The following is a 144,179-nucleotide window of genomic DNA, read 5'->3' on the forward strand; positions in this document are numbered from 1 at the left end:
AAAACGAATGAACCAACTCTACATGCAACAGTGGGGGTGAATCTCACACACATGATTTTGCATGAAAATTACACAAACACAAAAGAATAAAATGCATTTACGAAAAGTCCCCGGACAGGTAAGACTAATCAGTGGTGTTGGAAGTCTGGCTGGTGGTCACCTCTGAGGAGAAGGGTTGGAGCAGTAACCTGGGGTGTCTGAGAGGGGCCTCTGGGGAGCTGACAACGTTCATTTTTGGTGTGACTTGGGTGGTTACACAGGTGTGATCACTTTGTAAGAATTCATCCATTTCTATACTTACAGCTTGTGAAATTTTCTACACATGACTGACATGGATAAAAAAGTTTAAAATAATACCTATATGCTCATAGGGAAAAAATACAACAAAGGAAGTAGACACTTTGGAAAAGCTCCCCATGAACTGCTCAGAAGTTTGCCAAGGGAAAAGCAAAGGAAAGTTGGGTGGAGTCAGAGTTGAGTGGGAGTGATAGAATTAATTCTTTTTCTGGACTCCTTGGAGCTTAGATACAAGTGTGTAATTGGAATTTGGGCTTTATAATCAAAACTGAAGTCCTTTGAAGGATTTCCAAATAACTCAGTGTATTGCTAAACATAATAATAATTTTAAAAAGTGCAGGGAATTCCCTGGCAGTCCAGTGGTTAGGACTCTGTGCTTCCACTGCAGGGGGCATGGGTTCAATCCCCAGTCAGGGAACTAAGATCCAGTGTACCTCAGGGTGTACAGAAATCGTAAAGCCCAAAATATGTACACATTTCCAAAACGATTTAGGTAAACTAGGAAAATCAGAGCCAAGTCTAACCCTCCAAGAATGTGAGCAGTACTCTGGTAGTTGGGCCTTGGGTCAGAGGAGGCATCCAGGACTGGGTTTGCCATTGTTCTGGCACCAAATGCCATTTAAAAAATTCCGGTGCAAAACAGTGGTATCTATTTAGACCTGAGCCACCAAGAAAATATTTCAGAGAGGGTCTTCTCCTCCTTGAAGTGCAAAATCAACGGGTCCTGCAGGACGGAGGATGGAAGGGATGTTTTCTGGCCTTTCTTGCCCTGCAGGGTCTCTGTTGCCAGTCCTTTCTGGAGGCCAGACCGATAGGAGATGGACTTCTCAGCCTTTTTCCCAGCATCCATCTCCACCTGGCCCTCCATCCTGACCTGCATTGCCTTGTCTCCTTCCTCAGGACCTTGTCTGAGGGCATCACCTCCTCAATATTCATGGAGTTGACCCCTGGGTGCATTTTCAGCTCCTTCCTCTGCCTCCCCTATCCAATGAGTCACCAAGCTCTGTGGCTTGCCTCTTGCCTCAGCTCTGGACGAGGGGTTCTCATCCTTAGTGAACACTGCAATCACCTGGAGAGCTTTAAAGTACGGATACCTGGTTCTCACCCCTGAGGTTCTGGTTCAGTTGGCCTGCAGGTGTAACGTGGGCATCTGTACTTTGGAAGTCCTCCTGACTCTGATATGCAGCCCAGATTGAGAACCTCAGCTCCAGATCTGGCTTCTTCCTCTCCACTGCTGTCCTGTTTTCCCTTGTTCCCGCTGACACTATCTTTCTTTGCCCTATTGAGACAGCCTCCTAACTGGGTTGCCTATGTCTGGCCTCACTATTCTGATCCATATGTGTTGTCCTCTTGATAGCCTAACCTAAAATCCTACCTCTGACATTCAAAGTCTGCCCTAAGTAACTCCTATCTACTTTTTAACCGTATCTTACCCCACCCACTGGTGCCCTGCACTTCCAAGTACACGTTCCATCCATCTACGTGCCTGCATTTTCCTGGTACCTGTTGAGGGTGTGTCACTCATACCCGCCCCTGAGACCTAAAGGATCCGGGTCTTGATTTATCTCTGTGCTTATATCAAAGCATCCGGTATTTGTCGAAGATGTTTTACAGCTGTGCTTCAAGAGATATGCAGTGGTTTATGCCCTGAACTGGCTCTGACTTGACCACATATGCACAGGTGACACCTGGAGGTGTCCAAAATCTCCCTTTGCTTCATCACCACGCTAAGATCTCCGCAGGGGGTGGAGGAGGTGGGGTGGGGTGGGTTAGAGAGACTTGCCACCTGCTAGGCACAATGTGTGCCGAGTGCAAAGAACCCTGGAGAACTGCGCATGCCCTGGCTGCCCCTAGCTGTCCCCAGAAATCTCCGCCCCTTTCCTAGAGCCTGCCTCCTTCCCCTTCAAATCCTTCACTCCTTTCCCCTTGGAGAGAAGGTACTTTTAGAGCATGAACCCTCCTTTCTCCATTCCTTGATCAATGAATCAAGTTTCTGCTCTGTTCTACCTGACATTTGATTGGCATTTGCAGCTCTGGGCAAAGGACCCATTAAGGGGTCACCCACCCATTGGGGATCAGTAACACTTGTCTTTTCTCAGCACCCAGCTGGATCTCCATACCTCTGGAAACCTTCCTTCCGTCAGTTAACACATCTGTTTCTTCTCCATTTCCCCCCCGCACACTGTTTATACCCAGGAGACACAGAGTCTGCCCTGTGTCCTGTATAGGTAAGGATTTTCTATTCCGATGAGACTGAGAGATCCCAGGAGATGGGGTCCCTCCACTGCAGGTAATAAGTGACCTGGTCTCCTCTGCATCTAGGATGGTGTGAGTACTATTCCATCCAAGGGAGAAGTGAGAAATAGTCACTCAAATCATTCTCTCTGCTCTGTGGTTCCGAACCCAGCTGAGAAAGACATTCTTCAAAGTGGATGCTCTGTAAATGCAAAATTCATGAGATAATACATTCTGAATCTGAATTCCAGAGGCAGTGGGATTTGAATCTGTGTTGGAACAATCACTCCACACCCTTTTCCCCTTGTCTTGCTCTGTTCTGTACTCTAGAGGCTATCGAATGAAAATATTTAATTTTGCAGGCTCCTTTGTAGCTAGGGTGGCTCTTTACAGAACTCTGGCTCAGGCAGAAGTCCCTGGGGGGGCCTCTCTTGTGCTTCCCCTCTTCTGTCAATCTGGAATGCAGGCGTAATAGCTGGAGGAGCAGCAGCCGTGTTTTCACACTTAGAGTCACATGGTAATTATGATGAAGCCAGAAGACACAAGGATGACATTGTTTTGGATTGGTCTCAGCCTATTAATAATGATGCTATTCACTAGAAATGCCTGGGGGTGTTCACCTGGGACTTTTTGGTGAGTCCTCAGAGACATTTCCCTGACCAGAGCCAATGTTGGACTGGCTCTTACAGATCTTATTATAATTGCAAGATGTACCTCAGCAACAACTATTAGGGAACTTTGCAAAAATCAGATTTATTACTCTGGGTTGTGGAGGGTACATGCCAGGTTTAAGACCATACTGTGAGGTTGCAGGGAGAGAGAGAGAGAGAGACTGAGCATGTACCTGGGGTTTTTGCCTTTATTGGGGTTGAGGGTGGGGTGTCTAGGGTTGCAGGTTCATTTTTTTTTACTGATAAATTTACAACATAAGAGTGGAAATTAAAGTACAGGAAAGGACACACAGGGTCAGTCCGGTGGTCAGTTATAATCCAAGACCTTCTAAAAGGAGAACTTTATGGGTGGGGGGCAACCTGGCTCTTGACCTAGTTATGTAGCTGGCAATGTGTTTATTTGTGATGGATTTCTTGGCGATCAAAAGCTTAACGTCAGCACTTATGCTCAGAAAAGCTAGTTGTCAGGCACTCTCACTGCAGACATCCTTGAGTATTGGCCTCGGCCTTAGACTGTTTACTACTAAGCTTCACATTGTATGAGAAAAATAAAACTCTTTACTTCTTTAAACTAGTCTTTGTAAAGGTTTTCACCCCCCCCCCCACACACACAGAAACAAACACGCACACATGCCTGGTATCTCTAATGTAGGGGTGGAAAAATTCCTTTCTTCCCTTCTAGGTTCTTTGGATGGTTTAATAATGAAATTGACACAACACAAAGTAACAAGAGAAAATTTAATTACATACATATATACGAGAGTCCCATAAAAATATGAGACTCATAGAAGTGACCAAAACAAGAAGCTTTTATATCTTTTAGACAAAGAAAATAAATTTGTGAAGAATTGATAAGACAAAGGGGTTTGTCTTGGCATAGCCTTGGCATAGCAAATTGGTGAAAAAATAACCAGGTTTGTTTACACAGCCTTTTTCGCCCTGAATTCCCAGGCTCCGGTGATAAGGCTGTCTTCTACTCTCCTGGTACGGGGAGGGCACCTTTCACCCTGGAGATTGATCTCCTGTGGGTCAGAGTGTTCCTGTAACAGCTGTTTCTCAAATACCTTTAATTCAAAATAATCAATCATATTTGGGGGTGGCGTATTCTGCTCTCCTTTATCTCCATAAAATCCTCCTCTCCCATGCTTCTGGTTAATTAAAGGAGAGGGTTCTTCAACTCTCCTGCTTTAATCTAATGCTTTAAGGGCAGGGTGTGCACATTCAACAGCAATAAGGTAATTAATAAGTAATTTATTTTCTGCAGTTCATTTTTCCTTTAACCTCTTATAAGCCTCCTACACTTACTAAGTGATTTCTGAGAACTTACTATCAGCCGTGCTCTGGCTCTGGAGTGGTCAACCAGCCATGTAGCATCGCTGGTTGTGATGTGCTGGTAAATGCTTAGGGGTGGGGGGACCCCACGCCATTTGTGCATTTCCATTTGTGCATTTCCCATTTCTATGGTGTAAGTACTACCATCAAGGTGATTTCAAGCTTCCAATAGAGATGCACACAACTGGTCCCTGGGATCCCTGAACGCCATCTGCAACACACCCCTGGAACTTGGTGCTCCCAAAGATAGCATCAGGGTTCTTGCAAAATTCATCTTCTTAAGAGTGAGCCTTAAACACATTTCTCCAGATAAAAGGCTTTTGATGACTAGATCCAATCCGAGGGGAATGGCTGGGAGGCTGAGCGGATTTGGTCCTAGACTAGTGGCTTTCTTTTACCCTGAACTCCCCAAAAGTCTTGTCAAGAGCTCCACCACCTTCCCATTTTCTTTCTTTTGTGTCATGCTGATTATGAAACCCACCATCTTCACTCTAATTTCTTTTGGGAGGGAATTTAATAGACCCATTTTTTCTGAGTTATGTTTAATCATCCATTCCAGGCTGATCTGATGTGTTCAAAATTGCTATGAATTATTTCTACCTTTGGTTATTTCACATCCTATTTCCTTATGCTGAAGTTCACATAAGGGATTCTGCCACCAGCAAGTATCTGACCTAAAAGGGGCTGGCCACGCAGCACTGACAAAGGCCGACTTGGCTGTCAATGATGCTGGGGAGGGAGCCTCCCCTACGTGGGTCCTCACCCGCCCCAACAACACCCACTCACTCAGACTATAGGGACTTGCCCTTCCTCTTGGGCTGAGCTGCTGAGATCCCAATTATGTCACCTGAAGTTACAATTTCATTAATTGGGTCTCATTAACCAGGGCTTGGTTATACCTCTGTTTAGTTCAGGTTTCCTGTTATACTTGGAAGGAAGTGTTTGCTAAGCAAATTAACAGTGTAATCAAGATCCCAGGGAGAATGTTTAAGTGATTAAACGTCAAAGGTAAATTATAATAGAGTATAATTAGTATTTAAATAAATACCCCAGAGTCTTTCCCTAGAAAAATCTTGGGAGGCAAATAATTTAGTTATTTTATACACCTAGAAATCATAAAAGCAAAAATTTTTAAAAACGTTATTCTATAATTGAGAATATTCAGATTGATGTGACTGCACCCAAATTGTGCAAATGAGAACTTTGAGTATATTTCAAAGGATAGTTAAAGAAGCACTAATTATATCCTGTATGGGTTATATTATTTTTTAACCGTAAACAAGATGTACAGTCTTTTTTAATATATATATATATATATATATATATATATAAATTTATTTATTTATTTTTGGCTGTTTTGAGTCTTCTTTGCTGCGCATGGGCTTTCTCTAGTTGCGGTGAGCTAGGGCTACTCTTCGTTGCGGTGTGCAGGCTTCGCACTGCGGTGGCTTCTCTTTGTTGTGGAGCACAGGCTCTAGGCACGTAGGCTTCAGTAGTTGTGGCACGCGGGCTCAGTAGTTGTGGTTCGTGGGCTTAGTTGCTCCGCTGCATGTGGGATCTTCCAAGACCAGGGCTTGAACCCGTGTCCCCTGTATTGGCAGGCAGATTCTTAACCACTGCACCACCAGGGAAGTCCAAGATGTACAGTCCTTCCATGTGATTCCAACTTAAGTGTGGATCACTTGCTAGTTAATTCACTTCTGTTGTTCAGTTTCCCAAATTTAAAAATAGCATTTATCTGCCCATACAAAGACTTGGACATGAATATTCATGGAAGTTTTTAATTTAGAGTAGCCCAAACTAGAAGTAACCCAAATGTCCACCAACAGGAAAATGGATAAATAAATGTTGATATATTCACACAACATAACAGTACTCAACAGTAAAAAAGGAACAGACTACAGATACATGCACCATGGATAAATCTCAAAAATATGATGCTGAGAAAAGGGAGCCAGACACAAAAGCATTAATACTGTGTGATTCCATTGATATGAATTTTAGAAAAGACTAAAGTCACCTACAATGACCAAGAGTAGAATAATGGTTGTCTTGGAGGGGCCAGGGGTTGAGAGTATGGACATCTTTGGGGGACTATTCACTATTCAGTCTACCACAGTCTGCCTCAGGCTCCCAAAGATTCGTACCCATCCTACGTGCAAAATACAGTCAGCAGGTCCCAGAATCCCCCAGATTCTCAAATCATTACAGCATCAACTCAACTCCAAAATCTTATCATCTGTCTTTTCAGATCAAAAGTCCCAAATCTCATTACCTAAATCTCTGAAAGCAGGTATCAGTGAGACTCTGGGTATGATCACCCTGGAGCAAAATTCCTCTCCATCAGTGGATACGTGAATGAGAGTCCAGAATTTCAATGATAGGAAGCATCATCCCCCAAGTGAGTCACTGGAAGTGATGGTAAGTAGGGCCAATGTTACTTCCACACTTGATTTCCACACTTATATGTAATACCTACTGGGGACACAGAATCATGTTTTGTTGTTGATTTACTACATCCTGGAGGGTAGTGCCCACCCTTGATGGGTATCACCTCCAAGCTGATGCTTTACCTGTGTCTTCAAAGAATTATTCCATTGTGCTATCAGGTCAGAAGCTTTGGTGTGGTACAGTATGTGATAGGACCAGTGACTTTGTGGTCATTGGCCCACTGTCAAATTTTTTGCTGTAAAGTGAGTCCCTGAGCCCATGAGATGTTATGTGGGATCCATATTTGTGGATCAAATATTCTGTAAACCTTCAGCTAGTGATGCTGCCTGAAGCCCTGTAGACAGGAAAGGCAAACACACATTGGCATATGAATTAATGCCTATCAAGGTGAGTCATTCCCTTCCAGGATAGCTGGTTGGTCTCTGGATGATGGTACCATTTTGAGAGTTCAGGGTGGCCCTCTATTGTTTGAGGGTTGGACATTCAACCATAGCAGTAGCTAGATGAGCCTTGATGAGTTGGAGCCCATGCTGCTGGGCTCTTGTATAGCCTCCTTCCTGTCACCATGGCTATTCTATTCATGCATCCATTGTGTAAGCACTGGTGTGCTCAATGAACGAGAGGACTGACCTCAGTTGGCTGAGTCATTTTATCTACTTGGCTGCATGTTGAGTACTCTCTGGTGGACACTAACATAGAACACAATGATCTTTACACTTAATGCTCATTCCCACAAGACCATCTACAGACCTCCTTGTCCCTAATCTTCAAAACTTCCTTCCTCCAAGCCACTGAACAGTGAGCCAAGCAGTTCACCATTGCCCACAAGTCCATCTATGTTCTAACCTCAGGCCACTTCTTCTGCTCCAGATGGATGACAGAGGTTTGAAGCTCTTCCCATTGGGAGGAGTTCCATCACCATGACTTTCAGGGCCCCCTCCCTGAGCGTTCAGTGACTGTAGTGAATCAATAGTCTGTTTTCAGGGTGTACCATGTAGCAAGCTGACTCATCAATGAACTAAAACTTAGCCTATTATCTCCTCTTTAGCAGGTAATAATGTACAGTCCTCATCCTTGTGGCCACAGGTGTGAACAGCAGCCGGCATTCAGCAGAGGTGGGAGCTGGATCAGCCTTGGTGAGGGGGCCATGCAGAACCTCCCTCCACCCCTGCCATCTTGGCTACTCCACCCATGTACCATTGCAGGTGCAATGGGTGACTGAGGACAGAGGCCATTGGACACCACCAGACCAGTCATCCTGTCCGACTGGTTGTAGAGGCACAGAGGCCCTCAGTGGACATTGCCATGGACACGGGCATCTGCATGCCCCCTGCCCACTCCCAAAAACCCATCCACATCCCTTTTCCCTGGGCCTCCAGTGTCTTTGTCTGCTGGGGCTGATAAAACACAATACCACAGACTGGGGGAGGGAGGGACTTTAAGCAACAGGCATTTATTTCTCACAGTTCTGAAGGCTGGAAGTTCAAGATCAGGGTGCAGGCATGGTTGGGTTCTGAGCTCTCTTTCTTGCTTGTACATGGTCACCTTCTGCTGTGTCCTCACATAACAAAGAAAGAGAGAGAGCTCCCTGGTCTCTTCCTGTGAGGACACTAATCCCATCCCCCCATGAGGATCCAACTGTCATGACCTCATCTAACCTCAGTTACCTCCCAAAGGCCCATCTCCTAATACCATCACATTGCAGGTTAGGGCTTCAACATATAAATTTTGTAAGGGGGAGGGGGTGGAGACACAATTCAGTCCATAGCATCCAGTCTCTGATCTACAACCCTGCTTCTTCTAGGTCTCCACCAGAGGTCTCCTCCACTGGTGTAACAGTGGTAAATGACATGGACCTCTAGGCCACCTGCAGGCGCAACTTACCTGTGCCTTCTGGCCCTGCTGGTGCCTCATCTGTAGGCTCCACTTCCATTGTAAGAATTATTTGCTGATTGCCTGCCTGACCTTGTGAGTGTGTAGGTCATGATGGGCAGTGATGGCTACATGGTCACTTGATGTTCATGGTCAGGTAATCAGTCTCAGTCAGGACCCAGCAGCAGGACAAATACTTTTCTTTTCAAATACTGTATATTTCTCTGCTGCAGTTGGCATGGGTTTGCTCTAGAATCTTAGGGGTCTACATTGTGATTCTCCTGCTGGGGTTTGTCTTAAGTGGCACAATGTATTTTCCCACCACAGACACACAGGGTCTACCAGGCTGCATGGCCAAGCAGCAGGCACATTTACACCACAGCCTGGACCTACTGCAGTGCCCTTTCCTTTTCTCAGTGTCCCTGAGAGCTGGCACCTTCCATGCCACACAGTAAATGTAAATGTGTTCGGTAATATTCTGAAGTTTGAAATATGTTACTTCTAGAAAGTGGAGAACCAAGCTGTGCTTCCTTCTTAGAGGTGGGAGGTAAAAATGCAATAATTCATCCTTTACTTTAGAGGGGATGTCCCAGCAAGCCCTAGCCCATTGGGCCCTTAAAAATTTACTGAATATCTTGAATTTTTACAGCATTTTCTCCCACCTCCTGGAGCACTTCTATCTTTCAGAAACCTCCAGAATACTTGCCACTTTTGTTCATTCAGTCTACTTACCACGTCATCTATAGAGTGGACCAACGTGATGTTCTGGGAAAAGTCCAGATGGCCCAGACCTTTTCGGATTAAATTATGATGGGGGCAGGAGAATTAATGCAACCCTGGGGCAGAGCTATAAATAAATGCTGTTCTCCATCTCATGTGTAAACTGCCTCTAATCCTCTTCCCTGATAAAGATGAAAAATAATGCATTCATCAAATCAAGGGCTTCATATCACATCCACGCTAATTGATTCTAGAAAAGAGACCACATCTGGCACAACAGCTGTTGTCAAGGCTGCTGTGTGGTTGAGTTTGAAGTAGTTCACGTTTATCTTCCAAAACCTCCACGACTTGGAAGGGGCCCAGTTAGTAAACAAAACAGAGGCGGTGATAGAATCCACCCCCCACTGCACTGGTCTTTAAAGATCTTTCATTTCTCTGGGCAATATTGTTTATTATTTAGTCTCTTGGCCTGAAGTCAATTACATGAGTTTCTGCTTGGCTTTCCCACTGTGATAGCTCTTACCACTTAGGCCAAGGAATCCATACGTGATAGAGCAGAGTCCTAGGGCTACCACAACAAAATACCACCAGTGGGTTACTTTAAACAACAGATATTTATTTTCTCACAGCTCTGGAGGCCAGAAGTCCATCATGAAGATGTGGGCAGGGTTGGTTCCTTCCGAGGATGTGAGGGAGAATCTATCCCCTCCCTCTCTCTTAGCTTCTGGTGGCTTTGTGGAAATCTTTGGCTTTCCTTGGCTTGTAGAAGCATCACTCCAATCTCTGCTTCCATATTCCCATGGTGTTCTCCCTAAGTGTGTCTCTGTGTCCAAATTTCTCTTTTTTATAAGGACACCAGTCATATTAGATTAGGGCCTGTCCTAATGGCCTTAACAGATTACATGTGCAACCATCCTTTCCTAGCCAGGGGACATTCTGAGGTACTGGGGATTAGGACTTCAACATGTGAGTTTTGGGGGACACAATTCAACCATAATGTGTGGGCTCTTCCAACTACCAATCTGTCCTTCCAGTTATATGGATACATAGAGGATGCGGAGACGGCCAGTTATATTGATACATGGAGGATGGGGAGATGGCCACTGAGTGAGTCTGTGCACCTGCCAGACCTGGGCCAAGTCTGGCTTTATTATCAGCCCCAATGTGCCCCCACTCCAACAGGGGCACGCTGGTGATGCTTCAAATCCCTGAGTGTCAACCACCGTGTATAGCAGCCCTCAAACTGTGTGTGTCTCCTTTCCGTTAGTGGCTGTGGGTCCCTTTGGGGAATGACAGGAATCATTACCAGTTGCATTTGCTGTGGTGCTGAGGGCCCTTCCTCCTGAGAATCCAGTGTCTGCTTTAGTCAATGGGCTTCGGCCCTGAGAAGTGGCTCAGGTACAGAAAGTGGGCAGGGGTTGGGACTTGTCATTACCCTCAGCATCCCCATCAGCCATCCTTGATTTGGGTTGAATGTAGAGATGGGGCCTTACCCCACTGGCTGCCTCTCTGTCTCCATGTCCAGGGCTCTCTGGGGGGTTGGGCTCTTCTAGCTGCTCTTCCAGTCATGCTTCCCATCCCAGTAATCGCATCCTGGTGGCTGCTGGTGGGGAAATGCTGCCCCCAGGCCTCTGTACTTTGTGGATTCCCTCCTCCCACTGCTGCCATTCCCTCCTCCCAGGCTCAGGGAGCCTGGTCCTGCCCCAGCATCCTGTGGTCAGCCAGCCCCTAGCTTCCCAACAGTGCTGGTGGCTTCTCACCTGCGGATTCCTCACCATTGTATTCAGATGGTTCCCAAGAACACAGGTGGCACGGTCACTCCTCTGGACAAGCCCTCCGACATGTTCCCCCAGTTCCGGCTGGCGCATGTCCGCTGGGTCCTGCAGCTCCAGTGGGGCAGAGCCTCTCTCTCCCCAGCCGACCCAACCCTCCCCTGGCTGGGTTATGTTGCAAGTAAACCCAGGGTGCGGGCGGGATGGTGAGTTTGGAGTAGATCCCGGGGAAAGGGTGGGGGACGCATGTTTTCTTACAAGGCAGGGGCCTCTGCATTGTCTTCAAGCAAGGTTGGGGCGGAGATGCATTAATCAGAGAAGACGTGGCTACTTATATAGACCCAGAGGGTTTAGGATTTGCATATTGACTCAGCTGTCACCATCCGGAGTGTCTGAGTCTCTGTCCTTTCCCAACAGGGCCCTTTCTTTGTTATAACAGGTTTGCGGGGGTGGAGTCAACCTTCCCTGCAGGTGTGTTATCCTTACACTTAATTCCTGGGCCGGAGCCTCAACTGGTTCAACCCTCCATGAGTCTCTCTACACACGGCCAAGGAGGTCCTATGGCTTTCACCTTTGTCTTTTTTTTTTTTTTTTTTTTTTTCTGGTACGTGGGCCTCTCACTGTTCTGGCCTCTCCCATTGTGGAGCACAGGCTCCGGACGCGCAGGCTCAGCGGCCATGGCTCACGGGCCCAGCCGCTCTGCGGCATGTGGGATCTTCCCGGACCGGGGCACGAACCCGTGTCCCCTGCATCGGCAGGCGGACACTGGACCACTGCACCACGAGGGAAGCCCTCACCTTTGTCTTTTATTTCCTCTTTTTAAAAAAATTCAAGTGTCGTTGATTTACAGTGTTGTGTTAGTTTCTGGTGTACAGCAAAATGATTCAGCTATACATATATATATTCTTTTCCATTATGGTTTATTACAGGATACTGAATATAGTTCTCTGTGCTCTACAGTAGGCCCTTGTCATTGACCCAGTCTCTATGTAATAGCTTGCATCTGCTAGTCCCAAACTCCCAATCCACCTTTGCCTTAAGTTGATGACTGACCAACGTCAGGCTCTCGCTGTGTTTCGCCAGTGTTCTGACAGTGCCCGGCCGCAGCCTCTGAGCCCACAGCCCTCATGTCGCTCTGTCCCGAACCTCTTGGTGCTCCCTTCCATGGGGATCTTATCCCATCCATTGTCTGTGAGGGCGTCACGATTGCACTTGGGCTGAACCATCCGAGTACATTGAACTGTTCCAGGAACTGTCCATCGTTGCCCATCATCAGTGTGAAGTCCACATGGCCATCCAGATGGTGGATGATCCAAATACCTACTCCCATTTTAGAGTCTGCTTCTTTGGTCCAGTATTGCCCAGACTGTCCTCAGCAGGACACAGAGATGGAGGCGTGTATGCGGAGCTTCACTGGGGTGGGGAGGTGCTGTCAGCACCTGCACTTGGCAGGGAGTGAGGGATGCAGGACTGGGTCAGGAAGGAAATGGAGCAGCAGGAATGTGATGGTAACAGTGACCTCGGCCAGGCCCGTGGTTCTGTGAAGATGGGACGGCCCTTCACAGGTGTCCCGAATTGAAGCCAGGGGCTGGGCTGTTGTCTTCCTACATTGTGGGTCTTTGGATACAGGTTGCCCTTGGGAGGGGAGTGAAACCTTGGGCAAGGAAGCTCGCTTTGGCTGAGGACCATTCCTGGAGACACAGTAAAGTGTGAGCCATGCAGGTGACACTCCTGGAAGCCGGGGGGGACATCTGAGGGTCTTCCTCAGCATCTCCTACAGGCCTGCCTTGGGGAAGGCTCAGGTGTGCCAGGCAACACGTCCCCAGCCCGTCTCAGAAAGGAGCCTGTCCATCGGTGTCCTGAAAGTCACAAAGCCTAGAACCTACTCCCCAGAAAAGAGTTCAGGGGTCCCCAGGCCTGGCTGAGCCCAGACCAGGCCAGCTTCCCACAGGGAGGACAGGGGTAGGTGGAGCACGCGGGTGCCTGGATCAGGCCACCTGCAAGTGTGTCCTGATGGGGCAGGGCCGGGAGGGCTCTATCTGTCCCCACTCCTCTCTCCCTAAATCCCTCCTCTTCTTGCAGGAACAAGGTGTGAGGCGCAGACAGAATAGTGGACCTGACCATAGAGTGGACCCTTCCAAGAAGCTGGGAGTGTCTGCTCCAGGGTCAGGCAGGCCTCTGGGGAGATAGAGGAAGTGCTTCCTTCAATTCAGCACAATGGGCATCTGTGGACATTTTGGCTACACAGCATCCATTCCTACTTGTTAAAAACATCGAATCTCCTCTTGGAAAAGTCCTTCTCCCTGATGTGTGTTGCCCTGGGGGTGTCCATCAGTCAAGGTGTTGGGCCAGCTCCAGCCAAAGGGTAGGCACATGACCCAAACTCATCCATGCAGACTTTCTCTGGGACTGGAATTTTGAGGGGAACCATCTCCAGATGGAGAAAGGTGGTGGGAGCACGTTCATCCCCCTGATGGGCCCTGAGCCAGAGGGTTGAGAGGTCCTGCGGTGTGGACACCCAGGGTCTGGTCCTGCTTCCAAACACTGTTCTCCGCTCCATCTATCCCTTGAGCTGCCCAACTTTCCCCTGAATTTTGCTTTTGACCCACATATAGATGCTGTTTACAGCCAAAACCCTTGCATATGATAAGATGCAGTCCAGTCTGGTCCCCAGACGCGTGTTCATAACCACTAGCTATGGACGTGTTGGCTAAGAAACTCATCTTGGTTCCTCTGGGATTTGCCACGTTGGCTTTCAATGGGATTCATTTTCATTTGGACCCCAGATCGTTTTGTTGAAATGTTATTGCTGAGAGCTGGGAGGATGGGGTGAGGCAAGGTTTCTTATAAAGGACAGATTCAGGTGGGGGAAGGTGTCATTAGCCCTAAATAATCCTTTCTCATGAAGAACTTTCTGTCTTGATGATAACCCTAGATATTCATTTTCTTGTAAAAGCTGTGCTTCAGTCATCATCAGGACCGGACAGCATCAATGTTGACACTGCCGTTGAAAGTGTGTCTTCCATGCTCACTTCAGCAGCACACATACTAAAACTGTAACGATACAGAGAAGATTATCGGGAACCCTGTGCAAGGATGACATGCAAATTTGGGAAGCGTTCCATGTTTTAAAATGTCCATTGACAGATAAATGGATAAAGATGTGGTACACACACACACACACACACACACACACACATATACACACACAATGGACTATTACTCAGCCATTAAAAAGGATGAAATAATGCCATTTGCAGCAACATGGATGGACCTAGGGACTATCATACTAAGTGAAGTAAGCCAGAAAGAGAAAGACAAACACCATATGACATCACTTATGTGTGGAATCTAAGATACGACACAAATGAACCTATCCACAGAACAGAAACAGACTCACAGACATAGAGAACAGACTTGTGATTGCCAAGAGGTGGGGGAGGGATGGATTGGGATTTGGGGATTAGCAGATGCAAACTAGTATATATGGAAGGGATAAACCACAGGTCCTACTGTAGAGCACAGGGAACTATATTCAATATCCTGTGACAAACCATAATGGAAAAGAATATGAAAAAGAATACATATATGAGTCACTTTGCTGTACAGCAGAGATTAATACAACATCGTAAATCAACTATACTTCAATAAAAAAAAATGTATGTCTTCTGTCTGCTTTGTCTCTCAGCTGCCGCTGGGAGGTTATTGTGGATATTCCGGTGATGTGGGAGTGTTTTATTATGATCATGAATTTATTTTGTACTAACAATATACATATTTGGTTATCAGGTGAAATTTTCTTTTTGTTAAATTTCAAAAGGCCAATAGGACTCAGTGTTTGAAATGCTTCTTTTCTGTTTTGCTGACAGACATTTTTTGAGGTGCTTTTGGGGGTGTAAATCTTATTTATTAATAGAACTGAAAAAAAATTATTTAATGTTTTTCTTGGTGCACTGGCCTGGAAAAATATTTTTATCTTTGACCAGTTCCTTGCTTGGTGTATGCTGGCACCTGAATGCTGGGTCTTCAAATGTCTCTTGAATGTGACTTTCTTTCCTTTCCAATAAAGGGAAAAGAAAACCCTTTATTTTCATATTGAGGGTAGAATAAGAAAAAATCGAGCTGAGGAAAATTTTAGCTTTTTATTCTAGTTGACCTCTTGTTTTCCAAGAAGAGCATTTGATTCTCCTTTAAGACATAGAGTTGATAATCCCTGGTGCCATAAACCTCTCTCTAGGGCCTCCCTGGTGGCGCAGTGGTTGAGAGTCCGCCTGCCGATGCAGGGGATACGGGTTCGTGCCCCGGTCTGGGAGGATCCCATATGCCGCGGAGCGGCTGGGCCCGTGAGCCATGGCCGCTGGGCCTGCGCATCCGGAGCCTGTGCTCCGCAACGGGAGAGGCCACAATAGTGAGAGGCCCGCATACCGCAAAAAAAAAAAAAAAAAAAAAAAAAAAAACCTCTCTCTAAATGTAAATGAATATGTGCTTCTGTTTTCAACTGGGTCACATCACTCCAGCTTCCAGAAAATTTCAGTCCAGATTATGGGGGCCCATATATTTATCTTCTTAACAATCAGCCCTGGCATTCATTCATTCATTCATTCATTCTCCATTGAGCACTTTTCATGCTTGGTACTGTTCTAGATACTAACAATGCATTGTAAGCAAATAAGAAAATAGATGTTCTTGTAGAATACCAAGAAAGTTCTGGCTAATTTTAGCCTGAATTATGAAAGTAGAAATACTACTTTATTCTATTCAAGAAGAAAATATGGCTGGAGGATAGTCATTCATGAGTTTTATGACTAGTGTTATTTACAGTTTTTTTTGTGTGTGTTCCAGCTTTAGGGTGAGCATTCATAGAATCACTGAGTCACCCAATATCACCGAATAAAATGAAGTGTGTGTGTGTGTGTGTGCATGTGCTGGGTGGGCAGGGAACCGACCCAGGGATGTTATTAAGGTAAAATTTTATGTACATCTTTCTCATTCGGCTTATCACTCTGCAGTGCCATCTGGTGGTTGAAATGAAGGAAAACATTCCAACAAACACTGAGATAATGTGGTATAAATATTTGGCCCCTGTACTTGTGATGAACATATAATTTATACAAACTGGGATAGTTTTGAATGTAAAAAGGAAAACTATTAATAATTTCCCAGGGGCAACAGGCATAAACTAAGACCGTCAAAGGCAAACCTATACTAGATACAAGAGTAATAATTTTAATATATTGGGCATTTATGATACACCAATACTTTACATGCATTATTTAATAAAATCCACATAGTAACCTCATGAAGGGTAAGTTCAATTACTCTCATTTTGCTGTTGAAGGCATGGGGCTTGCAGATTTTCCAGATGACATATAAGATGTCCATTTAATTACAGACAATCAACGACTCATTTTTTAGTATAAATCCAGATATTCAGGTAAGCAACAAATAATTTTTAGTATACGTATATCCCATGCAATATTGGAGGCATATTTATACTAAAATATTATTTGTTGTTTATTTGAGTTTTCAAATTTAGCTGGACGGTCTGTTGCTGTGTTATTGTTGTTTTTCCCCTAAATCTGGCAACCCTAGCTTGGAGAGGTGAAGTAACTTACTTAAGATAGTGTAGACAGCAAGGATGAACTGGTATTTGAAACCACCTCTTGCTCAGAATGAAGCTCAGGCTCTTAACTGCATGGCTTACTTTTGGTGACCACGAGCCACTCCTGGCCAAGCAGGATATATTTGGGTGGGGAGGCAGAATCCCGAGTTATTTAATTGTCTTTCCTCTTCAGTTATATAGGTAGGTCCGGACTGGGTAGTATATGAAGGTATGGACTGTAATGATTAACCCCACAGTTTGTTTTAATTTAGTGACCTTCATAGAGTTTGGGGGCAGAAAGTGCTGTTGGGCCATAGCAAGAACTAGACCCAAGCCCCGGAAGGTGCCAGAAGATTGGAGAAGATTTCCACGTGGACACATGGAGATGCCAGCTTGGAACTTTGGGTGCCGAGCAGCAGATGCGAGGGTGGGAGTGTCACATACAGAGTCCAGCGTTGTGAACACAGAATTCTTAAAGGAAATCCCCCTGCTCACTCCCCAGCAGAGTACCAAGAGGAGGGGCACACGAAGGCCTCCAGCAGGGGCCGGCTTCTCCGATCCAGGTCGGCGGGCAGCCCAGCCGTGGCTGGAGGGCTAAGCCTGGGTCACCAACTTCTAGAATGTGTGTTGGGAGGAACTTCTCATCCATGAACCCTTCTTAGGAAACCTACCCTCCAACCCACAGACGAGGTCCTGGCAGCTACTTTTGTTCTTGGTGGCCCAGCCCTGTGTGCCCACGACGGCAGGTGGCAGTGGGGACACCTGAGCAAGGTGGACGGTCAGAGTCCATCCCCCAGGAACCTAGAGAATGGACTCAAGACACTAGTCTCTGGTGGTCCCCTGAGGAGGAGATGAAACCTGGAGCTGGGAGGGTCCTGAGAGGAGGGAGGGAGGGGGAAGGGAAGAGGAGGGAGGGAGGGAGATCCTGAGGTCTCCACAGTGCCGGGAGCCCAGGCCTGGCTTTCTGGTGGCCTCCCAGCTCCCAGTTCTGGAGCCTTGCTGCCCAGAGCATCGTATTCCAGTTCTGGAAGCTCCATGTGCTCCCCGGCAGCCCCTCAGCCTCCCCGTCTGTGTGATACTGTCAACACCGTCATTCCGAATGACATCCAGCACGTGGTCCAAGAATCACAGACCCGTGGGGTCCCCCTCATATTAGATACAGAGAAACACTGCGTTATCTCCATTCACCCAGAGGCAGGTTTCTTTGGATCCGATTTCCCTGAGACTTCTCCCCCGTAAGTGAATCGTGGCCTCAGGACCATACTGAGTCCACTACGAGGTGCGTCAGTGTACCCTAAAGGAGGCCGCCCTCTAGCCTGAGCTGAGGGCTCCTGCTCTGGCCTCCGGGGCTGTTCCCTGCCTGAGCCCTTCCCTGCAGACACGGAGTCTGTTACCTTCCCTCCTGGGCGGCAGGCCCTCTCTTCCAGGCTTCCTGGCTGTTCCCTCTGTGGGACTCGGGGGTCTGGTGTCCTAGAGGATGGGGTGACCGGGGGACTGTGCGGCACGCGGAGGTCTGTCGCCACCTAGTGGCAAGTGGCGAAATCGTGCCCAGAGCAGATGACATCCTCTTGGGCCGGGGGAAGCAGCAGCATCCGTGGGCCCCCTGGAGAGAGTTGGCGGACCACTGAGATGAGCAGAAATAGAAGCCACGTAAGTCAGAGAACAGGAGACTTACATCTGTGGGCTGACAAGCCTGCCGCGGATAGGAGGCTGGCGGTAGTGGACACAGCGTTGGCTTGGTCCCCCACGGTCCCACTGCCCTGCCATGGACCATGTGAAGTGCCATTTCTTCTTGTGACCTTACTCCTCTGGCCACTGTGGACTGGCCTGGAGCTGGACACCAACTAAGACGGATCAGTGGGCATTCCACCCTGGAGTTATGGACGTGAGACCTGCAGGATACAGTCTTTTTCCAGGGCTGGAGGGCAATGCCGATGGACCGTGGCTTTTGATGAAAAGGCAGCAGCAGGAGGAGCTGAGCTTCACCCACGCCCGGGGAAGGGGACGAGAGGGGAAGGGAAGCGGGAAGGGATACAGGTGTCGGGCTCCGCTGGGCCTGGAGCCCAGACCCGGTTCTGCCCGTGCTGTCTGTGAGCCACTCGGGGTCCTTACAATAAATCGCTCAGTTTTGTTCAGATGACGCACCTTGGATTTCTGACACTGACAGCCGAACCAAAGTTGGATGAAGGCACGTTCAAAGCCAATCGGCAGCCCCCCAGTGTGTGCCGTCGGATCAGCCAGTGCTGTGTCCGCAGGGAGCCAAGGCATCTACAGCTCCCTGAGGCCCTGGACAAGCTCATGGGGACCCTGCCCAGCCGTGGGGTGGGTAGACGAGCCTAGGCCTGCGGGGGTGACCTGAGGGGTATTGGAAGGCCACCTGCCCCTCCAGCCTACACATCTTCCCTTAGTACCTGTCACAGAGCCTGGGATTCTCCCAGTGGGGAAGCATCATTCAGGTCCGGACATCCTCCTCCCTGACCTTCCCTGATACAAACACCTCAGGGGAGGGTCAAACTGTAACTCTCCACCCCTCACCGCTGTTAGACCACGGGCTTATACTGGTGAGATCTATTTTTATTGCGTGCCTTTCTCCTCCACCTGACTGTAAGCTCCGTGAGGGAGGAAACCATGTTTGCTTTATGTCCTTGTTGCACGAAAAACAGGCCCTGACAGGCCATAGGAGCTCTACATGTGTTGAGTAAATGGATGGGTATCGGGACCACCTGTACTGTAAATGACAAAATTCTTGAGGTCACTTCACCTTTTCGCGGCTTCACCTGGGCCAGTGTAGGCACAGAAGGAGACCCCAGGCTCTCCCTGCCTGCAGTTTGGCTTGGCTGAGGGCCAGCCTGACCTAATTCTCTTCCAGGTCATGATCAGGCTGATAACTGATGAGCTTAACTGATACAGGGAGATAGAAGAAACAGACAGGAAATATACATACATCTCCTGTGTATAATACCCACAGACTCAATGCCTACTGCGCTACTCAATAAATGTCATTAGTCCCTAAAATATTTTCCTACAAATATAGAATATAGAATATACTGAACAACCCATCTGGTTTGGTATTAATGTGTTTCTTTCTGCCACGCAGTAAGTCCTCGTGTGCTCCGGCCTTGAGAGCTGGTGAGGCCAACGGAAGCATTGTTCCCACCAGCACACCAACACCCAGAGCTGAGCATTATACTAATAATCACAGTGCAATCTTTGGCCACTTGACATTGTGAAGGTGGTATCTTGATGATATAGTTTTCAATTGACCATTTTTTGTCTTAGGCTTTTTTAAATGAACTTTAAATTTTAGAATTGTTTTAGATTTACAGAAAAATTGAATATAGTCCAGAGGGTTTCTATATACTCTATACTCAGTTGCCCCTGTAATTAACACCCTACATCTGTATGGTACATGAGGAACATCAAACAAATCGCATCTGAAGGGCATTCTGCAGAGTATCTGCCCGGTAGGTCTCACAACTGTCAAGGTCATCAAAAACAAGGAAAGTCTGAGAAGCTGTCACAGCCAAGAGGGGCCCAAAGCGACATGATGATGGAGTGTCATGGTGGATCCTGGGTGGGGCTTAGGAAAGGAAAAAAGATTCAGGGAAAACAGGAGATCTGAATGAAGTATGGACTTTAGTTAATTAGAATAAATCAATTTTGAGTTGTTAATTGCGACAAGGGTACCTACTCATGTAGGGTGTTAATAAGCAGGGAAGCTGGAGGAGGGGGTACCTGGGAACTCCCTGTACTATCCTGGGGATTTTTCTGTAAATCTAAAACTACTCTAAAATAAAAAGTTTATTTAACAAAAACAACAAAAAATCCACGTGGAATCCAAAAAACAAAACAAAAACCCCCCTTGAGCTATAGATACAGAGAAGAGGTTGGTGGTTGTCTGAGGTGGGGCTGGAAGAAGGGTGCAATGGGGAAAGGGGGTCAAAATGTACAAAATTTCAGTTATAAGCTAAATAAGTCCTGGGGACTATAGCATGGGGACTATAGTTAATAGTACTATATTGCATATTTGAAAGTTGCTAAATGGGTATATCTTAAAAGTTCTCATCACAAGAAAAACAATTTTTGTTAACTCTGTGAGGTGATGGATGTTAACTAGACTTATTGAAGTAATAGTTTTATAATATATACGTATATTGAGTCATTATGTTATATACCTGAAACGAATATATGTCAATGATATCTGTTAAAAAAAGATACTTCAAAACAAAACAAACAAGCAATAGTTGCCCTAACAGAGAGAAATCTTAGTATAAAGTGGCTGATGGATTGAACTGCAAGAGGCGGTAATGTATGCTGTAGAGACAGACATCTGAAATCACATCTTTCATGATAAGGGCAGTTTTCTGAATGGGGGGTTAGATGAGCAAAGCCCCTTATAAACTTTCTCATAAATATCCTAATAAAAAGACAGCACAGTAGAGCAAGAAAAGAACGGGCAGACTTTGGTGTCAGAGACAGAAGCAGAGCTCCTGGCTTACCGATGGCATGGCTCTTGGCAACGCAATGTCTAGAGCCTCCATTTTAATCTCTAAAATGGGTATGATACCACCTTTCAGAACTGTAGGACTGGTTAAATGAGACTGTAGAAACTGCTCCCGACACAGCGCTGGGCCCAGGGGAGGCAATCCCTCCACCCACCACACCTCCACAACAGGTGTGAATCACAGGGAAGGCACTCTGAAAGTGGAAATTCTGTTTGTAGAGTGTGCTTAATTCAGTGAGTTAGTTTTCTTTCTAGTACATATACTATCTAAAGCTGGAACACCAATTCAATATTTTATTGCCTGTTAGAGGTAATTGGGATCTGCCTGCCAATAACTGATTAAAGTCTTTTAAAAATTATACCCTCTGTGGGTATCTTACTTGCATCCTGAATTTGGTTCAGAACCGTTTAAATTAATTTCAAGTGTGGTATTACCATACATTCCAAATGAAAGAAATCTAAATCCGTGAGATTTTAATTTATGATTAAAATAACCAGGTGCTTAAACGATGAGGTGTCCATCCCCCATGGCCGACACTCTTCTCCTGATAGCATCAGGACTGGATCTGACGAGGCAGCATTAGATACAAATAGTATGCTTCTCTCCCACTGGTAAACTAGAGGACATACTAGTGGGGGGCAGAGAAACTCATGTTCAGAACACCCTGGGAAGCATTCTAAGGATCAAAAGGGAATCAGAGTGATGTGGTAAAATAAGCAGATAGCTAGGTAGCCAGAGTGGTTTAAAAGGGCGTTCATTCTTTCATTTGGCAGAGGGTAATGCTTTATATGTTCAAATGTGTGTTGAGACTCTCTCCAGGGGGTTGAGTAGATCTTCCTGTGAGAAGGAAGGGCAGAGAACCAGAAGGAATTACAAAATAATTACAGAATAATCATCTCACTTTCTCAGATGACAAAGTGCTATGTATATTTATAGCAATCTTGGAATGTACAAATAAAAGAGAGAAAAAGTTAAAAAAAATTTAATTTTACCAGAGATAACCATTGTCAATATTTTAGTGTATATATATTTTTAGTTTCTGCTGTGGACTGAATGGTTTTTTGCCCCCCCCAAATTCATATGTTGAAGCCCCATTGTGAAGGTATTTGGAGATAGGGCCTTTGGGAAGTAATCAGGTTTAGATGAGGTCATGAGGGTGGGGCCCCCATAATGGGGTCAGTGTCCTTATAGGTCAGAGACCTCCCTCTCTCTCTCTCTCTGCCATGTGAGGAAGCAGACAGAAAGTGCTGTCTGCAAGCCAGGAAGAGGCTGTCAGACACTGAATCTGCCAGCATCTTGATCTCAGACTTTCTGCCTCCAGAACTGTGAAAAATAAATGTCTATTGTTTAAGCCACCCAATTGATGGTCTACCTCTCTCTCTTTCTCTAACACACACAAACACCCATAAACACTCACATACTTACTCATTTTACAAAAAATTACAATTACGTTGCAAAAATTTTTTCTATCACTCTTTTATCACTTAATAATATAAGTGTACATTGTCACATGACGTTCTTCTGCAACTTGGTTCTCAGCGATTTTATAGAATGCCATTAAAGGATTTCCCATTCTTTAGTTAAATTATAACCATACTATATTTAACAAATTTCTCGTTCGTTGCTTCCGCTGTATGTAGGTATGTGTATATGTACGTACTGTTGACCTAAAACAAATAGACTGCCAGATATTTCTCCAGCAAAGATGGGTTTATTCAGGATCAGCAGAGAATTGCAATTTAGGGTCTGCAACCATGGTGAGCTACCTTCAAATTCCCTGCACAGGGAGGGAAGGAGAACGCTTTTATAGAGGGGAAAAGGAAGTTAGTTGGTAGGGCTCTAGTAAACAAAGAGTCCGCGGTGTTGCACTGGCTGAGTTCTTGCCAGAAAAGGAGAGGACTCTTTTTTTCTTCCTGTTGGGCTCTGCAATCATGGCAGGGTGTGAGAGCTCCCCCTTCTGGTCTCCCGAGGTTATTTAACTGAGGTAGGAAAAACACTGCTGTGTTTCTACTCTACTTTCAATATTCACACTGAACACTTCTGTGGCCAGATATGTGGGGAGGTGTGTTTACCCCCCGCCAAGCAATTCTGTGACACCACCTGGGTGTCCTACAATTTAATTCAATTCTGACACCACCTACCTGGAGAGAGTATCAGATCCCACATGTTAAGAATGTGGTCCTATAAGACCGCCCCTTCCCCCCACTTCAAACACCAATCTCAAGTCCAGGTTGTTACCTGTGCTTCCAGCCAACTGCTATACATGGAAGATTTCCATGGACCCGTTCCTTGGGTTTGATTAATTTGCTAGAGTGGCTCTCAGAACTCAGGAAAACAGTTTACTTACTAGATTACTGGTTTATTACAAAGGAGAGTAAAGGATCAGAATGAACAGCCAGATGAAGAGAAACATAGGGGGAGCTGTGCAAGGGTCCCAAGCACAGGATCTTCTGCCTCTGTGGAGTCTGGGGTGAACCACCCTCCTAGCAATGGATGTATTCTTGTTCATTGACCTGGAAGCTCTCCGAACACCATTCTTTTGGGTTTTTATGGAGGCATCATTATATAGGCACGATAGATTAAATCGTTGGGCATTGGTGATTAATTCAACCTCCAGCCCTCTCCCCTCCCTAGGTAGATGCAGGGCATGGGGCTGAAAGTTCCAAGCCTCTAATCACAAGGGTGATTCCCCTGCAACCAGCCCCCATCCTTAGGGGCTTTCCAAACATCACTGCATTCACAAACGCAGCCTTGGTTGAAGGAGGCCTTCTGTGAATAGGAAAGCCATCTTTATCTCTTATCACTTAGGAAGTTCCAAGGGTTTTAGGAACTCTGTGCTAAGAATGGGGATGAAGAGCAGACACATATATGTCTTATTATAAATCACAATATTATACCATCTATTTACCTATCTATATCAGTGAGAGTCCTACCAGAGAAACAGAACCACTAGGAGATGATATATGTATATCCAGATAGGCAGGTCTGAAATTCACAGTATAGACCATCAGAAAGGGCAGCTGGAACTCAGTATGAGCTAAAGCTGAAGTCCACAGGTGGAATTTCTTCTTCTGAGAAGCCTCAGTTCTGCTCTTAGAGCCCTTAAATTGACTGAATCAAGCCCACCAAGATTATCTACAATAATCTCTTTTACTTCAAATCAATTATAGACATTAATCACATCTACAAAATACCTTCTCTGCAGCACCTAGGTTAGCATTTAATTGAATAGTTGGAGACTGTGACTTATCCAAGTTGACACATAAAACCATTTATTATCTATCTATGCAGTCATTCATCCACCTGTCATTTATCATAAATACTACCCTAGTATACTTTCTTTTATATAAACTGTGCAACTTCCTTGTTGTTTCCTCAGAAAGGGGAATTACTGAATGAAAGGTCATGCTCATTTTTAAAAATTCTGAGTATAGATGTAGATCAGGGGTCAGCAAACTTTCTCTGTAAAGGAAGATAATAAATACTTTTGGCCTTGTGGTCCATATATCTGCTACGACTACTCAGACTTGCTTTCAACAGCCATAGACCATATGTAAGTAAATGAGCATGGTTATATTTTAATAAAACTTTATTTATAAAAACACATGCTGAGTTGGACTTTGCCTCAGTATGGACAAATTATAAAGGGGTGCTTTTAGAAAACACTATAAATGGAAAAGGAAGATAGCAAGAGACCCTGCCAAAGGCAGAGAGAAGGAAGGACATCTCATTCACGCTTAGAGCAAGGACAGGAGACTCGTGGTGATGACTGTGTAAAAACGGTGACACAGCTGAGCTCCGTGTGACATTAACAGTGCCGTTCACTACATGGGGGTTTCCCTCCTTCCAAGTGCTTTGATGTTAGGTGTTGCCATGTGGTTTGATTTGGACAGTGCAGTATAAGCAGAAATAACCTGTTACTTATGCAGGTAGTGGCAGGGGGTGGGGGACTTTAAGAGCAAACACAGGATTTGTCACATTTCTGTCTCAATGAAGGAAAAAATTTTAAGATGAAACTTCCAACAACCTGGGTGTCTGAGTAAGCAAGATGAGCAGAATTCTCCTGAGTGAGATATAAACTTAGACTGTGTGCAGCCACCATGATTTGGGGATTATTTGTTACCATGACAGAGCCTATCTTATCCTGACTGATATACTTAACAATAGCAACCCCTAACTAAAATTGTATCCCTTGTTACTATTTATCTTTTGTACCCTAACTCATTTGTCTTTATAACATTTACCACCACACAACATACATTTGTCTGTTCATTTATTGGTTGTCTGTTTTCCCCTCTAGAATACGAGGTTCCCTAAACCAGAGATTTCTACTGTGCTCACTGCTGTCAAAGCTCAGTATTATTTATTATGTGAATTAATCAACATCACTGAAAGCACCCACACTATAAATGAGCACCTTCTAAGTGTGGGGTATTCTCCAAGGAGTTTATATGCAGTATCTCATTTGGTGCTCACGATGGTGTATGAGGTAGATAGTATTGTTATCCTTATTTTTCCTTATAGGTGAATTATTCTCATTTTACTTATGAGAAATGTATTTGTTAGCTTTTTCTGTGTAGTAAATTACCACAAAATAGCTTAGAACCACCCATATTTATTATTTCCTTGTTGCTGTGGGTCAGGAGTCTAGATAGTTAGCTTGGGCTTTTGTTTAGGGTTTCCACAAGACTGCAATCAGGTTTGGCTAGGACTCAGATCTCATCTGATGGCTTGACTGGGGTAGGATACACTTCCAAGCTCATGTTGTTGCCAGCAGCGTTCAGTTTCTTGCAGGCTGTTGACTGGAGTTTGCCCACAGTCTCAGTCCCTTGCCATGGACCTCTCCAACACGACTGCTTGCTTCCTCAAACTGTGCCTGCTGAGAAGGCAACGGAGAGCATTAGCTAGCAAGGCAGAAGTTACCACCTTTTGCAACCACAGAACTGACACCTCACCACTTTGGCTGTATCTTTTGGTTAGAAAGTCCCCTCACACTCAAAGGGAGGACGTTACACAAGGGCATGAATACCAGGAGGGAGGAGTTATTAAAACCATCTGGGAGTTTGCCCACCACAAGGAACTGTATGTTCAGAGAAGGGACATCACTTATACAAGGCCACATAGCAGGTAAGTGGTAAGGACCATGCTCCCCAGAACCTACCTCACAGAGTCATTATTAGAACTACATGTGATTACAGATCAAAAAGTAGCTTGCATTCACTAAGCAAGACTCAAATATTAATTCTATTCCCATTGGGGTCGGAATCAGGTCCCTGAATAATACACATCCTTTAAAAAGAATGAAATCAGAAAATTTAGACTCGCTTTAAGAAAGAGATTGGTTTTTGATGGCATGAAATTATGAAACTAATTGCTTGGACCTAAGAGTACTTTGCTTCTTCAGATAATGTAATAAATTCTTCTCTCTACACTGATAACAGAAGTCAGTGGAACTATTTCTATTCACACCTTTATCCTAAGTCCTTTTATTTGGGCCAAAAAGAGTACATTTCTCATCCTTCTTTGCAGGTACAGTGGACATTTGACTAAATTCTAGCCACTGTGTTATGTGTACCTCCCAGAAATGTGCCTTACCACTGGGTCAGCTGGTCAGTGCATCCTTTGGAACTTTCCTTTATCCTGCTCCAGCCACCAACTGAGGCTGCAGAGAAGAGAGAAGGAAGGACTCTGGGAACTGGTCCAGGACTTTTACCTCTGGACGTTTTTCTGCAAGAGAAAATGCCTACATGAATGAGCACCTGTTTTCTGGGGTTTCTCTCCTACATATCTGAAGCATATGTGGCTGCAACTAATCCTGACACAATAGGGAATATTTACAATCTAGGGATGTGTCATAAAGTACAATTTGCCATCTCATCAGGTTAGAAATGAGGTGAGGTGCTCAGTAAGACTCAGGTGGACTGTATTTTGTTTTCTGCTAAATGTGCCTGATTGATCCGTTGTGATTTTCCACTCTTCCAAATCAAGAGATCATGACTCACTTGCCTGGTGGCTTTATTACAGAGCCTGCTTTACCCATCTGGAATGTAAAACTCTGTTTTTGTATGAGTGCCAACATGCTTAAAGATGTTTTAGATATTTTTGCAGTCATTAAACATGGGAAATGGTAACATAGTAAATGGTAACAGCTCATAAATACTACTTGGTGTTAATCACTTCAAATGTCACTACGTTTACTTAAAATGGAACCAGGATATTTTTCCTTTCATTGTGTAAAATCAAGCCCCTTTTTTCCCCAGACATAGAAACCCCCAAGTGATTTTCAGCGTTTGAAAATGTTCCCTCTTTCTTCTCTGTTGTGGTTACAATAAAAGAGCTTCTAACAGCCCCAAAATGTGAACCCCAAATCCAAGTTTTAAACACTTCAACAGAGCCAAAAGAAGACAAGTTTCCTCTTCTAGAGAAAAAAAACGGACTAAATATATAAAATCTGACTTTGGGCCAGATGACCATTTTTCCTACAAGTGGTTCATTAGATGATTCTAGATAGCACAAACACAATTTTAATTTTCATAATTATGACTTTATTTTAGTGTCAATCAGGAAAAAACATTACAAGAAAAAATCATGGTCTTAATTCCATGGATATTATGATTTAGGATGAGACTAAAGTAGGTAATTGTGCAAATTAAAGTAAAATATAAAGTGAATATTGGCTGTGGGTGATAGCTGCTGTTTTGGAATTCTGGGCTCCATGGATGGTGAAGTTGGTCGGGATGGTAAGAGACCATGGGCTCAGATGACCTGCAGGATCCCAGAGGGAGTGCAGACAAGGAGGCCCCAGGGGCTGGTTGATGCTTTACATCCCGAAGTCTATGTGAATGAAATGAGATTGAAATGTTTAATATGAAATTCACATTTATATGATTGATATGAGATTGATATGCAAATGACATAAGGGTTGTGATTTTCCTTCACTGAATGCTGTCTGCTTCCTAACTCCCTCTCATTATACTAATTTTTAACCATATGAGTGTGTGTGTATGTGCATGTGTGTGCCTTCAACTCCAGTGATGGGGGTGGGGAATGTGAAGAAAGGGGGCTAGAGTAGGAGAGATGATGAGGACAGGCCTTGATCCATAGGTATGGACTTTGAGAGATTTCCCCCTCATTTAGTCTGTGGGTTGGAATTATTTTAAAAAATTAACTGAAAATTCAGAAATTGAATGGAGACCTCTGGTGGAGACCTAGAAGAAGCAGGGTTGTAGATCAGAGACTGGATGCTATGGACTGAATTGTGTCTCCATCCCCTCCCCCTTCCAAAATTTATATGTTGAAGCCCTAACCTGCAATATGATGGTATTAGGAGATGGGCCTTTGGGAGGTAACTGAGGTTAGATGAGGTCATGACAGTTGGATCCTCATGATGGGATTAGTGTCCTCACAGGAAGAGACCAGGGAGCTCTCTCTCTCTTTGTTATGTGAGGATACAGCAGAAGGTGACCATGTACAAGCAAGAAAGAGAGCTCAGAACCCAACCATGCCTGCACCCTGACCTTGAACTTCCAGCCTTCAGAACTGTGAGAAATAAGTACCTGTTGCTTAAGCTCCCTCCCTCCCACAGTCTATGGTATTGTGTTTTATCAGCCCCAGCAGACAAAGACACTGGAAGCCCAGGAAAAAGGGATGTGGATGGGCTTTTGGGAGTGGTCAGGGGGCATGCAGATGCCCGTGTCCATGGCACTGTCCACTGAGGGCATCTGTGCCTCTACAACCAGTCGGACAGGATGACTGGTCTGGTGGGGTCCAATGGCCTCTGTCCTCAGTCACCCATTGTGCCTGCAATGGCACATGGATGGAGTAGCCAAGATGGCAGGGGTGGAGGGAGGTTCTGCATGGCCCCCTCACCAAGGCTGATCTAGCTCCCACCTCTGCTGAATGCCGGCTGCATTTGTCCTGTTACTAGCCTAGCCTTGGGGGGGACCACCAGTCATTTGTTAGCAAGTTGATAACATCGGAGTCCTTCAGTTGCAGCAGGAGGAATTTATCCTTACTGGAATTGACATCTACTCCTAATATAGGTTTGCCTTTCCTGCTCCTGTCCTGCCAGCACCACCATCGGAGGGCCTCAGGATGAATGATTTATCACATTGGATCTGCATGACATCAGCTCAAACCAAGGACCCATTTTATGGACAAAGAAGTGTGTCATGAGTACATGACCGTATAATCCATTGTCTCTACCATGTACTACATAGCCTGGAAGCAATCAGCCTAAATCAACAAAGAAAAGGCGATTAAAGGCTCAGCAACTGTGCCAGCTCAGAGCTGATGTCCCCTGGAGTCGGATACATCCTCTGGGACGGCAAACACATGGTGCTGCAACAATAGACAACGTGATGCTGAACCAGCAGCCAACATCTGGTGCTTGGTTTCTAACGGTCCGAATCTGCAGGTCTGAGAAGCAAATCTTGGAAGTGGGATCAGCTGCCCTCACTGTCACTCCCAGTAGATTTTGCCAGAAACCTTACGTTCTATAGGATTAGAGATTCTGGTTCCTGGGGTTAGAGTTTGGGGGCTTCCACTCATGTTCACAGTAAGATTCCATTGCACCTGAATATGACATCACCCCGTCTTTTGGGCCTCCCCTGTGGATGGACTAGTAGGCAAAGAAAGAAGATACTCTTCCAGCCAGGATCATTAACCTCGGTTATCACCGGAGCTATGGTTGCTGCCATGCAACTGAAACGGGGGAGGATGATTGGGACTTGGAGGTTGTCTGGGCTTCTCTTGGTGCTCCCCCATCTGGTGATAGTGATGACTGGACAGCACTTAGGCAAGCAGCCTGGACCAGTGGAAGAGTTGATGGAGCATGAGGGAAATGTAGAGCCAGTGGTGGAAGAATGGGGATGACACATTTCAATCACGCTCCCTGGTTAGCTGCAGGTTGCTTACTCACCCACACCTTCTCTATGGAGTCATCTATAGAGATTCTGGCTTGTCACAGACTTGAAGATTGAGTGGAATTAACATAGAAAAAGAGCAATCTGAGAGGTGCGAGGGGTGTCCAGCAGACATGTGACTCTCTGACTCATGTCCTTTTGGCCTGGCCTCTGATTTCAGCAGGGGCCGGGACTGCATTTCTGCTCTGTGTTCAAGTCACTTTATGCTGATAACGGCTTACATTAAGCCTGTCTCTCAGGTTTTTACTTTCTACTCCGGGGCTCCTTGGATGCCCTGACTTGGGGGAGTTCAACGTGGGGAGTTATGTCCTTGGAGAAAATCCTCTACCTGTGGGGGCAGAGGCTGGCGGGAAGTGCTCACTCCTCCTGTCATTTGGTGAATGGTTCTGGAGGCAGTGTGTACACTTCTCAGGAGGTCCAAATGAGATGGAGTACTATGATCCACAGCAGTTTCCTTGATAAGACTGTTTCTTCCAAGAACACCTACTGAACACTGGCAGAAGACCTCAAACGTCCCAAAAAGCAAGAAACTCCTCACGTACCTTGCTGTGTTGCTGACAGGCTCTTGGTGCTCCAGCCGGGTGTCAGACCTGTGCCTCTGAGGTGGGAGAGCTGAGTTCAGGACATTGGTCCAACAGAATCTCCCCAAACCATGTAATATCAAACGGTGAAAGCTCTCCCAGAGATCTCCATCTCAACACGAACACCCAGCTCCACTCAACGACCAGCAAGCTACAGTGCTGGACACCCTATGCCAAATAACTAGCAAGACAGGAACACAAACTCCAACCATTAGTAGAGAAGCTGCCTAAAATAATAATAAGGTCACAGACACCCCAAAACACACCACCGGACATGGTCCTGCCCACCAGAAAGACAAGATCCAGCCTCATCCACCAGAACACAGGCACTAGTTCCCTCCACCAGGAAGCCTACACAACCCACTGAACCAACTTTAGTCACTGGGGGCAGACACCAAAAATAACGGGAACTATGAACCTGCAGCCTGCGAAAAGGAGACCCTAAACACAGTAAGATAAGCAAAATGAGAAGAGAGAGAAACACACAGCAGATGAAGGAGCAAGATAAAAACCCACCAGACCAAACAAACGAAGATGAAATAGGCAGTCTATCTGAAAAAGAATTCAGAGTAATGATAGTAAAGATGACCCCAAATCTTGGAAATAGAATGGGGAAAATACAAGAAACGTTTAACAAGGACCTAGAAGGACTGAAGAGTAAACAAACAATGATGAATAACACAATAAATGAAATTTAAAATTCTCTAGAAGGAATCAAGAGCAAAATAACTGAGGGAGAAGAACGGATAAGTGACGTGGAAGATAAAATACTGGAAATAACTACTGCAGAACAGAATAAAGAAAAAATAATGAAAAGAACTGAGGAGAGTCTCAGACACCTCTGGGACAACATTAAATGCACCAACATTCGAATTATAAGGGTCCAGAAGAAGAAGAGAAAAAGAAAGGGACTGAAAAAATATTTGAAGAGATTATAGTTGAAAACTTCCTTAATGTGGGAAAGAAAATAGTCACTCAAGTCCAGGAAGTGCAGAGTTCCAAACAGGATAAATCCAAGGAGAAACACATCAAGACACATATTAATCAAACTATCAAAAATTAAATACAAAGGAAAAATATTAAAAGCAGCAAGGGAAAAACAACAAATAACATATGAGGGAATCCCCATAAGGTTAACAGTTGATCTTTCAGCAGAAACTCTGTAAGCCAGAAGAGAATGGCAGGACATATTTAAAGTGATGAAAGGGAAAAACCTACTACTAAGATTACTCTACCCCACAAAGATCTCATTCAGATTTGACAGAGAAATTAAAATCTTTACAGACAAGCAAAAGCTAAGAGAATTCAGCACCACCAAACCAGCTTTACAATAAATGCTAAAGGAACTTCTCTAGGCAGGAAACACAAGAGAAGGAAAAGACATACAATAACAAACCCAAGACAATTAAGAAAATGGTAATAGGAACATACACATCAATAATTACCTGAAAAGTAAGTGGAGTAAATGCTCCCGCCAAAAGACATAGACTGGCTGAATGGATACAAAAACAAGACCCATATATATGCTGTCTACAAGAGACCCACTTCAGACCTAGGGACACATACAGACTGAAAGTGAGGGGATGGAAAAAGATATTCCATGCAAATGAAAATGAAAAGAAGCTGGAGTAGCAATTCTCATATCAGACAAAATAGACTTTCACATAAAGACTATTATGAGAAACAAAGAAGGACACTAAATAATGATCAAAGGATCAATCCAAGAAGAAGATATAACAATTGTAAATATTTATGCACCCAACATAGGAGCACCTCAATACATAAGGCAAATACTAACAGCCATAAAAGGGGAAATCAACAGTAATACAATCATAGTAGGGGACCTTAACACCACACTTTCACCAATAAACAGATCATCCCAAATGAAATTAAATACGAAAACACAAGCTTTAAATGATACATTAAACAAGATATGCTTAATTGATATTTATACGACATTTCATCCCAAAACAACAGAATAAACTTTCTTCTCAAGTGCTCATGGAACATTCTCCAGGATAGATCATATCTTGGGTCACAAATCAAGCCTTGGAAAATTTAAGAAAATTGAAATCGTATCAAGTATCTTTTCCAACCACAATGCTATAAAACTAGATATCAGTTACAGGGGAAATCTGTAAAAAACACAAACACATGGAGGCTAAACAATACACTACTTAATAACCAAGAGATCACTGAAGAAATCAAAGAGGAAATCAAAAAATACCTAGAAACAAATGACAATGAATACACGACGACCCAAAACCTATGTAACACAGCAAAAGCAGTTCTAAGAGGGAAGTTTATAGCAATACAATCCTACCTCAAGAAACAAGAAAAAACTCAAATAAACAAGCTAACCTTAAGCTTAGAGCAATTAGAGAAAGAAGAACAAACCACCCCCAAAGTTAGCAGAAGGAAAGAAATCATAAAGATCAGATCAGAAATAAATGAAAAAGAAATGAAGGAAACAATAGCCAAGATCAATAAAACTAAAAGCTGGTTCTTTGAGAAGATAAACAAAATTGATAAACCATTAGCCAGACATCAAGAAAGAAAGGGAAAAGACTCAAATTAATAGAATTTGAAATGAAAAAGGAGAAGTAACAACTGACACTGCAAAAATACACAGGATCATGAGAGATTACTACAAGCAACTATATACCAATAAAAAGGACAACCTTGAAGAAATGGACAAATTCTTAGAAAAGCACAACTTTCCGAGACTGAACCAGGAAGAAATAGAAAATATAAACAGACCTATCACAAGCACTGAAATTGAGATTGTCATTAAAAATCTTCCAACAAACAGAAACCCAGGACCAGATAGCTTCACAGGCGAATTCTATCAAACATTTAGAGAAGAGCTAACACCTATTCTTCTCAAACTCTTCCAAAATATAGCAGAGGGAGGAACACTCCCAGAGTCATTCTATGAGGCCACCATCACCCTGATACCAAAACCAGAAAAAGATGTCACAAAGAAAGGAAACTACAGGACAATATCACTGATGAACATAGATGCAAAAATCCTCAGCAAAATACTAGCAAACAGAATTCAACAGCACACTAAAAGGATCATACACCATGATCAAGTGGAGTTTATCCCAGGAATGCAAGGATCCTTCAACATATGCAAATGAATTAATGTGATAAACCATATTAACAAACTGAAGGAGAAAAACCACATGACCGTGTCAATAGATGCAGAAAAAGCTTACAACAAAATTCAACACCCATTTATGATAAAAACCCTCCAGAAAGTAGGCATAGAGGGAACTTACCTCAACATAATAAAGGCGATATATGACAAACCCACAACCAACATCATTCTCAATGGTGAAAAACTGAAAGCATTTCCAATAAGATCAGGAACAAGACAAGGTTGTCCACCCTCACCACTATTATTCAATATAGTTTTGGAAGTTTTAGTCACAGCACTTAGAGAAGAAAAAAAAATAAAGGGAATCCAAATTGGAAAAGAAGAAGTAAAGCTGTTGCTGTTTGCAGATGACATGATACTTCATATGGAGAATCCTAAAGATCCTACCAGACAACTACTAGAGCTAATCAATGAATTTGGTAAAATAGCAGGATACAACATTAATGCACAGACATCTCTTGCATTCCGATACACTAATGATGAAAAATCTGAAAGGAAAATTAAGGAAACATTCCCATTTACCATTGCAACAAAAAAATAAAATACCTAGGAATAAACCTACCTAAAGAGACAAAAGACCTGTATGCAGAAAACTATAAGATACTGATGAAAGAAATTAAAGATGATACAAACAGATGGAGAGATATACTATGTTCTTGGATTGGAAGAATCAACATATGAAAATGACTATACTACCCAAAGCAATCTACAGATTCAATGTAATCCCTATCAAACTACCAATGGCATTTTTCATAGAACTAGAACAAAAAAATTTCACAATTTGTATGGAAACACAAAAGACCCCGAATAGTCAAAGCAAACTTGAGAAAGAAAAACATAGCTGGAGGAATCAGGCTCCCAGACTTCAGACTATACTACAAAGCTGCAGTAATCAAGACAGTATGGTACTGGCAGAAAAACAGAAATATAGATCAATGGAACAGGATAGAAAGCCCAGAGATAGACCCACGCACATATGGTCACCTTATCTTTGATAAAGGAGTCAAGAATATACAATGGAGAAAAGACAGCCTCTTCCACAAGTGGTGCTGGGAAAACTGGACAGCTACATGTGAAAGAATGAAATTAGAACACTCCCTAACACCATACACAAATATAAACTCAAAATGGATTAAAGACCTAAACGTAAGGCCAGACACTATAAAGCTCTTAGAGGAAAACATAGGCAGAATACTCTATGACATAAATCACAGCAAGATCCTTTTTGACCCATCTCCTAGAGAAACGGAAATAGAAACAAAAATAAACAAATGGGACATAATGAAACTTAAAATCTTTTGCACAGCAAAGGAAACGATGAACAAGATGAAAACACAGCCCTCAGAATGGGAGAAAATATTTGCAACTGAAGCAACTGACAAAAGATTAATCTCCAAAATTTACAAGCAGCCCATGCAGCTGAATATCAAAAAAAAAACAAACAACCCAATCCAAAAATGGGCAGAAGACCTAAATAGACATTTCTCCAAAAAAGATATAGAGATTGCCAACAAGCACATGGAAGGATGCTCAACATCACTAATCATTAGAGAAATGCAAATCAAAACTACAGTGAGGTATCATCTCACACCAGTCAGAATGGCCATCATCAAAAAATCTACAATTAATTCTGGAGAGGGTATGGAGAAAAGGAAACCCTTTCACACTGTTGGTGGGAATGTAAATTGATACAGCCAATATGGAGAACAGTATGGAGGTTCCTTAAAAAACTAAAAATAAAACTACCATATGACCCAGCAATCCCACTACCAGGCATATACCCTGAGAAAGCCATAATTCAAAAAGAGTCATGTACCACAATGTTCATTGCAGCTCTATTTACAATAGCCAGGACATGGAAACAACATAAGTGTCCATCAAAAGATGAATGGATAAAGGAGATTTGGTACATATATACAATGGAATATTACTCAGCCATAAAAAGAAACTAAATTGAGTTATTTGTAGTGAGGTGGATGGACTTAGAGACTGTCATACAGAGTTAAGTAAGTCAGAAAGAGAAAAACAAATACCGTATGCTAACACATATATATGGAATCTAAAAAAAAAAACAACAAAAAAACAGTTCTGAGGAACCTAGGGGCAGGACAGGAATAAAGATGCAAATGTAGAGAATGGACTTGAGGACATGGGGAGGGGGAAGGGTAAGCTGGGATGGAATGAGAGAGTGGCATGGACATATATACATTACCAAATGTAAAATAGCTAGTGGGAAGCAGCCACAGAGCACAGGGAGATCAGCTCAGTGCTTTGTGACCACCCTGAGGGGTGGGATAGGGAGAGTGGAAGGGAGATGCAAGAGGGATGAGATATGAGGATATATGTGTACACATAGCTGATTCACTTTGTTATAAAGCAGAAACTAACACACCGTTGTAAAGCAATTATACTCCAATAAAGATGTTAAAAGAAAAAAAGAAAGGACTGTTGCTTCCTCCTTCTCCATCTCGGTGTTCTTGGTTGAATTGTGGAATTGTGTCCCCATCAAAAAGAATGCTTAAGGCTCAACCTATGGTACCTGTGAATGTGGCTTTATTTGGAAATAGGGTCTTTGCAGATGTAATCAAGTTAAGACAAGTCATACTAGATTGGGATGGGTCCAACCTGACATGTCTGGTGTCTTTATCAGAAGATGAAATGAAGATGTGGGGAGAGAAGGCCATGTGACACAGATGCAGGGATTGGAGTGATGCAGCCACAAGCACAGGAGCACCAAGGATTGACAGCAAACACCAGAAACCAGCAGGAAGCATCAAGAGTCTCTTCTACGGGTCTCAGTGAGAGCACCGCCCTGCCGACAACTTGATCTCAGACTTCTGGCTCCAGAACTGGGAGAGAATAGATTTCCACTGTTCTAAGCCCCCAGTGTGTGGTTACAGCAGCCCTAGAAAACTAACACACTGGTTCTTTTCATTTCCTCTCTCTTGCCCTGGAATCACCTTCTAAATAAACTACCTGCTCATGAATGCTTTTTTCTCAGGATCTTCGTTTTTAGAAACCCAGGCCAAGAAACCCCTATGCTGTGTAAAGAAGGTTACACTAGTGTCAAATGAGAGTTAAGTTTATGCATAAACTCCTTTCTTCCTTTTTTTTTGAAATATTTAATTATAATGATACTTGCCCATTGCTGGCCATCTATTATGTGCCTGGCACTTTACAGACATATCAAATTTAATCCAGTGCAAGCCCATGTGCTAGATATTAGTATCACTATTTTACAGAAGAAAAACTGAGTCTGGTAAGGTTAAGTAACTTGCACCATTTATGACCGCAAATCATTGTTCTTTCTAACCACCTAGGACCAAAACCTTGGCCAGTAAATCTTGAATTTTCCTTATGGTCTCTAGCTTTTATCTATGAATCCCCTTGTATTACTTGGTATATAAGTTTGGCTGCTAGAGAGACCAAAATAGCAGTGGTTTGAACATGGTAGACAATTATTTCTCTCTACAGAAGCCTACGTATGAGGCAGTCCGGCCCTTCAGAGTCCCCGAGGGCTCAGATTCCTTCTATCTACTCTCTCTGCCGTGGATGTTGGGCCTTGCCAGTAGCTGTGCGTGGGGCACACTTTGGGCTTGGCACTGTATCAAGCCTCGTTGGGAACAGAAAGGTGAACACACTGTGGTTCCTAAATCCAGAAGAGGGAGGTAGCAGGTAGACACAGCCAATGTGGTCCATGGAATGGCAAGAATGCAGCAAACGGGGAGAGTAGATGTCCAAGGAAGATCAGCCAACAGGTCCTGGCTGGGAGAATACACAAAATAAGCAAACAAAGTAATAAAGAGGCAGGGAATTCCCTGGCGGCCCAGTGGTTAGGACTCTGTGCTTTTCCTGCCAAGGATGCGGGCCCAGTCCTTAATCAGGGAATTAAGATTCCACAAGCTGTGTGGCATGGCCAAAAAAAATTTTTTTTTTTTTTTTTTTGCGGTACCTGGGCCTCTCACTGTTGCGGCCTCTCCCGTTGCAGAGCACAGGCTCCGGACGCGCAGGCTTCGCGGCCATGGCTCATGGGCCCAGCCGCTCCGCGGCGTGTGGGATCTTCCCGGACCAGGGCATGAACCTGTGTCCCCTGCATCGGCAGGCAGACCCCCAACCCCTGCGCCACCAGGGAAGCCCCCCAAATTTTTTTTTAAAAAAGAAAAAGAGGTGAAGAGAAAGTAATATTAAGCTAGTTCAAGACTTGAGATGCAGAGCTCCTTGGGATGCTATAAAAAATCCCCAAACAATCCTCTGACCCTGACTTCCACTTTTGAAGGAAATACACCAGGTGACTTAAGTAGAGTGGGGACATGAGAGAAATGAGACCAGAGAAGTCCACTAGATAGGAGAGTTTTCAGCGACTGGTGGCCACTGGATAAACAGTGACTTCAGCAAGCCCTGGCGTATGTGTCCTCGGGCTGCCAGGACAAAGAGCCACACCCTGAGCGGCTTAGAAGAATGGAAATTTATTATCTCAGTCCTGGAGGCCAGAGTAAGAAATCAGGTTGTCTGCAGGCCCGTGGTCCCTCTCAAGCCTGGAGGGGAGCATCCTTCCTGGCCTCTCCTAGCTTCTGGTAGTCCCAGACTTTCCATGGTTGATGGCAGCATCCTTTCAATTCCTGACTCTGTCTTCACATGGCCTTCTCCCTGTGTCTCTTCACATTGTCTTCCCTCTGTATATGTCTGTCTTTCTGTCCAAGTTTCTCCTTTCTGTGAGGACACCAGCCAAGCTGGATTAGGGCCCACCCTAATGACCTCATTTCAACTTGACTTCTCTGTAAAGACCTGATCTCCAAATGATGTCACATTCTGAGGTCCTGCAGGTGTGGACCTGTTTTGGGGGAGGCACAATTCAACCCATAGCGGTTTGCTTGATAAACATTCATTATCGGAAGTCAAAGTCAATTTAACTCTCATCCTCAGAAGCAAGAAAGATCCCACTACCAAAGCCCATGTTAGCATCCAGGGAGTATCATTTCCCAGGCAGCTCTGAGCCCCTGTGCAAGCACTAATTGCCAAAAAAGGGCAATGTGATTGTTTCCCAGACACGTGCACCTGTGATGTGTCAAGCCATTTTGACATGCCTAAAATGAGAATTCTGCCATAAAAATAGAATAGAAGAAATTAGATGATGATGTTCCAACAGCAATTTATGCTTTCCCATGCTGTGGAATTCATTTAAAAAATAATTTATTTGTCTTTGAAAATCTAAGTTCACTTTCAAGGACCGCTTTTATTTTGCTTTTCATCCAATCATTAGTGTGTGAACTGTATCAGTGTGTGAACAGGATGGTACCTAAGAGGGGAACTCCTGGCTTGGGGCCAGGGTACCAATAGAAGCCCTCCAATTTAATGACTGCTTTTAAAAGATTTTGCACATTTTTAAAGCCTACTCATCCATCAGCAAGCACTACTCTTTGCCCAGTGACAAAGCCACATTGACCTCACAGGGCTTCTTGTCACGTGGAGGACACCTGACACCTGAGGTCTAGGCTGCTTGACAAGGATGCACTTGTAGACACAAATCATCCCCTCCCATTCCTTCAGGTCCTCTCCTGAAGCCAAAATTATTTGAGGATGTGTGGTTTTAAAACATGACCCCCAAATTCTTTGACACTCCTCCATTGAGGGGTCTCCCCAAATCTGGACTCTGTGACTTCTTGGTCAATAACATATAGTGGGATGACTGGGGTTGGAAGAATTCTATGACCCCCAATGACCCCCACTTTGGACACCCCCTCCCCTTTGAGTGTGGGTGGAAGCTGTGAGTATGCTGTGCCATTGCTCCTGTGATTATGTTACATCATAGGTTGAAAGGGAGATTATCCAAGTGAGCCTCAGCTAACCACATGGGCCTTTTAAAAGCAGAGAGTTTTCTCCAGCTGACTGCACAGGGGAAGTCAGAGATTGGAAGCAGAGGGAGGCCCGATGCACTGTTGCTGGCTTAGGTGGTGGAGGGAGTTACGTGCCAAGGAATGTACGTGACCTTGAGGAGCAGGGAGTAGCCCTTGGCTGACACCCAGCAAGGAAATGGGGACCTCAGTCCTACAACCACAAGCAAATGAGTCCAGATCACAAAACTAATGAACTTAGCAGTGGATTCATTCCCAGAGTCTCAAGATAACCCAGAACCCAGCTGAACCTGCCCAGAGAACCCAGCTGAACCTGCCCAGACTTCTGACTTACAGAACTGTGAGATAGTAAATGGGTATTGTTTTAAGCCACTAAATTTGTGGGAGTTCGTTACTCAGTAACAAAAAACTAATATAGTGACACTGTCAATTTCTAGGTCCAGGCTTTAAAAGACTAGCAGCTTCCACATTCTGTCCAATGGGACAATTGCTCTTGGAACTGAATTGCCATGCTATGAGGGAGCCCAAGCAGCACCACAGAGAGGTCCATGTGGAGAGGAATGAAGACCCTCACCATTAGGACCAATCTTCCAGCCTTGTGAATGAGCCACCTTGGACATGGGTCCAGCTCCAGGTGATGTGTCCCAGCTGACAATGTGTGTTGCAGGACAGGCCGTCTCCATGGAGCCCTGCCCAGATTGAAAAATAAATGATGGCTTTTAAGGCACTAAGTATTGGGGGTGGTTTAAATAGAGGGTGAATTTTCTGCTGATGGTCCAGGGCCAAAATTTCTCATTATGTCCCTAGTGATATGGTTGATGTTAAAAATAACTGAAAGACATGCCTGCATGAGAGGGTGAAATGGCTCTTGCAACTTTAAGGACACATTATTCTAGTCAACTTTCCTCCTAAGATTTCGTGATCGAGGAATGCAATGGACAGAGGGCATTTTGCAAATTCCTACTTACAGACGGATTTATTAACTTTGTACCCCAGTTAACCACACTCACAAAAATGATCATCTTCAATACTTTTGAGGGTGTGGTGAAATAAGCCATCTCAGACACTGCATGTGGGATTATAAACGGGCATAGTTCTGGAATCAAATTTAACTCTCCCAGTAATTTTAAAGTGAATAATGTTTTGACATATGACTCTAATTAAAAGAGCCTAATGTGAGATAGGGTACCAAAGGCAAAATAAAAGAAAAAACCCCCCAACCCTCTACATGCATTAATACATTCATCTCGGTATTGCTTGCAATATTGAAAAGCTGGAAACAACACAATGTTTAAGGGCTTGGATATTCTCATAGTTATGATAATTTATAATGATATTATGTATCATCATATAGCATATTATTATAAGTCCATTAAAGCAATGCTCATGAATGGTTTTTTAGTGATAGAAAATGATGCTTATAATATAGAGTTAAATTTAAAATGATATAAAATTATATAGACATCAATATATTCTACTATGTAATACATGAAAGTACATATGTTTGTTCAAATAAAAGATTTCTAACAGTTAAAATACAGATGCAACTTAATGTTTAGTAATTAAAGAATTAATAAAGTAACTGATGGTACATCCATAAAACATACACTTTTTAGCCACTCAAAATTATTTCATAAGAATACATAAGTTTATGGAAACACATTTAAGCCATTGGTTAAGTGGGGATATTAGTTTCCTAGGGCTACTGTTACAAAGTACCACAAATTAGGTGTCTTAAAACAACATGTCTTCATTGTTTCATAGTTCTGGAGGCTGGAAGTCCGAAATCAAGGTGTCAGCAGGACCACACTCCCTCTGAAGGCTGTAGGGGAGGATGCTTCTTTGCCTCTTCCATCTCCTGGCTGGCAATCCTTGGCATTCCTTGGCTTGTAGCTGCATCATTCCGCTCTCTGCCTCTGTCATCACATGGCCTTCTCCCTGTGTCTTCATTTAATCTTCCCTCTGTGTATGTCCCTGTGTCCAAATTTCTCTCTGCTTATAAGGACACAATTTATATTGAATTTATCACCTTCTGTAATCCAGTATGACCTCACTTTAATTTAACTAACTACCGAGGCCCTATATACAAGTAAGGTCACGTTCTGAGGTTCTAGGTAGACATGCACTCTGACGGGGACACTATTCAACCCAGTATAGAGGATGAAGTGAAAAAATGCAAATTTTGTGGGTAAAATTATATATAATAATGCAATAAAAAGTTAAAAATTATACATGACATACACACTCTTAGACACATAGGTGCACATCCACACACGTAAAGGATCAGAAGGCTTTATAATACTTGATGGTGAGTCTCCCTGGATCGCAATGTTTTAAGTTCTGCTTAATGACCTCTGTGTATTTTTCTGAATTTTCCACATTTTCTACATTGACAACATATTCCTTTTGTAATTAAAACAACAATGATTAAAATATTTTTTTTGCCATTCAAATTGACAAAAATTAAAATAGCTGAGAGTGTTGATTGCATTGGACATTAGCTGCTAGGGCAATATAATTATCTCGGAGAGCCTCTTGCTAATCCGGAATGTTTCAGACTTCCTGAGATGTGCATGTCTTCTGACCCAGGGATTGCATTAAAAAAAAAAAAAGAACCCCCCCCCCACTTTATCTTTTAGAGCAGTTTTGGGTTCAGAGCAGAATTAAGCAGCAGATTCAGAGGGTATATCCCCTGACTGGCACCTCCCCCGGCCTCCATGTAGAGCCTCCCCACTATCAATCCCTCACCAGAGGGGAACATTTGCTGCAATTGGTGAATCTACATTGAAACACCACAACCATTCAGGGTCCATAGCTGACCTTAGAGTTCACTCTTGGTGTTGTACACTCTATGGGTTTTGGCAAACGTATAATGACATGCATTTCCCCTAATAGTATCATGCATAGTATTTTCACTGCCCTAAAAATACTCTCTTCTCTGCCTAGTTATCCTCCCACCCCCAGCAATCACTGAACTTTTCACTGTCTCCGTAGTAGCAATTGCATTTTTCAGACCTGATCCTAGGGAAATCATTAGGTGTTTATGCTCTGATCCAGCCATGATGATGTTCACCACTGTGTACAATGATAAAATGTGCCAGTCATGTGACACCTAACAGCGGGAATCTGCTTAGATAAGTGATGCACCTTCCTTTGATGGAATTTTGCTTAGCCATTAAAAATAATGTGAGTGTTTACTGACTGGGGGCAGAGGCTTACAATATATTAAGTAAATAAAATCTGGTTCCTAAACAGTAGATAAAATAAGAATATTTTTTAAACAGATATATGCCATGCTACTAACTGCTTGTCTTTGCATGCTGGGCTTAAGAGAAATCTTTTAAAATATTCCTCCTTTTCTGCTTACCTAAATCTTCTAATTTTTCCATAGTTAATATGTATCACTTATAATGAGGAAAACAACAGAAGCTATGCATTAAAAATTCATAATGCTTATCTAGGGGTGATACTTTCAGATGGGTTTTATTTTCTTCTTTATAGTAGGTTGAGCTTAATATGAAATTGCTGTCTTTGTAAGTGAAAAACAGTTAAATGTGGGCCCTTTTCTAGCAGGGAAGAATGTATCTGACTGCGTACTGGATATGTTTCTTTAACTTTTGTATTCTATTGCTTTTGTTACAAGTTAATCACTAAAAGAATGTTGCCTATAGTCTGAAATATATAGGGTAGTCCATTCTCAAGGCTCTGACCTTTAAAGGTATAACCCTTTCCCATTCATATAGAGATAAAAATTGCAGAACAGAGAATAGCATTTGTTTTGTGGGAAGTTTATAGGAACATTGTGACCAGACCCATGTGGACAGCTGCAAGAACAAAGGATTCTCAAGAAGTCTGCAGCAACCATCCCCACCTCCCACCCCCTTTTAGTACAAAAGCAGCCTGAATTCTAACTCGGGGAAGATGGTTCTTTGGGACACTAGTCCACCTTCATCTCGGTCTGCTGCCTTTCTGAATAAAGTCTCCATTCTTGCCCCAACACCTCATCCCTTGATTTATTGGCCTGTTGTGTGGTGAGCGGTATAAGCCTGGACTCGGTAACACTTTTGTGATTCAACCTATTACTTTTAATATTTAAAAAATATTCCATAGAGATCATGCCACTCATTCACTTAAATTCCTCAGAGGGCTCCTTTTAAAAGCTCTAAAATCGCGGCTCTCATACAAATCTAAAAGAAACATGTGTCCCAGATTTTATTTAACTCACTAATTAATGAGGGAACCAGTAAGACATTACAACAGATGGAATGGACAATTCAAGGGACACATATCTATGTACCATCAAGAATGTTTAAAAATTTACAAATAGATGCAAAACTAGTCAATGTCTGTAGGGCGAAAATCAATTGCATTTTCGCCAAAGGTCATTTGCATTTCTACGGACTAGAATCATTTATATTACTGTCAATTTCTTACAACTTTGTTTTAGTCAGTGTTCGGCAGAAACAGAACCAATAGGTTATTTATTTATTTATTTATTTGTTTGTTAATTAATTATGAGAAGTTGGCCCATGTGGTTATGGAGGCTGAAGAAGCCCATGGTCCGCTGTCTTCAGGGCGGAGGCCCAGGAGAGCTGCTGGTGTAGTTCAGTCCAAGTCTGAAGCCCTGAGAACTGAAGGACTGATGGCCTAAGTTCCAGTCTGAGTCCAAAGATCTGAGAACCAGGAGTGCCAGTGTCTGAGGGCAGGAGAAGACCAATGTCCCAGCTGAACAGTCAGGCAGAGAGGAAATTCACCCTTCTTCCACTTTCTGTTCTTTTCAGACACTCAGTAGATTAGATAAGGTCCGCTCACATTGGCAAGGAATCTGCTTTACTCAGTCGACTGATTCAGATGCCAACCTCTTCTGGAGATGCCTTCATAGACACACCCAGAAATAATGTTTAACCAGCTCTCTGGGTGCTCCATGGCCTGTCAAGTTGACACATAAAATCTACCATCCCAAATTTAAGAGAGTTTTCAATAGCTCAAAGGCAGCTCAGGTCCTATTAAATCAGATAACCCCAGAATCTTTTTTGCCCATTTCAAAGTTTTCATCAGTTTTCCTGATGTTTCTTTCTATATTAGAAGATCAAGACCAACCTCTTGTCTGAACCCTTGGTCTGGACCCTGCCTCCCCTCTGGGCTCATCCGAGGCCCCTCTGGCCCCCCAGCTAACTGCATTCAGGTTCCACGAGCCTCTTTGACATCCTCAGGATACCAAGTCTCCTGCCATCCATCCTGCTGGCCAGATGCACATTGTTCCCTCTGCCCCAGGAGTGGTCCCCCCCGCCCTCCACCCTCCTGCCCAATTCACTACTTACACCCTCTCACTCCAATCTGAGCTCAAACCCAGTTTCCTCAGGGAAACTCCCTCCTCACCCCAACCTTCATCAGAGTTCCTTCAGAGATTTTACTGCGATAGGATTTACAGTGTGAATATGTTTTATGTAAATTTGAACTGTATAATTTTAAAATAGCACAGGCTAAAAATATTAGTAAACTCTCTCTTTATGTTCAAACTTGGAAATAATGCAAATCTCCCAAATTAAAAAAAAGAGAAAAAAAGTCCCTCAGGACCACACAGTTTGAGCTGCATTTCCAGTGACTTGTCAGTAGTGTTTCCACTCTTGCCCTGGGGGAACCTCTCAGTAACTGGTAGATAGGAATACCCCGAGGAGGACCGCACGTTTGCTGTGGAATTGCTGACAGTGGTTTTAATCATTATGTATGCATAGTTGTTATGGCACTTGTGGGGAATCAGAACATACCACCCTAAAATATTCCACTTTGGCATACGCATTATTTTAAGTTGAAGATGGCTGAGAAACAGCAGACACCAAACTCTCCACCCTCCACTCTTTTGAACCATGAAGGGCAAAGGGATCTTAATACTGGAGACTTTTATCAGAATCAACACAAACAAACCTTATCAACAGAACACTTATCTTCCATTAGTCTCACCCATGTACTCACCTTCCCACAGTTTGCCACCCCAAAAGCCTCAACTCCTTTTCCTTTTCTTGTCACTTCTCTAAAATTTCTTTTCTTTTTTTTTTGTTTTTTTTACATCTTTATTGGAGTATAATTGCTTTACAATGGTGTGTTAGTTTCTGCTTTATAACAAAGTGAATCAGTTATACGTATACATATGTTCCCATATCTCTTCTCTCTTGCATCTCCCTCCCTCCCACCCTCCCTATCCCACCCCTGTAGGTGGTCACAAAGCACCGAGCTGATCTCCCTGTGCTTGCGGCTGCTTCCCACTAGCTATCTACCTTACGTTTGGTGGTGTATATATGTCCATGCCACTCTCTCACTTTGTCACAGCTTACCCTTCCCCCTCCCCGTGTCCTCAAGTCCATTCTCTAGTAGGTCTGTATCTTTATTCCCATCTTGCCATTGTGTCTTTATTCCCATAGGTTCTTCATGACCATTTCTTTTTTCCTTAGATTCCATATATATGTGTTCGCATACGGTATTTGTCTTTCTCCTTCTGACGTACTTCACTCTGTAGGACAGACTCTAGATACCAGATAAGCCCACGTCCTAACCACCCCTTTGAGCTGCCCGGCAATGAGTTTCCTCTGCATGTATTTGTACTGCATGTGCTAATAAATTCTTGTTAATCTCTTGTTTTTCTCTAGTTAGTCTGTCTTTGTCAGTTTAATTTCCAGCATCCCAGCCACAGACTTAGGAGGGTAAAGTTTGTTTTTCCCCTCCCCTACACGCTCTTTGTTATTATGCCTTAAATTTTTCTAGAAGCTCTAATGATATTCTCCAGTAGTACTGCTGAGGCTGAGGGTAGGGTTGGAAATCTTGGCTGATACTGTGCTCCGAAGGCCAGTCCGCAGAACTGGTGAATGAAATTCTAAATGTCAGGAAGGAATGAAGCCAAAAAAATTTTAAAAAGCACATTAGGGCAAATATGAGCTACACTGGCCTTCAATTTTTATTCCTGTGGCTCACTGCCCTGGAATTATTTGAGTTTTGAATTATGTTAGGCCTTCAGGGACACAGCTCCTAAATAAGATGCTATAACCCTGTGTATATTTGTGAGATTATTTGACAAACGTATAGACTCTCTAAGTCTATCTGCTTGTTCATCATTTTTCTGACCAGCTCCTAGCACCAGAGCCTGGTAGGGAGGGAAAAAAACCTTTTCCTCTACCCTTTTATGTTCATTTACTGAGACCTGTGAATTAAACTGACAAAAGAAAGGTGAATAGGAGAAAAGGGTTTATTTTGTGTGCATATGGGAGCCAACAAAGGAAGTAACTGGCTCATTGAATGGTTAAAGACTTACATAGCTAATTTAGTAGGAGAAAGGGAGGGGGTGAGAAAAGGTATTTTAGGGGAAGAATACCTATGTTTCTTCCGGACAGATGGAAGTTAAGAAATTTGTGGTAATATTTGTCTATACAGGTATGAGTGGTCTTTCTGTCTTCCTTAGCATCATAAACTCCCTTGAAGAAGGGATTTGGAGTAGGAATTATTTGTGTTCTCCCTTCTGGGCATAGATCCACCCTGGAGAGGAATTTATGGCAGCCTTATGTCCCAGGAGGTCCTGCTTTTAGTCAGAAAAGGGAAGCTCTGACAAAGCTTTTTTTCTTTATTTCCTTTTTTTTTTTTTTTTTTTTGCATCTGTTGACTCTCAAATGTCTTCAGCTTAAAAATAATCTTTATGCCAAAGTGACATATTTTGGGGTGGCATGTTCTGATTCCCTTCAACTGGAAGACACAGCATTTCCCCTATTTATTCGCTTCAGGGTCTCACTCTAAGTATATGATCCATACCTTCTGTTGTCACCTCTTCTGTGCAGATGCCCTTGACCCTGAGTCCCATGCCAGGATTAGAATGTGATGGGGGAGACCAGCCAGATACTCAAAAAGGGCCGTAAGACAGCAGACGATTTGTACACTGCTGCTTCAGGATTTGGGGGGATGGTTTTTTCCAGGAATTGTCAATGCTCTGAAAAGCCAAGTTCCTCCGTTCACTTCCCAGGGGCTGGGAGTGGGGTCTGGGATGCCTGCAGAAAACCTCTTAGCAGTTCTCCTGCAAACGCTCCACAGGAAACTGGACTTGACTTCTAAAGCTGGCCCCGTTCCAGAGGACTTCACTCTCAGGACTTTTTTTTTTTTCTTTCACAAAAGAACCTGTTCTTGTGGATGTGGAGGAGCCGGGCTGCGAGAAGAAACCCGCTTTGCCAGCTCCGGGCCTGTGCCGGAGCCCAAGGAGCGAGGTTGGCCGGTGGCCGGCCACGTCCACGTCCAAGGGCAGGAGGGGGCCGCCAGCCTCCCGCTGGCCTCCTGCAGGACACAGGAAAGGCTTGGGGCAGGAACAGGGGGTGGAGGCCAAGTGCGAGGGCAGCCTTGGCCCTGAGGCAAGGCGTCGTCAGCCTGACGGACCTGGGGCTGGCTGATGATTAACGGGGAGTCTGCGGCTCCAGGGCCCGAGGCAGGGAGGCCACCTGTGTGTGCACAGCCCGGCCTGTGACGTGAGCGACTTCCTGGTTACAGGTGAGAGAGGTCCGGATTCTCCGTGGCCGAGAGATTTGTTCCTGTGGGGAGAGCTCAGAGGCAGGAGAGGGGCCTTTGGGGACCGCAGTACCTTCGCTGAAGCCCCAACGGGCAGATCCACCTGTCACAGGTGAGACACTGCGTGGGCCTGGTGTGGCCAGCGGACTCCCCGCAGGTACCCGCTTCCTGCTGGGGAGCCGGTGCTCAGCCCCGGGCAGGCCGCTTGTTGGTCTGGGGGGGCGGGGAAGTGCTGGATGATCCAACACGTAACTGTTTCTCAAATTCCACAGAGTTAAAAATTAAAAGATCGGGCTGCTCTGCGAGTTTAGGAATTTGAGACGATTTCTCATCAAGCTTCACAGGGAGCTGTTCTCCGAATGCGTTGAAAGCCGAGACTCGCTGGAATTTGGAAGGTCTGGATTCAAAGGCTGGAAAATTCCTGGCACTCCCATTATTCATTGGACAGACTTTAAATGCCATTTATTCTTCCCCAGTGAGAGGCCTGATGGAAAGGAAATTGCTCTAAACCTCTGGAAGTTCTAAGACTCCCCACGTCTGGCAGGCAGGGCCAAGGCACCTCCGAATACGGGGTTGCCCAGAGCTGGGGAACTGGGGTGGAGGAGGGTCCCTGGTGCCCTTGTATGTGCACATAGAGGTTTGTGGAGAGCCCCTTGTGTGCATTTAAATTCCCTCCTGTCCTACCTGTTTTTGGGTTTAGGATTTATGCTGATGCCTAAAAACAGGATGTCTGCAGCCTCTGGATTTTATGATTTCAAGCTTTTCCCCAAAACCCAGACATAAGGGTTTGTGTGTGGGGGTAAATAAGTGAAATGATCGCATCTGGCAATTTTCTTCCTGAGATGACTGGCTTGGTGGGTGCAGACGGGTCTCCTGAGTGTTTCTGCCTTGTCTGGGCAGTAGAAAGTGGTTGGGATTTAAATCCTGTCTTGATGCAATTTAAAAAAATATTTTTATGGGGGTGTAGCTGATTAACAATGTTGTGTTAGTTTCAGGAGTACAACAAAGTGAATCTGTTATACATATACATATATCCACTCTTTTTAAGATTCTTTTCCCATATAGGTCATTACAGAGTACTGAGTAGGTTTCCCTGTGCTATACAGTAGGTCCTTATTAGTTATCTATTCTATATATAGTCGTGTGTATATGTACATCCCAGTCTCTCAATTTATCCCTCCCCCCTGGTAACCATAAGTTTATTTTCTACATCTGTAGCTCTATTTCTGTTTCAATGCGATTTAATAAGATTTAAGATTTTTGAAAGACTTTGCAGTTTTTCAACTAAAAGTAGATAATCCAAGTCTTCTGTAACCAAATGAATGAGAAGTAAAATCTCAAACTACTCCATGGAGATATGAACTTGCAAATTACCTGGCAAAGCCTTCCTTTAATTAAAGCAAACTGTCTGAGTTCAGTTACAACTTGTAACCAATTTGGTGACAGTTCCTTCCTGTACACACCCTTCAAAAAATACTGTCCTCTCAAGATCCACGTCTGGGTTCCTGTAGCACTCGGGGTGTTCCTACGTGCCCCCGCCCGGGGGGTTCTGCTGGGCTCTTAGAAATGGACTCCTTCTGTCACACAGAGAATAAGCGAGTTAAGTAATTTGGTGCTAGTCTGCAGCCTGGCTGACTAGACAATCAGTGACTAGAAGCCTTTCCTAGTGGACCTTAAGCTCATGCTGCAGTTTCAGTAATGCTGGGTCCGCACTTCACATTTACTGTTTTCAGAAAAATGTGTGACTTTTATAACTCGGCAGCTCAGTCTCTCCTCCATCCTCCGCTTGAGCCTAGATTTCTAGGTGACTCGTAGAGTGACTGGCTGGTCCACTTGTGTTCATCGAACCTTGAAAATTGGTAAATGATTTATTTGGCGTTTGGTAATTTGGGATCTTGGATCCATCTGGGAAGGCCATGATTTCAGTTTGGTTTGTGTTCAGCTGCTGGACAGCTTGGTATCAAGGCATATTTGTAGGTATTTACGTAGTCTTTTTTAGATGATGTCAGGAGCTGAGTTGCTTGGTGGGAAGGTCCTGCAGCACAGATGCTGGGACCCTGACATTACACACACGAGCAGTTATGGTTTACTATACAGGCTGAATTTTCCAAAGACATCCAAAGACATCAGAAAACAGAGACGGAAACCCCACGTTCCTGCTCGTGAGCTGTGAGCACCCGGTGCTGTACTTACATGTAAAGTGGGGTCATGGGCCGGGCCTCCCCGATCCCTGACACCCCACTCTATTTGATTCAGCAGCTTGTATGACGTGCTTTCTGAGGGAGCAGGCGAGGCAGTTCTTCCCTCTGTCTATTTCAGTTATTGTATTTCGGCTTGTGGGTTGTGGTGGCCTATGTCCTGTTAGAGACGACAGTATGGAGCCCGGGGGGTGTGGCAGCTCATCACAGACTCCCGCGCGGGCTCGCTTAGGGAACCCGCTGCCCCCTGATTTGGGGGGAAGGGATGTATCCCCGCCAGCGGAGCTGTGAAATCCACGTGGAGACCAGAGCCAAAGTGAAAACTCCCCGCAGCTCGGGTCGCTGTGCTAAGGACGTGTGAAATAAAGAAACCCCTTCCTGGGCTGAGGAGCCGGTGTTTTTGTAGACAGTTCATGACATGTTCAGTGGGAGATTTAACTTACGTGCTCTAAGCAGTGCTGATGACTGCCCCGGAGAGGCCTGTCCCAAGGAGAAGGAGAAAATAAAAAAGAAAAATGCAGGGATGGAGAGTGAGCAAGAGGATTCTCAAAGAACAAAGGAAGGGCCGAGAGATGCACATGACAGGATCCCAGGGTGCTACCAAGGGGCCAGGAAGCCCTTACTTGGTCTACACTGACCTGTCTCCTGTCCCAGCCCCAGAGCCCCCTCTACGGTTCCCCAGACGTGCCAGGCACGGTCCCACCCCAGGGTCTTTGCACCTGCTGTTTCGCCTGGGAAGCTCTTCTGTACATACCCATGTGCCGGTCGCCTCACCACCTTCCCTGTTCACTGGGCACCTTCTTGGGAGCCTTTCTCTGACCTCTGCGTTTGAAGCACCAGCCAGCCCACCAAACACACATCCCCTCACACGCACTGCTCTCTTCTATTTGTCTCCACACCTCTTACCACCTAATAAGCTTATGATCTAGTCCTTCCTTTTGCTGTCTGTCTTCCCTTTTGCTAACGTACACTTGTTGTGAGTAGCATTTTTTTTTTCTCAATGATTAAAGCATCCTGATTGAAGTGAGTAGCAGTATGCCCGCACTCTGACCTTTCGGTTAGTGATTCTGTGGCCATGGTATAGCACGTGCTTCCCACGACTTATACATGGGCTTGGGAGCAAGATCGTTGAATACACTGATTCTCAAACGGGAGCACATACAGGAATCAGTACAATGTTTAACTTTAGGTAGATTTCTGAGCTTGCCCCCCAAAGCTTCTAATCCAGCAGGTCTGGGGTGGGCCTGAGAATTTGCTTTTCTAACACGTTCCAAGATGAGGCTGGTGCCACTGGCCAGGCTGACTTATCTCTCCAGGGAAACACACGAGCTGGGAGGGTCCCCATGCCCCTCTGAATGGAGACAGGCTATGACCTGCCTGCTTTGCTTTCCCAGGTGTGGAGGAGCATGCGAGATGCGGGCTGCTGCCGAGGCATCCTGGTCGCGCTGGTCGTCCTGGCTGGGCTGGCAGGTAGGGACCACGGAGCTGATAGGCACTCTCCCGGGCATCCACCTGGAGTGGGCGGGAGGGACTTGGAGGAGGCCACGGGGGCTCGTGGCTGTCAGCAGATTCTGCCTTAGGCTCTTCCTGTTGGGTCCCCTCCACCTCACCGCCTCCATTTCCTGCTGCGTCGGCCTCACTCCGGAAGGGTCCCTCAGGTGAGCAGGAGTCCACCAGTCCTCACCGGGGTCCCTGCTTGGTCCCAAGGTCATTGCTCTTGTAGAAGCATCCCATTCCCCCACCTGGATATTCTCCCCTTCCATTTCTACCTGGTCTTCAAGGAAGACCTGACTTGGGCATCACCTCCTCCCTGAAGCCTTCCTGACCTTGCAGTTTTCTGGGTGATAACCTCACAGCTCCCATTGTTGGCAGAGTGAGGGGCCCATTGCCTGTGAGAGCCCCCAGTCCTCCCGACAGTTCCTCTTCATCCTGGAAATTTCCCAGAGTATCAGTCAGAATAGATTCCAGGTGTCCCAGGCCAGGGTCTCTGGATCAGATTCCGCGTTGCAGGAGATGGAGTGTGCAGACCCCTGGGTGCTTAGGGTAACAGGAGTTTGTACGCCAGCTTTCTTTTGACTATGTCTTGTCTTGATTTCATGGCTTCTGTCTGGTGTGTTTGTCTTGTTTTCCTAGCTAGGTTTTAAAGTCCTCAGGGTATTCTTACTGCGGGGACTTTAAGGCGCTGTATTGAAGAATAATATACACACAGAAAAGTGCACAAGTCATAAAGGTACAGCTTGATGAAAGTTTACAAACTGAGCGCCTTTGTGTATCAACGAGGAGCCCAAGAACATTTCACAAATGCTTTCTTCAGCCCCTCCCCCTCCCTGAAAGTCATCATTATTCTGACTTTTAGTTGCGTAGATAAGTTGATAAGTTTTGCTTGCTTTATACTTTACACACCTATAAACTCTGTTTCAGATGGCTAGATAATAGTTTTTTTTTTTTCTTTCTTAACTCCATCCACGACAGCTTGGAAAAATAAAACAGAATAAAATAGTATAGGAATGATCAGAGTGTGTGATGTGCAGTCAGGACTGTTTTACAAATTTTGGTTTTGGGTGTGTTTACACATTAAGCCAAGGGAACCAGGCTGTGGTGTTAACATGTATTTAGGGGCAAAGTTGTTTGGAAGCTTATGCCTTCTAGTACGTGGTGCTAAGCGTTTAGTAGGTGCTTGATATGCATTTGTTTGTAGGGTGGAGAGGAAAACAGTTTCCCTGCTTGTGTAGGGACTCATGGGGTTAGCAAAACAGGCTCAGCACACATTTTAGGGATATGGCTCCAACGTGGCTGTCTCAGCCACGGCGGCAAAAATCTCTTCCAGCAGCTTAGCGGGAAACTGATGAACTCTGCGTCTACAATTTTTCTGAGCTATTTTTCCTGAAGTACTGTTTGAAGGCAGGGATGGCTTGGGTTGAGGTCTGGAGATAGCTATTCCAGGAGGGGAGAGGATTATGGGTAATCCTAGAGCCCTTTGGGGGATGGGGTCCATTGCAAAAGCCTGAACTCCTAGGATGCTTCATCTTGGAAAGTGTCGGGTAGAGACACCTCTAATGGCTTTGAATAGCTGAGGACAACCTCCACGTGCCCCCAGAGGACTCCTGCCAGCCCTCGCCTGTCCACCTTGCTCCTAGCATGATGGGTTATTTGTTCACTCGGTGAATATTCACTGGGAACCTCTTACGTGCCATTTAGGTGCAGGCACTGGGATGAGCAAAACCAGGCACAGTCTCTGCTAACAAAGAGCTTAGACATCAATTGATAGAAAAATCAATACAAAATCACCACCATGACAATTGCTTCACTGATCTGAAGGCCTGTTATGGATAATTTGACCTGCACAGGGTGGTCTGGGAAGGCTTCCTGAGGAGGAGACGACTTGGCTGGGAGCTGAGGAGTAAGCAAGACTAGTTCTTCAGGCAGTCACTGACTGTGCAAAGGCCCTGGGGCCAGAAAGAGTTGGTGAGTTGGATAAATTGAAGATGGTCTGGTGGTCAGAGTGTGGAGTTTGGGGCAAAATGAAGTTGGAGAGGATGTTGATGTGGGACTAATAAGGGTCTTAAGACATGGTAGTGTTAAGGGTGATCTGGTCTGTATCGTAAAGGATGGAAATATTTTAAACAAAGTCTGGGGTGTTGGGGTGGGAGGTTGGAAAGTGTACCTGGTCATATAGGCATGTTGAGAAGACCAGTCTGGCTGCCATGTGGAGAGCACAGTCTTGGGTGATGGCGGTGCCACAGCAGTGATGATGGCACCTCCTGCTCTGGTCAGCAGGACATGGGGGGCAGCTCTGATACACCTCAGGACCCCCTCCCTCACTTGCCAGTTTCCTTCTGATGCTCCCAGCCCCCGATGTGTTTTGACTACCATTTTCTCCATCGGAGCTGTCTTGCCTGTGCACTTCCCTTCTGCTGCCCTCTGCTTTATTTCCCTTTCTCCCGTCTGCTTTTAACTGTCTGCTTGTCTGTTCATTTCCAATGTTAAGTAAGAGATGGGAGCAGGTGAGGGGTCTACATGTGCAGGAGGGAAGCTGGAGAAGAGGTAAGTGGAAAAGTAGAGGGGTTAGTTGGTGCAGACCCTCTGTGCCCCACACGCCAGGGAGACGCCTGGCTGCTGCTCCAGGGAGCTGAGAAGAAGCAGTTGCAGAAGAATGGTATTTATGTTTAGGATCTATCTGCAGACGACTGGGAGGGGCCAGGCAGCTGGCCCACATGCTACTGTGTAAGTGATTTCAGTTTTGCAGCTGTTAGGGCACAATGAGTAGAAGAGAAGCTTCTAAGTCCTGGGTGGCAGCCAGCCATTTACACGGAGATGCCTGGTGGAGCAGGATTTGCAAGACAGGAGGAAAGCAAGGGGCTGGGCGGGGCTGAAGCCCTGGATTTGGAATTGGAGGGTGTTGGCATGAATGAGCATCTTGCAAGTGGATCAGCTCCTGCAAGGGAGGACCCGGTGTTGGGTGATCACCATAGCTGGTGACTGAGGTGGGTGTGGGGACACTGATCGTTCCCGTGGCTCTTCCCCTGGTTTGGCCCTTTGCTCTACAAAGTGAAAGGGAGAGCAAAGGGGAAAGCGGACTGTTTGACGAAAGGTCTTATTTACAGTTTTCTCATATTTGTCCTGTGTGGGGCAAGTTACACACACTGCAGCTGATAGGATGCAGGGGAGGGAGCAGTGAGATTCCAGGGCCTCACGGTACAAGAAATAGAGCTTCTGAGTCACAAGGCAGAGCTGGAGGGGAGTTGACTCATGGTGGTAGCAAGGATCGCAGGCAACGATGTCAGGGGTGTTTAGTGATTAGGATTTGATGCCGCCTGTTTAATTTAAAGGCCAAGTTCAAAGTGGAAGAGTTTCCATTTGGTCCAGGTCCCTCCCAAGCTCCCACCTCCTGAGCTGCACAGTAAGGTCTGTACCTGGTGCATTCTTGCTCCCATGTGCAGTCTGTAGGGAATTTAAAGACTGGCTTGGAGTGAACAGTGTTTTGGAGTGAATAACCTACCCGGCACCAGGAAGTGATGGAACCAGGGTTTCAGATGCTTTGCTTATCCTGCTGGAGTGGCCTGGATGGAGCAGCTGGCCGGGCAAGCCCTGGTCTCACCACCCCTGAGCTCCCAGCACCCAGACCCGTGGGCTGTGTTCAATCTACTCCCATGGACCCGAGTCCGAGGTGGGAAAGATGTTGTTATCACAGTGTAGAGTATGAGGACACGTCTCGTCTTTTCTTCCTTGGGGTGTAGATTTGGCTGTTCCTTTCCTTTGAGCTATTTTTTAAAAGATGCAGTTAAGGGCTCGTGGAAAGAGCCAAGTTGGCACAGAGGCTGTGGCTTCCCTGGGGAATCATTTCTGACTTCCCTTTTTCAGACTTTTTCCTTTTTTAAAAAAAAATCCCAGATCAGAGGGATCCTTGGATCAGAAATATGTGCCCAAGGGTAAGGGAGAACACTCAATTTGAGTGGTTATTTAGGGTCATACTTTCTCTCTCTTTCTATCATGCCCAGAGGCAAAACAAAGAATAGTGATCATGTTTACCCCCAAACAGGATTAGTCCTAGTTAATTCTGACCTTCCCTCAGTTCTGCCTCTTTGGAGCCTGGGATCTCCTAGTTGACCCAGTCCTACGGGCCTCAGGGACACTGCCTGTACACCCCATTCTCTCCCATTGACCTGGACCTGCTGTGGGCATCATCCCTGCAGTGCATTCTGGGTACTCAGGTGAGTGCCAATGTGTTAGTGCGTGTCTGGTGGGGAGGTTCCTTCCCAGAAATCTTTCAGGTGGTAATTAGATTCTTTTAGAACCTGCCTTACAACTTGACCTTATAAGATTGGAAGGAAAGAGGGGTTGCAGTTATTTGGGGTTACCCAGTGTGGATGAGGGCTGCCTGGTGGACCCACAGGGTTCATATAGCTCCGGAAGGTGATAGAAACATGTAGTCTTTTTTTTTTTTTTAAGATTTTTTTGATGTGGGCCATTTTTAAAGTCTGTATTGAGTTTGTTACAATATTGCTTCTGTTTTATGTTTTGGTTTTTTTTGGCCATGAGGCATGTAGGATCTTAGCTCCCGACCAGGGATTGAACCTGTACCCCCTTCATTGGAAGGTGAAGTCTTAACCACTGGACAGCCAGGGAAGTCCCTGGAACATGTAGTCTTACTGATGGTGGCAGGCGTGGCTGAGAAGAAACCAAGAGTGTGGGCTGTTGGGGGGTCTTTTTACTATAAACTCTGAGTGAGATCAGAGGGCAAAGAGTGGGAAAGAGGGAAAATTCAGAGTGGGAAGGGCTGAGTTTGTGTCTCAGCCCCACCACTGTGATCACAGGTCCTGAGACATTGCTGGTCTTGATTTCCTCAGCATTAAAATGTAAGAGGTAACAGATGAGAAACCTTGGAGATTATCAATTGCTCTGTAAGTTCTACTTTGAATTATTATTACAAACATGGGAAAGTCTAGGAAAACTCTGACCACCAATTCGCTCTTCTGGGGTGATAAGAAAATCAGTCCTAAATGGCTGAATGATTTCTTGAGTTCTTCAGTAGCAGAACACACTCCATCTTGAGTGTTTCTGACTGAGTTCCCATGAGCTGGAGAGGTCTTGATGTCCTCCTTGGGGAAGGCCAGTTAGGAGTTGTCATTCCAGTTAAAACCAGTGTCAGAGTGCATCTGGTGAGCAAAAGGTAGAACGTTGTGAGAAGTCTGAAGGAAACATTTTACTTTCCTCTATGATTTTCTTGGTTTGTCTTGTAAGTCACATAGTAGTGACTGCTTACTGAGTGCTTGAGGATCATGTTAAGGGCTTTATGTGGATCGTCTCATTTGGTTCTTAAAACTAGTTGCTGTGGTACTTTTAACCAACCTTGGGTCCACTTGCGCAACACGCAGCCAAGCCAGTCTACTGACATGAGGTTGTGGTGAAGGAAGGTGCAGCATTTATTCCAAGCACCAAACAAGGAAAACAGGCAGCTAATGCTCAGAAGACCCAGACTCCCTGATAGCTTTCAGGGAAGGGCTTCAAAAGACAGTGTGAGGGAGGGGGTCATGAGATTCATGAACAGCTGATGGACATTCTTCTGGTTAGTTAGTGGAGAGATCACAGGGTAGTATTTCAGGAGTTAACATCATCAGCCTTCTGGTTCCAACTGGTCTGGAGTCTATGTGCTGTGGTCAGCATGCACTTAACTTCTTTCACCTGGTGGGGGTTTCAGTATCTGCAAAACAGCTCAAGAATATGGCTCAGGATATTATCTATAGCCCTGGAGGAGGAGCTAAGTGTCCTTGACTTTGTTTTATGGCTAAACTATTATTATTTTTTCTGTTTGACAGTTTTCCTTTTGTTCTGCATTTTCTCACTTCTCTGGTTAAATTTTCTATTTGGAGCTCAGGGAAGGTCTAAGAGGTTAAAGTGTTTCTACAAACAAGAAGCAGGGGGGATAGGGGAGGGGAGGGCCTGTCTCTGAGAAGGCCCTGTAGCATTCTGCTGGGTTTCAGTACTAGTGTCCCTGTTGTGCAGCGAGGGGAGTGGTCAAGGAGAAGTGTGAAAACTTTCCCAGTGAGGCAGGACTCTGGAGTTCACAGTATCATGATCTAGAACTACCTGCCCACCCGCTGGAGTTTTAAACACAACAGTAGATGCTCTAGGACTCTCTACGAGGCTGCCAAATGCATCCCCCCAGTGTTGTCATTGAGGGATCCCACTCTCCTGCATCCTTTACATCCCCACAGGGTTCTCCTGGAGGGATCCCATTCTCCTACATCCTTCTATGTGTTTTCCCTCTCTGTGTCTCCCCCACGTATCTCTTCTCATCCTTAGGAAGTGGGGTGTGGCATTAGTGACAGTTCCGTCCTAAGTGTGCAGGGGTGTGCGGTGGACCATGATCACGGCAAGCTGGGATCTCCACCCTCTATGCAAAGAGAAGCTTCTTTCCACTTCCCCTTTTAGCCTTGGGATCTCCTCTGAGGTGGAAATCACATGTCCTTCCCACTTCACTGGGAGGAAAATTCTCACTTCATGGTGAGGCTGAAACACTTGCCTGAAGCCACAGAGCTAGGCTAGTGGTGGCTCTCTGGACAGGCTGGGGTCAGATACTTAAGGTAACATCCCACAGGAGGTGGAGGAGAGACATTGCTCCCTCCAGTCCCAATCCCACTGGGAGTTCCGTGGACTGTGGAGTGGGGAGAGGGCCATGGAAAGGAGGGCATGGGCGTGGCTTCCTGTCCACTGGAAGCTCCTGAGCTACTGGGAGACCTGGTATTGAGACCAGTAGGACATGGAATCTGAGCCACAGGATGGTCACCCAGTGGCCACAACTGGTACTCATAAGTGCTACGTTGTACGGTTGACTTCTGTAGTCATCCCCTCACCACCTTGAAAAATTGATTGTCTTTTAGCTTGTGGATCCAATAATGTAATCATAGAGGGTCCCAAGAACGTCACGGCGCTGAAGGGCTCAGAGGCTCGCTTCAACTGCACCATCTCGCAGGGCTGGAAGCTCATCATGTGGGCTCTGAAAGGCACGGTGGTTCTGAGCATCACGCCCATGGAGCCCATCATCACCAACAACCGCTTCACCTCCGCGAGTTATGAAGAGGGTGGTAACTTCATCTCTGAGATGATAATCCACGATGTACAACTCAACGATACGGGGCAAATCAAATGCAGCCTCCAGAACAGTGACCGGGATGGATCCGCCTTTCTTTCTGTCCAAGGTGTGCATGCAGGTGACTCCAATGAGAGCATTTGGAGTTCACTGGGTTAAATGTCAGGGGGCTGGAAGGGACCTTCTGAAGTTCATGTCATATTTGGGGACATATAGGGTCGACCTTCAGTTGGTGCTATGATTAGAATTATTCTGAACTGATGGATATTTTGTTACTTATCACCACACTCCCTCCATCTCTCCCTTCTTCCTGGCCTTCCTTCCTTCTTTCATATGTGGACTCGCCTTCAGTTGGTATGCTTAGAGCTATTCTGAACTGACTAGTGTTTGTTGTTTTAGGTGTTTATTTCTCTCCTCCCATCCTCACTGACTGTCTTTCTACTTTCTTTCTTTCTGCTTCTCTCCCTTTCCTCTTCCTTTTCCTTCCTTTCCCTTTCCTTTCCTTTTTCTTTTATTAAGACTATTAAAGACAGCTTTTATCCCCTTTTTTTTTTTGTGGTATGCAGGTCTCTCACTGTTGTGGCCTCTCCTGTTGCGGAGCACAGGCTCTGGACGCGCAGGCTCAGCGGCCATGGCTCACGGGCCCAGCCGCTCCATGGCATGTGGGATCTTCCCAGACCGGGGCATGAACCCGTGTCCCCTGCATCGGCAGGCGGACTCTAATCCACTGCGCCACCAGGGAAGCCCTATTACTTTTTCATCTGACCAATTTCAGCACTAATAACTTTTCTGGAAGTATATCCTGGAATTCTGGGGCCAGTTGCGAACACTTGTCTTTGATTTAGAGAGTGAGTTGATGATCATTGCCCTTTTTCTAGTTTTTCATATACTTGACTCTATTTCTTTGCCTGACATCATTTATCAACTTTGAATCATGCTTTAACTTTTTCCTCTTTCCAGCTGAATTTCCCTAACCTACTCTTCCTGCCCTCAGTGGTTCTTATAATCAAAGGTGTGTGTTCACTAAGCCCTACCAAGTCTTTTAGAGAAAATAAAAGAGTAAACAAAATTTATAATAATGGATAACTTATTTTTCCTTTTATCATTTATTCATTTTCATCATAGGGCAGTTGTGGGATCAAAGGTAATTTTCAGGTGCTGAAGATTATGCTACTTCATAAAAAAATAAAAGGATACAAGGATTCAGAACATCTTTATCAAAGTTTAATCATTTTGCATTCCTTAAAAATGTAATTATGTACTATTTGTAGATGCATTAGAGCGTTTAGAGTTCCTGATTTCTATGGCAGCATTTCTTTTAACAGACTACATTGTGTCTTTGAAATTTTTTCTTATGCCTGTTTATTAGTTTGTTTAGGAGAAATTTCCAATGATTTGGTCTATATTAATATTCCTGTCAAATCAAATTTGATAACATTTGGTGGAGTTACATGTCTACCTATTTCTACTTGCATTTTTTAATTTAGTCAAATTGTTATATCTTTACTTTTATGTGTCTTTAATTTTGTGTGGTTTAATTAGGGGCACAATGATATTTCTCTAAATAAGTGATTCTGTGAAGCTACCTGGATTATTGGCTTAGTTTGCGTGACCAAATTATTATTCTAATAATTTGTGGTATAAAGGAAAGAACACAGGACAAGGAACCAAAGATATGAGTTCTGGTTTTGTTTTCATCATTTACCTACCTTGGTGACTCCTGAAATGGCTCAATTTCTTTATCTTTAAAGTGAGGATAAGGCTCCCCTGCCCACATCACAGGTTTACTATGAGGATCGGATGGAACAATGACTGAGGATGGTTTGAAGACTCCAAAGCCCTGTCTGTTTCAAGTTACTGCAAATGAAGCTGGTGGGGCAGAGAGGTCTAGTGGTAAATAGCACAGATGTGGGAGCTGACTGCCAGGTTCAAGTTCCAGCTTTATCACTGACTAACTGTGTGACCTTGGACATGTTACTTAATGACCTTGTGTCCTAGTTTGCTCATCATAGGGTAGTTGTGGGATCAAATGAGTAGGTCTATATAAAGCCTTTAGAACAGCACCTGGTTCATAGCAATGCCCATAAAGTCATTTGCTATTATTTGTTGCATTCCCAGTAGGAGCATGCCATTGTGTTAGGCATTTAAGGGGGACTCAAGGTGAATGCAATAAGACACAGTCCTGCTCTCAAGAATCTTACAAAAAGAGTAGATAATGCAAGTGCATGAATAACAGTGGTGCAATGTAAATGCTGGCAAGTGCAATGAGAGGGAGACAAGGTAAGGTTTAAATTGGGAAGGGAGATGAGAGACTTAGTGAAGGCTTCTAGGATGACTCCACAGAGCAGGTGTCATACGAGATGTGCCTTGAAGGTCTGTAGATAACAGGCAAAGTGGGGAAGCAAGAGAGGAAGAGGGCACCCCTGGATCAAGGAAACAGGGTTAAAGGCATGACTTATTATTGCTATGCTTATGGCATATCAGATTCATAAATCCATGTGGTTTTATAGCATCTTTCCAAAGATGCAACTGTGAAGTTGTCTGAATACCCCTAACATGCATTTAAAAAATAATTAATTAATTAATTAATTAATTTTGGGCTGTGTTGGGTGCTTGTTTCTGTCCGAGGGCTTTCTCTAGTTGCGGTAAGCGGGGGCCACTTTTCATCACGGTGCACGGGCCTCTCACTATCGTGGCCTCTCTTGTTGCGGAGTACAGGCTCCAGACACGCAGGCTCAGTAGTTGCGGCTCACGGGCCTAGTTGCTCTGCGGCATGTGGGATCTTCCCAGACCAGGGCTTGAACCCATGTCCCCTGCATTGACAGGCAGATTCTCAACCACTGTGCCACCAGGGAAGCCCCCCTAACATGCATTTTTAAATGTTGGTAATTACTGTAGCTTTTGGTTTTAACACAGATGGAAGAACAAGAATCTAGGGAAGTTAAAGTCTTCCTCAAGGTCACGTGGAAGGAACCCATAGATCGAGACAAAACTCCATCCGTTTACCCTGGTTGCACTGGGCTGAAAGGCACTTTGCTCTTAGAGAAACAAAAGTTCTCTGGGCAACAGGGTCTCTTTGAGGGAAAAGAACCATGAAAAAAGAGGAAGCATCCAGTTTATTTTGAAAGTGAATTTTCTAAAATTTGTTTTTTTCTTTCCCATGTATCCACAAGAAAAAGAAAGAGAACTTACATAACTCCATGTGAGTCATCCAAAATCTACATGAATATTCTAATCATCACCCTGTGTAAAGTGCTTGTCATGTCACTGGATGACTTTTGTGAAAGCCAGTGGGAAAAGGTGGATCACAAATACTGAAAAAGTAAATGCTTCAGATTGCTGTATTTTTGCCCATACACCAATTAATCACACACCAAACTCTAGATCTCTTGTGTTTTGAAGGTCACTAAGACTTGAGTTCAAGATCAACTGTTACTAACTGAAGCAATATCAGCCCCCTACCCCCAGCTTCTGTCATCTTAAACCTCTCCATCAGTGAAACAATGAATGAACTAAAAAGAATAAACACAAGATCCTGTAGTCTGAAGGGACAAATCTGTTCCCTTCTCACTTCTGTGTTTACAGTAATCCTTGAAATAGCTAAGGTGATTTACTTGCTCCAAGACATTATTCAAGAAAAGAATAACTGGAAATTAACATTTCAGAGTAAGAAGAGCTTTCAGAGCTGATCCAGCTCAGTCCAGTCTGGAAACTCCCAGGCAATCCCTAGATTCTTTCAGGGTGGTCTCTGTGGTCAGGGATTTCCCCACTGTATATTGGGAAGGTCTGCATAACTCAGTGGACTGGGGTTTTCCAAATGACTGATGTATAATGATACAAAATCATGCAAGGGTAAAAGATCCATTCAAAGTGCCAACTAGGGCAATGGATTCTAATGTAACAGCATGAAAGTTCCTTAATACAGTTTCAGTTTCCACAGTGTAACTAACCTTTAGGCAACCACTGCTTGTCAAGTGTTGGTGTGTCAGTAGTATCAAAGAATATCCATGATGATCTGAAAAGCTTCCTAACCATTCCAACCATATATCCGTGTGAAGTCAGATTTTCTTCATATACTCCAGAGAAGGCAACATATCGCCACAGAATGAAGGCAGCAGCAGATATGAGAATCCAGCCAGATGTTAAAAGAGATTTGCATAAATAGAAAACATGTCATCTCATTTATTTTGGGTTAAAAATAAATATATTTTCATAAAAATATGTTAATCCATATTAACAGGTAATAGGTTATGAATGTTATTTTAAAACAAATGTTTGAAAAAATAAGCAAATATTTAATTCTTATTTCAAATATGGAAGATATTGATAGAACCCACAAAAATCAAAGGTTTTTGGAGTCCTCAGGGGTGTTTAAGAGTATAAAAGTTACTGAAACCAAACTGTTTGAAAGCCACTGATCTTGTTAAATCGTCTTGTTCACCAGGTAGTAAACAGAGAGCCTGAACATTTCAGTGACTTACCCAGGGTGATGGCAATTTTGTGGGAAAGCCAATATCGAGAACAGATCTTTTGATTCTTAGCCCAGTGTTCTTTCCATTATATTACATGGCAGGGAGTTTTAGGGTATTTTAATCTGAATGTTTCACTGTCTATATAGTTCACTAATGCTGTGTTTTTACCGGGGCCAATCCTCAGGTTATTTTAGTAATATTAGAAATACAAGTGCTATTTTCAGATGGGTCATTTACAGAGTGAACCCTGGCATATGCGAGCGTGTCTTTACTAAAAACTTTAAAATAATTGATCTAAGTAATATATTCTGATACAGAATTTAAGGTAGTTATTTCTATAATTATATTAGATTTTTATTTAATTTGTACCTAGAAAAATATTTTAAGGCAATATCATAGGAAATTATCCTTAAAAATGTGACTCAGTGGGCTTCCCTGGTGGCTCAGTGGTTGGGAGTCCACCTGCCGATGCAGGGGGCACGGGTTCGTGCCCTGGTCCAGGAGGATCCTGCATGCCATGGAGCGGCTGGGCCTGTGGGCCATGGCCGCTGAGCCTGCGCGTCCGGAGCCTGTGCGCCGCAATGGGAGAGGCCACAACAGTGAGAGGCCTGCGTACTCCAAAAAAAAAAAAAAAAAAAAAGTGACTCAAAAATAAAATGAATCTGACTGACCAAAGGCCAGGAGAGACTTACTTCCCATGAAACTTTGAGATGTGTTCTCCTTACGATGAAAAGAATGTAAAGGTTGTTTCCCTTTTTGCTTTGGCTCCTAGGGCAGCCCAGGGCAAGTTTGCAACTCCACTGCAGACATAGTGCAGCCCTCCATGGTGGGCACATCCGCCCTCTCTTTCCCATGTAATTTATATTCCCTTGGATCCTGATTTTTGTTTATTCATTTTCTCTGGAATCTATGTTTTCTCATGAGCCACCTCCCCTTCTTCTGTGAACCTGTCAGGTATAAATTAAAAACACAGATCAAACCTGAGTTAAGGTTTCCAGATACAGACACAGTCAATTTGTGCTCGGGAAGATAGTGCTCATGCAATGTGATTTGAAGGAAAATTTTAGAAACATCTATCACCAAGAAGCATGATCATTCCTTCCAAACATTTCTCTTTTCTTCTTTAGTTATGGGGCGGTTGTTCATTCCTGAAGGCAGTCTAGTAGTCATGGAGGATAAGCCTTGTAATGTGACTTGCCGCGCATTGGGCTGGACCCCACTCCCACGTCTTTCCTGGGAGATTGGGGTTCCGGTGAGCCATTCGAGCTATTACTCCGTCCAGGAGCCTGAAGACCTTCAAAGTGCAGTGAGCATTCTGGCTCTGACGCCGCAGGGCAATGGCACTGTGACATGTGTGGCTGAGATGAAGCGGCTGCACATCCACGAGTCTGTAACTGTAAATCTTACTGTGGTTCAGCCTCCCTTGGGTAAGTGAAGACTTTTTGCTTTATACAAAGTGGATTATTATTGCATGCTTTACATTTTGTATGTTGTGCTGCTTAATCAGTGATACCCAGGAGAATCACACAGTGATTTTGATCTCAGGTAAGGATGGTAATGGAGACAAGTGACTTGTGTCAGCTTCATGACCTTGTAATTTCACTTTTAAAATTCCGTCTTCAAGTGCTTCTCTCTTTTCTACTTACATATGGAAACCATTGAGAATCTTGACAACTACTTATAAAATAGCATCAAGTTCAGATGTAAATACTTGAATTCAATGTTTTTCTCTAGCTTTCACTAATTGTTCCTGTCTGATCCCATCCCCTGGGCCAAGAAAGTGAGCTCTTTCAGTATCTGAGGAGGTCATGCACGTTTTCAAGGATTCCTTCCAAACTTAGTGGGATTAGGAGGGTTCAATTTTTTTTTTTTTTTTTTTTGCGGTACATGGGCCTCTCACTGTTGTGGCCTCTCCCGTGGTGGAGCACAGGCTCCGGACGTGCCGACTCAGCGGCCATGGCTCATGGGCCCAGCTGCTCCGCGGCATGTGGGATCTTCCTGGAACCAGGGCACGAACCCGTGTCTCCTGCATCACCAGGTGGACTCTCAACCACTGCACCACCAGGGAAGCCCAAGTGTTCAATTTTTTACCCAGCAAATCCACAGTGTATCTCAAAGTACCAGGTCTATGTTGTTTTTTTTTTTTTTTTTTTAACTTCACAAAATGACATAAGTTTAAAGTTTAGATCCCGAAGAAAATCTGTTGTAGGGTCCTTGGGAAACACCAAACTCTGACCACACCTTCATGGGACCTCTGAACTTGCTTGACCTCAAAGGTCACCTGGGCCAACTAGAAAGCACAGGAGGGGGGGCTGGGTTTCATGCCTTCATTTTACAAAAGAGGAAAGGGAGGGAGGCCCAGGGAAGGACTACACTCCATTCCAGGTCTTATGCTGATGGCACAGAGGGATCCCGAAGCCAGGAGGAGCTTCTCCCTTGGTCCAAAACTCCTCCCACTATGAAAACACTTCTACTTAGATCTTCCAAAATTTGGAGTAAAGTTACAGCCATAGCAAGATTAATAATAACAATAATAAAAATAAAAAAACACTACTACATAGCTCTTATTAAGTAAAGATGCATTTTTTTCCCAACTCAATGTTTCACTTTATGTTTTAAAAAAATTTTATTGGAGTATACTTGATTTAAAATGTTGTGTGAGTTTCTGCTGTACAGCAAAGTGAATCAGTTATACATGTATATATATCTACTCTTTAAAGACACTGTTTTAAGAGTTCTCAAATATTAACCAAATTACACAACTTTCTTATGAGTGGATGCTGTTATTATTCCTGATGTAAAGATGAGGCGACAAGGCTTCCCTGGTGGCGCAGTGGTTGAGAGTCCGCCTACCGATGCAGGGGACACGGGTTCATGCCCCGGTCCGGGAGGATCCCACATGTCATGGAGCGGCTGGGCCCGTGAGCCATGGCTGCTGAGCCTGCATGTCTGGAGCACATAGTTTGGAACTTGCCCACGTTTATAGTAGACGGCAGAGGTGGCCTCGCCAGTGTGTCTCCAGAATCTGCTCACCCGTCCACTCTGCCCTCCCCCTGTGAGCAGCCCTGGAAGGTTTGTGAGTGTCCTGGGGCTGCCGTAACCTCAGACTGGGGACTTAAACAACAGACATGATTTTTCTCACAGCTGTGGAGGCTAAGAGTCCAAGATCAAGGTGTGGGAAGTGTTGGTTCCTTCTGAGGACCAATCTGCTCCAAGCCTCTCCCCCAGCTTCTGGTGGTTGGCTGGCAATCTTTGGTGTCCCTTGGCTTATAGAGCCTGCATCCCCTGATCTCTGCCTTCATCTTCACATGATGTTTTCCCTGTATGTGTGGCTCGTGTCCATATTTCCTTTTTTTAATAAGGACCCCAATCATATGGGATCAGGGTCCACCCTATGACCTCATCTTAACTAAATTCCATCTGCAGCAACCCTGTTTCCAAATAAGGTCACATTCTGAGGCACTAGGAATTAGTATTTTAACAAATGAATTTTGGGGACAGACAATTCACTGCATAACAGATGATGTCTCTGTGAACCTGTAAAAAGCCATTTAGAGCCTAAGCTGTGGTTAGCACCAGTCATCCTGAGCTTTGCACTGCAGGGATTGATCCCCACTGCAGTACCATCACAAGCTTGCACTCCTGATGTCTGGCCCTTGTCTCCAACTCAGATGTCTCCAGAGACCAGGCAGACAACAGAAATTAAAGCATGAGTGAATCCACGTGTCAGGTAGAAGACAGAGTGCAGGGGCCTGCTGGGAACCAGACAGCATCCCCATCGACACGGAGCAGCTGTACAAGCTCCAGCTGGTTGTTGCCATTAGGAATGGGGACTCAGACTGCCAGAGCTTTGACCTGGTTCTAGTGAATATCAGTGTCTTTGAGAATAAAGGACACAGAAATCTGTGTTTTCTTTGGTTTTAAGTTGAGGTTAACTTATTTTAGCTTATTAAATTCAAAGGATTTTAGCTTATTTCCTACCAGGACTGTATATGAAGATGAAGCTAGAATTCAAACCTAGCTTGCTTTCTTATTATTTTGGACAATTAAAAAACCTTTAGAAAATTTGGTGCAAGAATAGTACAATGAATACCAATGTATCTTCACTTAGATACAATAGATGTTAACATTTTCTCATGTTTGCTTCTCTCTCTTAGTTTTTCTTTCCCTTTCTCTCTCCCTCCCTGCCTCCCTCCCTCCCTCCTTCCTTCCTTCCTTCCTCTCTTTACCATTTGAGATTTAGTTGGAGATTTTATGACATTTTACCCCTAAATACCCCAGCATGTGTATCATAAGAACAAGGCCATTCTACATAGCCCCAATGTAGTTGGAAGTCAGGAAATTTAACATTGATACAATACTATTATACAATATTCAGTCCATATCCAAATTTCCCCGACTGTCCTTTCTAGATTTTTTTCTCCCAAACCAGTATCCAGTTAAAGGCCATGCATTACCTTTGGCTGTCAGGTCTTCTTCTGTCTCCTTTAACGTCCAGTGGTTCCCCCACTTTTTGTCTTTCCCGATATAAACATCTTTGAAGGATCCAGACCATGTATGCAAGATACCCTTCAATATGGATTTGTCTGAATTTTCCCAACATACTTTGATTTAGGTTAAATATTTTTGGCAAGATACGGGTAATGTCATGTGGGCATGTGATGCCAATTTTCTCTATTATTGGTAATAAGTTTGATCATTCGGGTAAGGTGGTATCCCCCAGATTTCTCCATTGTAAAGGTACCTTTTTGGCCTTTATAATTAATATACGATCTACAAATACCGTGTGAATATCTTGCTTCTTGACAGTCTTTCACATAATAACATTTGCATTCATGGATAAGTCGTTGCTTGAATCACTTATTTCTATAGTGGTTGTAAAAGAGAGATTTTTCTGGTTCCATCATTTTTCTATATTTATTAGTTTGGCATTCTTCTGTAAAGAAGAGGCATTTCTTTTCTTCCTTTTCTTTCTTTTTTCAAAAAATTTTTACAGTTTTCGTACGGACGCATTTTTATCCAATACATTATAATTTATTTCCATCGTTACTCATTGTGACGCTCAGATTCCTCCAGATTTGGCCAGTGGGAATCCCTTCCGGCTGGCTCTGCTTTCCTTCCGATGTGTCCCTCTTAGTTTTTTTTTTTTTTTAACATCTTTATTGGAGTATAATTGCTTTGCAATGGTGTGTTAGTTGCTGCTGTGTAACAAAGTGAATCAGCTCTCTGTGTACATATATCCCCATATCTCCTTCCTCTTGGCTCACTAAGATGTTCTGAACTTTCTTCACCTTTCCCCTGTTCCAGCCTGGAATCAGCCAGCTCTCCAAGGAGCCAACCCAGCTTACTTTTAAGCAATTTAAATATGCCAAAGTATGGTCCAGGCTTTGAAAGGGAAGGCTGAAAAAAGTTGCATTAGCACCAAATGGAATGAACTTGTTTAAACCACACAATTTAACAAGGCAATAATGCAGCGAAGAGCTCTGGTCTATGATGATGCCTCACAGAAATGGATTTGGATATTAGCTTGCCTACAAAACTTCTCTTTTTAGGGGAAGGGCAAGGAACATTCGGTTTCCCGTGATGGGGTTTAATTCAGCTGAATTCTTCTTAGCCTGGGACCAGGGAAGTGAGTGGCCTTAATTACGGCAGCTGGAGTCACGACAGTTTCACAGAGGAGAGCATTAGGGGTGTGTTGCAATGAGTCTGACTTTATTGGACGTATTTGGAGAAGGGAAATTTGTTTCTAAGTTATTCATCAAGATCGAGAGCAGCTGGTGGCTGGCTGCCTGTTGTGTGTTTTATGCAGGTTTTAATATCTGAAGGCCTGGTTACTGCCTTGGCTGGGAGAGCTGGCTTGTAAAAGCAAAGCCACGTTTACAAAGAGCTGAAGATGCACGAGGCTGTGCTTGTTCAAACTTCTTCAGAAATCAGACAAAAGCATCAGTCCTGCCACTTATTCCTAAAAGTGCAAGGAATTTGTGTTCATTTCCAGAATAATCCTTTCAAGTCCTTGAAAGAAGAATAATACTGTCAGCTTAGGAAGTCTAGTGAGTTCAAGCCAAAAGGTTGTATTACACACATTGATTCTTTAAAGAAAAGCATATTGAAAGGTCGCAGGCTAATTTTTTAAATTTATTTTCTCCCTTATAGGGGTAATACAGGCTTTAAGCATCATGGACATACATACAGCTAGAATGTGAAGGCCCCCGTCATGCCTACGGTGAGCCAAGGTCCCTCAGTCCTCTGTCTGATCGCCTGGATTGTTTTCTCTACATACTTACAAGTGTGTAGGCTGTGAACTGTGAAAGTGAAGCCATATTTTTCGGACACATGAGCACCTTGTAGACTGTAGTGATTCCTGGTATGATCTCAGTTTTGTGGGATGTGGTCACTTCGAGAGCAGACAAGAGTGGTGGGAGTGACCATCCTGGTAGGAACTCTGGCAATAGCTGTGTGATGTTGGGCAAGTCACTGGCCTTCGGGGCTCAGTTTTCTTGCCTGTAAAACAAGGTGGGGAGGAGCATAGGGCAGACGTTCCCTCTCCTTGGTTGCCTGTCAAGGGAGATTTAACACGTATGCTGATTCTCAGGCCCCACCCCAGAGGTTCTAACTTACTTGTTATATGTGGAGTCTGGGAACTGGCATTTTAAAAAAAAGCTCCCAAATTACTGAGCAGTCAGGATTAGGGGCTACTGAAATGGAAACTCTCCAAGGCCCCGCCTCCTGACCCAGCCTCATCAGGTGATACTATTCACAGATTTGGACACCAGACAGCCTGGACTCAACCCCCAGCTTGCCTACTTACTTGCTGTGTGACTTTACGCAAGTGAAAACCTCTCTGTGCCTCAGTTTTCTCATCTGGGAAACTGAGATAGTAATAATCCCTACCTTATAGGGTAGTTGTTATTGTGAGAAGTAAGTGGGTTAAAACACCGAGAGCACTTAGGACAGTCCCCGTCCCAGAGCCCACAGGACAGGAGGGTGAGTGATTGTTATCATTATTTTATGGATTCAGAGATCTCCTGTGTCCCTTCTAGTCAGGATTATGCTTTGCCCATGCTGGTGGTGACATTTTGTAGTCATCCAGTTGGTTTTGAGAAATTCTATGTGCCCTTTTAAAGCTCTGAGCATTCCTATGAGAGCATCTGGGAAATACTATTTTCCTTGTCTTCACAGATGGGAAAAAGACAATATCAGAGCTGAGATTAAAATCACACAGTAAATCTAGTCATGCAGCCCTCACGTGCATGTAGGTGTGTGAAGGAACATAGGGAGGAAGGCGAGCTGTGTTGACCCTGGAGATAACCTTCCTTAGTCACTATTTGTGGGTTCTCAGGTATAGTGTACCTAGTCTCGCCTGCAAATCTGCCATTCACCTTGAACCATCACACCCACACACTTCAGTAAGGCTTGGTGTCCACCTAGATTCCCTGTTTCCTTTAAGACGTGGGCTGTAACTTCCCCAGAAGGATTCTTCCAGATTGGAGACCCAACATGGCAGAATAGAAAGGCATGAGTGAGAGCCCCTGGGGCTTTCCTGCTCTGAGCGCCCTTGACCCTTTTACCGAGTCTTTACCCTGAGTGTCTTATCTGCATGATGAAGGGGTTGGGTCATGGATGAGATCATCCCAAGATTCTGTTTTCTGTCCACTGTCACGATTTTTGCTTTATCAATATATGACTATTGTTTCTTTTTCTTTCAACCCACTGTAAAGGTGCTCATTTAAAAATTAGCCTCATGCTAAACAAAAATATCCATGATATATATGCATGTGTGTACATAAATGTAAGTACTCTATGATAAATTAAAAGTTATTATTAAAGTAAGGAATGTTCTTCTGTGTAGCTCCAATCCTAAATTACATCTCTTCACAGTGCACACCCCACACTTTTCTCTGGGCTTCCCTGGAGTAGAGAGTTTAAGTCTTTCTTAGGTAGGAAGCTCCGTGGGAAATTTGACCCCCAGTGGAAGCAAAGAATGAGCCCTGTGGCTGCCATTTTGGTGAGAGCCTGGGGCTTTTAGGTGAGTGCAGGCATCACTTCATTGAACTTGGTGGTTGAATTAAGGGGCATGAGAGGCAGGCAGGGCACAATATCACCCGCTCTCTTTCTTGATTCTGTCCCCAACCCCAGAGAGGTGGCCTCCCGTCCTTTAAACAGGCCCTCCCTGGGGATCACTGGCTGCCTCTGTGCAAGATCAGAGGAAAGTTGTTTTGCCAAGACTCAGATGACAGAAGCTGGCACGCTGAGAGTTTTCTCCAGCAGGGAAGGAAACACCCCTGACAGAGAGGGTCTGAGTAGGTCAACAGTGTGTTGACTTTTTCCAGTAAGAATTTCAAGCCTGTCTCTTGGATCTTGAGCCGGACCTTAATGTTTAACCCCAGCTGGCTCCCTTACTATGAACGCTTCTATTATTTGCAAACTTCAGTTTGTAAAAGAGTTCATCAGACCGAATTAAAATGATCACGGCAATCTTGAACACGTGCGCTGGACTTTACAGCATTCTGCACTTTGACCCCCATCTCTCGAGTCTCTGAACAGCCTGGTGGGGTGAGAATTGTTACCGATGAGTGAGCCCAAGGCCAAAGGGAGCACAGGGACACGGTGGCCATGAGATTTGATTGGTTCCACAGACACAAAGCCCAAAGGTCTCTGTCAGTCAGGAAGCTTCTGTAGAGTGGTCTGATTGTGAATATCCTAAATGCACTTCTGGGCTTAATAATTTTACCATCACATCAGAGAGAGGGAGAATATAGGGGTGCCCTGTAGTGTGGCAGGTTGCTTGCGTGGTGCTTACATTTTGACTGCATTTTGGGATTCTCAAAGTGTGGGTCGCCAACCGCCTACATCAGAATCACCTGGGGTACCATTCCAGACCCCTGACTCAGCATCACGGGAGGTGGGCTCTGAATCCGTGTGCACAATAAACATTCCGGGAGATGCTTGGGATTCTGTTTTCTGTGGAGCAAGGGGATGAGCCATATTACTCTCTGGATGTGAAGGGTCTGGCTTGTTTTGTTGTTTTCGGACCATATACTATATTTTATTTTATTTTTATTTTTAAAAATTGAAGTATAGTTGATTTACCACGTTGTGTTAGTTTCAGTTGTACAGCAAAGTGATTCAGTTATATATATACATATATTATTCTTTTTCAGATTATTTTCTGAAATATATATATATATATTCTGTATATATATTCTTTTTCAGATTATTTTCCCTTGTAGATTATTACAAAATATTGAGTATAGTTCCCTGTGCTATACAGTAAGTTCTTGTTCTTTATTTTATATACAGGAGTGTGTATATGTTAATCCCAGTCTCCCAATTTAGGGACTGGCTTGTTTTAAAGCTGCATTTATGGGACATGGGAAGGGTATAATCCTGTTCCTTCCCCCTTCATTTTTTTTGGAGGGTAACTTTTTTCTTATCTCTATCAGTCTCAGCTCACCTCAGAAAAATGGTGACTGATGTGGAGATAGATGGCATTAGTTCTGACTTTTCTAAAGTCCTGTAATTCTTGTCTGAGCATCTTAATATGGGAGAAAGGTGAGTCCTGGGTCTGGCTCAGAGGCAGCTGACTGCCTGGTGTACAGATTTCTCCATGTACAGTCAGAAGGAAATTCAGCCTCTTTATCTGTCCATCCATCCATCTATCCATCCATCTATCAATTCATTTGTTCAAGGTGTCCAATATGTGCCAGGTGCTTGGAGTATTAGGAAAATAAGACACGGTCCTTGTGGGGACTAAGTCTAATTTAGATAGGAGCAGAAGTGTAAGAAGAATGGACCTGATAGTGGTCAATTTCATAGACATTTAAGAGGGCATCGAATGTGAGATGTTAAAAAAAAGAAGGGGGCTTCCCTGGTGGCGCAGTGGTTGAGGGTCCGCCTCCCGGTGCAGGGGACACCGGTTTGTGCCCCGGTCCGGGAGGATCCCACATGCCGCGGAGCGGCTGGGCCAGTGAGCCATGGCTGCTGAGCCTGCGCATCTGGAGCCTGTGCTCCGCAACGGGAGAGGCCACAACAGTGAGGCCCGTGTACCGCAAAAAAAAAAAAAAAAAAAAAAAAAAAGAAGGAAATGTAAAAACCATTGTAGGTAATGCAGACAAGCCTTGCACAAAGGGCAAAAGACAAATATCTTTTTATATTACATAGTTCTTCAAAACACGGTTCCCTGGATTTTAGCACTTGCTTTGAGATAAGCTTGTGGATTATTCTGCAGTGGGATCCTTGCTCGCCCATGAATCAGCAACCAGATGTCGACACCAGAACATTAGTGATCATCTCTAACCATTCCTGCAACTTATTCTGAGGATTTAACTTTGAAACTATGATTTCAAAGAAAACTCTAAGTAAGAACATCCAAGAGCCATTTTCCAGCTATATCTCTAGTTCCAAAGTGTGGGAATGCTGTTGATTTAAAAGCAAACCCTATTTTCCTTCATAAGAAGTCTGTTGTTTTAATATTTTTCTAATGACTAGCATCTAATAAAATAGCACAAATTTACACTGAGATGCTACCCATGCACTCAGGGTAGAGTGACAGACTTTCTTGAATAGCAATTCACATTTAAGCTGACCAACGTAAATGTGGTTTGACTTCAACGTGGTTCAGTAGGAGAAGTGAAATGCTGGATGAGGGCTGTCTGGAACACCCGTGCTGTTCCCACAGCCCATGCCTAGGCAGCATGGTCCCACAGGACTCCCTGATGAAGGTGAGGTTCTACACCTGTGGCAACTGAGCCCTTGAAATGTGGCCACTGTGGCTGGCACTGAGTATTTAATTGTATATAATTTAAATTAAATTAAATTTGAATTTAAACAACCATATGATATGTAGTAGAAAGTTACAGATAGGACATGGCTATGAAAAATCAAAATGGCTTTTCTTCTCTCTTTCCTTCTCTCCCCAGCTCTCCCTCCCCTTTTTATTTTGACTGCACTTTTTTATTTGGTCCAGAAATTAACATAATAATCACAAATTTTCTTAGTACTTTTAGCTTGCTTAATTAGTACAATGTATTTTGCACAATCACTATTTCAGCACCCTATTTAAAGTAGTGTATGTCAAAACTCTTTTTAAGGAAAATGTCTTTGCTATCAAAAAGTTGTAAAACACATCATTGCAATTACTTTCTGGGGGAAAAAACCTTTACTTTGTTAAAGTACTACTAGACACATTAATGTAAATAAGATGAAAGGAACTTCAAAAGTGTCACAGTTGTTTCCATTCCTAAAAATAAGTTGGTGATGAGCCATAGCTTGAAACAGGTGAGAGTAGGTGAGAGTTTCAGTTATACGTCCATTAATCTCTGTACAGATTTGAACAAAATAAGCAGCAAGTGATATCCCGGCTCCTTTTTTTTTCTGCTTGCCTTGCCCCACCTGATCCTTCCTCTCTCCCACCTCCATGACTACTGGATAGAACAAGAGGGCAAAGTCTACACTAAGAAAGGTGGCTCCCAGAGAGCCATGTGAGGGGCAATTACTAGAAGAGAAGCGAATTGCAGGTGAGGTGTGTGAAGCACTGGGGTGGAGACTTGCACTAGGTTCCTTTGGGAGTGACTCTCCCTCAGTTTGCTGATTTCCTCTGGGCTTTTGACTCTCCATGGGTGGGGACATGGAAATGAGAACCAAGGTCATCCTTCCAGTCTTGTCCAGAAGTAGCTGCTCAATAAGTACTTCTTTTTTTAAAAAATTATTTTATTGAAGTATAGTTGATCTACAATGTTGTGTTAATTTCTGTGGTACAGCACAGTGATTCGGTTATACATATATATATATATTCTTTTTTATATTCTTTTCCATTACAGTTTATGACAGGATATTGAATATATAGTTCCCTGTGCTATACAGTAGGACTTTGTTGTTTATCCATTCTGTACGTAATGGTTTGTATCTGCTAATCCCAAACTCCAGTTTATCTCTCCCCCATCCCCTTTCCTTTCGGTAACCATAAGTTTGTTTTCTAAGTCTGTGAGTCTGTTTCCATTTTGTAAATAAGTTCATTTGTTTCTTTCTTTTAGATTCCACATATAAGTGATATCATATGATATTTGTCTTTCTCTGTCTGACTTACTTCACTTAGTATGATAATCTCTAGGTTGATCCTTGTTGCTGTAAATGGCATTATTTCATTCTTTTTTATGGCTGAGTAATATTCCATTGTGTATATCTACCACATCTTCTTTATCCATTCATCTGTTGATGGCCATTTGGGTTGCTTCCACGTCTTGGCTATTGTAAATAGTGCTGCTATGAACATAAGCATGCATGTATCTTTTCAAATTAGAGTTTTGATTCAGCAATCCCACTCCTGGGCTTATATCCAGTCAATAAGCATTTCTTGAATAAGTAAAGGATGTCAGAGCATGGAAACCACTGTTCCAACCTCAGGGAGTCATGGCCCAGCCCAGCTTATTCACCTCTCAGGAATTTTAGAGGAGTTAACCAGAGAATGCTTGGACTGTGTTACTAGGCTGGTATTTATTGGCAGCAATAAACACTGTAATGAAAAATACTGTAGAGCATTGAATATTTAAGCACACCGAAGGGAACTTGGCCTTTGACATCTGGCTGTAGCAGATTGAATAGTTACAACATTGTTGGAAAACATAATCTAATGTATAGTGTGGCAGAATCAGTGATTACATACCCTTGACAGTGGCAAGCATCACTAAAATATATATTTTTCTCCTTTCTACCTTATAGACAGTATTGATAAACCAGGTGCGTCATTGCCTGCCTGGGCCCTAGTTCTACTTGCAATATCATTGTCATTGCTTTTGATCCTGATCATTGTTCTGATTATAATATTCTGCTGCTGTGTCTCCAGGAGAGAGAAACAAGGTAAGTTTTTTGTTGTTATTCATACAGATTTATATATATTTTTGAACTTTTGGTACAAGCCTTTGCAGTTCGTTAGCTCATCAGCTCTTTCAAAAGATATATTGGCTTTTAGAGTCCTTGAAAGGAAATGCATGCCATTCATAGAGAGGGAAAGGACTGTCTCAAGGAAGGAAGCCATTCCTCTGGGGCCTGAGTCAACCCCCCAAGGAAGACAGATCTTCACACTTTGAGAAGGTGAAGAGGCAGTGCCTTTCTCACCAAAGACACTGACTATTTGAGTTTTGTGTTTACTGGCAAGGATATAAGGCTGTCACAATCTGTCATGTAGATGCTACGCTTTTTCTAGAATAATACCCACCTGTCTGAACACATCAAAAGATTATTTTCTATTTTGTAGAATTCTGAGTCTCCTTCTGTAGGTGAATATTGGTGTAGTGGTAGAAAGGAAAACACGGTCTTCTGTTAACAAAAATAGTACAAATAAAATAAATAAACATAGTTACACATGTCTTCTAAATGAAGTCTTTTGAGATACTGCAAGATATATGAAGGAGTGGCCTTGTTTGCGGGGAAAGCCAACATAGAGGTGGGCTTATTAATATTAGGGTGGGTTCATCAACATTGGGGTGGGCTTATTCTGGAGTTAGTTTGTGATTTCAGAAACCACAGGGACTTTGTCATATGGACAGCTCAGGACTTTCCAAGTGTCAAGTGTGTGTGTGTGTGTGTGTGTCCATCTTTGTCTTTCTTTCTCTCAAGAAGCCTCCACATACTCCTACTGAATATTCAAATTAAGTATTTAATATTTAAATATTTAAATTTGAATATTAATTTTCTTAAAGTTAGAGTTTTGATGTTTAGCTACATGTCAGTTTAATTGCACTTTTAATTTTATTAACACTAACTGCCATTCGATGAGCACTTTTTGCTTGTCTGCCAGGCACCATGTTACCTAACTCTTTTACTCAGAATAGTTCTCTTAGTGAGATATTCCATGTGAAGTTCATGGTCCAGCCTTAACTAGGCTAATTGTCTAGCCTTAGCTCCTGCATGGGTTTGGTTTGTCCTTGGGGAATTAATTCTGTGGTATACCTCTATTCTTTAGGAAACAGAAGTGAAAAGTAGTAAATATCTGTTGAACCATATTTGATGGGAATTTGTTTTTACCTAGGAGTTACCCTGTATGCCACAGATGCATTACTCAAAAAAAAAAAAAAAATACACTGGATTTTAATGAAAACGATGAATAACTTAAATTTTAATTTAGAATGGACTAGGATTGTTCATTGCCTTCAGATGATTATTTCTGACATTAGCTATTGTGGCATATTTGGAGAACATTCTATTTATTTGGACTTCTGCATCTCTTAGGCTTTTGTCTGTCCCACGCCAGCCTAGTAAGAAGGTTTGTGGCCACACAGGATGTGCACCAGGGAGATTCTCTGATTCTTAGCTTCCTCATGTACAAAATGGGGATAAGTATTATCCTATAGATTGGTTATGAGAATTAAGTAAATTAACATAATAAAAGTTTGTGTGGTCGTGATCTGTCCTAGATTTTATCTTTCATTTAACTTTGAAAAGTTGATTCACAATGGACGCTACACTTCACCTTGACATAAATGTATAGGATCCAGCGAAGACTTGGATTGTCCCATGTTAATTATTTCCATGCTTAAAAATATTAAATAGCAAGTGTTTTAAAGAGTATTTTCTGGTGCTTTGCTTTGTTGGTGCCTGGAGAATTCTCAGTACTCTTCCTGGTTTACTGGAGACTGACTGAGGACAGCTGAGGACCCCACTCAGCGTGGCCTGTGGAGGCTTTGGGATCGAAGCTTCACAGGAACACTAGCGACATTCCTCTATTACCAGAGGGACACTAGATAATCTCTCCCCTTCAATTCAAATAAGATTGCTTCTGAGGTTCAATTTGAGGTGTGAATCAGCGGATGTTGTCAGAACTGCAAATAAGTGAGAACATTATCCAAAAAATAAGGAAAATGAATATTTTTTTGATCTTGATAAAGCTTGATGCATAGGAGCCCTAGATGGGATGGCAAAAGTGCAAAGCACACTGGCTTTAGTGCCAGATGGATGGGGGCTGCTGTGTGTTACTCCCCATTGGGAAATGCTAGAGTTCCTCCAGTCCAATAATCCATTGATTAAAAACATTAGCAATTTAATGAGAGCTTTTGGGGGTGTGGACACAACTGTATGAATTGATAACATTGGTACATATTGATTGAAAATGTATTTCAGAACAAAAGAAATATAGTGCTGAAGCAATGAAATTCCTTATCGGTTAACGACATGGTTATACTCTTGTAATAGTATCTAGTTTGTTAAAAATATGATAATGCTAACACCTACCTGTTGGGTTGTGACGATTAGATGAAATAACACCTTGCATAGCACTGGCATGGTGCCTGAACAGGTAACTACTGAATGACTGACAGCACGGACTGGGAACACAGAGCATCTCTTCATGGTGAACAGTAGAGTCTTTATAACCTCAGAAATTAGATTCAGTACTCACTAAGTACTTACTGGGCACCTACTATATTTCAGGTACCCAAGTATCACAAATACTTATATTTATGATAGTGAATAGCAAATTCTGCTTTCCTTAAGCTTGGAAGTCATTTGATAGTTCACTGTTGGGAAGCTTAATATCTATTGGATTGCAAACACTCAGTAATGTGAGTATTTAAAATCAGGGGACCTATAAAAATTGATGAGATTTTATATTAAGTATAACTATCCTGATTTTGCTAATGTGATTTTCTTCCTTTTTTTTTTTTTGCAGAATCTAGCTATCAAAGTGAAATAAGGTAAGTTTGAGATCACATCAATTTTATGAAAATAAAAAACAAATGAAAACCAATCAACACAGACACACAGAGCTGTGGGATTTTAGGATTATGTTACTCAGAATTAGGTACTAAAAATGGACAATTCTGAAAAACACGTGTGCCAATCACAAACTCATAGGACAACATTAATTGCAGAATAAAATAGGTGGGTTCCTACTGCTTAAGTTTGACTTGCTCACTTAGGAAAGTGGAGTGCAATTTTAGTTGGTGTCTGGCATTCACAGCTCTTTCCACAAGAGGACACTCTGTACTGTGACTGTTGGCCCTCCTGCTTTGAGTCAAGGCTAGAGATGTGAGGACCATTTCAAGGATGCCAAAGAACCAGGCAGAGGTCCTGCTGGAATTTCTGGGGTAGTAGAGACAGTGAGACCAGCTGGTTGGCTAAGGCAATGAAACTGACCAGGCAGAAAGATTAGGAGTGTTCACAGCTCACTGTTCAGGGCGGAGGGACAGAGAAATTCCTGCCATTCTCACGGCTGTCCAGAAGTAACTGCAAGCACTTTTAAGGTAACTGTGTCAAGCACTTACTAAAACCAGTTTCAGTGTCTGCAATATTTACATAATTATAAATACACTCAGGGGAAGGACTTTTAGACAGTGGTGATTTTTTGGGGGGTGTTAAAACCCCATCTACTTTTCAGTATTTTATTAGATAATTTTAATATGTGAAATGCTGTGATTTAAAATATCTTCCGGCTCCATGTGGTAAAGGACGAGGTATGTAATCATCATGTAACAGATACCATCCATTTTCCCTCGACCCCAGTCACTTCCTGGTGATAATGTGGTTCGCTTTCTCTGAGGATGCCACAAAGCAGCAATCTGAAAATATACGTCCTTTGGGGCCTGACTTGGGGCAAGAGGAGAGGAAGGAAAACTGACCTCTATAATTATACTGGAATTTCTCTCAATTGCTATCACCAGCCGGGTGGCGGTCTGAATTCTTCTGTTCGTCATTATTGACTGTGTAATGTCAATTCTATTCTCTGGGATCTTAGGTGATTTCAAAACGTAATACAGTGATCAACAGCCATTCAAGGCAATGGGTAGAGAACAACAATAACAATGGCAATAATAATCATGACAAAAGTAGTGACAGTAAGAGCTAGCATGAGTGCCTAGCATGCGTGTCAGGCTATTTTACACTTGATGGAGGTTATCTTCCTTAATTCTCCCAATGATTTTATGAGACTATTTTTCCATTTTGTAGATGAAGAAGCTGAGGGGTATAGGGAGGTTAAGTAATGTGCTCAGTATCTCCTGTCCAGAGAATGGAAGGGTCTGAATGTGAACCAGCTGACCTTGCTCAGGACCTGAGCTCTTGTCTGTGTGCAGCTCTCACCCTTAGATACAAGTGCATTGGGCCCAGGGAAGAAAAATGGGGCAGCTCACTGGGGCCCCCGTGTTGTACCTGCTTCCCCTCCCACTGGGTCAACAGTGCTAACTCTGGCTGCTCACAGATTTCTACTGAATTAAAAGAACATATATATATATATATATATATATTTCATATATATATTTTTCCTATAGGATCAATGCATGCTTATTTTAGAAAAAAAATTTTAAGTAAAGATAGTTTATAAGAAATGGTTTTAAAATCACCCCTAATTCTATTGCCCAGAAGTAACTGTTACCTAAGTACGTATATATTTACACACATGTGTGTTCACCAAGATACACACACGTATGTGTTTTGTGAAATTTGGATCATAATAAACGTCATTTAATATCTTTTTCTCCTCCCTTGACACTATTCTGAAGATTATTTCTGTTGACAAATACTTGCCTACAATGTTTTTGTTTCATTTGCTTAATAAAGTCTTTTATTAAAATATAACTATAGAAAAGTACACAAATCGTGACTACATAGCTTGATTAATTTTCATAAAGCATATGTACCTGAACCTGGACACCCCCAGGACCCCAACCCCGACTCAGGCCTCCATGAAATCATCTGCTGCCTCTTCCTCAAAGGTCATGGCTTCTGACATCTATCCCCACATCCCCAGAAGTTAGAGTTGTATAAACTTGATATCAATGAAGTCATGCGATATGTCTGCCTTCTTGAACTTCAGGCTGTGAGATCGATCATATTATTGAATGTAGATGTCAGGGGTTTATTACTATATAATACCAAGTAAGGGGCATATAGGCAGTTGATCTTTCCATTTTACACTAAAAGGGCATTTGGGACCGTGATGCACATTACTGCACTAAGCGATCTTGTGTGTGTCTTTTGGTGACATGTATAGCAGTCCTCATTCCTGTTTTGTATTCTGTTGGGTATAATCTACTAGTGCAAGCTGGGTCATAGGGCAGGTATATGTTCAGCTTTAGATGATGTTACCATACAATTTTCAAAGTAGGTTTAGAAGTTTACACTTTTACCAGCAGTGTATGAGAGTTCTCACCTGTAATAATTTTTACAAGTGGCATGGAATTCCATTTTAGAGATGCATTGTCATTTATTTTACTACTTCCCTACCTATGGCTGCGCACCTGTGTTTGCACGTTTGCTAGTATAAATAGCTCATGAATGAACATTCTCTCAGATAAATCTTTGCACATACCCTTGCGTATTTCCCTTGCTTATTATAATCAATTCTTAGTGGTTAAGCATAAATATTTAAAAATCTTTGGGTATCCATTGCCAAACTTCTTTCCCCTGGGAAGCTGCACCAATTTTTGCTTTATTTCAGAGGCTAGCATACTTCTTCTATCAAGGGCCAGATGGTAAAACTTTGGGGTTTTGTGGGCCACATGCTCTCCGTCACAACTACTCAACTCTGCTGCTGTAACAGGAAAGCAGCCATAGACAATATGGAAGCAGACGGGTTCCAGTAAAACTTTATTTAAAAAAACAGATAGGGAGTTGGATTTGGCCTGTGGGTCATAGCTGGCCAGCCCTGCTTTATTTGGTCACTGGTGTCTGAGAGTTGAGTACCAACCACCTGGGGACTGGGGTCTATGGACCTATCATGATAAAGTTCCATTTCTCCCCATAAGGGGAGTGTGTGAGACACAGGCCATCTACACAGCCGTGCTGGTGGCTGTGAGGGTACATCCCATTGCTAGCCACCCTCCAGGGGCCAGTGCCCAAGCTTCGGCCTCGTGGTGAGTTCACTGTGTGTGAATGCTCTGGGTGGAGTAGTGAGACCCAAGCATCCATTGCTGATTAACATTTGGCTTTTTCAAATGGTCTAATTCTAGGAAATCTGCAAATATGAAGACAAACAAAGACACTTCTGGGACAAAGTTAAAAAGTGGAAATGAAAACTATGGCTACAGTTCAGATGAGCCGAGGACCACAAGTGAGTAGCCAGGCAGGTGCAGTGGAAAGATCTGGAAAGGAAAGTGTCGGGAGAGAGGCTGGCCCATCAAACACCAGCTTCTGAAGGCACCTGCCCTAGTGGTTGGCGGTCATTATTTGGGGAGTAATTTTTAGAAGAAAGAGACATTCCAGAACTAGAAATATTCTAGGAGAAGATAACAGTCAAACCCACCTATTTGTCTAAAGTTTAAAAGAAATCGAGGTGGAAATCTAAGAGTTTTTTAAAAATAATTTTTTTCTCGGTGTTTTCTCTCTTTTTAAAAAAAATGCTTCTACCTTAAATTGTGTGAAGAGGCATTTGAATACATTGAGGGTAACTGCCCCAAAACTTCAATTAAATCTGAAATTCAGCAAGAAAACTTTTCCTCTTCAATCCGACAGTCATAACGGGGGGTGTTTCTGAAACCACTGTCACTAGTGAGGGGCAAAGGTAGTATCTGAACCAAGATCCTTTTGAAAGCAGTTGAGAGAAAGAGAGATGGTACAAATTACCCCTTAGCGGTTGGGGAGGGAGACTGGCCCTCACAAGTTGCCGGCAGAACAAATTCCAGAGACAGTTTTGTTTAACTGATTCTTGCTGAGAGGCTAGAAAACTTTTGTTCACTGAGATTGGGACTCTATTCTTGTCAACCCCATAATTTCCATTTTTCCATGGCTGTCTCCTATGTACATCCAAATTGTATGCTTCAGATTTAAAAGAATTCCACAAAGCATAGACAGTTTCCTTTGATAATCTGATCAAAGCCTCTTGCAGAATTTCCTGTGATAGAATATTTATTCGTTAATATTTTATGTGATTAATCAAATAGCTTGACCAAAATCATGGCCCAAACTGAACCTCTCTGGCTCCGTTTTTTCCCGTGTTTATTTCCCTCGATGAGCCGTTAAAGCTATGGATTCATCTTGTCTCTGGATGAGACTAACGTGTCAAGAAAGGAATTGATTTTGAGTCCTTTTGCTATGTTTTTAATTTCATTAGAAAGATAAAGTTCTAAAAATATGTGACCTCAAGTAAACTTAAAAAAAAAACATTTGTGGTTACAGATTATTGATGCCAGGGGTACTGCTTAAAAGCAAAGGTATTTCTTTATGGATCGGAATTGTTAGAATAGGTAGTGTGGTTGTGGTCACTTGTGACTCTAAAATCATTTTTCTGTTGCAGAGACTGCTTCTCTCCCTGCAAAGTCCTCTGAATCCAGTGTTCCAGAACAACGTGGCAGTAGGCAACCGCATCAGGTGATTCAGACATTCTTCTCCCTTTTGGACTTTTTTTTTTTGCTACTTAAAAACCCTTCCCCCATGGTAGGTGTTTACATTACATTCATGATGGACAAACGTGGCCTTTGCTCACCTCCAAGTCAGCATGGAGGAATGGGGCTGGAACACGTAATGTCTCTTTGTAGTGGGTTTTTTGGGAAAGACCAGAAGTTTAATTGGGAGCTGGTAGTCTTGAGGTGTCAGTTAGACGTCCACACAGAGGTATGGGGCATGGAGATGGATGTGTGAGTTTGGGGCTCCGGGCAGAGGCACGATCGCAGGTGTTCCTGGTTGCTAGGCAACTTTTGATGGGAACCTCCCTTCTAAGGGACATTAAACATAAAGAAAACCATCCATTAGGAGCCTTGAGGACACAGTACGTTCATTTTCCAACACTGAGTTAGCATTGGTTGTCACTCATGAATGAATTAGAGTTCATATGCAGAAAATATGATTCTTTATATCCAAAAATCATATTAAACAAACGTGTGTATAACCAGGACCATTTCCTGGCCTGTGCATCTTCAGAGGAGAAGTACTTGGATGAGATTCTGCCATAATGTCCCCAGTGGGTGTTTTCCCCATTTAGCTTTTGGGAAAGCCAGACTCACAGGTTGGGTCTCCGGCAGTTTGCTGGATCAGGTGGCCTTGGCTTTGTTCTGCCTTGGAGTTGCGACTGGCCTGAGGAGCTACTGCTGAGCGTGCGCCTCCAAAACCCCATCTTTCCTTCCTGGCGTAGATATTCACTTGAGTTTCCAGGCGGCTCCAGGCTGTCATATTCCTTCCTGCAGTCGGGATTCAGCTCCATGCATACAGCTTGTCAGTGATGTGTGCCTCCCAGGCCTTTGGGGGAAAAGGGAGTTTTGATTGATGCTCAGCCATGTATCGGGTGGAATGAAATGATGCTATTAGCGACAACCAAGGTAGTCAGGCGGGAAGACGTATGAAGAGGCTTCACAAAAGCAGATGGGCCTACGTGACAAATTGTGAGCCCCCGGTACGAGTTCAAGCTCCTTCCTCAGGCTGAGTGGCAGAAAAATAGAGACATAAAATTCTTCCCATCAAGGCTGCTCTCTTGGGCACATATATCTTTCGGCTGTAGAGATGCAACCGATGCATCTATTGACTAAGAGATGGTGGGTGAAAGGGAGTAATTGCCGGGCTGTGAAGGACATTTCCTGTCAAGACCCCACGACTGGACCTGAGTGGGGAATGCGGTCTGATGAAGTGGCTCTCTCTTCCCCAGCGCCAAGCATGGTCACTCCAAGAAGACACTTAAGCCAATCTTTACTTCCGTGGCATTTCTGTGGTTACCTTTTTCTGTTGTGTGTCTTTTCACCTGACAAGCCACAGTGCTCAGGTCTGCAGTGGAGGATGGGGCAGCTGGGGAGGAGATACAGAAGAGGGTCATGTCAGTTGATTCCCCTTGATATAAATGAGGAGAAAGGAGAAGTCTAGATGCATTTGGATACAAGAATGGAGGATGATGTTTGGAGCTCTGAATGGATGCTCTTAAGCTTGACGTGTTATTTTGAAAATATACAGGGAGAGAAATTTAAGAAGTTTCTGCTACTTAGACATGTAACCGGTTAAATAATCTATTGGTGGAAAAAGAACAGTGGCCATTGAGGTGCTGGGCCCTGGGGGCTGGTAACACACATATCTGTGTTTCTTGAAGTGTTTGTAAGGCTACTAGGGAAGCAGCACATCTTGGCCAGAGCACCAGGGTCCTTAAGAAACAAAGAGTATGAAAGGAAGATGAACTGTTTTTGCCTGAGCTAGAAACTGACAAAGGGTTTTTAAATAGCTGGATTTTTCTAAGCGAGGGAACTTGGACAAGCACATTTATGAAGAGGCCTGTCTTTGGTCATTAAGCAAAGGGTGCCTTGCCGGTGTGGGCCCAGGCACTCTGTCCTGGATGCCCATTTGAAGAACCTGAATGTGAGATGTACTGTGAGCTATGCTTCCCATGAGGCACTTAAAGGAGGAAGGGAGCAGATAAATACCATATAATATCACTTCTGTGTGGAATCTAAAAAAATGATACAAGTGAACTTATTTACAAAACAGAAATAGACCCACAGACATAGAAAACAAAATTATGGTTCCCAAAGAGGAAAGGGGGAGGAGAGATAAATTAGGAGTTTTGGATTAACAGGTATGCACTACTATATATAAAATAGATAAACAACAAGGTCCTACTGTATAGCACAGGGAACTCTACTAAATATTTTGTAATAACCTATGAGGGAAAAGAATCTGAATATATATACATTGGGACTGGCCAAAAAGTTCATTCGGGTTTTCTGTAACATCTTATGGATGAAACTGAATGAACTTTTTGGCCAACCCAATATATGTAACTGAATCACTTTGCTGTACACCTGAAACTAACACGACATTGTAAGTCAACTGTACTTGAATTTAAAAAAAAAGAGGGAGGGAACAAGTTGGTCAGTAGAGGAAAGGGCTGGGCATTCAGTAGGTCCTTTCTGTGTCCTTATTCCAAAGAGGACATAGTCCTGCATGTGATCATATGGCCACTGAAGAGCCACCAGGTGGTCAAGCCACAGCTAGTAGAAGCAGGTCCAGGCGACCCTTAGCCAGAGGTTCCTTTAGAACTTGCCAAGGCCAGGCCTGCAGCCCAGCCTGGTCTGGGTGGCCACGTCCCCTGCTGGGCAGGCTCATGAGGACTTTCCTCAGAACTACTTAGGCCACGGAGCAAAGACAGTGCAATCTGTGCTTTCTTTCCTCATAAACTTTCTCCATGTGCAATGAGCTTTGCTCCCTGGAGGGCCCAGGACAGGCAGCTGAGAGCTATTCAGAGCCCTGTCCTTTGTCCTTTCATCCTGCCTTCCTCTCCGCTTGTCTCTGTGGGACTCATTTTGTCCACTTTGCCGTCCTTGCTGCTGTGGGGCGTGGCCACCCACGTGGGCCTCAGGGGCCCAGAGCAGGTGCCCAGTGAGACCCACGTGGGCCTCAGGGGCCCAGAGCAGATGCTCAGTGAGACCCACGTGGTCCTCAGGGGCCCAGAGCAGGTGCCCAGCGAGACTCCTGCCCAAGAAGCTGGCTTGTTAGAATTCAGGGTGGTTGACTACAGATGACACAGTTTTGCAGAAAATCTGCTCTAGGCTCAGGTCCCCAAAAAGCCTGTCAGTTAAACCGAGAGATCTCAAGCTGTGAGTCAGCCTGCAGCAAAAGCACAGCCCAGGCTCCATCACTGTGGAGCTGGTTGGGTCAGATGCAAGTCCTGTGGGTGGAGACAGGGTGTGCCTGACAGCAGCTAAGGCTCTGCTCTAGGTCAACAGGTCGCACTCAGAGCAGGGCCATCTTGCCTTTGGCAAGTACAGCAACTCACAAGTCCACGTGTGCGTGTTCTCTCCACGCTGTCTTCTCTTCTGCTCGGCTGGTGTCTTATTTGCCCTCTGCATCTCAGGAGGTCTTACGTAGTGGATGGCCATTGACTACACACAGTCTGGCACAGCATTCTGGGCATTCCTTACACAGTAATTCCTTCCAGTGGAGAATGTTCTCAATGCCCAGCATTGTGCTGTCACCAACAGGGCGACACCAGGAGCCCGTGTGCATATAGACTGATCATCACAGTGAAATCATGACAAAAAATATTATTTGACAAACATAGATGAGTATGCAACATTTTGTTTTGGATCCCTGAAGAAAGATACATGATTCCTGGTCAAACTGCCATTTTGCTCCTTTGTAATCTTGGTCACTTTGGGTTTTCTTCAAGGCTCCCTCGTTCAAACATGATCCAAGAAAGGGGAAACCCAAAGGGCCTGGGATGCTTAGGGGACTCATCGCTGTGGCCTTTGGGATGCACAGGCTCTTGGCCCCCACCTGCAGACTTCCTGTCTCAGTAGAGCTGGGGAGGCAGCCTGGGCATCTCTGCATTTTAGAGCCAGCTGAGGGAGCTCTGACATGTGGCTAGATTGAAGGGTTATTGGCTGCCATAGAGTAAGACGGCAGTGGGGCATGCAGGAGGGGAGAGTGCGACTTTGCCAAAGATGGACTTGCCTACTTTGTCATTTCACCCCATCCAGTACTTATGATTTGCTCAGAGTCCCAAGGCATTCATGGTAACCACACCGGGCAGAGGCTGTACTGGACCCCTCCCCGGGGTTGATGGTGCCTGTACTCTTGCTGGCATCATGTGGATTCCCTTACAAGGAGAGAAGGCCCTGGAGTCTGTGGCCATGTCCGCTCAGAGCTGCACACAGTTGCTGAGGAGCGGGCGTTTTTGGAGGTCACTCCCACCCAGAGTTCCACCACCTGGGTCTACATCCACAGGCTGCAGAGAGCCTCTTCACGCTGCGTCTTCATCATGCATTGCCAAGTATGTTTTAAATTACATCCTACGCTCAACAGTTACTAGAACAGGAGCCTGGATTCTTAATGCTTTAGGAACGGATGAAACCCTGTCGCCACGACACCAGCCCCCCATGACCCTCGCTCCTCTGACATCTTTCCCGTTAAGGTCCGGAACGCCAGAGGCCCACTCTGCTGTGGGGAAAGGCAGCATGGATGTCGTGGCGAACCTCTTTTCTCAGATCTCCAGTTGTCTCTCGATACTTTCAGTGCTGACTGTCCTTGAAAACATCAGAAGGGGTGAGGGCTCAGCTCAGGGACAGTGTCATCAGGGACACTGTCATCGGGGACAGGCTGAGGGCTGGAGGTTGGCTCCATAGAAGGCCAGCCACTGTGGTCAGAGGCCACAGGGGGCCATGGCTGATGTAGGCCAGGTCCTTTGGGAGTTGCTGGCTTGTAAACCATGGGAAGACGCCCCCACTAGCCGCCTGGAGCACCTCCCATGCTCATCCCTACCTCTCAGCCCACTGCCTTGCCAGGGTGTCCCGTGAACTTGGGGCTCTTTACCAGAGGCTGAGATGGAGAATCCTCATTCCTATAACGAATGGGCAGAAACGGGGAAAGTGTTTCCTGTATCCTGGGTCCCAAAGCATGCTCACTGAGCGTGGAGGTGCAGCCAGCACTTAGAGACACACTTATCTGGGTACCTGCTGATCGAGCCGTGGTCCTCAGTACAGAGAAGCTCTTTGGGGGCAGGGGGAGGGCTTGTTAAAATGCACGCTCCTGAGTGTGTTCCAGAATTTCTGGATCAGAATCTCTGGAAGATATGAGCGAAGAAAGGGCATTTTTACCTTGTTCCCCAGGCAATCTGCTTTAAGGAAATTGTTTTGTGGCTCAGCGTGAAATACAGACATGTATTGCATTGTTTCTAAGGGAAAGTCATTCTGAGTTTTAGGGGTTTGCTTACATCTGTGCATTTGGAATGATCCGTGTTCACAACCCCACTGAATGGAGCTTGCCACAGAACATGGAGGATCCGAGATGCCTGTGGTGGGGCTGTGATGAGGGTCAAATGGAAGCGTCTCGGCACCAGAATATTCCATAACCACATGACACCATAGCTGAGGAACACCTTTTAAATCTCCCATGTTTTAGGTGGGTCTAAGGCACATCGCATTCAATATATATGAATGATAGAAAGAGGATTTGGGGCTGTAGAGACCCCAGATCATGCACTAAATTTTAAGAAGGCTCAGAAGGTAAAAAAAGAGACTGATTTTCCAAACTGACATGAACCAAAACATGACAGTTTTCTACACTGATTATTTCTATCCTGGCTGCATCTCCAGATAGGATATATGACACTGACATTATTTTCCAGACAAGAATTTCTGTTGGTGAAGTACAGATAACGCAGGTGTAACTGCCCACGAAACACACTGGCGCAAAACTAATAAATAAAATCAGAAATTCTTTCTGAAAATTACAGTCAATGGGAAAGGGAAGCACCTTTTATTTTGATAGGAAGTCATAGGGTTTGCAAATATTTTGCATCATGATGAATATTTCAATCAAACGATTCACGTTTTCCTCTCCTTGACTCGCTGTCAGTTCATTTTTCTGGTTATTTCAGGCAATTCTGTGTCTTTCCTCCTGACTCTTTCAGTTTTGGGGGGAGAGCTTATGAATAACTTGAAACCTGGATGATGTCTTCCCTGCTAACCTTTTCCCCATTGAGGTCAACAGAAATAAACTCTTGATAAACTTAGAAAACCACAATGGTTGGTGTAACCATGTCATGGGGACAAAAGGCAAACGACAGCAAAAATCCCAGGCATCATCACAGCAGAAGCACCGTCTTTACGGTGCGATGTAGCCCCATCAGACCTGTGGGGCTACATCCTTGTGTGATGGGGAGTCAATGAATTAAAACCACGAGTCAGCGTGATTCCACCCCCCAGACTTGCTGATGTTCCATTGTGATGTAAATTATTTATGGTGCCCAGTTACATTATTTAAGATGTTAAATGCAGCTCGGGTGCCCTGGAGTCTGAGTCAGCATCCTCAGGGTGGCAGGAAAATACGCTGCATGTACTGTATTTTATTTTAATTAATTAATTATTTTTTATGTAAAGGACTGATGGCTTTTAATTAATTAATTAATTTAGTTTTGGCTTCATTGGGTCTTTGTTGGTGCACACAGGCTTTCTCTAGTTGTGGCGAGCAGGGGCTACTCTTTGTTATGGTGTGTGGGCTTCTCACTGTGGTGGCTTCTCTTGCTGTGGAGCACGGGCTCTAGGTGCCCAGGATTCAATAGTTGTGGCACGTGGGCTCAGTAGTTGTGGCACACGGGCTTAGTTGCTCCGGGGCATGTGGGATCTTCCCAGACCAGGGCTCGAACCTGTGTCCCCTGCACTGGCAGGCAGATTCTTAACCACTGTGCCATCAGGGAAGTCCACTGCATGTATTTTAATAGGGCAACACTCTTCCACAGGCATTGGCCCCTCAGAGGAGTGAATGGTCTGCTTGGTAGTACATTTCAGAATGTAAGAGCCAGGAACACTGTCTGAGGAGACAGGTGGGTGATCGACACGGAGTCAGTTCTTCAGTTTTGCTCCTTTCCTTTAGAAAGAAAGTGTGTTATTTAAAGAAGGTTAGAAATATTTTACATTTTCACACAATGGTGAGAATTTCCATAGGGATATTGAAAAACAAAACAGTGAATCTTTACTGTAATTTGCCTTCATATAAACACTGGATTCTTTGAATTGGATCGCTCTTTAGGCCCTGAACTTGGGAAACATCTGCAGTGTGTGTTATTGAAAATCATAGAGGAAGGACCTGTGTTAACATCTGTGCTCCTCTCTGCAGCCTCGTTTTATCTTAGCTGATGAGTTGAACTTCCTTCTCAAGTGTGCCATTATGGTGATCTCAACCAACTCAATCTACCCTTTTCTCTCTGTCTCCAGGGATCTGATCAGCACCAGCTGGGCCCGGCAAGTCGCCCACAGGTTTTCTTTAACGTGGCCAGTCCTAAGAAGGTCAGAAATGTGACTTTGGTATAGTACAGTCATCCCTTTGGCTCCACATGGCACTTGGCTGATGACCTACATCGCGATGATATTGTCAGTGCTCATGATGATGTCATCATTGCTCACAATGGTGTCGCCATTGCTCTCCATCATCCTATGGCTGGGCTCCAGCTTTGCCAACATGACCTAGAAGAAGCGATGTTGGCATCATCAGAACGGATATTTTATATGGAGGGTAGGAATCCATTTTCCCAGCTTCTAAAGTGGAATTTGACTTTTAAAATGTATCGAGATTTCAGTGAATTCCATAGTTACTAAGTAAAAGCTGCAAATTCATCATGATCGTGCTTCTGATCACTCAACACTCCTGCTTGCTAACCCAACAAATGGTAGATAAGTCTACATCCCACCATGACATTTAAGAAGTTTTTATTATCTGAAATCCTATGAAGTGATATTTATGTATGTTTACTATGTGGGTATTATTGCATATTATCTGTGAAAAAAAGAGGATAAAAATTAGGATCAATCAGACATCTAAAATTACCCAGAATGGGGAGCTCCCTGGTGGTCCAGTGGTTAGGACTTGGCGCTTTCACTGCCATAGCCCAGGTTCGATCCCTGGTTGGGGAACTAAGATCCTGCAAGCCGCATGACATGGCAAAAAATAAAAATTAAAATTGCCCAGAAAATCAGAACTTATAGGTTATAAGTAATTTTAAATTCTAAAGCTAATGTGTACCTTGAGAAATATCTCATTATTGAATATTGACATGAAGACATTCATTTTTATCTGCTCCCTTATCAGTCTTGTTCTCTTGTCCTCGGATGAGTTAGATGTGGATTATGTTTTGTGGGGGACATACTCCAGCCATGAAAAAACTGGAAATGGGCAACATGTTCTTTCATAAATAAAAGGGAAAACACCAATAAACTTGTATTGCTTTTCTTAACTCTTTACTATTCAGGGGGTAGTTTAAAGAATCATAGAGCTTAGGAACCAAGAATTTTCCAAGAAACAAAACAGAGACCTCTATAAAACTTTTTTTTTCTTTTTTCATGTAGAGATTTTCAGTGTATTTCGCTGTCCACCCCATCACTTCATATTTAACGTAGAGGCTATTATTTGGCTGTGCTCTGCCCTGGTTGGAACAGATTGCTATGATGGTCAGTAATTAGCAACTGTTCTGGGCCCCCAGGCCCAACCATGCTATTGCTGAAGTGGAATTCGACTTTTTTTTTTTTTAACATCTTTATTGGAGTATAATTGCTTCACAGTGGTTTGTTAGTTTCTGCTTTATAACAAAGTGAATCAGTTATACATATACATATGTTCCCATATCTCTTCCCTCTTGCGTCTCCCTCCCTCCCACCCTCCCTATCCCACCCCTCTACGTGGTCACAAAGCACCGAGCTGATCTCCCTGTGCTATGCAGCTGCTTCCCACTAGCTATCTATTTTACATTTGGTAGTGTATATATGTCCATGCCACTCTCTCACTTCATCCCAGATTACCCTTCCTCCTCCCCATGTCCTCAAGTCCATTCTCTAGTAGGTCTGCATCTTTATGGAATTCGACTTTTAAAGTGTTAAGATTGTGGTGAATTCCTTGAAGTTACCTGGTAGAAGACACAAATTCATCGTGATGATGTTTCTTACCACTCCACACTCCTGCGTGCTAATCCAGTGGTAGAGAGGTCTATACAGGCCGACCTTGGAGATGTTGCAGGTTCAGTTCCAGAACACAGTAATAAAGCAAGTAACAGGAATGTTTTGGTTTCCCAGTGCATGTGAAAGTGACATTTACACTATACAGTAGTCTATTAAATGTGCCCTAGCACTATGTCTAAAAAACAACACACAGACCTTAATTAAAAAATATTTTCTTGCTAAAAACTGCTCACCATCATCTGAGAGTTCAGTGAGTTGCAATCCTTTTGCAATAGCCACATCAAAGATCACTGATCACAGGTCACCATGTCGATTGAAAAAACCTGCACAACCTAAAAGTTGAGAATTATGTTTTACTTGGCAGACTTTCTGAGGACTTCAAGCCTGGAAGGTAGCCTCTCAGTTAACTCTGAGGGACCTCTCCAAAGAAGGCAGGGTGGAGCCAGGATATATAGCAGTTTTGCAGCAAAGAGCAGGTAGTTGGAACATCAAAAAGTTACTGTTAATTAAAGAAAACCAAACACCTCAAGCTAAGGAATTTAGTGCTTTTCTCTGTATGGGAAGATGCAAGAGTCCGGGCTCACTGAAATCATTCCTTCGATGTGCACCTCAGCTCTCTGGGGCCAGCATCCTCTTCTTTCCCATCCTGAGTCCCCTCGAGGGCACCACTTGGGGAGGGGGCTGCAGTGGCTGAGGTCTTGATGGCTGCACCACCCTTTGTTTGCTGATATGGCAGGCAACGTTGTTCATCCACAACCATGACGAGTATAATAATAATGAAAAAGTTTGAAATATTGCAAGAATTACCAAAATGGATCAGAGACGTGAAGTGAGCAAATGCTTTTGGAAAAATGGCGCTGATAGACTTGGGCTGGGGTGTCACAAACCTTCAATTTGTAAATAATGCAATATCTACATAGCACAATAAAGCAAAGAGTAATAAAACAAGGTGTACCTGTATACTATCATGATTTTTAAAGTATTTCTTCATCATAAATCACATTTACTCTCTACCCTGGACCCCCTCCTATGAACTGACAACTAACTCAAGGGGTATTTGCTGGTACAACGTGAGGCTGTGTTCTGTTCCGTACTGTTCTGATTGGTCAGTGCCCCTACACTACCCACTCTGATTGGGTGGCACCCATACACTATCCATTCTGATTGGGTGGTGTTCCTGTTTTATAGGTTGTCAAATATTTTGTATATGCCCGCTACTTAGAGGATCCTGAAAAAAAGATCACCTTTTCTAAGACTGTGTCCCTAATGTGAGGGAATTGGTCACTATTTTCTTTAGAGTAGAACTAAAATGCAAAATTTCGAAACACCATGAATATAGCTATATCACTATTGTCACCTACACATTGGCACTTGCCATCTAGATTTACAAGGATTAAATTATGAGCCAAAGCAGTGCTGACCTTCAACACCATCTGAAAGGAGTTCAGGGTGGAGATCAGGAATGAGGCCCTCTGTGCTCCAGAAAAAACTGGCAGAACAGGCCTTCAGATAGTTATTTTCAGAGCCTAATTCTTGCATCTCTGCATATCTAGAAACACATTAAAATCCTTCATGGTGACGTCTGCTTCTCGTGACTAGCAGTAACCTTCATGAGACTATAGCAAACCTTCTGCAAAAATGATGTGCTTGATGGCATGGACTCCCCTTTCACCAAAATCACATATATACTGACCTTCCCCCCTGCCTCTTTGGAACAGTTTCTCAGAGCTCTCTGAGATGCTATCTCCCGGGCTATAGTCCTCATTTTGCCCCAAATTAAACTTAACTCACAACTCTCACGTTGTGCATATTTTTCAGTTGATACTTTCCGAAGAGTCCTTTTTATGAGAAAAATTGACAATTCAACTGCTTAAAAGTGAGACTCTTGTTTATTATAATAACTTCTTTACTCCCTGTCAATGTGATCCTGTCTCCTGCTACCATCCATGAATGGGTACAAGCCAAGGATAAAGCCCAGAAGGTTCAGGAGACCTCCTGGTCTCTTGTTAAGCAGAGCTGTTCAGTGAGTGAATTCCATATTCTTTGCTTCACAGTTTACTCTCCCTAAATTGCCACAGAACATGGATCCCGAGACAAAGCAAATGTCATGTCATTTATGCTTTTTGTAACCTTTACAGAACCTAGCATTCTGGAGGCACTGAGTATATATTGACCTCAAACAAGTCAATATTGGGAAACATAATATATTGAAGTATAATGAATATTTGCCATCTGCCTGCTATAAGAATCATATTCTTGTGGTTATTTTAGAAGTCGGTGGGGGGTTGCATGTAGAATACAGTTGAACTTCAAGTTTTAAACTCTGGAGAACAATGCCGAATGATCTTCATAGAAATTTCTTCAATTTGCTATGTGCTTGGTGAATCAGTCTATTATATTTTTTCATTTATCAGGCTCGGGAAGTTTTCCTGTGTCACAAGTAAACAGGTTCTTTCTTATAATAGCTTATTCTACGAGTAAGTTTTCTCAAAGGGACCCCTGGCTAGTTTTTATTTTGCAAGAGGTATGGATATTTTATAAACAAAACTATCTAGAATTGCTCTGTCCGATACCATAGACACACGTGGCTATTTGCATTTAAATTATTTGAAATTAAGTAAAATATAAGATTTATTTCCTCAATCCTACTAGCCACATGTCAAGTGCCCAATACCACGTCTGGCTAGTGGCTACAGTATTGGACACGCAGATTACAGCCTTCATTGTTGCAGAAAGTTTTTTCTGGACAGTGCTGACCTAGAGCTAGCTACTTGGAAATGACCTAGATGTGTCAAGGGTGGGCTCTTTTACACAAACACGCAATCCATGTTTTCTCTCAGTGTTATGTCTGTGTACTTGCCAGTTTCTATTTAGGAATCCTGCAAACCCCAGGGCAGCTCTCAACTGATAATGGGATTTTGCTGATGTGGTAGATTTATCTCTCACTCCTGCAGTGCAGAGAGCTGAAGCAGGCTCAAGGGGAAGGGGTGAAAAGAGTCAAAACATCATGGCCAAGGGTGTTTCTCTGAAAGATAGATACGGCTCTCTGCTAATAAATGGCTGATGAAGGCCCAGATATATTTAAACAAATGTTCCTCAAAGCCTTGAGTCATAAAATGCTACCCAGGGAGACCACACCTGCCCATGCTTCCAAGGGTCTTTGACCCTGGTTATGCTGTCAGATTCCAAGCCTGCCCTATGGAGTCAAGGATCTTTCATCATTTACTTACGAGTAGGACTCAAGTCATAATGTCAACACATTGAAGATAATTGGAGAGGTCCAATAGAAGCACTTCCTTTGCTCTATGTGGCCCTGTTCTTGGAAAACAATTAGGGGCATTAAAGCTGCATTGCCAGTTCCTAGGCGGTGATGACCTCAAGGTGAATGGATGCTGCCGAGGATACAGGAGATGCTGTGTCAGCATCTGGGCCTGCCATTCAAGTGAGTATGATGCCCTTGGGGAAGAACACGTGTCCTGTGCAAAGAGGGAGGAAAATCCTCTCTGAGGAACAGATGAGAACGTGGAGTTCAGAGACGAGAGGATTAGGTGAGCGGCAAGACAGGAGGGAGGGTTCGAGGGCACGTAGGGTGGGATAGATGGTGGTTCAGCAGCCCTGTGAAGGAGGTGTATGTCTGAGGAGCTGTCACCATCCATAGGGCTGACGGGGTAGGAGAGTTGGCCAGCCCTGTATGGAGAGGGTCTCTGACGGTTGCTGGGCCACAGGTAGAGGGACACAGACAAGCTCTGGAAAGCTGGCAGGGAGGGAGTCAGGTGACAAAGAGGCCACCTCCCCACTCTCCTGCTCACCAAGCCCATCCAGAGCCAGGGGTCCAGGGAGCCCACTGACGGTGTCCACACGGGATGGAGAAGGGCAAGGGTGGCTAATGGATGGGAGAGGCAGGCAGAAGACACCCAGCCAGGAGGGTCTGGTAACATTTAGTAAACAAATCAAGGGATGGAGACATGCCTTGTGCTCATGACATCACGGGGAAAGATGTTTTGCCTTGTAGGGCTCTGCTTTTTCCTCTCCTTGGGATGAATCCATTTACCAAAAGAGGACACACATGGGGGGAAAGGAATTTGGCTGCATTGAACTTGAGTAGGTCATGTCTTTGGTGACACATCAGTAGAACAAAGGGATTGAATTGTGGACCCCTGAAGTCCCTTCTGGTGCTTACCCTCATGGAGATGTTCACACACAGACACACATGCACACATACATGCCCTGCCCTATCTTCACCTGACGTGGCCCACTTCTTAGGCCTGAGGCTGCCCTGCTCTGAGTGTGTGCAGGCCTCCCTCATCCCCGCAGCCTTTGGAGGGAGTTGCGTTCCCCTGCAGATGGTAAATATTTAATTCTCATGCTGCACAACCTGTAAGTCATGCCACAGGCCACGGCCTCGGATGAGACTCACTCTCCAACATTTATGAAGCAGGTGCCCTGGCTTCTCAGCCCAGAAAATGCAGAGTTTGGGGCAGCAGGCTGGGTCCTGAGCTGAAACAACCCCACAGTTGTCTTCCTTCTTTTGTTGGGCGAGACATGTTATTTCTAAAACTACAGTGAGATTCAGAACCCTGCGGGCTGGTGGGAAGACTTGTGAGAATCATTGCTCAACCAATGGCTTCAGAATGAGAGATTCCTGCTTGGCCTCATAATCATACTGTGTGGACAAAGCAGAAAATTTATAAGATTCCAGTAAAGTCTATGGGGAAAATGTAGTACAGAATGTATTGATTACATTTCTTTACAGAAACCTTAAGAATATGGGATGTTTCACAGAGTAACTTAATTTGGGAACTCTGGGGAATAACTGCTTCAATTTCATAGCTAATAAAGTCTGTGGTAGTTCAAATCATAACACATTATTGTCTAAATCAAAAACCAATTTTAAAAATTCCAGTTGATCTAGTTTTGTTTGTTTTCCTCAGAATGTACAAATTGGACTGAATTAAAGGAAATGCAGCCAGCATGAAGGCTTAGATTACGGCAGCAGCCTCTTCACAGTTGTGGGGTGTGCATGCGTGCATGTGTGTGTGTTCTGTGGTTTTGCATGTGTTTGTGTGATGTGTATGTATGTGTGGCTCTATGTGTGGGTGTATCTGGTAGTATATATATGAGTGTGTGTGCATGTATGTGTAAAGAGCAAAGTTAACGGGAGAGACACTCGTTTTGTGTCTACCACGGGGGCCAACAAACTCTAGCCCATGAGTCAAACTCAGCTGCTGCTTAGTTTTATATGACCCGTGAACTAAGAATGGTTTTTACATTTTTAACTGGTTGAAGATAATTGCAAGAAGAATAATATTTCATGGCATGTGAAAATTATGTTACATTCAAACGTCAGTGTCCACAAGTAAGATTTTTTTTCGGAACCTAGTCAATATTTACATGTTTTCTGTGGCTACTTTCAGGCCTGATGGCAGAGTTGAGCCGTTGAGACCAGTTGGCCCACAAAGCCTGAGGCAGTCACGATGTGGCCCTTTGCAGAAGTGTGTCCACCTGCCTCACGCACACTGGCAGTTTCATGGGTTATTTCCCTTAATCCTCGCTCAGTCCTGTGCGGTTCCAACGAACAAAGTGAGCTCATGAGCTGTGGTCGCAGAGCAACACGTACGCCTTCTGACCCCAGGCCTTTCGGACTCCTAGGCTGGTGCTCTGGCTTCCCTCTGTGCAGGGCAACATCTCCCCTGCATCTCCACCCCTCTTAGGACGAAATCTAAAATCCTACCAAGGCCTCCAGGGATCAGCTGGGTGTATCCCCAACCCTCCCTGGACAGGCGCCACTCTCTACAAATCCCACTGTGGTCTCCGAAGCGCGGAAGGTTCCCCCGGGGTCTGTGGTCCTGCCTGGTTCACTCTCTCCTCCTCCCTTCACTTTGTCCAACTCCGGCTGATCCTTCAGGCTCTCCTTGGTGAAGCCTTTTGGATGCTTCTGTACTCTGTCAGTCAGCCACTCTTCCTGCTGTGGTTCCGGGTGGGAGCTGCCTGGCCAGAAAGATGCCCGTGAAGGGCCATAGGCAATGCACGTGGAAGGGTGGTGTGCGGCTCCCCGTGCCCTTGGAGCTCACACCTGCGGAGGCTGGTCTGCTGCCTGCTGGATCTGCAGCCCCTCCAGCATTGTCGTGACCTTCTCCTTTGCTTCTCTGGGTCCTGGCAGGTGTGTGTGGCTCTAGGGGGAAGGGTGCCAGCTTCTGCAGGGTGCCTGCGTCACTGCGGGTGGGTGAACTGAGAGAAAGGCAGGCGGCCGTGTTTCTCCCCGGGTGCAAGTTTGCGTGTCTGCTGACTGTTGCTTCACACCCCACTCTTCTACTGGGGCCTGATTGCAGGGACCACGCTTGTGGTGGACTTCTCAGTTTCCCTTCGCAGGCCCTGGTTAGTGACTCTTTTCTGACCGTCTAACCCTCCGCTTCTGGACCTTTTCTTCCCCGGCATCTCCTGTGATGTGGGAGGTGGAATTCTGATAATTAATCCCTTACTGTGTATCACTTGGAACTTTCTGCTTCCCTAATGGAACTCTGACTCCCTCCCTACTGGGTTAATGCTTCCATGCTGCTAATTTGTCACTTTAGGCGTCTCCTTCATTGCATTAGTGACGTAATTGTGTAATTAATTACTGACTGCCTACTTTCGCATTAAATTCCGTGAAGGTGGGCGGGCTTCTCGTCTGCCTGCTCCCCCATGGTCCTGGCGTTGCTCTCATCAGGGCAGGCTCATTCCGCGTGGTCTATAAATGTTTGCAGAATGAACGATTTATCCCAGAACCAGCAAGGGAACATGGAAATTGGTTTTGCCCTTAGGCTGTGGTTCACATTATTTTCAGAACCTCCAGGCTGTTGAGACCCTTTGACCAAAACACACGTTAGTGGCCACTCTCCCCTCCTGGGCTCACCTGGTTCCACAGTGTCCCCAGCCAAGGGGACACGAGCTGAGGCTCAAAAGACGCACAGTTAAGGTAATCATGATGATTTAAAAAATTTTTTTTGGGGGGTGTTGCAGAGTTAGATTTTCCCTTTTTGGAGCTTAGAAGCCCCCAGAAACATGATGCAGAGGAAACATCCTGCAAAGAAGCGACTGGGCTTGCAGCCAACTTGCCCTGTGACCTCCTCTGAGTCACGGCATCTTTGGTCAAAGGCGTGGCCCTTCTTCGGGTGTAGGTGCAATGCTTGAACTTCTTAGTGATTGACAGTCCTGGTGACCTTCAGTTGAGGGCGTGTTCCTAGATGTCCTGCAATACTTGGGAAAAGCCTAAAAAATTTCAAATGTCCCATCAGACATCTACATAAGTGATAACTCTGTTTACTTGAGCCTATATTTCACTATAAATACTTCACAATAAAAAATCTTAAAGTATATTTATCATGTGTGTAAGGTACATCTAATTTTCTATGAATGAAGCTACCTTGAACATCATGGGAAAGTTAAAGTTGGTTTTGGGAGGAGCTTCCTCAAGACTTGTTTGCCATTTTGGAAAACTGCGTCACCGATAGTACTGCTACTTAGAGTATCTGAGTTGCTATCACAGCGTACTGGGATCCATCTGGATTTATAGCTTCTGCGTCCCTGGTAATTCTTATTGTAGATTCAGGGATTTGACTACTTCATATGTCTTCTGGTGTTGTCCTAATGGGTGTTATTTTTGCTGTCTTATAAATGACTTCCCTTTTATATCTCCTTTACTTTTTAAAAGTTTATTTTATTAAAGGTAGTTGATTTACAATGTTGTGTTAAATTCTGCTGTACAGTGAAGTGATTCAGTTATATCTATATATATACATTCTTTTTCACATTCTTTTCCATTATGGTTTATCACAGGATGTTGAATGTAGTCCTCTGTGCTCTACAGTAGGACCTTGTTGCTTATCCATCCTATATACACTAGTTGGCATCTGCTGACCCAACCTCCCAGTCCATCCTCCCCCTTCCCCTACACCCCCTCAACCACAAGTCTGTTCTCTTCGTCTGTGAGTCTTTTTCTGTTCCGTAGATAGGTTCATTTGTGTCATATTTTAGATTCCACAGATAAGTGATATTCTATGATATTTGTCTTTCCCTTTCTGACTTACTTCACTTAGTGTGATTATCTCTAGGTCCATCCATGTTGCTGCAAATGGCATTATTTTATTTTTCTTTATGGCTGAGTAGTATTCCATTGTATATATGTACCACATATTCTTTTTTTTTTGAATTTTATTTAATTTTTTTTAATACAGCAGTTTCTTATTAGTCCCACATATTCTTTATCCATTCATCTGTTGATGAACATTTAGGTTGTTTCCATATTTTGGCTATTGTGAATAGTGCTGCTAGTCTATGAACATAGGGGTGCACGTACCTTTTCGAATTATAGTTTTGTCTGGATAAATGCCCAGGACTGGGATTGCTGGATCATATGACAACTCTATTTTTAGCTTTTTGAGGAAACTCCATACTGGTTTCCATAGTGATTGTACCAATTTACATTCCCACTAGCAGTGTAGGAGGGTTCCCTTTTCTCCACAACCTCTCCAGTATTTGTTATTGTAGACTTTTTAATGATGGCCTTTCTGACCTGCGTGAGGTGGTATCTCATTGTAGTTTTGATTTGCATTTCTCTAATAATTAGTGTATACCTCCTTTATATCCTATGCAGGGCATTATGTTGGAGTATTTTATTTTGAAATTTAGGTATGTAGTTAAGTTACATTATCTATGAACTTAATTTCAGAAAAGTAAAATAGACATGGCAAAATAATTGTTACTCATATGCAAAATAATCTTTACTCATATGGCGTTGCATTTGAAAGTGTAAGAGTCTTTAGACTATCTGCTTATGATTGTCCTTTTAGCTTTAAAATATCTCTGTGTTTCCCCCATTCCACAGAGTCACATGTGGCTTCTGAAGGAGGTCTGGCAAAGGGAAAAGAGAGGAATCCCCCAAACTGTTTAGGTACGTTCAGGTATTCATTTTGTCTCTTCCCATCTGTTGTTTTTCTTAACTGGATATTTACACATTCCTTGGAAATTTTTTGACTGCTGGAGAATTATCAGTGATATCAGAGCCTCGTGGTAATTATTGTGCTGGGCTTGATATTGACTTTTTGCAAAATGTGTTTCTGCCGGTGCTGAATTCAGCATTTACGTGCAGCAAAGGTACCACTTAAAATTGGATGTGGGTTCCACTCCTGCTTAGGATGGAGAAAGCTGGAAAGAACATCACTCAGACGTCCATGAGAAAAAGCCAGATAAGCTACAAAATCATAGCTTTTCCTGAACCCATCAGAGGCGTAATCGAGTAGCCTGAATTCCAAGGGGGCAGAGTCTCACCCCTGAGAATAGTCAGGACACAAGTACTGCATCAGAACAGAGAGAAAGTCACCTCTGCCATAAAAGTGTTTCAAAGAAACCAGCAAAATTTTGACTAGTCGTTACAGGTCTAGTGTGGACTAGCATGGCAGCAGAGAGACACCCAGACATAATGGGGTTCACACTCTCCCCCAGACTCTCTCCTATGGAGCTCCACCTGGGATTCTCCAGGTGGATCGGGTGTGAGGCTGGAGAGAGCCTCCCTGGTGATGCAGGCCTGCTGGCAATCTAGGTATCACTGCAGGGATAGAGTGGGCAGGAAGTTGGGGGGAGGGTCAGGAAACCCCACCCTAAGGCCTGATCCTTCACTCAAAGCCTTAAGCTTCTGGGAGAAGAGGCAGTGGGATCTGTAGCCTCCAAGGTGCAGGTACACACCCGTTGCTGCTGAGGGAAGGAGAGAAGACAGAGCCTCTACCCGGGAGAGGGGAAGAGAAAGCTGTGGGCCCGGAATCCTACACACACTACTAGGATCTCCTGTCACTGGGGTGGTTAGGGAGCACTCTTGTGTAGGACTCACTGAAGATACAGAGCAGCTTGACCTTCATGGGAAGAAGGTTCAAGGATACCCAAAAAGCTCCACCCTCAAGTCCCAAGTACACAGGCCCATCTGAGGCCGATGCTGGGCTGGGTGACAGAGATGCTGGGCACATCCTCCTGCCAGCCCAACAAGTACCGTGCAGCCAACAGCAGGCTGCAGGGGAGGGAGCGAGAGCCCCCAGAAGCTCAGGAAACTCAGACAGGCAGCTGTGCAGGGCTGGGTGAAAGCTGAGGATGGGGCATGAACACAGAGGAGAAACTTTCTTCACTCTAGCCCCCACCTGAGCACAGAGCATCTTAGGGAAAGTCAAGCCTTTGGTTCCGTGAAGGTAACTGGATCAGTCAGCTTGGGCTGCCATAACAGAGTTCCACCGACTTGGGGGTTTGGAGCAACAGAATTCATTTTCTCACAGTTCTGGAGGCTGGAAGTCCGAGATCAATGTGTCAGCAGGGTTGGTTTCTCCTGAGGCCTCTCTCCTTGGCTTGCAGACAATGGCTGTCTTCTCACTGTGTCCTCACATGGTTTTTCCTCTGTCCACATGCATCCCTGGTGTCTCTTCCTCTTCTTATAAGGACATCAGTCAGGTTGGATCAGAGTTCACTCTTTTGACTTCATTTAACATTTATTACCTCTTTAAATGTTCATTTCCAAATGCAGTCATGTTTTGAGTTGCTGGGGGTTAGGGCTTCAACATCTGGATTTTGGGGTGAGCAATTCAGTCTACAACAGTAACAAAAAAAAAAACAAAAAACAAAAAACAACTGAAACCCAGTTCGATCCTAACTAGATTTACTCAATTCCTCACACTTTTAAAAAATCACCTGCCATTATATTATAAATTCTTTCCCTGTTGCTGTACAATCTTTGTAGTTACCCTGTTTAATGGCGACATAATATTTCTTCATGTGGTTTTGTCATCCTTATGCTCCTTACTGTTGTTGCACATTTTAGGTTAGTGCCGTATTTTTTTCCTGCAAGTAAAAATCTTTATGCACATGTTTTTCCATGTGCATAAATGATGATTTTAGAATCATCCCTTAGTATAGATTCTAAAAAGGGACATTATTGCATCAAAGGGCATGACCCCTCTCATGGGCCTTTTGTGTCTCCCACAAAATTCATGTGTTGAAGCCCCTAACCCTAATATGATAGTATTTGGTGGTGGGGGCTTTGGGAGGTAATAGAGTTAAACAAGGTCATAAGGGTGGGGCCCTAATCCGAAGGGATTGGTGTCCTTATACGAAAAGGAGATACCAGAGAGCTCTTTCTCTCTCTCTGAGCAAACGCCCACAGAGGAAAGGCCATACAAGCACACAGTGAGATGACAGCCTTCTGCAAGCCAGGAGGAAACATCACCAGGAATCAAAGTTCCTGGCACTTTGATCTTGGATTTCCACCTCTAGAACAGGGAGAAAAAAATTTCTGTAGTTAGAGCCACCCTTCTGTGGTATATTGCATGGCAGACTGAGCTGACTATTACAACCCATTTCCACACATGCATTACTTATCTATAAATGCCCATATTAAAAGTTAGCTGCTTTTCTTCTGGCTGTGCCTACCCCCTCTGAATGGACTTTTCTGTCATCTGTAAACTTAAGATATTCAAATGCACTTCTCTCATTTAAATAGTTTTTGAAAATCTATGTCGGATCCTAACACTGATATCCCATAATTCAGAAGTATATATTTTGTACCTTTAAGCTTATTAGTAACAAAGTGGTACCCTAATTCTGACACTTATTTTTCTCTTTTCTTTAGATCATCCCTTTCATGTACCAGGAAACAAACACATGAGCAAATGAACAAATAAGCAAAACAAAAAACTAAACTGAAAAGACCCAAACGCCCCCCAAACCAAAACACTCTAGAATTATAGAAATTCATGCCTAAAGCTTATAAATATTTTTTAATATAGAGATTTTTCCAAAGTATATTTTTATATGTTAATACATAAAGACTGTTATTTAAATACTTGTTGTTATGACATGATTTGTGTTTGTTTAAAAAATAGAGGAAAACTTTAATAAAACATTTTTCTGTCATGTGAGTCAGCAAACACTGTGAGTGAGAGTTATATAAAAATTACAAATGAATAACTGAGGAGAGATTTACCACTGCTGGATGATCTGACTTTTAAGATAAACCCTTGATTTGCTTTTCTGGGACTACAGAAGTATCCTGCCAAATTTGCTTCAGAACCTTTATTTTGCTATCTTCAGTTGAAGAGTCAGTCAATAAACATTCATTGATTTTCCAAGGTTCCTTAGTACACAAAGAATAAGATACTGTTCACATCCAATTTTCAAGTCATTGTTTTGTTAAAGTCTTGTTTTAAGGCTGGCTGCTGCTTACCATGGTCTCCCTGTAGACTTGTGTTTGGATTCTCACATGAGCTAATATTGTCTGAGAGACAGAGACATCTTTGTTTCTTGGGTCTGTCTATTTTGTGCTTCTTCAAAGACTGGCTATATTGCAGCCAATGTACAGGCCAGGACTTTCTGAGGAATTAGGGAAATTTTCAGATGATCCAAAATTTTCACTTAACAAAATTGGCTCATAAATTCAGTTACCTCCTCACCCAGTTTCTTGAGGACACACATAGCAAAACTGATAGGGTAGGGGTAGAGTTTTAGTGTGAGTCTCCTCCCCTACCAAAGGGCAAAGAAGGCGATTCCACGAGGCGGAAGTTAGGGAGCGAGAGAGGGAAGCAGGGAAGGGGGAAGCCAATGTATGGGCATGGATGTCACCAGTCTCATCTATAAAGCCAGCGGGGATGCTGTTGACCCAGTGAGGGCTCCTTGAGGAAGGGCACAGGAGCCCCCCAAAAGAACCCCCTGAAGGACAATAGGCTGCAGCACCTGTCACCTGCTCCATCCCCACTGATGGGGACATTAATTTCCTTCTCCTTCTCTCCCAGCTTCTGAGAAGACCCTGCAGCACAAATGGGAAAGACTAAAGGCGGCTACCTGAGTCGGGAGTGGAAGGGGGCTGCAAAGTGCAAGATGAGTCTGAGGGCTCCCCTAACCCCTCACATCAGTGGACAGTGGGTCAAGGAGGTGGTACTCAGGGCACCAGAAAGCATCTGCCTCAGGGAGCCTCATCTCCCTTTTCCTTTTCCTACTGATCGATTGACTCCACAATCAAACAAGTGAAGATAGGGGAGGAAGAGAAGAGGAGGACTTGAAAAAGCTCAGATTTGATGAATATAACTTTGGTACCCAGATTTGAAGACTAAGTCTTTCTGCTTTATGGGCAAACTGCTGAGAAATTGTGCAGAGCTTGCAGCTGCTCTTTGATTATGATAATTTTAAGGAAACGAATGAATGAAGAAGACCAGGGGTATAGATGAGCATGCTTCCCTTGTCACAGATATGCAGGTCGTCCTCTCCATGGTCTATGGGAGTAACTAGACCTAAAAATGAATGAGTGTAATAGGCTCTAAACTCATGCATCTTTTCAGGGCCAATGTGGGCAGGAGCAAGGGCAACCTGCAAAATGCAAAATTTAGATCTGTTCTCTGGAAAATGCACAATTCTAAGCTTCAGTGACCAACGGAAGATCGTGGTGAGAGTGCGTTGGCTACAGTTGGTCATGTGTTGGGTTAGCACCAACGTACCCTTGACTTTTATTTCATCACTAAGATAAAAACAGTTAACGTCTATCTGAATGTGACATGCCATGATATAAAGATGTAATTGATGCCTTCTTAACAGATTAAAACATAGAACAGATGGCTGAAGTAAGAGACTAGATAATGTAGTGTCAACTGTGTAAATGTTTGAATGAATGTTTTGAAAAGTGAGCTGTTAGCCTCATTACCAAGTAGCAAGTTTGTGATGGAGGACAATTGACTTCGGGGAGTGGGGTCTGGGAGATTTTGCTGTTGTTTTCATATAGCAGTGAGTTATTTGGAAAAAATGCATCTCAAGGACTTTTCACATTAAGGAAGAGATAATGCTAAGAGAGGCGGTCAAGGATGGTGAGACTGGGACCCCAAAGATGACCCAGAGTTGGGACTGTGGCCAGCGGTCCATCATACATGTTTGCCAGAGAAGAACACATCCTTTAGGCAATTTATTTTATTTTTTATTTTATTTTATTTTATTTTTTTAACATCTTTATTGGAGTATAATTGCTTTACAATGGTGCATTAGTTTCTGCTTTATAACAAAGTGAATCAGTTATACATATACATATGCTCCCATATCTCTTCCCTCTTGCATCTCCCTCCCTCCCACCCTCCCTATCCCACCCTTCTAGTTGGTCACAAACCACCGAGCTGATCTCCCTGTGCTATGCAGCTGCTTCCCACTAGCTATCTATTTTACATTTGGTAGTGTATATATGTCCATGCCACTCTCTCACTTTGTCCCAGCTTACCCTTCCCCTACCCCATATCCTCAAGTCCATTCTTTAGTAGGTCTGTGTCTTTATTCCCATCTTATCCCTAGGTTCTTCATGACCTTTTTTTTTTCTTAGATTCCATATATATGTGTTAGCATACGGTATTTGTTCTTCTCTTTCTGACTTACTTCACTCTGTATGACAGACTCTAGGTCCATCCACCTCACTACAAATAACTCAATTTCTTTTCATTTTATGGCTGAGTAATATTGCATTGTATATATGTGCCACATCTTTATGCATTCATCCAATGATGGACACTTAGGTTGCTTCCATTTCCTGGTTATTGTAAATAGAGCTGCAATGAATATTTTGGTACATGATTCTTTTTGAATTATGGCTTTCTCAGGGTATATGCCCAGTAGTGGGATTGCTGGGTCATATGGCGGTTCTATTTTTAGTTTTTTAAGGAACCTCCATACTGTTCTCCATAGTGGCTGTATCAGTTTACATTCCCACCAACAGTGCAAGAGGGTTCCCTTTTTTCCACACCCTCTCCAGGATTTATTGTTTGTAGATTTTTTATGATGGACATTCTGACCAGTGTGAGATGATATCTCATTGTACTTTTGATTTGCATTTCTCCAATGATTAATGATGTTGAGCATACTTTCATGTGTTTGTTGGCAATCTGTATATCTTCTTTGGAGAAATGTCTATTTAGGTCTTCTGCCCATTTTTGGATTGGGTTGTTTGTTTTTTTGCTATTGAGCTGCATGAGCTGCTTATAAATTTTGGAGATTAATCCTTTGTCAGTTGCTTCATTTGCAAATATTTTCTCCCATTCTGAGGGTTGTCTTTTGGTCTTGTTTATGGTTTCCTTTGCAGTGCAAAAGCTTTGAAGTTTCACTAGGTCCCATTTGTTTACCTTTGTTTTCATTTCCATTTCTCTAGGAGGTGGGTCCAAAAGGATCTTGCCGTGATTTATGTCATAGAGTGTTCTGCCTATGTTTTCCTCTAAGAGTTTGATAGTTTCTGGCCTTACATTTAGGTCTTTAATCCATTTTCAGTTTATTTTTGTGTATGGCGTTAGGGAGTGTTCTAATTTCATACTTTTACATCTACCTGTCCAGTTTTCCCAGCACCACTTATTGAAGAGGCTGTTTTTGCTCCACTGTATATTCTTGCCTCCTTTATCAAAGATAAGGTGACCATATGTGTGTGGGTTTATCTCTGGACTTTCTATCCTGTTCCATTGATCTATATTTCTGTTTTTGTGCCAGTACCATACTGTTTTGATTACTGTAGGTTTGTAGTATAGTCTGAAGTCAGGGAGCCTGATTCCTCCAGCTCCATTTTTCGTTCTCAAGATTGCTTTGGCTATTTGGGGTCTTTTGTGTTTTCATACAAATTGTGAAATTTTTTGTTCTATTTCTGTGAAATATGCCAGTGGTAGTTTGATAGGGATTGCATTGAATCTGTAGATTGCTTTGGGTAGTAGAGTCATTTTCACAATGTTGATTCTTCCAATCCAAGAACATGGTATATCTCTCCATCTATTTGTATCATCTTTAATTTCTTTCATCAGTGTCTTATAATTTTCTGCATACAGGTCTTTTGTCTCCTTAGGTAGGTTTATTCCTAGATATTTTATTCTTTTTGTTGCAATGGTAAATGGGAGTGTTTTCTTAATTTCACTTTAAGATTTTTCATCATTAGTGTATAGGGATGCCAGAGATTTCTGTGCATTAATTTTGTATCCTGCTACTTTACCAAAATCATTGATTAGCTCTAGTAATTTTCTGGTAGCATCTTTAGGATTCTCTATGTATATCATGTCATCTGCAAACAGTGAGAGTTTTACTTCTTCTTTTCTGATTTGGATTTCTTTTATTTCTTTTTCTTCTCTGATTGCTGTGGCTAAACTTCCAAAACTATGTTGAATAAGAGTGGTGAGAGTGGGCAACCTTGTCTTGTTCCTGAGCTTAGTGGAGATGGTTTCAGTTTCTCACCATTGAGGACGATGTTGGCTGTAAGTTTGACATATATGGCCTTTATTATGTTGAGGAAAGTTCCCTCTATGCCTACTTTCTGTAGGGTTTCTATCATAAATGGGTGTTGAATTTTGTCAAAAGCTTTCTCTGCATCTATTGAGATGACCATATGGTTTTTCTCCTTCAATCTGTTAATATGGTGTATCACATTGATTGATTTGTGTATGTTGAAGAATCCTTGCATTCCTGGAATAAACGCCACTTGATCATGGTGTATGATCCTTTTAATGTGCTGTTGGATTCTGTTTGCTAGTATTTTGTTGAGGATTTTTGCATCTATGTTCATCAGTGATATTGGCCTGTAGTTCTCTTTCTTTGTGACATCTTTGTCTGGTTTTGGTATCAGGGTGATGGTGGCCTCGTAGAATGAGTTTGGGAGTGTTCCTACCTCTGTTATACTTTGGAAGAGTTTGTGAAAGACAGGTGTTAGCTCTTCTCTGAATGTTTGATAGATTCCCCTGTGAAGCCATCTGGTCCTGTGGTTTTGTTTGTTGGAAAATTTTTAATCACAGTTTCAATTTCAGTGCCTGTGATTGGTCTGTTCATATTTTCTATTTCTTCCTGGTTCAGTCTCGGCAGGTTGTGCATTTCTAACAATTTGTCCATTTCTTCCAGGTTGTCTGTTTTATTGGCATAGAGTTGCTTGTAGTAACCTCTCATGATCGTATGTATTTCTGCAATGTCAGTTTTTGCTTCTCCTTTTTCATTTCTAATTCTATTGATTTGAGTCTTCTCCCTTTTTTTCTTGATGAGTCTGGCTAATGGTTTGTCAATTTTCTTTATCTTCTTGTTTATCTTCTTCTCAAAGAACCAGCTTTTAGTTTTATTGATCTTTGCTATCATCATTTCCTTCATGTCTTTTTCATTTATATCTGATCTGATTTTTTGATTTCTTTCCTTCTACTAACTTTGGGGTTTTTTTTGTTCTTATTTCTCTAATTGCTTTAGGTGCATGGTTAGGTTGTTTATTTGAGAGGTTTCCTGTTTCTTAAGGTAAGATTTTATTGCTATAAACTTCCCTCTTAGAACTGCTTTTGCTTCATTCCATAGGTTTTGGGTGGTCGTGTGTCCATTGTCATTTGTTTCTAGGTATTTTTTGATTTCCTCTTTGACTTCTTCAGTGATCACTTGGTTATTAAGTAGTGTATTGTTTAGCCACCATGTGTTTGTATGTTTTACAATTCTTTTCCTGTAATTGATATCTAGCCTCATAACGTTGTGGTCAGAAAAGATACTTGATACGATTTCAATTTTCTTAATTTTACCAAGGCTTGGTTTGTGACACAGGATATGATCTATCCTGGAGAATGTTCCATGAGCACTTGAGAAGAATGTGCATTCTGTTGTTTTTGGATGGAATGTCCTATAAATAACAACTAAGTCCATCTTGTTTAATGTATCATTTAAAGCTTGTGTTTCCTTATTTATTTTCATTTTGGATGATCTGTCCATTGGTGAAAGTGGGGTGTTAAAGTCCCTTACTAAGATTGTGTTAATGTCGTTTTCCCCTTTTATGGCTGTTAGTATTTGCCTTATGTATTGAGGTGCTCCTATATTGGGTGCATAAATATTTACAATTTTTATATCTTCTTGGATTGATCCCTTGGTCATTATGTAGTGTCCTTCTTTGTCTCTTGTAATAGTCTTTCTTTTAAAGTCTATTTTTTCTGATATGAGAATTGCTACTCCAGCTTTCTTTTGCTTTCCATTTGCATGGAATGTATTTTTCCACCCCCTTACTTTCAGTCTGTATGTGTCTCTAGGTCTGAAGTGGGTTTCTTGTAGACAGCATATATATGGGTCTTGTTTTTGTATCCATTCGGCCAGTCTGTGTCTTTTAGTGGGAGCATTTAATCTATTTACATGTAAGGTTATTATCTATATGTATGCTCCTATTACCATTTTCTTAATTGTTTTGGGTTTGTTATTGTAGGTCTTTTCCTTCTGTTGTGTTTCTTGCCTAGAGAAGTTCCTTTAGCATTTGTTGTAAAGCTAGTTTGGTGTGCTGAACTTTCTCAGCTTTTGCTCTCTGTAAATGTTTTAATTTCTCCATCAAATCTGAATGAGATCCTTGCTGGGTAGAGTAATCTTGGTTGTAGATTTTTCTTCTTCATCACTTTAAATATGTCCTGCTGCTCCCTTATGGCTTGCAGAGTTTCTGCTGAAAGATCAGCTGTTAACCTTATGGGGATTCCCTTGTGTGTTATTTTTCCCTTGCTGCTTTTAATATGTTTTCTTTGTATTTAATTTTTGATAGTTTGATTAATATGTGGCTTGGTGTGTTTCTCCTTGGATTTATCCTGTATGGGACTCTCTGTGCTTCCTGGACTTGATTAACTATTTCCTTTCCCATATTAGGGAAGTGTTCAACTATAATCTGTTCAAAAATTTTCTCAGTCCCTTTCTTTTTCTCTTCTTCTTCTGGGACCCCTATAATTCGAATGTGGTTGCATTTAATGTTCTCCCAGAGGTGTCTGAAACTGTCCTCAGTTCTTTTCATTCTTTTTTCTTTATTCTGCTCTGCAGTAGTTATGTCCACTATTTTATCATCCAGGTCACTTATCCATTCTTCTGCCTCAGTTATTCTGCTATTGATCTCTTCTAGATTATTTTTAATTTCATTTATTGTGTTGTTCATCATTGCTTGTTTCCTCTTTAGTTCTTCTAGGTCCTTGTTAAATGTTTCTTGCATTTTGTCTATTCTATTTCCACGATTTTGGATTTTCTTTACTATCAGTTTTCTGAATTCTTTTCCAGGTAGACTGCCTATTTCTTCTTCATTTCATAGGTCTGGTGGGTTTTTACCTTGCTCCTTCATCTGCTGTGTGTTTTTCTGTCTTCTCATTTTGCTTATCTTACTGTGTTTGGGGTCTCCTTTTCACAGGCTGCAGGTACGTAGTTCCCGTTGTTTTTGGTGTCTGTCCCCAGTGGCTAGGGTTTGTTCAGTGGGTTGTGTAGGCTTCCTGGTGGAGGGGACTAGTGCCTGTGTTCTGGTGGATGAGGCTGGATCTTGTCTTTCTGGTGGGCAGGTCCATGTCCGGTGGTGTGTTTTAGGGTGTCTGTGGACTTTTTATGATTTTAGGCCACCTCTCTGCTAATGGGTGGGGTTGTATTCCTGTCTTGCTAGTTGTTTGGCTTAGGGTGTCCAGCACTGTAGCTTGCTGGTCTTTGAGTGAACCTGGGTGTCAGTGTTGAGATGGAGATCTCTGGGAGATTTCCACCGTTTGATATTATGTGGAGCTGGGAGTTCTCTTGTGGACCAGTGTCCTGAAGTTGATTCTCCCATGTCAGAGGCACAGCACTGACTACTGGCTGCAGCACCAAGAGCCTTTCATCCACATGGCTGAGAATAAAAGGGAGAAAAAGTAGTAAGAAAGAAAGAAGAGGATAAAATAAAATAAAATAAAATAAGATAAAATAAAATAAAGTTATTAAAATAAAGAATAATTATTAAGAGAAAAAAAATTTTTAAAGTAAAGCAAAATAAAAAACAAAAATAGACGGATAGAACCCTAGGCCAAATGGTGAAAGCAAATCTTTACAGACAAAATCTCCCACAGAAGCATACACATACACAGTCACAAAAGGAGAAAAAGGAAAAAAAATATATATATGGAAGAGAGCAATCAAATCAGTAAACAAATCTACCAATGATAATAAGCTCTGAATACTAAACTAAGATAAACATAAAACCAGAAACAAATTAGATGCAGAAAGCAAACTCCAAGTCTACAGTTGCTCCCAAAGTCCACCTCCTCAATTTGGGATGATTCGTTGTCTATTCAGGTATTCCACAGACACAGGGTACATCAAGTTGATTGCGGAGCTTTAATCCGCTGCTTCTGAGGCTGCTGGGAGAGATTCCCCTTTCTCTTCTTTGTTCACACAACTCCCGGGGCTCAGCTTTGGATTTGGCTCCACCTCTGCATGTAGGTCGCTGGAGGGCGTCTGTTCTTCGCTCAGACAGGACGAGGTTAAAGGAACCGCTGATTCGGGGGCTCTGGCTCGCTCAGGCCGGGAGGAGAGAGGGGCATGGAGTGCGGGGCGAGCCTGTGGCAGCAGAGGCCGGCGTGATGTTGCACCAGCCTCAGACGCACCGTGCGCTCTTCTGGGTAAGTTGTCCCTGGATCCCGGGACCCTGGCTGTGGCGGGCTGCACAGGCTCCCGGGAGAGGAGGTGTGGAGAGTGACCTGTGCTCGCACACAGGCTTCTTGGTGGTGGCAGCAGTGGCCTTAGCATCTCATGCCCGTCTCTGGGGTCCATGCTGATAGCCACAGCTCATGCCCGTCTCTGGAGCTCCTTTAAGCAGCGCTCTTAATCCCCTCTCCTCGCGCACCAGGAAACAAAGAGGGAAGAAAAAGTCTCTTGCCTCTTCAACAGCTCCAGACTTTTCCCCAGACTCCCTCCCGGCTAGCCATGGTGCACTAACCCCTGTAGGTTGTGTTCACGCCGCCAGCCCCAGTCCTCTCCCTGCTCTCCGACTGAAGCCTGAGCCTCAGCTCCCAGCCCCGCCTGCTCCGGCGGGAGAGCAGACAAGCCTCTAGGGCTGGTGAGTGCTGGTCGGCACCGATCCTCTGTGCAGGAATCTCTCCGCTTTGCCCTCCGCACCCCTGTTGCTGTGCTCTCCTCTGTGGCTCCGAAGCTTCCCCCCTCCGCCACCCGCATGCAGTCTCCGCCCGTGAAGGGGCTTCCTAGTGTGTGGAAACCTTTCCTCCTTCACGGCTCCCTCCCACTGGTGCAGGTCCCATCCCTATTCTTTTGTCTCTGTTTTTCCTTTTTTCTTTTGCTCTACCCAGGTACGTGGGGGAGTTTCTTGCCTTTTGGGGGGTCTGAGGTCTTCTGTCAGTGTTCAGTAGGTGTTCTGTAGGAGTTGTTCCACGTATAGCAGTATTTCTGATGTATCTGTGGGGAGGAAGGTGATCTCTGCGTCTTACTCTTCCGCCATCTTCCTCAGCTCCCGCATCTCTCATTTCTGATGACATTGCTGAAGTGTGAAACATCAGGGCCTACGATGTTAAAAAAAAAAAAAACTTATTCACAGAACAACTCCTTAATCTAGGGAGGTGTGTACTTGGATCTACATGACCAGCACAACTCCTCCAAATCACTGTGCACTTCCTCCCACCCATGTTTCAGGACCCAGTTGGCACTTTAGGACTCAAGCTTCTGTAGCTTCTTCATTTACATCATGTATTTTCTAATAGTTTTGATCATCAGGTTTTTTACTATGATTGGAAAATAGAAATTTACATTTTTTTTAATTAAAAAAATACTTTGTCCTGGTCAAGTTCCTCTGCTGGTACACTTTTCCTGGGTGATGTAGCATCTTGGAGAGCATGTTAACTTTAGAATTTCTATCTGTAGCAATCTACAGCTTAGGAGTCACGTGGGGCTGCAGAGGAGCCATGTCGTGTGATGCCTAGTGATACATCCTATCATTCATTGGAGTTTACTCTGTGCCAGACTCTGTGCTAAGAACAGCACTTTATATGCACAATCCCTCCTCCTCCATTCTCTTTTTGATTCAGTCCAGCTTCTGCCCCTAGCACAGTATGGAATCAGCTCATGTCAAGGTCACCAATGACTACCATTTTGTCAGGATCAAAGACATCCACATGGGTTACCTCACAGGTCCTCTTGGCAGTGTTAGATCAAGTTGACCACTTCCTTCTCTTGGAAGACTTTCTTCTTTGGTTTCCAAGTTGATTCATTTTCTTGATTTTCTTCCTCCCTCAAACTGCCTTCATTATTGCTTCTTTTTACCAGATGACATGTTGGAAAACTCCTGGTGGTTGACTGTCCTTCTTTCTTCATTTATGTTTTCCCCTCAGATGTTTTTTTATGATCTCATGACTTTGAATAACATCTAAATGCTGATGACTTCCAAATTGATGTTCATCCCTGAATTCTTCCCTGAGCTCTAATCTCATATATGCAACCGCCCCCTTGACATCTCTATTTCAAGGTCTACTAGGCTGCTGAACCCAAAAGTTTAAAGCAGAACTTTTGGTCCCTCACTATAAAATGAAAAAAATAATCTAAAAGTAATCCTTGCTTCTTCTCTTTGACACATCCAATTGCATCAGCAAGTCCTGCTAGCTTTCCCTCCACAATGTACTTCCCCAACCCATCCACGTGGCTCATCCCCACAGCTCCCAAGCTGGTCCAAGCCATCATCACCACCTCTCTAGACAACTGCCCTTGCCTCTTCACTGGTCTCCTTGCTTTCACACTAGCTCCAGTACACGTTATTCTCCAAATAGCAAGGAGAGTCTTTAGAAATGTAAATCAGATAATACTTTTCCCTTTGTTAAAACTATCCAATGACTTCTCATTATGAAATGGAGCAGGACCCTATGGGGCCTTCCTGGGAAAAACCCCTGGCCCCCCTGCCCCATGTCCTCTGCCTGCCTCTTGTCTGTAGAAAACTTTAGCCAAAGAATAAATTTAATCAGAGAAGTGAGAAAATGCAGAAGTGAAGGAAAATAGTCAAACAGGACAAAATAATAATAGTTTAGTTATTACACGAAGGACTTTTAGTTCCTCCTCAAGGGCTATAGATAATATTCTGAGCCATATCCTTTGAGCTGTTTTGTAGATACTGAAACCTCCACCAGGTGGAAGAAGTTAACTACATGATGACCAGACTGTAGCCATGACATAGCTGCTCCACCTTACACAATTTCAAGAACTGGCCTCAAGGAAATGGGAACAAACCAACCCTGGAACTAAAGATTAACTCTAGTTAAAACAGTCAAGATGACACTGATCAGACCATCACATGACCAATTTCAAGAGGACTGTCAGAGCTGACTATGCTGCTGGGCATGTAGCCCCCTATTTCTGCCTATACACCCCTGAAACTCCCCTTTAAAAGCTATTGTGCCCTAATCATCAGTGGGGAGTTGGCTATTGGACACGAGTCCATCTTCTCTCCTGGTTGCCAACCTCTGGAATAAAGCAAGCTTTCCTCTCCTACCAACACTTTTCTCTTGAGAATTGGCTTTGAGCAGTGAGCAGCTGGACCTGAGTTCAGTAACAATTATACTTAAGAAAAAAATCCTCCAAGCTCTCTTAATCTGGCTCTACCCTATTTTTCTGACTTCACTTGGCACCCCTACCACTTCATCACCCATTGACATACTTATGCACTGGAATACCATGCCACCAACTCCCCGGCCTACTTGTCTTCATTGGTCAATTTTGTTTCTATCTCAGGGCCTTTGTACTTGCTGATCCTCTGCCTTGAACACTGTTTCCGCATATCTTCATATCACTCAAGTCTCAGATTCATATCACCTCCTCAGAGAGGACTTCCTTGCCAGCTGAGGCTCAGAGAAGTCCAGTAACTTGTGTGAGACTGCTCCTCTAGTAAGTAACACGTTTGAGATCTGAGCCCAGGTAATTGAAATCCACATCCTGTGTCTTGACCATCATCTTCTCTGTCTTTATTCTTTCATAGTAGGGACCAGAGAACACAGTATGATGCAGGGCTTGTTGCAGAAGATACAAGAGATGAAGGGAAGCAAAGGAGATGAATAAGGAAGAAGTGGGCCTGTGAGCATTTTTAGTAAGAACAGCAGAACTCAGTAACAGAACAACTGGATGTTGAGTAAAATGAAGAGTAAGACTGTTAACTCCTCAGTACAGCCAAGAATAAGATGCTAGATCATAATTCATAGATTACAAGATCAGGACTACAAAACTAAACTGCTGTCCCCAACTAGAGAATATTATTTATTTCCTAGGAAAATAAAATACAAGTAAGAACCTAACTCATATTTGCATTGTGGTTAGCGCCTTATACTTAGTTTAACAACTTAGTAAATACCCTCAGCAATTTATCACAGTGTGATGGTTATTCTCAAGTAAGTCCTTTAGTTTAACTTTACTATTAAAATAACCCCAGTGGGAACTGGTTTGAGTAGAAATACCTAAAACTGGTGACCAACATTGTCACAGGATTGGAATTGGAAAAGACTGGGGGAATAATAATAGGAACAGTGAATGTATCAACTCTTGTGTTAGATCATTTAGGTGTTCCTTATGGGTGCATCTCTACCCCAACCTTCCTGGGAGAGAGAAAGACATGAGGTTTCTATGATAGGTCCAAGAAAGATGGTAATTATATAAACACACTGAAACACCAGCATGATTTTAGAGCATGTCCTGAGTTTAATAGTGTCCTCCCCAAATTCATATCCATCCAGAACATGTGAAGGTGACTTTGTTTGGGATTAGTATCTTTGCAAATATAATAAACTTAAAATTATTTGATCTTAAGTCCAATATGACTAGTGTCCTTACCAAAGGGACAATTTGGACACAGAGCCATACACATAGGGAGAAATCCCTGTGAAGACAGAGGAAGAGATTGGAGTGATGCATCTGAAAGTCAAGGAACACCAGGGATTGCTGGCAACCACCAGAAGCTAGAAGAGTTGGAGGGATCCTCCCCTAGGGTCTCCAGAGAGCATGGCTCTATCAATACTTAGATTTCAGAGGTCTGGACTCTAGAACTGTGAGGGAATCTTCCTTTATAAACATCTAGTTTGTAGTAATTTGTTATGGGAGCCTCAAGAAACTAGTACAGTGCATCTAAATAATTAGACATCATCAGATGCTCAATATAAGTAAAAATACCCCATAATCACTTTTTTTGGTTATTGTTGAACCAGCTTATTCTTATTTTAAAACGTGGTTTCTAGCAATTTATATGAAGAGATGGTGCATTCACAGGGTTGTCAATAAAAACTTAAACAGGAATACGTGAAAAGTCTCCCTCCTTTCCCTGCTCCATTTCCCTTCTCCCAGGCAATATTTTTCATTTCTTTCTTGTGTAATCTTCTAGGAGAGTTTTATGCATATACAAATAATTCAAGGGCATATTCTCCCCCCATTTTTAAAGCAAATCATAGCATACTATATACTTTGCTTTGTACCTTGCTTTTTTTCATTCAACTATTTATCTTGGGAAATTTTCCATATGAGTATATAAAGAACATCTTGATTTATTCTTACAGTTGCAACAATTTCCATTGCATGCTTGGAAAGATGATTTATTTAGCTGGTGCTCTCATGATGGCCATTGAGATAGCTTCCAATATTTTGCTGTTATAAATGATCCTGCAACAAATAACTGTATACATATGTAGTTTCATGTGTTTGTGACTATATATGTAGGATAAACTCCACAAAAGTAAGATGACATAATCCTAAGGGCATGTGCACTTATTGTTTATAAAAATTGTTTCATTGTGGTAAAATATACATACCATAAAAGTTGCCATTTAAATGATTTTTAAGTGGCACTAAGTATAGTGTACATTTCAGTGGCATTTAAGTACATTCACATTGCTGTGCAACTATCACCACCATCCATCTCTAGAATTTTTCATTTTCACAAACTGAAACTTTATACTCATTAAACACTAACCCCTCATTTTCCCCTTTCCCTAGCTTGGGCAACCACCATTCTACTTATGAATTTGACCACACTTGGTACCTCATACAAGTGGAATCATATAATATTGTCTTTTTGAGCCTGATGGACTTCATTTAGCATAATGTCTTCAAGGTTTTTTCGATGTTGGAGTATGTGTCAGAATTTCTTTCCTTTTTAAGGCTGAAAAATATTGCATTGTATGTATATACCACATTTTGTTTATCCATTCATCCATCAATGGACACTTGGGTTGTTTCCCCCTTTTGGTTATTGTAAATAATGGTGCTGTGAACACTGGCATACAATTATGTGTTCGAGTCCCTGATTTCAATTCTTTTGGGTCTACACTCAGAATTAGAATTGCTGGATCATATGATACTTCCTTCTTTAAGTTTTTGAGGAAATACTATACTGTTTTCACAGCAGCTGCACCATTTTACATTCCCACCAACAGTGCGCAAGGGTTCCAATTTCTCCACATCCTCACCAACACTTGTTATTTTGTTTATTTTTTTTGATAATAATCATCTTAATGGGTGTGACATGGTATCTTATTCTGATTTTGATTTGCATTCCCCTAATCATTAGTGATATTGAGCATCTCTTCAAGTGCTTATTAGCCATTTGAATATCTTCTTTGGAGAAATGTATTTTCAAGTTTTTTAACCACTTTTTAATTGGTTTGTTTATTTTCTTGTTGTTGAGTTCCTTATAATTGCATTTATATATTTAAAAAATCATAATATTTTTGTGCTATTTTTGTCAAATAATATATAACTGGCAGTAGTTATATCATAACCACTTTCCAGTTTGTTAATTTAATTAAAATTTAATAAGAAGCTGCTATGTAGTAGTTACTATTCCCAGGTTGATGAAACAAAAATGAATTAGAAATCATCACTGTCTTTGCAGAAGTGGCAGATGAATAAATAAATTATCATAACAGTGTTCAGTAAGGGCTGCCTGTCATGGGAGAATACAAGGAAACTTCTTGGGCATAAATTAAATCAGGAATGTCTTGGGCTCTATTGCATGAGTCCAATAGAAGAATGTTACTCTATTAGATAGTCATATATGAGAACCATAAGAAAGGTTATTTGCAATGTCTCCATCCTAAAGTGATCACTTTCCCATAAACTCTTCAGCTACAAAATGGTACAGAAAGTGTGGCATGAAACTCACCAAGTGAACATTACTAGAGTAGAGACTAATTAATCTAATTAAATTTTTCTTGAGCACTTACTGTATGCCCAATACTGGGCTAAAGCAGGGTCAGAAAAAAGCTCCTCTGATCTTCTCCATGTCTGCCTTGTACTAATGTCCACCTCCTAGGGCAGGACTGACAAAAATATGGCATGTGGCACCCATGGTGCCTGTTGCATGACTAATTGATGGTGGTCTTTTCCCACTTTGCATATGACACCCGTGACTCCAGACAGACACTACCAGCCAATAGGTGTAGGCTCTGGAGACTAACCCCATTTTCTATTTGGCTGTTGAGGGTCTCCGTGTATAGGAAATTTAGGGGTTCTCTATTAATGTCTGCTGTTTCGAGGGGAGAAAAACTGGGGGCTACCGGAAGTGAAATCAGAGAGCCTGTCCTCTCTGGGCCTAGATACTGGTGAGTCAAGATTGCCACCTCTTTTGTTTCTCTTCCTAAATTTATAATTTCTGTTTTCATATTGCATTTTTTTATATAAATGTATAATTTTATTTTTTTTCTTCTAGTTTTATTGAGATATAATTGACATACAGCACAGCATAAGTTTAAGGTATACAGCATAATGATTTGACTTACACACATCAGGAAATGATCACCACAGTACGTTTAGCGAACATTCATCTCATATAGATACAAAATTAAAGAAATAGGAAAAAAAATTTTTCACCTGTGATGAAAACATGAGGATTTGCTCTCTTAACAACCTTCAAGTATAACATACAGCAGTGTGAATTATACTTATCATGTTGTTAAAGGTATTTTTTTTCCTACAGGTCTTTCAGAGTTTTTATTTTATTTTTTGCACTTTAAGAGTGAAAAACTCAATGTACTTACCTCTGGGAAAAAAAAAAAACTATTGGAAGGCAAGCTTTGATTTGATTGATGAGTTCACACATTTGTTTGCATCTTGTTCATCTTTCTATTCTCAGCGCCTGGGACGTGATAGGGCCTCAGAGAACATGAGCTGGATGAATGACAAGTTACAGGAAGCTGGAGTCTGGAGCCTCCCCATTTGGTGAAATAACTGATGTCCAGGCAAGGAGGAAAACTCTGAGACTCAATGACTGCTCCTTGGGAAGCATCATGCATTCATGCATTCATTCAACAAATGTTCAACCTTTAGACTAGCGGCACAATCCCCAGCCTCTTGGAACTTCCAGTCTAGCAGGGGAGACAGACCTTAGACAAATATACACGTAACTATAAACTGATCAATCAGGAAGGATGCAGTCTAGATGGTTCCAGAATTGGCTGGTGCAGAGGTGGGTGGGGCTCTGCGCTCAGTCACTTACTTTGCCGTCCTCTGAGCCCTGACGCAGGTCCCCTGTGGGAGGGACCAAGGGCACAGTGATCAGCTGCCCAGGCTGCCTTAGAGGCCATGGGTTTTTAAGTGCGAATGTCTCTCCTCCACGAGTGAGAGGTCTGTTATCCAACACGCTCCACGAACCCAGCCAGAGGTGAGAACAGAGTGTGTTTTCTAACACCATTAAAATTTTAGCCGCTGAGGCTCTGGTTCCAAAGAGGCAATAAACTAAATATTTAAGAGCGCTTGAATTAAAATTGACAGAGAGACCCAAAGAAGCCTCTTACTTTGTAATTATAAAAATTAACATAGCTTCCACTTCATGAAAATGTACACTTACAGGCTTTATTGGTTTTCATTTTATGGTGGCTTAGCTAAATCTGAGCCCTCAGAGTTTGGATTTTTACAAATTTCATAAAAATAGTGACTTCATTCTCTTCTCTTTTTTTTTTAACATCTTTATTGGAGTATAATTGCCTTACAATGGTGTGTTAGTTTCTGCTTTATAACAAAGTGAATCAGTTATACATTCTCTTCTTTTTAAAGCTTCAATGTCTTTTTATGAAATGATGGGCCAGTTCCCAAATCCTCCTAAGATTTTGGGATGCTTATTCTGTTCGATTGGTTTCCTTTTTTGAGTGCTCTTTTTCTCTTTCTTTCTCTCTCTGTGCAAAATATAAAATTTGAACCCTAAAATAAAATCCCTAAAATTAAACGCTAAAGAAAAGTTAGAACCTGTATTTTCTTTACTAACACATTCCATGAAGTATTTGGAGGATAAGACAAAGGAGACCAACTAAAGCCCTCTCTACCAGTAAGGATGTTATGAAGACCCAAATGTTTAAACATTTAGTTGTTAGTAATCTTCCTGTCATGTGACCGCAATATTGATTTCAAGGAAGTCAATACTGTTAGTTTCCCACTTGCTGTTGTACAGTTGAGTTTGCCCCTTGTGTATTTTTCCTGCCTGATCGCTGATGTTTGTGGTTCCCTCATTGCTTCATTGGCTTTGGACAGTGTTTCCCAAATGTTTCTCTCAGCGTTCTCCTTGCAGAAGAGAGAGATGCGTGTCCCTGCAGTTCTGGGGGATAACCCAGAATGACTTACCAAAAGCACAACATTTTTGGGTAATCTCCTATTTCAGTTTCCCACTTACCCCTATGATTTATGTTCTTATCACATTCCCACTTGTTTTAACATAAAAATGTCTATTTCCTCAAACCCTCAAGTCACACTGATGCTTTGGGATGTTGTGTCGAGCAGGTGTGTCCTACAGGGGTGTGTCTGAGGGATGGGGTGTACTTGGACCAGCTGAGCTGCACAGTGTCTGGGGATGGGATTCAGCATGAGGTGTATTGAGCTTTCCATGCGGCAGGGTAAGGAACAGACCCTGACCTTCTCTTGTTGCCCCAAGAGCCTAGCAACTGGTTGTCCTGATGGCTTTTTCAATCTCCTTCTGCATTTCCAAATGCCTTGTCCTTCCTAAGATTTCCTTTATTATCCCAGCTAGAGGCAGAATCTCCCCTTTCTTCAAATCCATGTGGCAAAAGCAAAGCAGAACAAAATGAAAGGAGGAGACAGAATTAGATGGAAAAGGATGGAATTAGTAAATTCTTATTTTGCAATCATGGCTATAATGGAATCAGGTGAAGGTGATGGGATGAAAAATTGTTGGAGAACAGGATAGACACATGGTCTCAGGGTAACACTCCCTGGGTTATTCATTAATTACGAGGGGAAACTTCCCTTTCCAGCCCAGCCATCTGTCAGCATCAGGGTCATGGGAAAAGCTGACTTCACCGGCTCTTGCTCTGATGCAAGATGAAGGGCACAGCATCAAATATTTAGCATTCTGGCCCAAGTTGTTTTAACCTGAATCTAACACTGAGGACACAGTCAGACTCAATCAGACTGTAGGACATTCAACAGAGCAACCGGCCTGGCCTCTTAAAAAGGATGTTGCAAACAAAACAAAAATAAAAAACACAGGCAAAGGATCTGTTCTAGGTAAAGGGAGGCCAGAGAGCCGTGATGATTAAATACATTGCATGATCCTTGATAAGGTCTCTGAGGGCTGGGACATTTGAATACGGACTGTATATTTGATAATATCATTTATCAGTGTTAAATTTCTTGGATGTGACAATGAGATTCAAGTTATGTAGAAAAATATCCTTTTCCTTAGAAGAAATATTTGAGGATAAAAGATTTGGGAATGAAGTGTTATGATGACTTCAACTTACTTTCAAATGATAAACAAATGGGGGGGGACTCAAATGTTGGGAGGATTTAATTGGTGAATTGGGGTCAAACGTACATAGGTGTTTGTTGTAATCTTTGACTTTTTCTGTAAGTTTGAAGTTTTTCAAGCTACTGCAGAAAAACAAATCCACATATCAACATAACCATCTACAACTCTCATTTGGCAATTTTAACCTTGTTTTCTAGTTGTTTGTGGGTGTTCTACTGTCCCTAATGAGATGTTGACTTTTCTAAGATGAAGTCCCATCTTGTACACTCCATAGGCACCCACAGAGGCTAATTCATGGCTTTCCACGCTATATGTGTCCAATAAGTGTTACTTACATGAATGCCAGGGTACTAATCCCTTGTACACTGAATGAATGAATGAATCTCTCTGCTACTCACCCTAGGGCAGTAAAATAGCTCAGTCTCTGTTGCAAAGAGTAAGGAATTTTAACCTTTGAGGGTCATGAGCATCTTGTGAGTGCTTCTGGTATGCAAGCCTCACATTTAGAATGCCAGACTTCTTGGCCTTGAAAGCCTGACCTTCATCTATACAAGACAATGGGATTTGTGTGTGTGTGCACGCGTGTGTGTGTCTTGTGTGAGGATGCTGCCCAAATCAGTTGAGAGCTCTGCAATAACGATGCTTTTATAATAGAGGAGAATGGTACAAAAAGTTTCATATAATAAAGCTCTTATGAAGTGATGTTTTAAGGTTATTGGGCATGAACAATAGGAAGGAAATGCACATTGAAGTTAGAGCAATCATACTTTTCAGAATTACATATTTATCCAAGGTTCAGACCGCTGTGTATTTTTCTCATGTTCATTTGATTTGGGAAGCACTGGTTCATCTTCTAGAGGGGCTCGGTGATGGAGAGGAGGGGCTTTACATCTTCACATGGCTTTAACTATGTTTTACTGAACTCATCATGGATGGGGATGGAGGCATAGTTTCTTCACTGAAGGGTCAGGTCGATTTCGGGAGATCGCTCCCCTCCCCTTAAGAGGACGGACTTTCTTCAGTGTGGTCCCTTCATGAGGCTTGGATGCTGAGAGCCTCCAGGTTGGTCTGGATTCTGGTGGAGAAGGTTACTGCTGCTGAGACCCCAAGGGGAAGGGTCAGCATTGTCCAGGGGATGCTCAGGAAAGCAGACTCCCCACCTCTGGCTTGGTCCAACCACCAGCCAGTTGGGCAGTTGACTGCCTTCCTAGCTCACCTGCAAAGCCAGCACCTTGCCAAGGTGAGTGTTATTTCTACTTGGTGACAACGTAGTTGGTCTCACCCAATGAAAGCATGTCATTCCCATTACATGACCTTTCATTGCCCCATGCAAAACAATGAGCCTTGGCATCACTGTGCCCAGGAGTGTCTGGCTTCTTCCCAGGACCAGCTTCCATTACAGGCACCTCCTCGCTGGCTGTGAATGGGTCTCTCTTTGCCCACAGGGAGGAGGACACTGCTCTAATGAGATTGTTTTACTTCCAAATCTTCCCCAGTGATTGCGCAGTGGCAGCCGCACAGGATACAATAAAGTAAGACCACAGTTCTACACTATGTATCACTCTTTGTTGTTGTTTTTCCATTTTGATTCCATTTTGATGTGTTGATTCTACTGTGGGGCATGTAGAGATTCTTCCCTTCTCTGCCCCTTTTGTGGACCAATGGGGCAGGGGAGGAGCAGATGGGTGTAATTCCTCTCTCATTCTGGGTCCCACTGTGTCCCAGTGGTTGACTTCCTTGAATATTTAAATTTTCCTTTATAATCATTTATTTGAACAGGAACCCCATTTGCATGTCTTGAATATGAAAGCAATACAAAAGTGTACACTGAGATGTCTCCAACCAGCCCACCTCCCACCGGCCCTGTGCTCTGCACTTGCCCTCAATGACCATTCTCCACCACCCTCTTCCTTCCTGCTCAGCCTGGAAGCTGCCCCATGGACCACAATGACCAGACCTCTTGACTCCGTTTAGTCAGAGGGAGATGCTGACAGAGTTTCCTGAAGTTATTGGTCCTGGGTGGTTAACTTCCTCTGCTGCTTTGTTAATCCTGCCTACACTTGGGTACACAGTCTCGACAGAAAACTCTTTTCTGTTAAACCCATCTGAGCGGACCAACAGCTTGTGGTCGGACCCAGATTGACTGAAGGGTGAGAGAGCAGGGCTCAGAGAGGTCACTCGGCTCTCTCAAAGTCACACAGCTCACTTGTGGAGCACAGCTCTGCTATGGACTGGATGCTTGTGTCTTTCCCCATCCCCAAGTCACATATTAAAGCCCTAATCCACAGTGGGATGGTGTTGGGAGGTGGGGCCTTTGGGAGGTGATTAGGGTTAGTAGAGGTCATGAGGGTGGGGTCCGTGATGGGATTAGTGCCTTATAAGAAGAGAGAGAGACATGAGAGCTCTCCCTCCACAGGCATGCACTAAATAAAGGGCATATAAGGGGGTAAGAAGTAGGTGACCTGTGCAAGCCAGGAAGCAGGTTCTCACCAGCACCTGATCTTGGAATTCCAGCCTCCAAAGCTGTGAGAAATCAATGTCTGCTGTTTAAGCCACACCTTCTGTGGTATTTTGCGGCCCCAGTAACTAAAACAACCCCGAAAACCAGGAAGTCATGTGTTTTTGCCTGACTTAGGACACTCTGACTTCCTGAGGAGGACATTGGGGTCAGCAGGGTTTTGGGTTTCAGCATGAGATGGTCTATAATCAGGAAGAAGCCTTCGCCCTGGCGGTGGCTCCGTGGAGAGGCGAGGCCATCAGCAGGAGCCTGCAGGGTAGATTCTCAGAGGGGGCAGTGATGGGGGAGGTGGAGGGGACACCTGGGCAGGGCTTGAAGACAGCTGGTCCAGGTTGGGGGCAGACTCCAGGCTGAGGGACCCGCTCATGGGCGCAGAGGGGAGGATCTGTTTGGGCGCGTTTCCCCTCCTTCTGAGCATGAGTGTCTTTGATCGCAGTGGGTGGCTGCACTCTGGCTTCACCTTTGCAAATCTCTCTCCTCTGCCCTTTGGTCTGTAAGGCTCGAGCCCTGGGGAGTCCTCAGTTCTGTGGCCTCAAAATGTGCTGGGGGTCCAGCGGAGCAGCTAAAAAATGACCTACATTGAGGTCTATCAAGTGAAAGAGGACGTTTTTGTTATATTCGACCCAGGTTCTAATTTATTCATGGGGTGGGTGGCCTCTCAGCATGTTGCCATCTGACACGGCTTCACCAGAGGAGCTGAAAGCCTTTGACCTCCCCGCAACCCCCATTTTCCATTCTCAGTGGCTGACTTACTCTTATCAAGTAAACGTTACCAGTTCAATTTTCCATCCAAGGAAAGAAAGGAAGGAAAGAAAAGGCCGGTTCTGAAAAAAGTGAAGACTCAGAAGGAGAGTTTGGAGAGAAAACAACCACAAAGTATAAATAACACAGGAAGAGGGGTAGAGAAGCATTTCTCTCCACTGGTCAGCTCTGCAGCATGAGATCTGTTAAGGTGATGAGAGGAGAGGTCGCCTTGTTTTCCTACCGGGGAACATTTTTCTTTGAGCTCTAGCAACCTCTGAATGTGGAGAAAATCCTTCCTGACTTTGTGGTATTCCTACCTGCATTTAGAAAGCCAAGATCTGTGGGGGGCAAATCAGTAATAAACTTAAGAAAAGAGTGATCTGGAAGGGAGTCTAGTGCAGGACCAGCTTCCTAAGGTGACCAACCTGCCAACAGCTTCCCTTTCCACTGGGGGATGTGCCCCACCTCCTGAAGTTTTCTATAATGGGGACTTTAAATCTTGAATGCTCCAATAGGAGTTGGGTATGGCTGCCCTGACATTCAAGCTTCCTGAAACCCAAAGGGGAGAGTAGGGGCAGAGGTATACTTTTATCATCACCCCTTTTCTAAACTGCAAGAAATAATTATCGAGATCTTTTTAAACACATTAATTCCCTTGCCTGAATAGAGATTGAAATTTGTTAACCAATAATTAATGTCTTTTTTACCTTTTAATGAAAAGTTGACTGCAAGTGGAAAGTGCCAAGGAACTTTCTCCCGCTGTACCCAGGCAATTCACACACTCTGGGCTTTCCTGACCTGCTGGCCAGTTAAAGGGCCAGAAGGTGGCCTTTGTATGCAAGTGATGAGAGACTTGGGAAGCTTGAAGGAACAGTTATTTCTTTTATGCAAAATGATGCAAACGGTAAGGTTGAAACAAGAAAAATGAAAATCATCTCCAAGTCCACAATCCCTTCAGCTACCAATCACAGCCCCACTTCCTTGCTTCTGGAGAGGAGAGGAAGGCTTTGTTTTGTCTTCCTGGGGATGACTGTTGAGTCATCACAGGTGACTTTCTTTAGCTTTCTCCAGCATCTCTCATAAACGGAGGACAGCTGGCCACCATGTTCTAAGGCTCCACTGGGAAGGTGCCTCCATTTCGCTCTTCTGATTGTCAGGAGCTGTCACAGATGGCGTTTAACTAAAATTTCCCCAAAGGATACTGTCTTCCCATCATTGTTTATCCCTTAGTTTATGGCATGTGCTATATATTCTGTCCAAGGTTGGAGGATGGGACACAAAGTCCTTACCTAGAAATTATTATTTTTTATTGTATTTTGCACAATCCAAGTTTAACTTACGTCCTTATAGTGTTCATATTTACCATTTATTGAGCTCTTCTTAGGTGCCAGGCGCAGTGCTAAAGCCCTGGGATGTTGGTCTGAGTCCTATGAAATTGCAGATATTCAACTGCAATTGACCTATAAAACCAGACATTTCCCATGGTTTAACCTAATACCTAATTTCACTTAATCCTCACAATACGTTTATAGGGCAAGTGTCATTTAATTAATTTTTTGGATGGTGAGGAACCACAGTTCAGGGAGATTAGGGTATTTGCTTAATCTCGCAGAGCCAGTAGGCTGGCAGAGACAGCTGTCTTATACTAAATAGCTTGCACTATTTTGCATCTTACTTAAGGGCTTGGGAACCATACCTGTGTGTTTCAAGAAGTTTGGACTGAAAATCAGTGCTTTTCAACAGGATGCAGTGCTGTGATCTTAGGAGGTACTTAAAGCAAAGTGGGCAGGTTCAGAGTCACAGTGACCAGGGAGGGGCCCCTTTGACATTTACTGGGTGGGCCAGGGGTGCTAAGCATCCTGTAAAATGTGGCGTGGTCATGACCCAGGATCAGTCATTTTGCTCCAGGGCCAGTCGCTTCCTCTTTAGGAACTTGGGCTCCACGGGGCTTCAACCCTAGGTTTCTTTGGCATTAGAATCCAATCATTCTGAGGCTTCAAAGGGGGCATTTATTTCTGTGAGTAGCTGACGGGCTGTCTGACCAGCCCCCTTTTGTGGATGTGCTGGTCCTGCCAGGCTCAGGGAGGGCTCCTGGGGAACATGATTCTGGTACGTGACCGCATCCCAGGCATAGTTGATTCATCCAGGGCTGTACGCCACGCTGTGCTGATTTCTGGGAAATCTGACCACATGTACACACAGAGACCGAATGTGGCTGGAATCACTACACGTGAACTTGGGCTTGCAGTGGTCATCTTCCATCCACGTGGGCCTTGAGTAACCGAGAAGCCCAGTTTGCAGTGAAAGAGGGTAGAAGCCAATCAATAGCGCTTCCTGGTTCCCTAGCAGCCTCCACCCCCCACCCCCAGCGTTCTTTGTTCATCCTCATCTTGCCCTTGACTTCTAGGAGGCAGGCTGCTTCCCTGCAATCAATCCTCTTGGACTTAAGCAAGCTGGATATGGTTGCTATTTTTCAAAACCAAAATAAGCCTAAGCAAGAGGATTCTCTCTGCTCTACCTTTGCACACACAGGGGGATATAAAAATGAGCATGCTTCAGACTCCCTCTTTAGAAAATAAAGTTAAACTTCATGCAAATGTGAAGATGCTCATCTAAATTTGACTCCACAGGAGGTTAATATTTTTAGAGTAGAAAAACTGAGTTTTCATGGATCAAGGTGAATTTTCCATACTTACAGAGGCAAATTACTTGTGACACTGAAAGCTGTTATTAATTAAAACAATTTATAAAGGAAAAATTCTTGGTTTCCCAACTTAAACACATTTATTTTTCTTGAAATCCTTCTTTGAAATCGGTGCTGTTATTTAACTGGAAGTGGATCCAATATTCACCTGTTTATTGTGTGGCTAATTTTAATAAAATGGACAAACATTAGTATAATTGAGCTACAATTCAAAGTAAGAACATGGGTGCATTCCACATCAAATAACTATGACCTGTGAATGTTTTTCATCTCACTAATTTTTTTGTGGACATGGGGAGCAGCTACTTTCCTTGCCTTCAGATTGTTACTGCTTAAGTATTCTAGCTTAATTATCTTCAAGGTTTCATCTTCATAAAAGTCACCAAACTACTTGGAAGTAATAGTTTCAACATCGACTAACAGAATTATATGTGAAAAAGTTCCATCCTCAGATGCTGAAAGAAATGATGACAGCAGGAGACATCTACACTACACTTCTTTTCTTTTTTTAATTATACATATCAGATCCCATTGTTATGAAAAAATAATATACTTAATTTATTTAAAAAATGGATTGTACCTGTTACACAATGCAAATCAAATTCTCAGCTCATCAGGCACTTAGGGAAATTCTTTGAGATATGAGAATTTTCAGGAACATTTTTTCTGGAGTTGACTTTCAAGGTGAATCATCAGGATTCTAGATAACTTCTAGTGTTTTGGAACTGAATCCAGCTTCTGCAGAGGCCCTGGCTTTGCTCCAGGCCTTGGTCTGGATTCTTCATGTCTGCATCCACTTCATTCATTTATTTGTCCTCCCTCCTTGGGAGGCTGGGGGAAGGGCCTATTGAGTAGGCCCTGGACTTCCCATGATCCCAAACCTCATGATGGCAGGAACATGTAAGAAACAATAGGAAACCAAGACAGGTCACTTCAGTTCTCTGAACCTCAGGTTTTTCTTCATATTTAAAACAGGCTAATTATGCCTAGATCATGGAGGGATTAAATGTCATAAGGCAGATGAATGTGCTTTAGAAACCAAAATGAGGCATTGGCAACTGAAACCTTGGTAATGTGATCTCTCTGTGATGCTGAGGGGCCATGAGGTGTGTAACCATGGAGCTGAAACACAGGCTGTCCATTGCTTGACTTCTGGTTTCCATGCTGATGCTCTCCCTTTGGTTTTGTGGGTCTTACCCTACTTTCAAAAAGCAAGCAGGTGAGGACAAGAGCCACGCTCACAGACTCCAGAGGTGAGCGGTCTGGCTGCTGGCCCCTGGACTAAGGCAGAGTGACACAGTGGTGACCTGAGGCTTTGGAGCGGACGGCCCAGCATTGAAACCAACACCTGTTGGCTCCGGGGCCATGGGCTGTGCTCAGTGGTGGCGAACCTTTCTACCCCACGGTACCACGTACCTCATTGGGATGTGGTGAGAAGTAAATGAGATTGTGTGTGGGAAATGACGAGTGCAGGAGGCCCTCGGTGGGCGCTGGCCAGTTATGACCCACCCTGCATAATTCCTGCTCCCTGAAAAACCTGTCATCTCCACCCTGGCCCAGAATAACTCAGGGATGGAGCGGCGACTGGGTGAGTGGGGGGATGAAATAGCCCCGTTATCTCCCCCGGGGGAATGTGTCAGAGATGAGATTCCTTTTTGTCTGCTCTGAAAAACGTACTCTTGTTTCCCTGACATCTGGAGGTGAGTGACCCCAGCACTGTCCTGGCCCAGAATGATAACCACCCCATGCATTACACTGGACAGACACAATGGCCGCTAACAGAAGACGCGTTCCTGGCGGGTGTCCTTTGGGTCAGCTTTCAGGCAGATGGCGCTGGTGCCCGTGAAGTCCCTTCTGGTCAACCCCTTACTTAGTTCAGCCTAGTTTCATCTGTAAGAATTCGCCACACCTAATAGGACAATCCAGGGTCACAGAAGATGCAGCTTTTCCTCTTCAGACCAATGTCCAGAATTGCCTGCCTTTTCTACCTAGCATTGCAACCTGGCCGTCTGACGCCTAGTTCCTGACTTCACTGGCCCTGCCTGACCCTTCTCATTTAAAGCATGATGTACGTACACATAACCTCAGACCATTTCCATTCCTTGGCTCTGGGCCTCTTTCCCTCTCCTTCACTCAGTGATTCTTTGGGAGACCTTTTGGGGAACTTCCCCTGGCTCCTCCCTTCCTGTATCTTGACTTCACCCACCCTCTAGTCTCTGCTCATCCTTGGTCCTCCTAGGACAGACTTCACATATGGTGAGTGTCATGCTTCCTCCCCACTGCTGGGCTCCTCCATTCTCCCAGGGATAAAGTCCCTCTCTGTAGCCATTCATCTCATACCCTCTATCTCTACCCTCCGCCCCCAGGCTGGTATCTCACATATTTCTGGATGCTCTTTCAATAGTTCACGTACTTCATGAAGTTTTAGGTATTTTTCCATGACCCTGGGGATCAAAGGATGCACATCCTCTGGAAGAATTACATGTCCCTCTGGATCTTATTAAAGGCATTGCTATTACTGTTAAAGAATATGTGTTTATGGGGGAGTGGGCAGTGAGCTCATCCACATTTTAATATTTTGGGTAAGGGAGTTGCTATAAATGACATTCTGGCTCCTAGACTGTTCAGGCCAAAATAGGACCACTGAGTAGAATATTATCACCCAAAATATTTTTGACTTGTAGGCACCTGTTTGCAAAAGCTATTTTTCATCAGATGAGTGAAAGTTTTTTTTTCTAAGTTCTCTACGTGATGAAAATGGCCTTGCCCTTTGGAATCCAAGTATATGATGGCATTTATACATTTTTAACCTTCCTTCTCCACAATTATGTCTTAGTCAGAATATCTCATCTATGAGCTTAGTAACTCTGCAGCCACTGTGGGGAGAACATTGCATTCATCCTCCCCACTCGGCCAGCTGCTTAATTAGAGAATTAAATTTTTCTAAAGACTTTATTTCACTGAATTGAACTGACTGAGATTTTTTTCTAATTTTTACTATATTGGTAATAAGTTCTTTGGTGTGATTTAGTATTTGGAATTATTTAAAGCAAGTGTTCATATTAAATGGAGTGAACTTATTTTTTATGCTAATGTTTTACTGTCTTGAAATGACTAAAGTGACAGGAAGGTTTTGCAGGAGATCAAGTGTGGACAACAATTTTGCTTTCATCTTGAAAGATTCTAGCACAATTTCCCAGCATCTATTGACATATGCATTAGGTCCAGAGAGTGGGCACGATATATAATTCTTTCATGACCCATTTAAATGCTGTTTGACTTAGAAGGTGCCCCTAGGAATACGTTATGATTGTTTACTTTCTGTCTGCCCCTTTCTCCAGCCCTTGGGACACACACATGCGTACACATCGCCTGCCCTCCCCCCCAAATCTTTGTCCTGAACAACCCTTGGTACAAGGAAAGGGCTCTATTAAGGGGTTTAAGGGAATGAGACAGTGGAATCCACCAGGTTATACACCCAAGAAGAAAAACCATGATCAAATTTTTAAATTTTACTGCCATATAAACTATTATTTGTTTTTCTCTTGAGGGAAAATAGATGGATTATCTGAACTCAGGGAATTGAAAGTTATATTGTGGGTGAGTAACAACAACTAAACCACCTGTTCCCTGGTATTTTTATTTCCGGATCACTTGGGGTGTCTCACGTAGACACTGTCTGAGATGCAAGACTCATTTCATCCCACATGACCCCGAGGACTTCTCCAGGGTGCTCTCGTGATCACGGGCTGACTGTGTGTAGTATGTATGATTCCTCCTAACCCCTCTCTAGCCTCTGACGGACACTTCCCCCGATACCAGTGAGTCCAGGCATGTTATCGTTACAGGCTGCCATACAGTCAGCACACACATTTTGGAGTCATGCTGCTTGTATCTAAAAACAAACCTTTACAGTTACTAACTGTGGGACTTCAGGCAAATTACCAATTTCTTTGAACCACAGATTCTTTATCTGAAAAAATGAGCTTAATAGAATTCCCTACCTTATTCAGTTTTGTGAGCACTAAATGTAATGAGGCACCTAAGGGGCTATCCTGGCGGGCTTTATCAGGAGGCAGAAATCACACCAGTTTTTGCTCAGATTGGAGTTGGTATAAAAATTGATAATGAGTAAAGTTGTTGACTAGGGACAAAAGGAGAAAAAAGAAAACATTAAGGTGTCCTAGAGGAAGCAAGTATGGGAAGCAGCTCCCACCCTTGGGGCTGAGGGAACAAAGGGAAGAATTGGGATTATTAAAACTTAGAAGCTTAGAGGAAGGGCCTCGCGGAGCTGAGGTTCAGACCTCTGAGGACCAGGATGCAGCGTGGCTCGGGCTGGTGTGTCTGGAAGGAGCCTGGTGAGGCTTGTTCTGCAAATGTAGGCAAAACCACCAAGGAGATCCAGCCAGGAGGAGTTGCACTGCTGGGGTGAAGAGGTGCTGCTACCAAGAGGAACAGCAATCAAGCAGGAAGAGCAAGAAAGAAACGGGAAGGAACACATCTCTCCTTCCTCCTTCATCCTTGAAGCATCCCTCCCGTGCTCCCTCTTGGCTGATTCTGGAAACGAGTGGCTGGCCAAGCTGAAATGTGCATTGCAGAGTCCCACATAAAGGATCGTGGAGCAGAGATATAGGAGGGAGAGCCTACTAATTCCATCCCCATTGTGATCAGTTTCTATGAAGTGAATGAATCGTATTTTCCTGCTTTTTTTGGTATGCTAGGTGAGTTTTTTGTTTGTTTTTTTGTTTGTTTTTTTTTCTTGCAGTACGTGGGCCTCTCACTGTTGTGGCCTCTCCCATTGCGGAGCACAGGCTCCAGATGCGCAGGCTCAGCGGCCATGGCTCACGGGCCCAGCCACTCTGCGGCATGTGGGATCTTCCCGGACTGGGGCACAAACCCGTGTCCCCTGCATCGGCAGGCGGACTCTCAACCACTGCGCCACCGGGGAAGCCCACTAGGTGAGTTTTTGATGCCAGACACTATGAATATCAGATTGTCGGGTGCTGGATTTTACTGCATTCTTTCAAAGAGTGTTGGGTTATTTTTCTGGCACATGAGTAAGTCACCTGTGGATTGGTCTGAGTCTTTTGAGGCTTGCTGTCAGGCTTTGTTATGTGAGCCAAGAACAGCCTTTACTCTGGGACTAGTTTAACGCTGTTACTAAGCCATGGGCCGTTGAGGCCTTGACCCGATGCCCAAGATTGCTCCTCTTTGCCTGGTGGGAACAGGCATGGTTTCCAGTTCTGTGGGACCTCCAGGGATTCTTCAGGGGCTTTTCCCCAGTGCTGGGAGGTTTCTTCCACTTTGGCATCAGGGAGTGACTTTTGCATAGATCACTGTTCAGTCCAAGATTCAAGGGAAACTCTGCAGATCTCTGCAGCTCTCTCTCTGCTACAGCCTCTTTTCTGCTTTTCGATCTTGCAAACCTCAGTCTCCCTGGTGCCCTTGGCTTCACGCTTAGTCTTCAATTCCTAATTAATCACCCCAGCCTTGCCTTATTTGTCTCCAAAGGCTTGATTTCCTCAGCAACAGCCATCTCATTCTGCTGTCCTTATGTTACGCTTTCCTACCTATTTCTCGAAAGCCTGACACACGTCTCCTTACCTTGCATGCTCCCTTCTGCAGGGGTAGCACCCCTCCTCACCAGGGTGAACGTTTCAGCCACCGTGTGGCTGCACCCCAGGGGCCTCCACGCTCCACCTGCTGCCATTGGGGGTTCTCCTGGCCAGCTGGCCAGCAGGTGGTCCAGCTCCCAACCCCAGGTCAGGTTCTGCCTTCTCCCATCACAACTGTCTGTGTCAGGTCGTACCTGTAAGTAGACTCTGAGGTGGAGGTTAAAATATTCGCAGGGTGATGGGGGGTGGTGTCCTGTCATCATAGTCATGTGGGAGTTGTGAGTGAAAAAGGGCTGCCTGGCATATCAGTAAACAAAAGATGTTGCAGCCATCACACTACCACAGCCACCCCATCGGTGAGCCCTGAGGGAACTCAGGAGGGAGACAAATGGGCTGCCCACTGCCCAGCTCTCAGCCACTGCAGCCGCCCCCAGCTGTGCACTGTGAGGGGACTCAGGATGGAGAAAAGCAGGATACTGGCCCTAGATGGTTAAGGTGCATATCAAAGGAGTGATTTCAATAAGCCCAGACTCTTGCATCTCCCCATACATAGAAAGGCACTAAAGTCATTAACTTGAGATGTCTGGTTTTCTTTAATTAACAGTAATCTTTTGATGTTCTCACTACCTGGTTTTTGTTGCAAAACCTCCTGTATATCCTGGCTCCTCCCTGACCTCTTCAGAGCAGTCCTTCAGGGTGATCTGAGATGCTGCGTCCCAGGCTTAAATCCCAGGCTTAAATCCTCAAATAAAATGTCATTCTCAACTTTCAGGTTGTGCTTTTCTTTTCTCCAGTCGACAGAGTGGAGGCCAGGGTGGAGCAGATGGGGAATGTGGGCTGTGATTCCAGCAGATCCCACAGGAGGCTTCAGAACTGGGATGGATAACCCTGCGGAATTGCCCTGAATTGTGGCAAGGGGGCCAGGCCTTTGTTGGGTGTGGGTGTGTCTCCAGCATGGCATAGCGGCTTTGGGTGAGGCAGCTCCCTTGGCTTGAGAGCAGGCTCCCCGGGGGACTGAGTACAGGGCTGAGTCCATCACCATCACCGACACTCAGCAAGCAGCTGGGGAATCAAGGCTTCTGTCCTGGGAGGTCAAGGGTCTGGGGTGGCCACTGGAGCGTCCTCCGTAGAAAGAACCTCAGTCACGGTCCCGTATCCAAGTCTGCTTGAGCTTCCGTAACACAGGACCACACACTGGGCAGCTTAAACAACCGACATTTATTATCTCACTGTCTGGAGGCTGGAAGTCCAAGATCAAAGTGCCAGCAGGGTTGGTCTCCTGGGACTTCTCTCCTTGGCTTGTAGATGTCATTTTCTCCCTGTGTCCTCATGAGGTCATCCCTCTGTGTGTGTTTGTGTCCTAATCTCTTCTCATAAGGACTCCAGCCATATTAGATTAGGGTCCATCCATATGACTTCATTTCACCTTCATTACGTCATTAAAGGCCCCATCTGCAAGTACAGTCACATGGGTGTTAGGACTTCAATGTATGAATTGGGGTTTGGGGTGGGGAATGGGGGCCACAATTCAGCCTGTAACGCTGGACAAGTGGGATGGCTCTTCAGAATCACTGATTTGAAAATTTGAGTACAGTTGTTGGAGAGTGAATTGGAGGAGTTCACCTGTGTAGAAAGGAAAGACAGGGAGAATAATTAAGGACTCAACAAAGCACGATTCTGAACGCTGTCATGGCTGCCGAGATGGGACAGCCCTCCCAGCAGGCCCCAACGTTGGCCTTCTGAGAAGGGGCTCTTTGAATACAAACACCCACTGACCTTTCCATCAAAGAGCACACTGCAGGGTGTGGCACACTGGCTCTGGGAGCTGTCCAGGAGGCCTCATCCCGGGGACTGACTTGGACATTTAATTGGGCTGAAAGGGACCACAGGTTATAAGATGACCTTTTCATCTATAAACAGGGAGTGATTAAAAAATTTTTTTTATATTAAAGATTTTTTTTTGATGTGGACCATTTTTAAAGTCTTTATTTAATTTGTTACAATATTGCTTCTGTTTTATGTTTTGGTGTTTTGTCCACGAGGCATGTGGGATCTTAGCTCTCCGACTAGGGATCGAACCCTCACCCCCTGCATTGGAAGGTGAAGTCTTAACCACTGGACCGTTAGGGAAGTCCCTAAACTGGGAGTGATTTAAACCTTGAGAATAGAAGCAGCTTCAGGTAAGACTGTTGCACTTGAAATTAGAAGAAGAGACAAGAGGGAGGGTCCACAGAACCGTGGCAGAGGGGTTTGACCCGTATGTGTCCATCTCCCGTATAATCCCCCTTTCTCTTCTGCTGGTGGAGCCTTTTGTAAATAAAGAGTGACCTCACCAAGGGTCAAGGTGGGGTGGGAGGTTGGATCAGTAAACTCAAGTTATTTTAGCTGAGGCAGAGAGATATGGGGTGGATGGGAGAGAAGAGAAAGCTCAAAGATAACAAACTTGCAATGCCTTCCAGAAATAATAAAATGTACACATATATCATCCAGAGTGGCCAGTTAAGAGTGACCTCTAGAGCAGGGGTCCTGAACCCCCGGGCTGCGGACCAGTACCGGTCCACGGCCTGTTAGGAACCGGGCCGTACAGCAGGAGGTGAGCAGCGAGCGAGTGAAGCTTCACTGCCGCTCCCTATCGCTCGCATTACCGCTGGAACCATCCCTGCCCCCCGCTCACCTCCCACCCCGCCACCAGTCCGTAGAAAAATTGTCTTCCACTAAACTGGCCTCTGGTGCCAAAAGGGTTGGGGACCGTTGCTCTAGAGCACAGAAGGTGGGGAACCCACGTGTTGGGCAGGGGCGAAGTAGCAGAGGCAGGACGGCAGCAGTGTGATATTTGCTAAAACCTTGGAAGGCCGTGACCGAATATTTCTATTAATCTATTTTTTCTTTAAAAAGGCAGTAAAACACAGTTATGGAGGTTTACCACAAGTCAATCTCTTGCCAGAAATTAATTAATTATTTAATTAATTAATTTACAGTAGATCCTTGTTGGTTATCTATTTTAAATATAGCAGTGTGTACATGCCAAGCCCAAACTCCCTAATTATCCCGACCCACCTCACCCTTCCACTATTCCCCCTTGGTAACCATAAGTTCATTCTCTAAGTCTGTGAGTCTGTTTCTGTTTTGTAAAAAAGTTCATTTGTATCATATTTTTAGATTCCACACATGTGATATCATATGATATTTTTCTTTCTCTGTCTGCCTTACTTCACTTAGTATGATAATCTCCAGGTCCATCCATGTTGCTGCAAATGGCATTATTTCATTCTTTGTAATGGCCAGCAATTTTTTGAAATGTTTTAAAAAGTTGTCTTAATAACATAGAGATTTTTGAAATATCCTCTTTTCTCCTTTTCAAAAGAGAAAATTCTTACACATTAGCTTTGGAAAGTGAATCTAATTTTATAGAGAAAAAAAAGTTTTCTTTATATAGCAACATTCACACTTAGTGACCAATAGGATACTTATTTGTTGGAAAGTAGTGTTGGGAGCTGACACCATGCTGGGCGGGGGCAGTGGAAGAGTGTATTGGGTGGGATGGTGTCATCCTCTTTCAAGAGACTTAAAGCCAAGGAGAGACTAGATTTGTGTAAACAGCAAACACATGAATGAAGTATTATGATAAAGAAATGTTTCTAGGAGAATTTTGTAGAATTAGGTTGCATTTCCACTTTTGTAGATACAACCAGGGTAGCCTCCCAGCTCTGGACCATGTGACATCCAGAGGTTGGCAGAGGGCTGGGATCTGTAGGAGGGATAAGAATTCAAGGCAGCAGAAAACAAGGTGGGGGATCAAAGACAGGAGCCCGCTGAGTCTGCCCATTAGGGTGAGGATGCTGAAACTTGGGGGTGGGGACCTATAGTCCCCAAGGGACCAGTGTTGGCTTCTGTTTGGGGAGCAGTAAAGGCAGAAGGGAGGGGGAAAACCAGTCACTGATGCTGAGCTGGTGAATCCTCCATCATGGGAGGATGACCACGTTCTCTGTCCTGAAGCCTTTCATGTTCAGGGATTAGGACAACACTGCAGCTGCACATGGAGTTCACAGAAAGCCACAAAGGATGAAGCAGTAGAGAAGCAAAGGTGGAGAAATGAAAGAGGAGGTGGATATTTTTAAAGCTCCCACATCTCCCGCCATTGTACGCAAGTGATGCATTGGGTCTGAAAGTCTGAGGAAAAGCCTTCGGTCATCAATATAGAGTATCCCTCTAAGTAAGCCCAAAGGAAGATGTGAAAGACTGCGTGGTCCAGCTCTGCACCTGCAGGCAGGATCACGCTTCCAAGAAGATGAAAATAATCTATCCATATTGTATATTTTTTCATAAATTATAGAACCACATGTCTGTATTTTAATTCAGCCAGGCTGAAGAATTCCCCCAGGTCTAATATAGGAAGCTGTCGATCTAATTCTCCTGAAGTTCCTTCAAAATTTATTTCCCAGCTCAATATAGTTAGTGTATATATTTTTGCTTACGTTGGAAGATGTCAGGTTTTAATACTTCTATATTACCAGTGGAGCAAATGAGACGCTGGGGAATGCAGGGGCTTGGCCAAAGTCATAGGGAAAACGATTGCTCCTGTCAGGGATTAAAGTTCTAAGCTTCCGGTTCCTGGCTCCATCTATCATGTAATATGGTGTTTGGCTGATCTGAGGAGGGTCATAGGATAGGGATGTGTTGAAGCTGTTTAAATAACACTGGTCCATGTAAGAGTCAGCAATGTCTGTGCACATCCTAACAGGAGGTAAGGGGAGTGGGGGTAGGTGGCAAGATGGAGCCTGGGAAGTTTGGAAGGAGTGAGTCAGTGATGTGTGTGTGTGTGTGTGTGTGTGTGTGTGTGTGTGTCCTATCACTGCTTCAAGCAGTGATTCTCAAAACTGACTGCTTATCAGAATGACCTGGCAAGGTTTAAAGACCATCCGTTTATTGTTTATTACCCTTGTCCTTGGGGAGTCCAAGATGAGGACCTTTGCCATCCTTGGTCTCATGGCTGGTTGGGGCACCAGTGCCCCAAGAGCATGGATGGGGCTGGCTGAGATTTGTGGTGCAAGAGCCCACCTGGGCACGTGACAGAGGAGCACTCAGTGTCAGGGTGCTCGTTGAACTGGCCGCGAGCATCGTGGACATGTGTGGGGCGCACAGGCAGATGCGTCCTGTGTCAGCCATGGGCATTGATTTCCCACGGGCAGCTTGCTTCTCCCTCTGTGGCCACACTCAGCATTTGCCTTGTGTTTTCTTTTTTTTTTTAAACATCTTTATTGGAGTTTAATTGCTTTACAATGGTGTGTTAGTTTCTGCTTTATAACAAAGTGAATCAGTTACACATAAACATATGTTCCCATATCTCTTCCCTCTTGTGTCACCCTCCCTCCCACCCTCCTTATCCCACCCCTCTAGGTGGTCACAAAGCACCAAGCTGATCTCCCTGTGCTACGCAGCTGCTTCTCACTAGCTATCTATTTTACGTTTGGTAGTATTTATATGTCCATGCCACTCTCTCACTTTGTCCCAGCTTACCCTTCCCCCTCCCCGTATCCTCAAGTCCATTCTCTAGTAGGTCTGTGTCCTTATTCCCATCTTGATCCTAGGTTCTTCATGATCCATTAAAAAAATTTTTTTTAGATTCCATATATATGTGTTAGCATACGGTATTTGCTTTTCTCTTTCTGACTTACTTCACTCTGTATGACAGACTCTAGGTCCATCCATCTCACTACAAATAATTCAATTTTGCTTCTTTTAGGGCTCAGTAATATTCCATTGTATATATGTGCCACATCTTCTTTATCCATTCATCTGTTGATGGACAATTAGGTTGCTTCCATGTCCTGGCTATTGTAAATACAGCTGCAATGAACATTTTGGTGCATGACTCTTTTTGAATTATGGTTTTCTCAGGGTATATGCCCAGTAGTGGGATTGTTGGGTCGTATGGTAGCTCTATTTTTAGTTTTTTAAAGAACCTCCATACTGTTCTCCACAGTGACTGTATCAATTTACATTCCCACCAACAGTGTAGGAAGGTTTCCTTTTCTCCACACCCTCTCCAGCATTTGTTGTTTGTAGATTTTTTGATGATGGTCATTCTGACCAGTGTGAAATGATATCTCACTGTAGTTTTGACTTGCATTTCTCCAATGATTAATGATGTTGAGCATCCTTTCATGTGTTTGTTGGCAATCTGTATATCTTCTTTGGAGAAATGTCTGTTTAGGTCTTCTGCCCATTTTTGGATTGGGTTGTTTGTTTTTTTGTTATTGAGCTGCACGTGTTGCTTGTAAATCTTGGAGATGAATTCTTTGTCAGTTGCTTCATTTGCAAATATTTTCTCCCATTCTGAGGGTTGTCTTTTCATCTTGTTTATGGTTTCCTTTGCTGTACAAAAGCTTTTAAGTTTCATTAGGTCCCATTGGTTTATTTTTGTTTTTATTTCCATTTCTCTAGGAGGTGGGTCAAAAAGGATCTTGCTGTTATTTATGTCATAGAGTGTTCTGCTTAGGTTTTCTTCTAAGAGTTTGATAGTGTCTGGCCTTACATTTAGGTCTTTAATCCATTTTCAGTTTATTTTTGTGCATGGTGTTAGGGAGTGTTATAAGTTCATTCTTTTACATGTAGCTGTCCAGTTTTCCCAGAACCACTTATTGAAGAGGCTGTCTTTTATCCAGTGTACATTCTTGCGTCCTTTATCAAAGATAAGGTGACCATATGTGTGTGGGTTTATCTCTGGGCTTTTTATCCTGTTCCATTGATCTATCTTTCTGTTTTTGTGCCAGAACCATGCTGTCTTGATTACTGCAGCTTTGTAGTATAGTCTGAAGTCAGGGAGCCTGATTCCTTCAGCTCCATTTTTCTTTCTCAAGATTGCTTTGGCTATTCAGAGTCTTTTGTGTTTCCATACAGATTGTGAATTTTTTTGTTCTAGTTCTGTGAAAAATGCCATTGGTAGTTTGATAGGGATTGCATTGAATCTGTAGATTGCTTTGGGTAGTAGAGTCATTTTCACAATATTGATTCTTCCAGTCCAGGAGCATGGTATATCTCTCCATCTATTTGTATCATCTTTGATTTCTTTCATCAGTGTCTTATAATTTTCTGCATACAGGTCTTTTGTCTCCTTAGGTAGGTTTATTCCTAGATATTTTATTCTTTTTGTTGCAATGGTAAATGGGAGTGTTTTCTTGATTTCACTTTCAGATTTTTCATCATTAGTGTACAGGAATGCCAGAGATGTCTGTGCATTAATTTTGTATCCTGCTACTTTACCAAATTCATTGATTAACTCTAGTAGTGTTCTGGTGGCATCTTTAGGATTCTCTACATATAGTATCATGTCATCTGCATACAGTGAAAGCTTTACTTCTTCTCTTCCAATTTGGATTCCTTTTGTTTCCTTTTCTTCTCTGATTGCTGTGGCTAAAACTTCCAAAACTATGTTGAATAATAGTGCTGACTGTGGCCAACTTTGCCTTGTTCCTGATCTTAGTGGATATGGTTTCAGTTTTTCATCATTGAGAATGATGTTGCCTGTTGGTTTGTCATTTCCATTTTATTGGCATATAGTTGCTTGTAGTAATCTCTCTTGATCCTTTGTATTTCTGCAGTGACAGTTGTTACTTCTCCTTTTCCATTTCTAATTCTATTGATTTGAGTCTTCTCCCTTTTTTTCTTGATGAGTCTGGCTAATGGGTTATCCATTTTGTTTATCTTCTCAAAGAACCAACTTTTAGTTTTATTGATCTTTACTATTGTTCCCTTCATTCCTTTTTCATTTATTTCTGATCTGATCTTTATGATTTCTTTCCTTCTGCTAACTTTGGGGGTTTTTGGTTCTTCTTTATCTAATTGCTTTAGGTGTAACGTTAGGTTGTTTATTTGAGATCTTTCTTGTTTCTTAACGTACGATTGTATTGCTATAAACTTCCTTCTTAGAACTGCTTTTGATGCATCCCATAGGTTTTGGGTCATCGTGTTTTCATTTTCATTTATTTCTAGGTATTGTTTGATTTCCTCTTTGATTTCTTCAGTGATCTCTTGGGTATTAAGTAGTGCATTGTTTAGCCTCCATGTATTTGTATTTTTTTAACAGATTTTTTCCTGTAATTGATATCTAGTGTCATAGCATTGTGGTTGAAAAAGATACCTAATAACATTTCAATTTTCTTAAATTTACCAAGGCTTGATTTTTGACCCAAGGTATGATCTATCCTGGAGAATGTTCCATGAGCACTTGAGAAGAATGTGTATTCTGTTGTTTTGGGATGGAATGTCCTATAAATATCAATTAAGTCCATCTTGTTTAATGTGTCATTTAAAGCTTATGTTTCCTTATTTACTTTCATTTTGGATGACCTGTCCATTGGTGAAAGTGGGGTGTTAAAGTCCCCTACTCTGATTGTGTTACTGTCAATTTCCCCTTTTATGGCTGTTAGTATTTGCCTTATGTATTGAGGTGCTCCTATGTTGGGTGCATAAATATTTACAATTGTTATATCTTCTTCTTGAATCGATCCCTTGATCATTATGTAGTGTCCTTCTTTGTCTCTTATAATAGTCTTTAGTTTCAAGTCTATTTTGTCTGATATGAGAATTGCTACTCCAGCTTTCTTCTGATTTCCATTTGCATGGAATATCTTTTTCCATCCCCTCACTTTCACTTTCAGTCTGTATGTGTCCCTAAGTCTGAAGTGGGTCTCTTGTAGAAAGCATATATATGGGTCTTGTTTTTGTATCCATTCAGCCAGTCTGTGTGTTTTGGTGGGAGCATTTAATCCATTTACATTTAAGGTGATTATTGATATGTATGTTCCTATTCACATTTTCTTAATTGTTTTGGGTTTGTTATTGTAGGTCTTTTCCTTCTCTTGTGTTTCCTGCCTAGAGAAGTTCCTTTAGCTTTTGTTGTAAAGCTGTTTTGGTGGTGCTGAATTCTCTTAGCTTTTGCTTGTCTGTAAAGATTTTAATTTCTCCATCAAATCTGAA

General features: G+C 43.5%; 1 protein-coding gene across 3 annotated transcripts; it reads left to right on the top strand.

Annotated features, from left to right (window-relative positions):
- The first annotated feature begins 48,524 nt into the window (after positions 1-48,524).
- On the top strand, positions 48,525-121,033 carry IGSF5 (immunoglobulin superfamily member 5). Of its 3 annotated transcripts, none has more exons than XM_082624490.1 (10): positions 48,525-48,624; positions 52,105-52,180; positions 59,092-59,409; positions 64,900-65,199; positions 76,490-76,627; positions 79,434-79,458; positions 82,711-82,811; positions 83,994-84,067; positions 101,981-102,046; positions 120,995-121,033. In XM_082624490.1, the coding sequence occupies exons 2-9, from the start codon at positions 52,117-52,119 to the stop codon at positions 102,044-102,046; spliced, it is 1,086 nt and encodes a 361-aa protein (XP_082480616.1). In that variant the 5' UTR covers positions 48,525-48,624; positions 52,105-52,116; the 3' UTR covers positions 120,995-121,033. The 3 variants fall into 3 exon arrangements, with proteins under 3 accessions (XP_082480616.1, XP_082480615.1, XP_082480614.1); XM_082624489.1 differs by lacking the exon at positions 120,995-121,033 and adding an exon at positions 105,918-105,990; XM_082624488.1 differs by lacking the exons at positions 101,981-102,046; positions 120,995-121,033 and adding an exon at positions 91,384-92,380.
- The last annotated feature ends 23,146 nt before the right edge of the window (positions 121,034-144,179 follow it).

This window comes from Mesoplodon mirus (genome assembly GCF_964341445.2).
Source record: "Mesoplodon mirus genome assembly, chromosome: 6".
Taxonomy (NCBI): Eukaryota; Metazoa; Chordata; class Mammalia; order Artiodactyla; family Ziphiidae; genus Mesoplodon; species Mesoplodon mirus.

Bases quoted from the DNA above. Each gene is read 5' to 3' on its own strand.
- IGSF5 (XM_082624488.1), top strand. From the start codon at position 52,117: ATGCGAGATGCGGGCTGCTGCCGAGGCATCCTGGTCGCGCTGGTCGTC. The intron at 76,628-79,433 runs GTAAGTTTTTTG...TTTTTTTTGCAG, and splicing joins CTCCAGGAGAGAGAAACAAG to AATCTAGCTATCAAAGTGAA. The intron at 84,068-91,383 runs GTGATTCAGACA...CTCTGTCTCCAG, and splicing joins GCAGTAGGCAACCGCATCAG to GGATCTGATCAGCACCAGCT.